The sequence below is a fragment of the Lichenostomus cassidix genome, chromosome 4, assembly GCF_008360975.1.
Source record: "Lichenostomus cassidix isolate B80296 chromosome 4, HeHo_3.0, whole genome shotgun sequence".
Taxonomy (NCBI): domain Eukaryota; kingdom Metazoa; phylum Chordata; class Aves; order Passeriformes; family Meliphagidae; genus Lichenostomus; species Lichenostomus cassidix.
The window spans coordinates 34,668,972-34,790,867 of record NC_139484.1 but is presented as its reverse complement, the minus strand read 5'-3'; the positions used below and the strand labels follow the sequence as shown (position 1 = coordinate 34,790,867).

The 121,896-nt window shown below is 35.4% G+C and overlaps 2 long non-coding RNA genes across 3 annotated transcripts; both read right to left on the bottom strand.

Moving 5' to 3' along the window:
- Positions 1 to 13,891: 13,891 nt before the first annotated feature.
- LOC146438238 (uncharacterized) lies at positions 13,892 to 56,097 on the bottom strand. Of its 2 annotated transcripts, XR_014851710.1 has the most exons (5): positions 56,021 to 56,097; positions 42,574 to 42,661; positions 18,269 to 18,373; positions 16,236 to 16,309; positions 13,892 to 14,907 (listed from the first exon to the last, which is right to left on the bottom strand). It is a non-coding gene; the product is annotated as an uncharacterized LOC146438238 (long non-coding RNA). The 2 variants fall into 2 exon arrangements; XR_014851709.1 differs by lacking the exons at positions 42,574 to 42,661; positions 56,021 to 56,097 and having other exon boundaries at positions 18,269 to 19,681.
- A 158-nt stretch (positions 56,098 to 56,255) lies between these two features.
- LOC146438237 (uncharacterized) lies at positions 56,256 to 71,151 on the bottom strand. Its single transcript, XR_014852037.1, has 4 exons — positions 71,000 to 71,151; positions 65,669 to 65,747; positions 60,182 to 60,329; positions 56,256 to 56,414 (listed from the first exon to the last, which is right to left on the bottom strand). It is a non-coding gene; the product is annotated as an uncharacterized LOC146438237 (long non-coding RNA).
- Between the last annotated feature and the right edge of the window lie 50,745 nt (positions 71,152 to 121,896).

Sequence of the window (121,896 nt, the reverse complement as noted above, 5' to 3'; positions counted from 1 at the left end):
GCTCTTCTAGTCAAGAGCCAGGAGCACTTTCTTACCTAGTTTTCCAATTGTTCTTTTAAGAATTAGTATTTCTAAGCTGGGTTCTTTTGAAAATGCTTACAATTCAAAGTTCTGATGGCTTAGCCCCTTTGACAAATCAGCTGTTAAATGAAAAGAAGGGGAAACAGGAAAGAAAGAAATATTTTTGAGCAGAAAAAATATTTTTTCTGCCCAAATGAAGCCCTATTGAAAGAAAGGGTCAAAGTGCCTTTTAAGGGAAGCAATAAACCTGCTTCTTCATATTGGGTCACTCACAATGTACTGAGTCACACAAGCCTCCTATCTCCACTCTAGCTGATTCAGATCAAAGGTCCAGAATCAGAAGACAAAATAGCTCAAACAAAATAGGTTTGCTTGCTTATTTCTGAAGCAATAAATCTGTGTCCACAGCCTGAGTAGAAGGACACTGATGATAAGTTGAAAAGTGTCAAAGTTTCTCAGTGTGCACCATGATAAGTCCGATCATGAAAATTCTACTTTTGGTGGGCATCCACCTCATAAAGTTTCCAGTTTAAAAAGGTCTTAAATAATGTGTCTTTTCATGGCTGGAACGTCAGATATTTTGCATGGCCAAAGCTCCACTGAAATTCAGCAAAATATTACTTGCCAGTAAGTTTCAGAAAATAATCTATCAGAGATCCTACTTTAGAAAGAGGGTGCCTGAAGTAAGGTGTAATTAGACTTTGCACACATTTATTTTATTCTTATGACATTGTCACAAAGTGCTTAAAATTATGAAAAATTGAACTTCATAATGCGACTCGGGCATGAGTTTCCAATATTTTGGAGCAGAAGAATCTGCTTTGAAATATGGTGATCAAGAGCAGGCTTGGTTAGTATCCTTGTTGGCTAATGCACACCCAAATCTGTATCAGGTAGAACAACTGATGAATCCTGCCCATACACACAAAGCATGTCCTAAAACTAATAACTCCTGTTTCAGCTGCCTGTGCCTAAAGTACAGTGAGCCTAACAATGTGAACTGTGCTGTGTTCTCATTTGAGGGAATACTAGGAGATGAGTAATATGCGACATGTCAGTACGTGCAATCATTTTATTGTATTTCAAACTGCATTAAAGGTTATTTTTTAAAGGAATTTTTCTTACAGGCACAGGAGGAAGGAGTTAACCCTTTTGTGGAAGACAGCAATAGAATTTTATAGCTGACATGTGGAAATGACACAGTATGAAACATGAAATAAATTGTATATAACAGCTTTCAAGTTGGAAATAACAACAAAAAGCCTCAACAAAACAGACCAAAATCCTGCAGTTTTATATACCTACTGAGATGGTTCAGTAAGAAAGCCTATTTTTATGACTAGTGAAAGTTCATAAGCATAGGAAAGTGATGAAGAGGTTAAAGAACTTCAGAAAGTTAGAGTTGTTTGATGAATAGGAATGTACTATAACAGCCTCTTCAATGACAATTTAAAAGATTTTTTTTTGTCATGTTTGTATTTCTAAATAAAGTCTGGAAAATGCATTAACTTGCAAACTTTACTTTTGATAGCTGAGCAGCCTTTCTACTCTTAATAAGTACCTCTCAATAAAACATCACGTCCTTTTAAAATCTTACGACTCTGAAGTTATACTACACATAGGTAGGGTAGAGATAGTAATATAAAGACATTTAAGTTTCAGATTCAAGTGGTATGATGAATGTCAACAGTGCTGTTGCAGTTACAATTGGTAGCTCCATGGTGGAGCCAAAAGCATGAGCTTTACACTTACTGCTGAGAGAGAATCAGAAACGTAATGTAAGTGTGAGAGCATCCAGCTTCCTACAGGGTAACTGTTCCAGCACACCCTACAGAACAGTGATTTCTTAAACTAAGCTACAACTGAAGTGTGTCAGGAAGTCTGTTTCATTAACTGAAATAGCTAGTTGTTTTTGTAGAGTGCCAGGCATCAAGTTTCATTGCTGCTGAGAGTAGATTGTATCATAAGTATGTCACAGCAAGGGGGAAATTTCCATTTCAGAAAGGAAATCATACAAACAAAGCCATTCCACAAAGATTTCAGCCTATAATCAAGTGTCCTGGGGACAATCAGCATCTTTGATTTTAGATAAATACTTTCACATGCCAAAGAAAAATATCATTCAGTGTAAAGTGTCTTAATTGGGATGAAGTGCCTAAGTCATTCATTTACTAAAGTATCATTCCAAAATTAGCTTCATAAAGGAAAAGATAATTTTTTTCCTATTCACAGGCAAATTTTAAAATACAAAGAACCATATACATCAGTTTTTAGTGAAGCATTAGTCTCATTTCCTGAAAGCTGTTTTGTTCTTTCAAATTATTTTTTAAGTGCTATAGACTTTAATGTTCAGATATGCATTAAAATAATATGAGCAAAAAATGATGTAAAATTAAAACAATTATAGGTTATTTTTGTACTATTGATGTACAATTCTTTAATTAAAAAAAAAAGCATCAAAACTAAAGTCATAGGTGAAGCTTGAATCTGCTCCCCATGCCCAGGTCAGGATAGATTACCCTTAGAAGAAGAATAGATGATTTGTAGTGCATTTCTTCCTCTCACATTTGGGATACCCAAAAGGAAAAACACTACCAGTTTACTACATTGCTTGTGAATTTGTGGAAACAGAGTTCAGATGCCAAGTTATTAATCTGGATGAACCACTGCATGTCACAGACAGATCAGCCTATTTGTTGCAGGCATAGAATATTCTTTTAAACCAATTAAAAGCATTTGAGAGAGAGGGCTTCTTGTTGCATGCAGCAGCACAGTTTTATGGCTTTGTGAACCTTCACTTTGAAAACTTAAAAATTATGTTATCAGAAGAACTCACTTTTGTCTGAGTACAGTGGGCTACTTCTTGTCCTAAAGTAAAGAAAGAGCACACTATGTTGAGGAGCTCAGGTTTCAATTCCTAGTCAGATCTGCAGAAAGCTCCTTTGGCACTGCCCAAGTCTTGCCTGGCTGATGTAAAGAATTAACAGTATCCTCCCATGTTTCTCTGACAGCGTCCTCACTGGTAATTAACACTCTAGCAATGACATTTACTCTTCATTTGAGAGTGGTAACAGCGTGTCACTTCTGCAACTTTCTGAAGATATAATTTTCAGGGCTGTGACCTTTAAAAATACTTATAAAAGCAAATGAGCTATGAAAACAGGTTGTGTTTGTTTGTATGTGTGATAGTCATTCAGTATACTAGCAGTTAGTGAGAATATCAAGTTTTAAGTTGCATATGTAACAGGCATGTGCATCCTGTACTCATTTTGGAAGGGGTGCTTCCTATTCAGAGGTAGATACAGAATGCTAAGAGAGTACATTTTCATTTAAATGTGAGGGAGCACTAGCTATTGAAACATACACTGTGACTTAGTAGCGAAATTCCATTTGTCTTAGTGTTAGAGGTTAAGTAAGCTCTGAAGTAAGATCAATCCTGAGAAGCACTGTTTGAACTAAAATATACCTTTCTAATTTGTAAGCTCTTCAGTTAAGAGAGGTATCTACTTACACAGTATTTTAGAGACGGGAGATAAAAGCTGGAAGCATTACTAGAGCTAAGGTGAGAGTGAAGGCTCATGGTAGTAAGTATAAGGTATTGTGCTAATTGCCTGCAGCAAAAGTGAAAATGCAATGACATACTATTGCCAGAGACCTACTTCAATAGCAGAAGATTTCAGGATATTAGCAAAGATTTTATTGTGGCATGATTTTTTATTGTGAGTGCTACAGACATGCTACTATTTGCATAGCTGGTGTAAGATTTGTTTTTGCAAAAAAGTGTACCACATCCCCATAGAGGAGGAGCATAGACAATGACATCAGGCTGCATTTCCACTGATTATAATACTGAACTAATGGTCTCAGAGACTAGCTGGACATCAAGGAGGCTGTTGTATTAACAACAGGAAGACAAGTGTGCTGAGATGACAATTGTCATGCAAACATCTACCCAGCATATTGCAGGCAAGTTCAGCTGAGCTGACAAGAAATATAAAACTGCTTCTGTAACCAATGCCAGTTGTTTTGCTGAGGAGAAGAATTGTTATGACTCATGAGAAGAGCAAAGGAGTTGCCTGAAATCTGTGAGAACCAGTCAGATTATTGCAATGCTAAAAAGTCACCAATTTGCTGCTAACCAAGAAAAAGAAGTTGGTAAAAAAAAAAAAGGGAGCCACTCTCTATGTGAAAAATCTGCACCTAAATCAAGTATTGATAGTGCAAAACCTTTATGCATATGAATCACTGAAGACATAGTTTTAAAAAACATACATAGGAAACTGGTAATTAAGAAAAATGATAAAATAATTGAAAGCAGTTATTTAAAAAAAAAAAGTTACCAGGATAAGGTAATTCTTGACTGTTTTTCCAACATATATAAAGAAAAATTGAATTTTGGGAAATAGAATTTGATTAAAGCATATAGGACACCAAACAGGAGAATTATAGCAATGCTAAATAAAAAAGATAATGTTCAAGCTCAAAGGCATTGTTTTAACTGCAATTCTATTTCAATTTGGGCATTATTATGTTGACTAAAGATTAATAATAACAGAAGCGGGTATTGTTGCAAACCCTACAGACCAATAGCAATAATGCAGCTGCTCACCTATTTCTCCACAAGGAAAAAGAATATAGTCCAGGACATTAGGAATTGTGTTAAGACACAGATTTCCAAAGGAGCGATTGCCCCAAAACAAGGTCATCATAAGTCAAATGGGTTAGAGAACAATATTTAAAGAGAAAAATGTCAAAAGAAATATGGAAACTCTTTTAAAATAAGTTGGCTGCTAGAGAGCAAGAATCATGTGGTAACAATATCAAGGTAAAAAAGACATCCAAAGCATGTTCTGGTTCAGCACAATGTGAGGATAGTATTTACCAGTATAAGAAAAGAGGCAGAAGGAAATAGAAAATAAATCAATATAAACTTAACATTTACAGGATACAGATATCTGATGAAGGAATTTAAAGACATTGTGAAAAATGCATGGTATAATAGGCTTAACTAATCCTAGCAAGAAGATTTAAATGTTACCACGTCAAATGTATTTTTGAGTAATTAGGTGTATTTTCTAGTGAATGTGGCAAACTCCTTGCAGTGAGAAACTGCATTTTTTTTTGTCTGCCCCCACCACCAGTAGTGGTAATTCAAGTAGTGTCTTCACAGGCAGAAAATTGCATGATGCCTTAAGAGGACAAAATTAAGAAACAGATAAAGGAGATCTAAAATCACAGAATCTCATGCTAGAAAATGCATGCATTTTCAACAATGAGTGGGATTAAGCATTGGCATGCTTTAATTAATGGGATGGGTTGACCCACCTGCTGTTTTTCTGGAAGACATGCTTTATTCAGGAATATTTTTTGGATTCAGTACAGAGTATCTTGGCAAACGAGAAGGACTGGTTACTATAAAGGTCAGGCTAAATGTTCCAATAACACCTGCATTCAATGAAACTTTGAATAATATCATTGCAATAGCCCCTTCTCATGTCTTACTTATTAGAGGAGATAAATCCCTGGCTGTATGCCCTGGGTCTGCTTCATGTTGTTAATCACTTTGTAATTTCCCTTAGAGAATATATTGACTAAATTGCCTCAGTCTTTTATTCTTTTAATATTTCAATGTTTCAGATATATCTCAGTTTTCTCAAATCTGAAAGAGCAGACATATCCTTTGGAGAGAAACTCCAAATTTGCGGAAGGCTTCTCAAACCCTTCCCCTACAGTAACTTGGAAACCACTTTCCAGAATTTCAGTCCCTTCCAATTCTTTTTATTTCTTCACCTCTAATGACACTTCAGAGAAAGTTACCTCTATGAAAATTAACTTAATAGAAAGAGTAAATTTCCATTTCCTTAAATACCTTTCTGCTCTATGTGCCTCACTAACCTTTCTAGTTTGACCAGTTGGAATAAAAAAAAATTTGATGCAGTTTTAGCTGTGCTGTTGAATGTAGAAAAAGGCAGGACACCAAATAATATTTTTAAAAATGACAACTTGCCTAAAACATGACATTTCTCTCTGGAATACCATGTCAGAAGATGATAATGCTGAAGTTAAATTAAAGGACAAATTTTGTAAGAAAGCCTGGGGCAGAAATTAAATACTTTGCTGATAATCTGGTGTGAAGCTGGGAAACAAGTCACAATTTAAGAAGGCATGATGATGGTGGTCACCTGCATCAACATATTTTGAACTTCAAAGCACATGCTTTGATGATCTTTCCCAATGTGGAAACTTTGCCAAGAATTTATAAGACGAATCAAGGCAGAAAAGAAATTAAAGTGGAAATTACAACAATGGTAAATGTAAAAATAACTCTTCCTTACTGTAAATTTACTATTATAAATTTAAGTTTAAAGACCAAAATTCAGAGCTGATTTGGACTCTTAGGAACTGTGACCACTAAGGATGCTCCCAGGAAAGAATATATCACATCACAGTGCATCCAAAATGCCTCCTCCTTCTACTGCTAGGGTGGTGAAAAAAAGCTGAGGTGTCAGACTTGCTGGCATTCCCTTTGTCAGCTAAGCAGAAGACTAACCTACAAAATTATGTAAAACATATACATATCTATGTTGGTTACTACTTTATGCAATATATAAAATTTCTTTCTATCTAGTGCTTCAAGGCACAAAACATTTGTTTGATTTTTCTTTGGACTTAACTCGAATTTAAACTCTCCTTCAGGGCTATCAGATGAGCTGCCCAGAAGCAGCTCAATGGAGCTTGAAACATGGCAGGTACTGAATGGATGTTCTCCTTTGCCAGTAGCTGTAGCATGTGGCAAACTTGCCTTTATTGGCTTCTAAGGCAGTGAATCTGCCCTAGTTTTTCACCACAGCCCCAGGCATGCTGCTGATCATTTAGATTTAAGCTTATTGGAAGTTCTGAATGCCTCTCACTGCAGCTACCTGTAGTTTTTCAAAAAGATGCAGCTGGCAGGTTGACTTGGAAATCTGCCTCAAACTTAATAAATTGCATTTAATCTGCCTACTGTTTGAAACAAAAGATCTTCTTAGTTAAAATTGCAAAAAATATTGATTTTCTGTCGATAACAAAGCATCTAAATATTTAGAATATATTACTATTTTATATAACCTTAGGAAATAGCACAATACAGCCTTATCATTCAAGCAAACAAATTTAGTCCCAGGATGTTAAGGGATTTCTCTGAAAGTATTTTGGGTTTTATCCTTTCTCATAGTAATCTAGAGATAGGTAGTTATATTTTATTGTGAATGAGACAGATAAAATAGATACTGTAAAATGCACCCAGTTACTCTCCTTCCTTTTTACATACATGGAACTTTAAATTTTATATAGACCGTAATATTTTCTAAGGGCTGTTTGAGTTTGTCCTACATATATGCAGTCTACCAGAAGTGTGAAGTGAAAATTTCTCTAAAATTAACTTATATGTGGTTGTATTTGCTCTCAGTGGAAAACCAAGCAAATTCAAACACTGCCAGTGACTAATTTTTAAAAAACACTTATTAATTTACACCTACCTAACATAATAATCCAAAAGGTGACCAAGATCAATAGTTGCAACATAAAAACTGTGGACCTGACCTAAGTTGCTTTGTAATTTGCTCCTAAAAGTGATGATTTCAGAAATAGTTAAATAGTTGGAGTAGAGGTGAGCAGCATAACATACGATTATACATGTATTTAAATTTCAGTATTGATAGGGTTATTGCAAAGGGTAAACTTTAATTATAAATAAATATAATAAAAATTATCCATAAACTGGAAGGATTCTTCCAGAACATTGGGAAATAAAGAAAAGTAAAAGGAAGATACCACATCCTCAAAATAAGAGATCAAATTAGTCCAGTACAGAAAGTTTCTTGCAGAGTCCAATGTAACATTTAGAAAAGAGTCTTTAGTATTCAGAAGTCATTGGCTCAACAAATTTTGATCAAGTTTGAACTTTTTAACTTATCTTACTTATAGGAATACTTCTACTCGCGGAATTTACATTCCTTTAATTCTGTAACTTTATGTGCCAGTGCACTGATGGGCCTAGGGGAGCAACAGAAACATAAAACTGGTAGAGACCAGATAGGCTTCAGAAGCAAGCTTAGTCTGTCTTACTGACAGGGGTCATTTCCATTAATATCATATCTTAATAACTATGCCCTTAGACTGGCACAGAGCCATGCACATTAGCTTTTCTCATGAACCCTAGGATTGAAAGTTGTTTATAAAAAGGATAAAAGCATGACACATGGCTGTAAAAAGGCATACTTCATCTATTAAGATTGATCTTTCGCTTCAGTACACATACTTCTGAAACATCCCTATTCCTTTAGGCTGAAGGTGAGGAAGAATTACATCTTGAAGCCAAAATTCACAATTAAGCTATTTTTCAATTATTTCTAGAGCAGCTCCCTCTGGTGGGTAATGATTATCTAGAAGAGTATATTAAAAAAGTAGATACCATCACTGTTCTCCTCTTATCTTAAAATGACCATGGTAAATAGAAAGATACTTGTCTGAACAATCCTGTTGCTCCACAGCTACTTGGCCCTAAAGCAATGCTTACTACCTCATAAGTACTAGGATCCTAAACAGCCTCTGAAGACAGAACTTGTGTTTTGCTTCCATGATTTTTAGAAATTGTATAATAATCACAATTTACTTTAGATATATCTATTGACTGTGAGAAACTGTTAAGTGCAATTGGCTATTTGTCCAGAAAATAGCTACATGTTTCACATGCATGAATAATCCAGATTAGTTTATCCGATTCCTGTTGCAGGATGGAACACCAAATGGGCTCATCAGACAAGTAATTAAATATGTGTATTTGGCTTTCAGGGCTCCAACAGGAACAAAATGAAATAATTGGGATTATTAATGTAAATTAAGCATTACTCTGTAGTGACACTGCTAAGGTGAGTAAAGATTAATAAATGTTTTCATTCACCTTTTGTTTTTAAAACCAGGAGGGGAATAAGTTTTACAACTTTAGCTTTATCCTAGCTTTAACGGGAAATAACTTTTTGAAAGGAAAGGGAAATAAAACAGTGAATGATGCTGAGCACCAAAATTAGAGATTTCTATGTGAAAATTGACACATCTGTTTTATTTTGCTTGCAGAAAAGTGATGGAAATGGCAGAGAAAAACATTAAGATGGTGGAGAATGAATGATGAGTAAGAGTACCTCATGCTGGTGCTAAGAAAAATGTTTCATTCTATCTAGCATTATAGCTGGAAATCATCCTTTTTCTATGTTTTTATATTTGAAGAGAATGTTGCTATTTCAAGAATTATTGAAAATCTTTGCCTTAGCTCTTACCCTGCAAAATAGGTCAAGGCATCTTAGATTCTCAAATCCTTCTAGATGTCAAAACCAAGAATAGACCCATCTGTTCCAGTTTTCATCTGTTTAATTTCTTCTATTGTAGTTAACTCTTGTTAGAATGTCTTGTAAAACTTGTACTGGGAAAACAATGGCAAAATATACTTTGAGTATCCCTAGGTTGTTCGATCTTTAATCCGGTTGTTAGAGCAATTATTTCACTAGACCATGAGACATCCATGTGAGAAATATTTCTCATACCTTGTAATTGTGTGGTAAGGATGTTAAGCATGAAAATCTTCCTACTGTTTTCCAAATACGTTTCTCTCCTGAACTCTGAAGCAATTTTTGAATAAGGCAATGATGACTTGCTTGTACCCTGACACTGATAATACTGTTCAAATGGCACCTTTTGCATCAAGGAATTCAATAATCAAGTATTTTCTATAAACCACCTTAAACACCAATACTTCCAATAATGGATGTTTTCAAACTAGACAATTTCACCCATAAACAAGGAAAAAACCAACTACTTTTGCTGTTATATGAAATTAATGGAATATGATTCCTTTAAAGCAGTTACTCATTTATTCTACTTTGCAGCAAATCATTTGGGAATGTTTGCTGCTTTTAATTTGCTAAGGTTTTCTCTTCTAAAAATCAAATTAGTAACTGAATCTCTTGTTAGGCAGAATTGTAATGAAACTGGAGTTCATGGGCAGTTAGGCAGAGCTGCCCTAAGCCTTTGTTTCTGCTGGGGTCTGCTGCTTGCTAACAAGATGCCATCATAGGACAGGAGGGCCTAAGGCTTCTGATATGACACAAGTGAGAATTACTGGGGCTACAAAGCTCACTGAGCTTCCAAACTCTGTGCTTTACGAGCATATTTGAATCTCAGCCATGTAGTTTTATTCTTTTGACTGTTTCTTGTTATGCAGCTGTACTAAAATATCAGCAATGCTGAAATCTTCCTCTGATATGGATCATAAAGCACCCAGACTTGTCTTTCTATATTATGACATTGTCAGCATTTCTGAAGACACAGCTTGTTTTTTTCTCTCTCACAACAATCCTGTAAATTTTTCGTAATTCACTGTAAACACTTGAGTAGCCCTCGATGACTAAGGCTGACTAGTATATATATAAACTATAGGATTGGATACCAGCTTTACAAGAGACCCCTTGTCTAATGAACCAGTTGCATTCTTTGGAGGGGCAGGATTAAGCATGTGTATGTTACAGAGTAACGCTGCCTTGAGCATGGCATCAAGAGAGTTCTGAGGCAGAGGTACATCAAAATGGAAGAAAGGCCTCAAAGATTTTTCATTTAAAACATGCATTTATGCTATGCAGTAAATCAGAATGGCATGATACAGTTTCCATTTCTTCCCTGTTCAGTATTGCAATGCTATTCCCCAGACTTCAACTATTCATTCTAGGTTTGTCTGTCAAAGAATTAGACTATTTTATCTGAACAGCTATAGGAACATCTTTTTCTTGCCGTCTTGGAGATCTGGACTACAAGGATAAGATGCTGAAGACCTTTCTTCACCTGAAGCATTAGGAAATTTTGCCAGAGTGAATAAATGCAACTGCAGAGCTGCACTCATTGAGATATAGCATAAACCTTTAACATGGCACACTCTGTTTCCTTTTATGGATTACTGAAAGTAATTTACAGATTACATGGGTAGGCAATTCATAATGAGTACTTTAGTTTAGCATTTCATTTACAATGGCACTTTGTGTGGAGTTCCATGGGTATGTTTGCCATTTCAGAGAAGGAATACCAGAGTCTAGTACAAATCCAATGTGTAGCAAATGCACAGGCTCAGCAAAACAGAGACATACCTTAGTAATTTGGGAAAATACTTATTTCTTCTAGTTATCTTGAAACCTTGTCAAGTGAAATTACAAAATACACCACATAGCAAAAGTCTAAATTAAAGCACAATTTCTAGCTTGTATTTCTCCTCATAAGAGCAATTTTCTATTCTGCAGCTGGGGGGAGAAAGAGGAGTTTTGAGTCTTGTGTAACCAAGGAAGTTTTACAATATTCGCCATTATTCTGTAGGCAACTTTATTTTACTCTTGCAGAACTCCACAGCTCCTCTGGGGCCTATCCCTATGTCTGCTCTTTGGTGAAATTTGCTTTAATCTTTAAACATCTCTTAGAATCACAGAATATGCTGAGTTGGAGGGGACCCATCAAGATCATTGAGTCCAACTCCTGGCCCTGCACAGGACACCTCAAGAATCACACCATGTGCCTGAAAACATTGCCTTAATATCAGATTCTTCAGCTTATGGAAGAAATTTCTTCCTTCCCTGTTTAAAAACCAGTATATTTTCATTCCTTATCTGTGGACTAGATTTCCCATGGCCCTTTTGAAATGAAGGTTCCCAAAGTAATTCTGGCTTGCATTTCAGTAGTAACTACAGTTCACTCTATGTAAGTGAACAGGATCAGAAGTTTGATTGATCTATTTTTAGGTCAGAAGAAAGCCTCAGTTAGACTCCTTAATGTAAATCTTGTACCAAATGGTCAATAAAGCCATAAATGAAAATATAATCCAAAGCAGATAAATGTCAGATGATATATAATTTAAAGTACATGTTTTTGATGTCATATATGACTGCTACTCACAGCAGCTTTTTTCAGAGCTTGCAAAAAGAGAGAAAAAACAACCTGATTTAATCCTGGGTCAAGGGCATGACTTGGTTCAAAAAACAGTTGTCAAATAGTGACTTTGTGACAGTCACTATATCCTTATAGAAATATGAGAAACAGTATCAACTATTCATAGTTTCTTGCCTTCAATTAGCAGTGATATATAAAAATGTGAAGCTTGAAGACAAAAGGAAATGAAAAAGAGCAGCTCACAGGGTAAAATACATCATGGAAAACAGATAAAGGCACCACACTAGCCAATCAGAATAAAAATAGCACTAGAGCAAAAGCCCATCTAAAAGGCCCTGTCTCTGAAAAAAGAGGCCATTTATAATGAAAGAGGAGGATCTTACAGCAAAAATAAATCAGAGATAGGGAAGTTGCTAGTAAATCAGACCAAGAGAATCATTACCTTTGACAGGACAAATGTGAAACCATTAAAAATACAAGACAAAAAACAAAAAGATTTGAGGAATGTCTTAGTAAATAGTCCAAGGCTATGAATGATTTTACATATTTATCATAAGCATAGAATCTTCCCAACAGCTGTGTGGCCTTGCAATCCTGTGCCAAAGAGCTGCGTTTTTAGGGTGAATAGATCTGTAGTACAGACAGGAATGTTATGGGAAGAAAAAGCCACCACAGAACATTTGAGCATCTCAATACTGAGAAGCTAAGGGAAGCTTGTACATAGAGTATTCTTTACAAGAGATAAGTCTGAGGAATTGTTTCAGTCAGACATGCTAATAAATCATTTTCAATAAGAGATCAATAAATTGAATAGTAATAAATCACACAGGTCATGTGATATTTGCTCAATATTTCAATGTGAGATTGCCAGCATGTTAAGCAGATTACTTATACTTTCAATCAGCTTTACTGCCAGAGGAAAGGAAGATCACTGCTGGAATTTCAGCTTCCTAGAGGAATTTAGGTTATTCTGCAACAATGCACAAAGAAAATTGATAAATTTCGTTACACACACTTCAATTAGTAATTTAAAAAAAGAAAACCATAGACATCAAACAAAGGGTGATGAGGCAAACCATCGGGTAGCTTCTTTATAAAAATATATAGGCAGCTATATATTATCCACTTTGAAAAAGGGATGGCTTGGAGAGAATCTGATAAAGCACTATGGGCTTATGAAGGCTCTGAATTATGTGGGGAAAAAATCTGTTCACTTTTTCATGCTGAAACACTTGAACTATGTGATGCCCTTAAAATATCAAGCAAGAGATTTAAACAAGTGAAAGAAAATAACAACTATAAATAATATAACTTTGTCATGGCTTTTGGCAGTAACCAAAATGGGTTAAGAAATAATTAAAGTAATAAAAGGATTCCCATCAAAAGCTAGAATATATTATATGAGAGGAAAATAATAAAATATAAATTACTGACTTTTGGAGGAAATACTGAAAGATCATGCATCTACTCTACCTATATGTTCAATATGCTTTCCCTATGCACCTATGATTGGCCCTGTCAGAGATGGGATTCAGCAGTTAAGGAATGTTGCTCTGACCAGTAGGATCATCAGCAACTGTGTTGATACATTTCTAATGCTGCAGCATTTTGGCAGAAGAGGATGCTAAGACAATCAAATCATGCTCAGATAAATCAGGACAGTTAAGAGCTCATAGCAAATATCTGTAGTTGAATTTTTAAGTTTGAAAGTGTTAGTCAAAAACTGGAATAATTCCGTTAATATTTTTCTTAAATATAGTCATGGTTATGTTTTTTATTGTGTGGGAAGTGGTTTGGGGTTTTTTTTTTTTGGTTGTTGTTTGGGTTTTTTTTGTGGGGAAGAGTTTTTTTGAAAAGAGGCCACCTAGCATGCATATCATGTAAATTTAGATGTTTATGCTCATTTTATCATGTTACAATTAAAGCCCAGAGTAATGAAAACAATTTGACTAAATCAGAGAGAAAGATTATATAACATTCAGACAAGGTACAGGGTTCATGGCACAGTTGCTTGATAGTATCATTCAGATATGAATTTGAACATGAAAATCATTATTTGTTTTGACTTTGCCAGTGCCACGCCTGAGTGTTACTTACTTAGAAGGCTAGTTTGATGTAATTTTATTCTTATAATGTATTTCTTCTGACATTCCTTTGCCTTCAGTCTTGATGTTATATATTCAAGTGTGATAATCATAGAACATTTAAACATTTTATAAAAACACACTGAAATATTATATGACAGTATGTGTGTAAGTCTCCAAATTTATTTTCAAGTAAGTTTTATGAATTCTTTCTTTAAAAATATTGTTCCTGACATTTACATGTAAGAGTCTAGATGGTTCCTTCAGAAACACATTCTGGAGAAAATAAATGAAACTGGAAAGAAATATTTTCTATAATGTGCTTTTACCACATCTGCTCTATATATCTATAACATCTATATATAGCATTTACACTTCCAACAAATACTTCTAATACTTATCTGTATGTCTTCCTTTAAAGGGGAAAGAAATATTTTTTCATTTAGGTGAGAAAGTTGCAGAACTCTTTAAACTGCTGAAGTTCTTTATAGTCACAGACACACTTTCAGGCAGGTTTTAAAAACATACAATAGATTATAAAAACCTCTTTTTGTGTGTGGTATTTAGTCTGAATGCCATGACACCACACTGAAAATTACATACCTTCCAAAATTGTTGCAATGCAAATGTATTACCTCTTCAACAGAGACGGCTGCCCTTTAAGAAAACAGTTTTCTTTGATAATATTTTGAGATATGTCCTGCTGCTGCTCCTTTCAAAGTGCTGCTTTATCTCACTTTCTCGATGCCCTCCTGTAGAGCTAGGCTTCCTTCCCATCAAATCATGCAGTGTGGAGCACATCAGGCTCTGCAGAGTTCCTTAAATATTTGGTTGAAGGTCAGTCCTGCCATCCAGGAAAGAACAAAAACATAGTTTTATGCTTTGCTACACTTGAAGAAACTTCAACTAGTAATAAAAAAAGAACACAGGAACCATTTTCCCGGTGTGATGGTGTTAATTTGTCACCCTGCACCTCTATAACTTGTGCAAGTGGAGGCTTGCCAACAGTAACAGCTGGTGCTCAGGTGTGCATATTTCACTTCTCTTACAAAGCAGTAGAAAGCAAAGATACAGGCAAGTCCCATATGAAGAAAAGGCTGGGGTTTTTCTGTTGCTGACACTGTGACATTGAATTACAGGCAGTGATTTGGTGAGAAGCCTTGGTCCCATGGAACAAAACTCCTGTTATCACTTCATTTGGGTAAATCAATGTGGAGTGTTTTGGAATAAATCATGGAAACCAAGAGTCCCAGAGAAGCAAAGCTTTTCCTGCACTTTGGTTCTCCTGCTCTTTATGCCAAAAGCCTGAGCATGGATAGAAAACACTGCTTTAGGAAGATTATTTGGAATTCCAGAAGGAAACAGAGCAGGACTTCAGTGCCACTCTTTACCTAGAAATAACATTCATAGACATGCACTCAACAGATTCATCATTTACTTGGAAACACACTTTAGGAAGATTTCTAGGAAAATTTGACAAAGCCATGGTATAATCTGTGAATAGCTTCAAACAATTGCAGTGTTTGAAAGAAAGTAAGGTGCTTTGCTTTCATACATGGATTTTTTTCTCCAAGAAACAATTCTAAACTAGCAACATTAGAGTAGTATTTGGTACATGATATTTCACTGAGACTCCAATAATTGGAATCCAAGAAGTCTAAGTTCCGAAAAGCACAAGGAGCCTCTCTTTTATAACCTATAAAGAGTAGTGAAACTTTGGGTTATGGCAGTAAGACTGAAGCTTTTCATAGAGTCATCACAGAGTCATTGAATGGTTTGGGTTGGAAGGGACCTTAAAAATCATCTCATTCCAAAGGCCCTGCCAATGGCAGGCATGTCTTTCACCTCATTTTCAGAGATTTCTAAAATATATATATCATATATTTTTCCCCCCACACTAACCATTCAGTCTTTATGATCGAGAATAGGTATTAATAATCAACAAAAAGCGATAGCAAAAATAATTTAAATGAGTATTTTCTAAATACTTTCTTCTGTAAAATATATAACAACCAGAGAACAAGCATTGCCAAAGTATGGCAAATTGTATCTTGACCACAATGGGAAGGTCTTTATATAATTCCTGCTTTTAAGGTGGTTCTGGAAGTCACTCTTTTTTTGACCATCTATGAAATTCTTCATTGCATGGCACCACAACACTGTTGCACTTACATTCTGTGCTTGTCTTTGCTTTGTGCACATCATCCTTCCAGGCTTTCTCTGCCTTCTTTTAATTTTCTATGTCTCTACAAGCAAATACATTTTTCATTTTATTCAAATGATAAAGTGATTTTTTTGTGATTTGTCAGGCTCATAAGTCACTGTTACCATAGCACCTGAGACCTTCTTTACGATCTTACACAGATGAAGACCAACATAACAGTAAGGTGGGGAAAAGTTCTTATTTTCCATATGGAAAACAGAGAAAGAAGCACTGGGCTGCCTTTCCCCCTCATAAAGCTTTCTGTGATGAGTTTTTCAGTGATGTAGAATCATTAAGGTTGGAAAAGACCTCTAAGAGCATTCAGTACAGCCATTAATTTAGTGTTGCTTAACCTAAACATATATTTTCACTTCCGCATCAAGGTGCATAGATGGAGCTTGTGGTTGCCTGTCTAAGCAAACAGAAGTATTATTAGAGGATTATTATGTGTAAAAATATGTTTTAATTCAGTTTATATTAGTTTCTACCTCAATCTCAATTATATATGCATCACTTTTATTAATTTAATAAGCATTCTTTGCTTGTAATTTCAATGTTAGCGAAAGACAACTTAATTGCTTTTAGAAATTTACTATTACTGTATTTTCTGTGAATTATCAAGTGAATATTATGTACATCAATCATTGTTTCAGTGTTGAAAAAAATTCAATTACAAGAATAACTCACATTTTAATAACACTAAATGGTGTTTCACTATGTAAGAGTCCATTGTCAAGATACATAATATTCAGATTTCCTTTCATTTAATAACAGAACAAATGAAGAGAAAAAAAAAAAGAGGTATAATTTTAGTACCTTCATATTTTCATTTCTGTTAAATATCACACTGAGTATGGCTCACATTTATCAAATTGAGTATGCAGCAGTTATGGGCTGCTTTTTTGTATGTAATTTCTTTTATTAATTTTCCCACATATCAAATAATATGAGAAGAAAAAGGGGAAATAAAGATAATATTTTCTCAAATATCTTAAGGACAAATCAAAAATTGCACCACAAATCATTGGTATATCATTCTTTATCTCTTTCTTTCAGACGGAGAGAGGAATAAGAAATTCCCATATAACTTCACTTTTTCTCAAAATAAATCAAACAATTATTTAAATGGTTTCCAGCCTTCTTTTCATATGCCTCCTTGCTGCATTACATAAGAAATAAAATTTAAGGTGTTGATTTTTGGGGTTTTGGTACTTTTCTTTGTTAAAAGAGATGGACATATTTCAAAAGAACATGTAGCCATAAAAACATTCACAAAACTAAACCCCTATCTTTAATAAGCAGTCATTCTTCCTTTGACAACTAAAATATTAATTTGGATTTGTAAATGCTTTTTTTCCCTCCTCTCCTTTTCAAACTGCCTCTGACCTGGTTCCCTTTTCCTTTCAAAGTACCATGTTTTTTTACTGACATGAGTCAGAGAATCTTACAAACTAACACAGGCTTTGCCCCCTGAATGAGAAGGTCTAGCTGTTCTGGGAGCTAGACACCACAGAGGCTGGGAGGGGAGAAAACTGTTCCATGAGGTGAAAAACTGTTCCATGAAATGCTGGTATGTGAGGTGGTCAGGAACAGCAACCTTTTAGCCCCAGCAGCTGTGTTCCAAGTTTTAGTCTGACCAAGATGTGTATCACATCCCTTGGAGAGCCTAAGAGAAGCAGTTGTGCCATTCTCCCATGAAAAAGGTGCACAGAACCACTGAGGTTTCCCCAGCAGTTTCCCACTCCCTCTCTGCTCAGCAAAGTCAGCCTGCACAGGTCCTCCTGATTTGCTTCCTCCTATATTTGGGTATCTGGGTTACCTTTGTACAACCCAACCCCACCTGGCAGTGGTGACCTAACCCCAATGAGACCCTAACTGTAAATTGCTCAGGTGCATATTCATAAATTGTGCATATTCAGCTAGGAAATACCCAGTGAAATCTTAAACCTGATTAGAAAAAGTGGTTGAGAAAAATGAGCTTACCAGGTGTCGTGTTTCATACCTTCTTACATGTAGGTAGCTGAAACCTGATTTCAGGAAGGAGGACAGTTGTACACTTCTGAGTAGCATTGCTTGATGTCTTTTTGCTTCAAACTGTGCCAAGAAACTACTGGTACAAGATAAATTAATTTCATCTTTGGCTGCTTTGTCAATCAGCATAAGAAGATATTAAATCACCATAGAAAAGGCATTGTTATACAGTGATTATTCTCCTGGGATATCCTAAAACAGGAAGAGCAGTCAAGAGTTTCATATAGTACAGGACAGTAATTATCTCATGACAAGTATGGTCCCTGGAGATCACTTTAGAGTTACTTTAAAGGTATTGTGGAGAAAAGTGTGTATATATGTTGTACTAGAAGATGACAGACATGGCACTTTACAGTCTCAAAAATGAGTTCTAGCAGGCTATGAGGTACACACTGATTAATTTAAAGTGTTAACAGCCAATTGAACACTTCTTCAGTTGAAGAATATTTATTACAGAGTGTAACAACCAGTTAGTCACACTTTGAAGCTGTGGCATAAGAAAGAAGTTGGAAAGCAACAACCTTCTCTTTTTTTCAGTCATTTATTCAGCTTGATACAAAGCACTTGCTTTTTGTTTTTGCCTCTTAAAACTACTTAGAAAATGCAAGAGAATTTTTCTATTTTGAAAAAAAACCAATATAAAACACCACATTTGACACAAATGAAGAATATTGCTAAAGGAGGATTGTAGAAGCTGTGGTTTGAGATCTGGGGAACGTCAATAACTGACCTAAAATGAAATCAGTTTACAGCTCCTGCAATAAGATATTCAACCACTTTGCCATATGCCTTATTCCTATCTTGCAATTCACATTTGCTTACACAGTTCTAACACTAGACTATTTTAATACCCCTGGAAAACTGCATATGGCTACTGTTTCTCCTTCTAATGCAAGGACAACAAAAAAAAAGTATTTTTTCTTTAGCCTAAAATTTTCCCATTCACCCAACATACCTAATTTCTGTTTCTATCAGAATAAACTATGTCATAAATACAGCATTTGTGCTTGAGTGTGTCTGTATGTGCAGTTTTTTTCCTGAGCTATCTGCTCTCCTTGAAAATGTGACTTCCATGAAGCATAGGGAAAATTGAATACGCATAAATACTTGAATACACAATATGAAAAAAAACTTTAAAACTTACTGTCATAGTTGAAAAAACCAGCAAATTAATTAAATTATAATACAACTTTTGATAAGTCAGTGCTAAGCAGATGGCAAAAGTGAATTCTGTAACTTGATGTTTCAAAAAGATTATTATAAAATACATCCCTGTTTTCAGATTTATGACAGGGTATTATCCTTACTTTTATCAAAGATCATATGAAAACAAGGTTAGTAAAACCTGTGGATGCAATATGCATTCTCATATTGCATGATTTTTATGCATGGTATTTGCATTCTCATATTGCATGGTATTTATGCATAACAGAATCAGGGCATCAAAAAACTACAGTGCTGTAATATTGATTACTCTTTTGCATAGCAGGGAAATTTAAAAAAAAGTGGTCTAATATATTTATAATTTTTTTAAGGTCCGTTGGAGCACATGCTGATATTAAAATGGGACAGGGAAAAAAAGGAGGAATATGATTTTGAGGATATTCCTTACAAATAATATTTACGAAGTGCCAGTGAATTTATACTTATTTCTTTTTCCTGTTCTGCAACTAGTCTCACTATGATGAAAAAATAGAAAAGACATTACCTTTTTTCCAGTATTCTTGTCACATTTTCAATAAAGGAGTAAAATATGTATTAATTTCTAAGGTGCACAAAGACACCTTGACAGAAATAGAGGACCTTTCACAAAGGAAGAAATCAGAAATTCATGCCAAAAAAGGTAAAAGCCATCCCTGGAAAAGGGCCAGCATGTAGTCCACATCCCATTACATTTTAATATGACAACTTCATTGAGTCTCATGTAATCTTATGCCCAGTGTCTGCTCCCAGGATGAATTTCACCCAGGATAATGGAATAGAACAAAAGCCAAAGAAAGCATTAAGAGCTGTAGTGTTTACAGGGCCTATGTAAAGTATATTCTACCTAGACATAAATAAATTTGAAGCAGCATCAGTAGATGCAGCTGCAGGTTAAGGTTCTGAATGAAGGCACTTGGCATGCCTCATGTTGTTCTCTTAACATTTATTATTCCCTCTGTAGTATCCTCTTCTTCAGGTCTCCAGTACAACATGTCAGGCATTATAACCCACCTCCCCTACAACACATCCCCTGGGTCTTTGCAAAGTAAAGCTCTGCTTACAAGAGGCTAAAGATCACCTCCAACAGACAGCTCAGGATCACCTGAGTTTCAACTGCTACACCATTTAACCTTTAGTTAAAGACCAGGCTGTGAGAAGAGGCATTACTTTTTTTTTCCCCCCAAATCCCATGGGCAGTTTCTGAAGAAGAATTCCACTGTTCATGTGTAAGTAGAAAACAAGAAACAGAAAATGTTAGTTTTATGAAACAGAATATTTTCTGTATATTCTAACAGAATTGAAGCTATTTCATGAGCAGAACAAAAAAAAAGGTTTTGTGTTAATAAAACTGATATGTTTGCAATCCATACATTGTATTTTAAATTAATTTTTTTGTAGCTGAGTGGGATGAAACCTTTAAAAGACCCTCAGCTTTACCAGTGGTGGTGTTTCATTTTACCACTGTTTGTAATTATCTATTTACACCAACATAACAAATGTGGTGCCTCCAGCAAAAAGCTAAAGGTTGATGAGAAACAGAATGAAAAAGCACCTAAATGTTAGACTAGTCAGCAAGATTTTCAAGTTTGTTAAAATTAATACAAGCTATCATTAGAGTACTCTACAGTTCAGTGCTTCATAAATAGGAAAAACAAAGCAGTAATGTTTTTTGTAGCTTTCAGCTTGACTTTTATGGGGTTTCATCTTCCTCTAACAAATCAGGATGCAGAACTGCTCATAAAGCTTCCAGTATAAGCCAACAGTATAATAATTCACTATGTGCATCCTGAACTACTTACAACTTGAATGCATCCAGAATGATTGGAAAAATACATCCTAATTACATAAAATACAACAACCAAGAACGAAGAATTATCTCTCTCTGCTCCAGGGTGAAGGTGGATGCCTCTTCAATACTTTGCCTGCTTCACTGACTGACCCAGACTTGGCAGAGCAAAATAAAAAAGTTTCTTCACTTATGCCTCCTGAGACCTACATGCACTGAAGAACTGTGGGGTTCCTTCCAATTGGTGGTTCACGTTTTCTAAAATGAAATAAAATATCAAAGTACAACTTTATAATTTATCTAGCAAAAAGCATGGCAAAGTGCTTCAGACTGAGTACTGAGGCTGCTTCAGAAAATGACATTGTGGGAAAATCAGAGCCAACTAATTTCATATTTTGAAAGTTTATTCAAAATGAATGAGTGCATTACTTACCATATGATTTAATCAGGATAGAAGGTAATTCCCACAATGTTTTAAGTCATTCACAGCCTTGATCACTTGCGGTGAAGCTTTCTGGGTGTGCCAAGCAATTAAAGGACTTGGGAATATCAAAGTGGGTGAAGGGATTCTTTGGTAAAACATTGAGTTATTAAAATATTATTTAAAAACATAAACATTTGAAATTCTGAATGATTATTCAGAGAATCGTAAAGCATTTAGAAATAAAAGTTCTGTGCAGGAAAGCATACACCTCTTACTCAGATGCCTATAGTATGAGCATTTCTTATTTCAATAACTAATATTTGACTGACCTGCCTCACAAAAATAGGTAAAATACAATGGAAAATTAAGTGAAATTAAACATCTGATTGCAATCTCAGTGGCAAGCATAAACTTGTGTCTTTTTATAGAATAAATTATCAAGAGTTATTAAAAGCCCCTGGTCCAACTAAGGACTGTTGAACAGAGAAGGAAAATACTTGGCCTACGTAGATGTGAAGGTATTTTAGGCTCCTCAGTGATGCAAGGGTTTGATAAAGAAATATATTATGCAGAAAAATGAAAGCATATAGGTGTAAAAATGGACACAATATTTTAACATCCACATAGTGTTTGTAATATGTAGTGTCCAGATATAAGGTCTTCTGGTTTTAATGAAAGGTGCCAGATTCCAAAACAAAGCAAGAAAGATGTTTTTGGGTTTTTCTGAAGCGCTAGAAGTAGCTAGAAAAATTAGTGTCACCACCTTTTTTATACATAAAATGAAACATTTAGAAGGATGAAAAAGCACCAGATCAATCCAAAATTATACTTTCCAATGGCAATCTGAGAACTCCCATGCAAGTCAGCAGCACTTCCCTGCTCTGGAACTGCAACACGAGATCATTAATTTTACCATGTTCAAAGCAACTGTTTCTGAAACACAAAAATGAAAATAAATATTCTTTCTTTCCTTTTGGTTATGAAAGGTATGCTAGAGGAACTGCAAACATGAATTGAAAAGTCAGCTTACTTGTATTGGCATTTTACAAGGTTGCAACAGATAAAATAGGATCTAATCATTCTCTTTTTGGAGAGAAGCATTAATAATTGTTATTACCCAGAGCTTTTCCAAGTGCAATCTTTTTTTCCTTTACCATTACTCGAACAAGAATTTTTCCACATGCTTTATGCATTTGCTTTCTGCAAATATTCAGAGGCCATTTGGAAACAGAATCAATGTCAGGGGAACAGAGGTGTCAAACAGAGTAACCAAAGCGTCCACAAGTGTTCCTTGCTGGTAAATGTTTCATCCTGAATCGGTCAGTGACGCAAAATTTGTTCCACCTTCTGCTCAGCTGTGTGTTATGATGTAACAATTCATCAGGGAGCAAATCCATAAATTCATGAAATATCCACAAAATGGAATTTTAATAACAGATCATGAGAACTGTGAGAGATTCTGCCAGCATAATCCTGTAAAGATTTATACTTCTCTGACAAGTATGGCTGAGACTCAAGGGTGCAACCTGTAAGAAAAAGTCCTATCTCCCTGGTTAAGGACGACGGTAGGGCCAGTGAGTTTACCTTTTTACAAAATCTGGACTTATTAGAATGGAATTCTTTCTTCTCCAACCTGGACATCTAAGATAAGTGGCAGATAGAAAGCTATCATGTACAAAGGTTAGCAGTGAAACAAAAAAATAGTAATGAAGAATAAAGTATGCCATTTCCACTACAATGAAGTCTACTTGGCTTCAGCTTCAGAAGCAAGCTATTTTAGGCTCTCTAGTGATGCAAGGATTTTACAGACAATGAAATATATATTAAACAACTGAAAGCAAATATGTGTAAAAGTGTCCATAATATTTCACTCATTGATATGTTTTAATCCCGGAGAGGATTATGGAAAGAATTTACAATTTAAAATTTAATATCACATTGCCTTATAAAACCCCTGATTTTTGCTTTGGTATATATAAGTAATTCTAAAAACTTCACAACCCCAACCACCCTCAGGTTTTCTGATTTTATATCAAAATGACACTGGAAGCCTCTGCATGACCTCAAACTGTCTCATCAATGGTTTCTCAGAGTCTGCTCTCTGCACCACTGCCTTCCAGGGGCCATGGCCTCCTGCCACCAAAGTGCCACCTGGCCCAGGAGTGTCCATCTCCTCCATGAGCAGAGCAAGGGGAAAACCTTGTCTGCACACCAACCCTGGGCCTGTCCTTCTGACCACTGTTTGGTCACAGTCCCTGAGATCTACTATTGTTTTGACAGGGTGCTGAAATGGGAATGAAAACATGCCCTGGTTGTGGTTTGAAGGTTAAAGAAATGGGAGCATTTCTTCCAGCACAGAAATACCAAGTGCTTCATGAGGTGAAGGCAATAGCTGACAGGAGTTTCTGTGGAGTGCCATCTTCTCAAACTGTCAGGCACTGGCTTTATTCACAAATCTGTGAATCTCTACGAATGCTACAGGCAAAAATCCTTCCCCTGTGGTGCATCTCCAACATCCTTTCCTCAGGAGCTTTAAATCCTAGGCTTTGCAGTCTTTTTAAATCAATTTTGAATAGCACAGCACACAAGGAGAATTCAGTTTGTCTACCTTGTCACTGCTCAGTAAATGAAATTCTCAGAAAAAAAATGCCACAGAGCCCAAAGCCCCCAAATGACAAAGTGTTGCAATCTGACTTTTCTTTCATTTCGGAAGGTGTGGTTATCTTTGAATAAAGACCTCATATCCCCAGTAGTGATCAGTTCCACAAAATTTTTGTGTCAGCTTTGCTGAATTTGAGTATGCTGTAAACTTAGGACAAAATGCTGCCTCAACTTCATCTGACATCAATACAGCTTTAATGAATCTGACCCTTTAATTCTCAGCTCTCAAAGCCACCAGCTCTGGTGCAATGAACTGACACATTGTTTAGCATACATTTTTTAGATCCCATTTAATTTTATAGTAGATTTTTTGTCTTAAAACCTTACACTTTTATTGAGCAATTAAACTGCGTTCTCAGTCAGGGGGAAGAAATGCTCATAAAATAGAAATAAGCGAGGCAGTAATTTCTAGACAGAAGTTGCATTTTTATTTCCTCCATCATAATAGGAACAAGTATTTGATTTGTAAAATAAGATGCAGAGTCTTCTAAAGAGTTGAAAATGACAATTGACTTGTTTAATTTTTTTCCTTAAGTGAGATGAAGTTTAGAGTTCTTGGAATAACAAACTGCTTCTGGTGTATTGGCCTTATCAGATCAGTCACATAAAGTGAGCAATAGTTGGAATATTTTTCTATGACCATTTTGCCTACTGAAGGCTGGTTTCAGTGCATCACGTACTGAATTTTTTTCCAGAAAGCACCTTTGATTTAACACAAACATTTTAAAGGTAACCTTGTTGCTGCCATCAAACTAGTAAAATCCTATACCTGTTGTAAACAGTTCTGATTTTAAATGAGACAACTGGAGACCTCTTTGGGATCATTCAATGACAGCCAGTGAATTTTAAAGATCATGTTCAAAGGCATAAAATATTATGTACAGTACCTAAGTATGTCTTCAAATGTAATAGTGACAAAATTAGGTTTTAACAAATGTGAATTTGATGGAGACTGCTATTTGTTAAACAGCATCAATGTTTTTTATTTCACTCATCACCTCCAGTCTTATTAAGTTGTTTAGGTAACTTAAAGAGTATGTTTCTATCCACTATGAGTAAGGAAGGAAAAATGTGCACTTAAAATAATTGTACAAAACTGCTGAAAATATTGAAAACCCCATCAATATGTACTTTGTTTAAAGAAAATATTAAACTGCAAACTTGATGATCTTGAAGGTCCCTTCCAACACAAACTGTTCTATGATTCTATGCTTAAAAATTGGTTAAGGCCTGAATGCTATAGAGATGTGCTTCAGTATGCAGAAGAATCCTAGCACCACAGCACAAAAAAAATAGTATGTCAAGCTCTTTAATCTTTATGTAGATGTTACATAAATGCATTATTATTATTTCAATAATGCAATTTTCTAGGGGATTATAATCACAGTCCTTTCTAAAGAAAGAATCTTACTGATTTCAGTCCCTATCTGAAAAGCAACGCCACACAAAACTGCAGCACCCCTTGAAAGACATCTTGTTACATTAATTCTTCTGACTCATGATGAGTGAAAATTGCAAGAAGGTGCTTTTATCCATTATTATACTCTAGTTTACAGCAGATTGAAAATTTTCTGACTACCTAAACCATTTTTAACAACCAATACTGATTTTATTAAATCAAAATATTTCAGCAAAATCTATCTGACATATGGGAAAAAAGTTGTCAAGAAGTTTCTTTGAAATATAATGATATAGTTTACTTTGAATATTATAGTAAATCATGAAATCAAAATATTTTACTATGCCACACTAAATAGGAGTGCAGTGTAGTTGCAACAAAGTTATTGTTTGAAGTGTTCCAGTAACATCAAAACTAAGCACTTAAATCTCAAGAATATGTTTTTTTCTGGTAAATACTAAAAATACTCTGCACTAATAATTTTGGAAGGATCATTTTGAGTATCTTTCCAAAGATGTTTTGGCTGCATGTTCCAACTTAGGAAAAAAATAAATCAAAATCATTATACTTATTTCTGATAAAATAAACATTCCAAATTTTGACCAGTCTCAGCTGGAATCATGCTCCAGTTCATGCCTCATGCCTTTTACAGTGCACTGTATTGCACTGTGTGGAAAACTGGAGTTATAACACTGAACTCTAATGACTCTTAGATCAATAAAGCACTGTGACATGCTGTACTCCTAGGTGAAAGGAAAATTGAGCTGGCAATTGACATCTCGGACCTGCCAGTTCCTTACATTCACAGGGACATTATTATTTAGTCTGGTTGAAGGCAATATTCTAATATAACCAAAGGTCAGGGTTGAGTAATAAATCCGAAGCTAGAGTCAGTTTATCATAATACTGTCATGTAAAAGTCACAATGTGTAAGAAAAAGGTCAATTTTAGCAAGTCATATTCAAGTGTTTTTCCTTTGGGGTAAGGTAAAAAATCCTCTTCTGTGTTATGTGATAAGTAAATTCTGAAAGGTATAACAACTACTAAATAACATAATAATATTATCTAATTTTAATCCTGTTGTGTATCAGATGTTTAGATTGCACCACCATTCCTGTCTGTCCTTTTTGTTTTTCAGCACATCCCCAAGTAAACCTTACCCTACATTCTCCTCAACTGATAACCAGAAAGCTTATTAACTCATTCCGCAGGTGTTTCTGTGGACTTCCAAGGTTTCCTTTCATTTTGTTTCGCTGAAGACATTGAGGGATTGTCGTATTATTTAGGAAGAACTTCACTTAGTAAGCAAGATGAAGAAATACTATGTGCCTTGCCGTGATTCTGTTTTGTAAACTTTTAAACAGATGTAAAAGCACTGCTGTACCTTTCTGTCAGCAAAGTCTAATGATCTAAAAGCAGTTCTCTAGTCAAGCAGCCGAAAATATAAAAGCATTCACATGTCATTTCTCCTTAGGACAGCACATTTCAGCTGGAAACCTCTTCCATGAATCCAGAATTGCTACCCAAACCTACAGTCTTGAGAAAAAAACGTAAATGTGGAGCTGTCTTACACTGAAAAATAGTGTGAGTGTTACTGTTTGAATATTACATCTTGATAAGAACTGAAAATAAAATCCCATAACAAGCAGTAATACAATATAGCCGCATGCTCTACAATAGAATGCAATTGAATCATTGTAGTGCCTGGGTCAAGCTGTATGAAAGACCTGTGAGTAATTAGTGTGTAAACTACTAATGTAAGCATGGTTGGTTTAAAAGAAAAAAATAAAGGAAAAAATTCTTCACAGGATACAGACTATAGTCAATGTCCATTCTCGACTTCTTACTAATTATGTTTATTATCAGAGGTCCACTGAAATTTTCCACTGCTGTAGATATTCGTATCATAATTGCCATTATTAAACCTTTTATGAAGGTTTGCCAAGCATCATTACTATTCACCAGCTCTTTTCCTTATGTTTTCCTATGCCTTACCAGAGTGTTTACTAAAGAGATACTGGACATCAACAAGAATTCAATTTATGGAGACTATGTGCATTCCAGCCTATTATTTCAGGAGCAGAAGAAGTTGTGAAAAATCTTTTTTTTTTTTATCATGGTACATGAAGAAATTTTACAGAAATTTTTCTTTTTACACAGAAGAAATTTCCAGAACTCTGCCTTTTCACTTTCATTAATCACAACAACATTTTCTTCTTAATCTTCTAATATATGATAATTAAATAATTAAAGATAGTGTAAAAGTTATTTAAATTGAGCTGTATACATCTACCAAGGCTTCTAATTTTTTTTGTGCAACATCCATTGGGGTAGTCATAAAAACAAGCAATAGTAAATACCAACTGTTTTTTGGTTCACTCCCCATCTTGCTATCAGGTACTCGAACACATGGATAAGCTAGAGCCTTCTTTTCTCCAGGCTGAACAGTCACAGCTCTTTAATATCTTTCCAATATTCTTATATTACTTCATAACATCCTGTTTTGTGCTTTCTGGCAGTTTACTCAAGACGCATTATTAAAGAACTAATACTTAGAAAGATACTAGTTCCTGTTGGAATTTCTTGAACCACCTAAGAATTTTCTCTGCATTTTTATCAACCCCAAATTTCTTGGCCATACAATTTGCTAGATACTTTAATCTCCCATGATATCTGTGTTTTAGTTACTACATGCCGGTTTTGCACAGGATGCTTTCCCTTTTTTTCCTCACATACAAGTACTACTCTGAAATCTATTACATGAACTAAGTATTATTCACAATGTCAGAATTACTTTTCAATCATTGAAATAGCCTCAGGTATGAATAGTAGTAAAAGAAAAAAGATTAACACAAGTTTTATAACAAGTTGTTAGACTCCATATTTCAGCCATAACTCTTGAATGAAATATGTTAAACTTCTGCATACCATAACACACCAAATTTCTATTCCTTTACAATTCCTGGTTTCAGACACAATCAGAACCAATTTAGATATAGATATAGTGTTAGCGGGAAAAAAACCAAAACCATTAATGGGGAAATTAAAGCCATCTCCCACACTAATCAAAGAAAATACAAATATAATGAAAAGTTACAGTTACCCTTGATGATTTCTGGTATGTTTGTGTTTTCTATTTCTTACAGTTAAACAGAAACAGCTATTCAGAGAGCTCTAAATATCCTGTGCAGTGATCTTAGAATTTATGGGTACCTGCTGGTTACAGTTACATAGTATTTTGAATATAATGACTTGGCTTTAGCTTCTTGCCATGCTAACCACTGCAGGCTCCATTACCTTTCAAGTACCTATCATAAATACTGCCATTAGCCATAGCCTTCCTTATGTGATACTGTTCCTAATTTTTCCAGATTCAACAATTATATCACTGTTCTTCATAATTTCACCTGTCTTACCTCTTGAGAAGGTGCCTTTGATTCTATCTAGATCAAGCTAATTTTGGTCTTGCTTTCATTCTACTTTTTTTTATAACTAAATTGCTTTTGGCTCATATTTTGACAGAACTCAATTAGAATGCCAAATTCTACATTTCTTTCAAGTGAAGAGCATTGAATCAGGTTAAATGTGGGAATACAGGCTTCCTAATTATGTATGTTACCATTCTGCAGAACCATTAATCTTTTAAAAATAACACACTTGTGCTTCAGAAGGCACTGAATGGGTTGTTGGCTCTCAATAGAAAACATGAACAGTAATGCAAATGCACAATCATTTGTTGCAAGGGGAACTTTGGAGTGATTTGGGCTTCAAGCTTTCTCATTTGTGAGCAAGACCCAGCTACTACTGCTGAAGAGCATGAAATTGAGCTGTCATTACCTACTCATTATATTCATAGGGCTAGGAATCATTAGGAATCAAGGATGTGAGTAATGAAAAATGGAGAGTTTATTTGTATCATATTCTTACTGTTATGTCTGTCTTTCCAATTTAGTATTATAAAAATTTGTTCAAAATTATTAAAGTATATTTTATTTTTGTAAATTTTTCCCTGTATGTCAATATCACAAAGGTAACTTTCATCCTATTCCCTTCTCACAAAGATCCAACTCTAAGGTATTTCTTAAAATCTAATTTCTCTCTGATTCTTAACAAGCATTTTAAGACTATTCACCTTTTCCAAATATTCTCTGCCTTCAGAAATCAGTGGCAAGCTTAGGGTGTTTTGAGATTAGTCCCTTAAAGGGTTGCTTTGGATGGCTGAAGTTCCTCTATATAATTGTAAAGGATTAAGGATTTAGCAGTTCTCCTCTATCATTTTAGCTTCACATAACCTTTAGTTAGCCACCTATGTGAACTATTACAGGGAAGGCTGTATTTCTTAAATTCAGCAAGGTGGCTCTAGAGGTGTTATTTTAAGTTGCCTAAACATGGATAGACATATTATAAAAAAAAAATTTTAGTAAGGTAATAAAATACCACACAAGGTAGAGTTGCAGATAGACTTCCTAATTGTCAAAATGGATAAACTTGACCATATTGTGCTCTAGTTAATAGTGGCATAAGAAAGAGTACCTAAAGTGACTTAAGTAGTTTTTTGTTTTATTGGGAAATACACAAAAGTAGAATTGTAGTGTAACTTAATCTAGCATTCGAAAAGGAGAGGTGAAATACCTCTCCTATGAAGGCAGGCTGAGAGAATGGAGCCTAGAGAAGAAAGCTGGAAAGGGGCTTTTGACATGGGCTTGTAGTGATAGGACAAGGAGGAATGGCCTTAAACTGACAGAGGACAGGTTTAGATTAGACATTAGGAAGAAATTCTCTACGGTGAGATGGTGAGGTTCTAGAACCACTTGTCCAGAGAAGTTGTGGATGCCCCATCCCTGGAAATGTTGAAGGCCAGGTTGGATGGGGCTTTGAGTAACCTGGGCTAGTGGAAGGTGTCCCTGTGCACATTGGGGGCATAGGAACAAGATGATCTTTAAGCTCCCTTACAATCCAAACCATTCCATGAAAATATGACTCTCAATAACCTGGATATTGAATCATACAGTGTCATCATTGTAATTTAAATGTAACAAGGTAAAAATAAATCCAAAACAGAGTACTATACCAACTACTAGAAAGAAAATTAACTCTCTTCTGGATCAAACCAGGATAGATGTGGTTTTGACACCAGTGGCCCAAGACCCTCAACAATAGTAATATTCATAATTAGATGGGATATTCTCTTCTCTTCCTCAGACCACCTGGACAAGTGGTAGGTCTTTCTGAGGAGTGTGGAATCCCTGCCTATCACTCCTGATATCATGGTTTGAATATTAATGCACTGTATTTTTAAATTCAGAAGTCTAAGTGGAATTTTATGGTGTAAAATTTAGTGCTCTGGGTCTCTAGTTTCACTAGCACTGCCAGATATAACATTTTTAGAACTTGAAATTTGGGACTCATTTTAGGTGTAACTATTTAGTTCTATTTGTACAAAAATCCTATGATTACCTATAAAGCCCAACATATTTGCATATTTTTCCCCTCACACTTAAAAGAATGTAGTGAATTAATCATAGAGCCTTACTTGTACTTACTTACTTTTAATTGAAGCCTGTCTTTGGGCATGATGAGAGAGAAAACAAGACCCAAAACATTACTTGACTGTATTTAGGAAGTTCATAACAAATAAAATAATTTTTTTTAAAAAAACTGACCCTGAAAATACGAGCTCATTCTTAATGCATCTATTTGACAATTACTGCAGGACTGTTCTGGCAGGTTTACAGAAAGCTTACAAATGAAGAGGAAGGTGGGACTGGAAAGAAAAGTCATTAATTAGCATTTATAGTATCTCAGATGCAAAGAACAGCACACAGTTGTAAACAGCATTACTACAGTGTCTCTAGTGCAAAACAAGATGTGGAAGAAAAAGGGGGAGCCTAGAAGATTCCTTCTGCACAAATGTTGTTACAGGAATAAGTAGATGACAGTACAAAAAAAATCAAGTCAATCTACTTTCTCTTATGAATGTTCACTCCACTTATTAAACATGAGAATTTAGGAGTTATGTACATTAAAAATCAGGTTACAACATAGCATTTGCCCTAAGCCCTGCTCCAGGCACCTATATCAGTAGCAGTATGACATCTAGCTTCATCCAGAGCAGCCACACTGGTCCACCTGAGCACATGCTGACTTACCAATCTTTCTGCTCTTTGCAAACCCAGTACAGGAACCCCTCCAGTTTCAGATTTTCTGTGTGACATTGATCATTTGATGTTGCTGCAGGGACAGAAGAAACATACATTGGCAAGCTTGGGCTAGTTATACCTCTGCCAGGCTTGTACAAGCGGGAGTCCTTTTTGGCTCCTGCACACAAATTTTCCCCTACATCCATTGTAAGCACAATTTTGTACTCCAACAGGTTGGGAACAAGAGAAAATTGGGAGTAAACATAGTTCTGTACAGACTTCATGCTAGTATCAGAGTTTGATCTTAGAAGTGACTTGATTTTCCCCATAATTTATTAGGTAAATTAATTTTTGTTGTTGTAAGAACTCCCTTATTGTTTCCAATAACAAAAATGAAATATTTCTGGATATGAGTAACTGGCATTGAATATGATCCAGGCCCTTTCAAGGCATAAAAATATTTTACAGATATACACTACTTAAGCCCTTGTTGAACGTAGCATACCCCCAATGTAAACATTAAAACTAAAGACTTAACACCTCTCTTACAACAACTTATCAGAAAAGCTAGTAGAGTAGCTACTGTTGAACTTCTGCTCTCAGCATGTGAAAGATGAATTTTCACACCATTGAAACTAAGAATTATCAGTGTAACTGCTTCAGAGTGTTATGTTGTGTCCATAAATTTGCAACTGTAGAACTGCTCCAGCAGTTTATCTATGATTTTATATGGAAATAGAACACTATATAGACACTGGGCGCTATGTACACTATGAATTTCTATATATGGAAATAATGATGTGTTATGCACACATATTGTCAGTGTCTATACAGCAGATATACTCTTATAGAGATAAATACTATGAATAAAAACGGTCTCATACCTACTTGAAAGCTCCCACTCTGTCCTAAAGACCTATTACATAGTGTCAGACTAGACAGCAATGAGAAATGAGATAATAATGGTAAGAGGAAAATGAGAAATAGCAAAAGACAGTACTGGAAGTCTTTTTGGTGTTTTATCATTGCAATTACTGAAAGTGTGAATATTTTTTAAAAGGCTGTACAGTATGAAAAAAATACTAAATGTGTGAACAGAAAATAACTGAATGTAATTTGGAAAGCCTTCATACCATGTATACCTTATAGGCCTTCTTTCTAGAAAATGAACGCTCTTGTAGATTTTACAATAATGGTATTAAAAAGCATTGAAAAATGCCCTCCAACATTCTTCACATTGTTACACATGCACATGTCAATACATTCATAATAAGAGAAGTGGAAAATTGCTCAGATAAATAGTGTCTGATAAACGACTGTAGTCTTCCACACAGAATGCAAGAAAAGAGTTGCATATGAACAAGAGATAAATGAACAAGCTTAGTGGCTTCACTATGGAGGATACAGCTTTGGCTATGCTGAAGCAGGAAATGTAACCTAAAACAGATGTTCAGTACTGGGAAACTTCAATATTGAGATACTGTACTAGTTAAACACTGTTTACATCAGAACAAAGATATCCTGCAGTCTCCACATGACATCACACAGAAAATTTACTAACACTTCCAGCCTTTCTGCAGTTGTAATCACTAAAACTAGGAAGCGAGACATCTGAGTCAGGACTTGGCTGAGTTTTCCAACAGTTCAAGTACAAAATTCCAAGCACTGAGCATCAAAATTGTCTCAAATTCCATCTTATAACACAGTTTAATTGCAGTGCCTTCTAATGAAGTTTTTGATATTAGTTTCTCACCAGAGGACTGTGCATGATCACAGTGTTGTAACAGATCTACGGTGTTGAGACAGACAGTATAGAACTCCCTCTTTGGGGAGGTACTTGGGCATTCTCATGTAAATCTGAACATTTATTAACCCATTGAACTCTTTCTCCACCCCTGAAGGATCAGGATGGTGACCAGCATTCGACCAACACGCATCAATATGGCAACAATCAAGTCTTGCCACTGGATCCCCAGGTGGTGATATCTTTCTACTCTTATGCTTTCTTTCTCTGTCTTTCTGTTCCTTATATGCTTTCTTAAGTGTTGTTTTTAGGCTTCCATATTGCTGTTACAGATAATATCCAAAATGGCTACATACCTCCTTTCCATTGCAATCAAATTGTTCAAAAATAAAACTTTTTATATATATAAATATAAAACCCCAATCATTCAGTGCTGTTTCACTCCAATCTGCCCCAGGGGATCTATTAACAAGACTTGAGTTACCCTTGCCTTCAGGAGCAGCTTGTAACCTGGGGAAACATGCGCAGTTCTCCAGTTCTCTCACCTCTGAGCACAGCACCTTCAAAATAAGTGGCCTCAGGCAGGACACACTTGTAGGGAAAAGATGAGTCTAACAATAGATATCAGATGTACCATCAGACCTGATGAAATTAAAGTACCAGATTTGCGTTATTGACCTCCCGATCCAATTTTCCTTTTAACAAACACTAGAATTCTGACGGAGTTTAAATATAACTTATATTTAAAACACCTTGCTTAAAACCAGCAGCTCTCTGAAAACTTCAGTTCTATTGTTTCAGGTGGGTCTTTTAACGTTTTTGTTTGTTTTTTAAAAAAACAGCTTGCTCACAGAACCTAACTTTTAACTGCTTTGATTTATTTGCCAAGGCTCTCTTTAAAGTAGTCTTCTACCCTTAGGGACCTAGTGTTTGAGCTGGGAACCATCCCCTCATTATACAGAAAAAGCAAAACAAAATTTCACAAAGGGAAAAAAATTAGCAAACTGCAATAGAAGAAATAAACAGAAGCTGGTAGAAAAGTATAATATACTTACAATATGTTGTTTGGATCCAGAAAATTTAGGCTTATCTCTCATAACCTATAGTAAACTGCACAGGAAAGGGAAATTTGTTACTATTTATAAATTACATGTGATATAAAATAATATATATTCTATTATTTACATCAATTATATCCATGTATTACTATTTTACCATCGTGTTGGTTTGGGTTTTAAACTGAAGATATTTCTATACACTGACATTTTTTTCTTGGTCCTTAGGTACTTACATATATAAAAAGAAATTATCAGCTTTTAAGCAACACATCACTCTTATAAAGGTGAGAAGAGATATATGTGAGAAGCAAAAATCAGCTTTTAAAAATACCTTTACATTTTCTGTTTTTCATAAGCTGACAAATTAAATGAGTAAAAAAATAATTTTCTAGGGAGATATTAAAGACCTCACAATATAAGTATGCAAAATTTCATTTAATTCTTAGGACAAGCTTTTTGGGTTTATTTCTAAATAAAAATCAAACTCCACTTTTTTACAACATTATCCCTTGAATATACTGTCTTATGAAACTGTGAAGTACGTTCCAGGAAATGCTTGAAATAATTTTAATTTTAAACATCTAGATGTTTATAAAAATATCTTGCATACACAAAAATACTGTGTTTCATAACAAAAGAATATTACTATAGTGACAGTTCAAGTTGTTATGGTAACAGGGTCTATGAAAAGGGTAAATGAGCTTAAAAATGTTTAGGTATTTTTTTCTGCAGAATTTTTTTATATTCAGCTTTCCCATTAAAATTCTTTTGAACTGATTCTGAGGATAAGATATGAAACAAAAGACAAACAAAGAGATAGAGTAATCATTACTGTTCTGAAATATAAACACCTACTCTGTTTACACTATTTATATGTTAACAGATGTGTAAAATTTGTGTACTCTGAAAGGGAGAACAAGCTCAATGAGACATCCTACAAGCCAGATTCCCATTTCATTCTAATTTTAAAATTTGCCTAAAAAACTCCCAAATAAACAAAAAAAAGCCTGACTGCTGACTGACTGCTTTGTGGTCCCAACCTGATCTTTTGTGTTGCTGACCAATGTGAAACAGGCCTTATTAATGCTGAATATATAGTGCTCTGCCAAAAAAGAGCAACTCTACTCTGCCAAAAAAGAGCAACTCTACTCCTTACACTGTTGGTTCTCAGCAATGGTTCAATTGACTTTTTGAGCTTCCCAGGAAATAATTTTCATGCTGAGAATCAATCTGCCAGATACCACATGGAAATAAATCATACCTATGATAGTGAAGTAATAAAACTTCCTGTGACTGTTAAAAAATGAATGAGAAAGGATAAATGGTAGAAATACTCTGGTTTACACCCTGCTGGTGTTCAACTGATGGTCACGTATTTTGACCTAAGATCATAACTGATTCTGATTAACATTATGGTGTAATCTATCTGGGGCACCTTCAGAGTGGGGGAGTTTTGGTCAAAACATGGGAGAGCAACAGAATATTTTGCTGAAGATTCGTATTGTATTTTCCCTCTATTATTTTAATATTCTATAGATGTTTAAAAAGGAGTTTACTAACTTAGTTTCTAACTCAAACATTTTGGAGAAACAAGGAATCACTTCTAATTATTGGGCTATGGGTGAGATCTAGGAAATTTTTATATAGGTCTTTTATATTGGAAAAACAGCCACTCCGAAAACCAGAGTTTTCGATCATTAGGAGTCCAAAACCTGGGTCTGAGCTGCATTAGCAAATCTGGAGAAAGCTATAAATATATGTTCTAGCACCTCATCCAAAACTAAAGAAATTACAGATTAAATGTACTCGTTATGCAAACCAAGAACCTGAGGTCAGTGAAGTAACTTCATTTGTGACTAGAGAATACTGTGAGATGACACAGCTTATCAAATATTTCTCTGTAGTTAGTGCAGTATTTGAAGTATCACCTAGTAAAGTCTCAGACTACACCAGACACCTCCACTAGCAGGTCATTAGTAAACTGGAAAACCTCCTTTAATTTGGGGATGCTATCAGAATAAAAGACATGGAACATAATATCTGGATGCATAAGGAGGGAATTTGGTAGACTCATGCATCCAGTGCTGATGTACCTACAATGGATGCTGCAAGCAGGAAGTAACCTTAATTCCATCACTGGAAATACTAGTCATTTAAAATTAAAAACAAACGAACAAAAAACTACTAAAAGTATTATTTTTAAAAAAGGTAACAAATTTGTACGAACAGATGATAAGTTAAAAAAAGTCTAACACATTATGCCTTTTCCATTTCTACTATTCACAATTCTATCCAGCTACCATGTAATGTGTTTAAACAGTAAACTATTTAAATATTCAAAAGTATAATATTTATTCTGTGTGTAAAACTCCTTTTATAGAATAGCAGAAAGTTTCATTATATTATCTCAGCTATTGTGTGTTTCACTGCATATGGCAAGAAATTCTGCTATTTGCAAAACCTGTAAAAATACTTCATAATTAATACTAGAAATAATTAATTTTACTTTTCTGTTTGTAAAGTGTGTGCAGGTAGGAATGTCTGCAGAGACAGAAGCTTATAAATCCATTTATAGCTTTCTGTAAACAGAACAGCCTCAGAAAAGAAATACCTGTTATTGCTGAATTAATTTTTTAAAAGTTTTGTAGAATATTTGGAAAGCATCCTAATGCATGGATAAATGAGTTCATTCTGCAGTTATAGATCTAGCTTTTCTCTGGTTTAATACCAGAATATTCCTGCAGATTATTTTTTTTGTATACATAGAATTTAACAAAAAAGTTTCAGAGATGAAACAGTCTTCAACTGGCCCAGAAGTACATGGCTAAAGCCCTTACACAATTTTCTTCTTCAAGATGGCTGTATTGATTATTCCTTTACAGGAGTGAAGCTGCTCCAGTACAGATGATGCTTTTAAGACCATTTGTCATAATCCAAGGCTCATTCACCCCTGTGGAAAACATTTCAGTATCTTTTAGAGAGATTTAAAATTAGAAAGGTAAGTTTTGGGTGTATAATTCTACGGAACAGCATAAATTCTCTTGCATGATATAAAAACATGACGCATTTTATCAAGGAAGAATTGTGGCAATATTCATTGGACTAGCACTTTCTACATGAGCAGAAACATGAAATTAATTGCAGGGGTTTTCTGGGAAACTTTTTTTTTGCTTTTTTTTTTTATTTATTGGCCAAATTCAATAAAAATTCTACCAAAAATAGTCTTATGGAACCAGATCATAAAATAGCAATTCAGGTAATAACAATATTTTCTGTTAGCAAAAAAGGTAAATTATACCTCTGAAAATTTTTATTCATTACTTTCTGAAAATGTTGTATATTTTATTCTCCCATAAGATAGGCCATTGTAATCTGTTCTGTAAATTGCATACTCCACTGATTAATGTTCACTATATTTGAACCAAGTCACAGTTATGATATAGCTCTCCTGATAAAATTACATATATGCGTAAATAAGGTGAAGATTCCATCTACACGTGAATCAAAGGCTTTCTATGTAAAGAAGTTAGATTTAAGTAAGATTATACTTAATTTTCTTCAGCTCTTGAAATAATCTATGAACTAGTCTGCTACGCGCTGTGCAGCTAAATATTCAGATTATTTAGTATCTCTATTATTCCTTTCCTGGCCTATTTTTATGTATGCACAGAGTACTTTGTCTCAAAAGTGCAAATATATGCAGTGCTATTTTACTGTTCCGAAACCTCTGTTTATATATTCCAAGCTAGCTGGAACTTTTTCAAGGACCTTTGTTATCTCAGACATTTTGAGAATATTTTGAAAGCTTGAATAAATTGCCTAACCACCAAATGCCTAGGGCAGCTAGGCAGTGTCTGAAGACTTAGTGAGCTGAGTGACTCTTAAATTAGACATTTGCATGGTTATTTTTAATTAATCACCATATAAAATGTAATTAGCATGCACCACTTATCATTTGAATAGCAGTTGGCAATTTTTTTATTTTGTAAATTCTTCATAGAGCACAGAGTTCAGGAGAAAAGAGGGAATCCCAGAGGCTGATGTCAGGAATAATCAGGGGTGATTTAGTTGGCTGTTGCCCAGGATATAACATGCAGTTTATTTCACTCTTTATTGGTCAGCATTTTTTAACTCAGACATACACAACTACCCATGCTCATCATACCTTCCCTTTGTTTTGGAACAGTAATATTCTTGACAAAAAAAATAACTGTAAGACTTGTAGAGAGCCTCATTCTCAAGTGCTGTGTGGTTGGATACTGACTGTAAGGGCAGCAGGTAGTACAGCTGGAGGGCCCCTACTGTCTTCAATGACTGTTTGTTTCTGCTGGTGTGAAAGAAAATTCCTAATACTGCTTTAAAGTGGATTGAAGAACATGTAAGAAGAGCTATAAGGCAGGGAGCATCCCTAGATGAACACTGGGAAGCCAATTTCTTCCTGTCTGGAGGCAACCAGCCCTTAACTAAGATTCAAAGGTACAAATCCTTCCTAACAAACAAAGCAGTTGATATCAAAAGCTGGTGCACACTCCCAGCATCTCCTAAGACAGCAGCTCTCACTGCCGTGGTGCCCAGAGCTGGTAAGGACCTTCAGAATCACACAGATGCACTTTCAAAGACCAGACACAGAACATTATCCGTGCATGCTTGAGCAAACCCATTCCCTACAGTTACGTGAGATGGTTGGCAGGCCCTGCAGCACACTCATTGCCTGGGCTCATTAACGTCCCTTCCTGATGATGTGTCTCAAAAAGGCACTTTGTATTTCTTCTGGAACTGGTACAGGAATAACGCAGAGTGATTTCTGACAAGTGCAAACTGATTTCTGACAGACTGTGCTCCCATTCTAACCACCTTGGTAGACATACAGGTAAGATTACACTTAGCATCCACAGGCTCAGTCTTAAACTCTGGCCAAGACAGATTACTGCACCAGAACAAAGTGAAAAATGTCTCTGGGTTTTGGTTTCTTTCAGCTAAGTACACAAATCTGTTACAAGTGACTTGAGCAGTAATTTTAAGTTGATTATGTTTCCAGAAGAGCAACTAGACCAAATGAACACAAATTAAAAAAAGCAGGATAAGCTGACAGCATTCCCTCGGACTGAGGACCTTTTCCGTGTGAGGCACACTGCAGCATATGGACTGCATCCTTCATGCCATGCATCACCAGTGTGCACTGCACTCAAGTGGGTGCTCCTAAAATTTCATTTTCAATAGACAGAATTTTGTCTTTAGAAGAGATATGCAGAATCACCTAATTTAAGGATGAGTTAATTATTATATTGCACTTGAACACTGGCCAAATTCTAGAAATAAGCTGAAAAAGCTTTCTGAAAGCCTTTTTAAACCCAGCTCTCAGTCTATTGCACCCAAACAATACAGAATTATTACTCTTTTGGGTTTATACCACTTCTATGTAAGCTTTAGTAGCCTGATTTAAATTAAGATTTCAGCATCTGAAGCACAAATTAGACAGAAGATAGAGACAAGTCAGAATTTACAGTCCTAGAAGTCCCTTTTCATCTACCTCAGCACACTTAGAATGCTTCAAATTGTCATCGTTCCCTCAACTTCATCCTAACAGATTCTCAAGAGCTGAAAGTCTTTTTCATTGTATTTCCACAAAAACCTCAGACCTGAAAGTGTGAACAGACAGGCCATACAACCTCTCTCTCAAACCTAAAATCATATTAAAAATTGGAGGTTTTCTCCATCCTGTGATTCTTGCCACTTGAAAGTGTTCATAGAATGCCTTCAGAATAAAGCTACACAAGAAGTCATACTAGAGGTCTCTTAGTTCTTCTAAATATTGCATGGAAAAATGTTATCAAGGACTTTCATGTATCAACTCAGTTGTCAGAGCATCTAAAAGTAAAACAAAAAAAGAACATGTACAACTATGGAAGAAAACGTAAAAGGAACTTACCCGTAAGGGGAAGCTCTAGATGCCAAGACTCTTTGTACATTTTCATGAAATATTAACTGGGTAAGATATGTAAAATACTATACACTAGACTTCTCACAGTAATCAGCTACAATTGATATCACAGAATTGCAATTACTGGGTTGTTTGGTTCATCCCTCCCCCTTTCCCTGTCTTTAATGTTTCTTTTTAAAGGAGAACTATCAACAAAATGCTCCACATCTGAGCTCCAAAGTAGACAAAATTAAAACTTTGAGCCTACTTTGGTAGGTAGATCTGATAGGTATGCTCTAGAGAGGGACTGGATATAATATACACTTCTATACTGAAAAGTTCCTCTCACGTTTTGGTTCCCACACAGAAGATCAATGACTTAAAAGCAAGGCACTAGCAGTATTTTGTAACAATACATAACTCTCTTTTTTTATTTAGCTTTAGTTGTTTAAAACTTTGTAATATTCACAACCATACAAATTAAAAATAAAATCCCTCCATAACAACATCTAGCTAAATCAAATAGAATAAATCAAATAGCCTAACCTTGAAAACTGCTTGCTCTTGATCACCCTTTTCCCCAGCAGACTCACCTACACAAAGCAACATGCTCCAAACAGGAGAGAATGATTAATTCCTCACCCAAAGCTTGCTGTCAGGAAACATTTTCCTTGAACCTACACCCTTCCAGCAGACAAGTTCTTCAGACTAATCTTTTCCTTTTCCCTATTTCTGCCCAGTGGGAGTGTTTCTCAATTTTTTTCCAGCAAATGCTCCTCAGCTTTTCATGAGCTGGGCACTCAAGAGTACAACATAGATGTTATACTAATCAAAATGCCATTTTTTTGCTGCCTCAGTAGGTGCTAATAAAACTTTTTTTTCCCCTATTGTGGCTCTTTTAACATACCATTTGTTTTAAACTGCCTATATGCTTGTAAACAATTTAGATTGCTGTAAATTGATCCACCTGACATCATTCTTCATGGTTTGGATAGCCAGGATAAAGAGACGGCCAAGTTAATTACAAAGAAGGTGTGTTAATTAGGTAATTAACACATCACACTTCTCTGTACTGGGTAGAAAGAAGGAGAAAGATGACTGGGGAATTGAGTGGAGTTATAGCAGGGATTGGTTTGTGCAGCACAGAGAGCAGGGACTAGCTTTGATGAGACACCACAGCTGTGTGTAATGCACTCAGTCAAAACCCAAATCTCTAGTAGACTGCATGAATTAGCTCATTCACCCATCTTCTTGAGAATGCAAGGAGTACAAGTCATACTAATTTAGCCAGGAGTCTGCCTCAGTTTCTACAAGCCTGGAGGAGTCTGGCCCTTTCCTGAACTGCAGAGCAGAAGACCTCACTGGGTTCTACAGTGAAGAAAGTTCTAATTTAAATCCTCACTGTCTATATCTTACAGTGGGCAGGAATGTAGGAAAGGAATAACCTTAAAGAAATTTAATTTATCACTCCCAGGGAGATGAATGCTTTGCTGCTATCAAAGACCTCTATCTTAAGGGTTTTTTGCTTTTAATATGGTTTAGTAAGGTCTTGTATCTCATATATTAGGACATTTATCTCTGAGTAGAAAATCAATTTGGACCCAAAATACTTGTAAGAATGTACCTGTTAACTGATAATCAGTTTAACCTCACCCTTCAAACTATCCACAAGTTTCTGTGGCTTCAAGCTCACACTTCCTAAACAAACCAAGGTAGGAGAAAAAGATCTAACCAGCATAAAATATGAGGTTTGAATGAAATTAAGGCATTTAGGGTACTTGTTGAGCCTGCAAGTTTTAATTTCATGTCACTCCCAGGCAAAGAAAACAATTTACAAACTCTGTTGTGTAATTCAAAATATTTGTAATCTACACACTGACTGAATTTATTAATGCCATTTAACCTCTGAAATGCATAGTGCTGGCTGTCACTCATACTTACTGCTGTCAAGAGATGCACAATCACTTTCAGGCAGTGTCAGGATGGTCTCAGCTGTCTTACAAGGCATGTTCAGGAGCACCGACCTTTTCTGAAATAGAGAGGGGAAATAAAAGCTGTGTACTAAAATCCCCCACTCTAAAACAATAGTTTACCTATTTGGTAATTTGTCTACTCTCTTCTTGCCAGTCTTCCTACTGAATGACTTACAATTCAACATGTTGTTTTCCCCTCTGTTTTAGGACTTACTTTGCTTATCAATTTTAAAGAGATTCTGTGTCATACCTTTACAAAAAAAAATTTCCATCATAGATAGAATTGTCACTAAGCAAAAGTGATTTCAGGTATTTTTTTTCTTCTCCAGTCTTACTCAGAGTCTTAATGTGTCTATAATTTCTAAGTTTCTCCAACACCAGCATCTATTTACAGGCATTCCCAGTTTGCCATAAAAATTTCTGTAAGCATTTAAACACACCTTTGGTTGCTGTTGCCCTTTAAATTAACAAAGCCAAATTCAACTCACTCTGATGATAGAACTTCATCCAACCATTGTTTTATTACTTTGAGTCTTTTTTCAATGTCAGGTCGTGATGGTAGAACAACCACACTTGTCTGCAAACCACATAATCTCATGCCTGTCAAACAACGTTCTGCATTCTGAGCTTTACTTATGAAACCAGAACTAGGGGAGAAATTGAAAGATCTTAGCACGAGCTTGACTCTGTCAGAATGATTAAAATTTCTGAAATACAAAAAAATTGCATTTACATGGGCAGTGCCATACTTCTCAAACTTTTGCAGCATACATTTGTACTTGATCTTATGAGACTTAAAAATGTTAAGTACGTAGAATGTATCAAACCTCACTTGGTTTCTTTTAAGTAGCATACTCTTCATTTGTGCATATTGAAGATATGCTGCAGGTTATGGGTTTTTTGCTTCCCTATTTTTTAAATTTTATCTCTCATGAGTTCTTTTCCCCATTATCTTCTTTCACTTGAGTTACTTTCTTAGTATTTTCATACTGCTGTCTCTGTGTCATGCTCAGGACTCATGGTTTATCTTCTTCATTTCAGCAAAGTAGTTCCAGTGCCTCTCTAAAACTTAGCAGAATTTTTTCAGAGCTCTTTTTCAGATATCAAACCTTTGAAGCTAAAGCTATCACACATTCAGTTTTCTATTCCACAATCTTAGACCTATATACAACAAAACTAATGTTATTTCTGCTACTGGAGAGATAAGGTGTAAATCTGTGGTCATGATTTAAAACATGTAAATCTATTTGCACCCTAACTTCCCTACACAAACATATTAAATGGTGAACTCAGCAACAAGAATAATTATCCTTCCATGTTGGCCTTTAAGAGTATTACTTTCACTTAGCTGTTTAAAATTTATGTCAATTTTTCCAGTTTTATGTCTAGTTTATTTCTAGTTTTCACGACCATACCTTTTCCAGGACAAAATCCATGGCTCATCTTCAAGACTGCTTAGCAGCTCCAGGAATAAATAAAACCACAGATTTTCACAGCTCTATTACTATCTACTTAGTTAAAGAAACAGCAAGGTGCTACCTACTGTTTTGTTTTACAGTTTTTAGGTTTAACTATCTAACTACATGATCTTGTTAGTATAAGTTTTGTCTTCATTATTGATGATATAGATAACAAACAAATTTGGAAGTAAAGCTTCTAAGACCTGTCAGTTAAGTAACAGTGTGTTAATTATACTAGATAAAAAAATTTCTTATGTAAATTGTGCCAGAAATTCCCAGCATTGTCATTGCATCATGATCTATTAATATTGCAAAAATTGCAAATATTAATTATGTCCATGGTAGGTATTCATACAGCAAGATACAGTGTATCAACTGTTAATCCAAAAGATTATGAACACCAAATATTTCTGATGATGCTAATGTTTCTGCTTTCTCTAGGCTCATCGAACAATGATGACATAATGGATTTCATTCCGGCTTGTACAAAGGCGAGTGCACGCATGGAAAGTGAATGCCGTGTCCTAGATTTTGAGACATTTGCTTAGCTTGTCTCATCTTGTTTCTGATGCTCATTTTCTGTGATAAAATGGCATTGGTTAGACCACCACAAAATAGCAAAAAATAAGCTCTTGTGGATGTTTCTGTGGAAAAGCATATATTTAAAGAGGTACTTCAAATTTGGATTAATAAATGTCTTTATTGTGACATGTAATTGCCAAACTAAGGGTGCCAAACCCCCAAGTTAATTGCTGGTGTAATCTGTATTGAATTCTTAAGAGGTAGATTAATGGACACATTCCATTTCCATCCAGTCAAAAGCTGTAGAAGTGCACCAGCCATCAACTGACATTTCAGTTCTGCCTAAGGACAGAGGATTTACAGAAAGGGTCATAGGTCAGCGTCTAGTATCTTGTATATTAGGAAAGTAATACACAAACTCAGATTAAACAAAAACTTTTAACATACAAACACCTTCACTGTGCTCTTCTGAGGTAATTTCTACAGCTTTTCTCATTGTATTACTTATTTGTATCTAAAGAAACCCAAACAAACAAAATTAATATTCAGTAAGTATGCTTGAAGGGTGATAAAGACAGCTCAAATAATACTTGGAAAGCCTTCAGAGAGATGGTAACTCAAAACAATAATTCATAGGAAAATATTCATGTATGTAAGTCATATATAACCATTGGGAAAAATACAAATCAGTGTATAATTGATAATTATTCTATTGATGAATTACTGTTTCATAAACAATAGCACACTAATATTGTTTTATCAAATAGAAAATATTTGTAATGAATTCCAGTTTTTTTTTAGATTATAGTAAGTATCTGCTCCTGGTTGAATGTCTAAAGCCTTTCAGGACCTTGGACAGTTATGTCACCGGCTGTTGCCGACAACAGGTTTTTTATGGGATGCTAGAAATTTAGGAACTTTGATTTTTAGAATTTTCTTTTATTTTCTTTTTTTCTTTTTTTTTTTCCTTTTTTTTTTTTTTGTCTGCTGAAAGGATTCCAAGCCTGAGATTTAAAAAAAAAACCCAAATATAAATAAGTCAAGCCATTCCTTCTTCCCTTTAGAGAGTGTTTAAAACATGTATAAAATCTCTTGGGAAGAATATAAAAGCATACATGAAGCTAGAGAAAACCCCTGGTGACTTGCCATTTTCCAGAGATTTCCAACAGTATTTTGCAAACCTGCAGAGAGTCATTCCTTCAGGACTCTTTGCTATCCTAGTAAATTAGGTTTAATTCTTCAAAGTTGGGCTAAATTCCTTTAATAGATACTGAAATGTATGTTTCAGAGAATGTGAAAAGCTATTTGGAAGTATTAAGGGATAGGGAGTAAGTTAAGGAAAAATATTAATATATTCAGCTTGTTCAGTATTAAAAGAGACAGATATTTTAAAAAAATGTGCAGAATAGTTGTGATACTGTAAATATATTTGTATTTGGTATTATTATGCTAATACATAAGAAGCAATTTTCATTTTATTAACAGAAGTTGCAGTAACAGTGAGGGTCTTTCAGTTTTGCCTCCCTTCTGGAATGATCTATTATCTAAAAATAAACTAAATGTCTGTATTAGAGAACTAGCTGAATTAACACAGCTGAATTTAGAGCTCATTACAGACTTTAGCACTTCGTGATTGTCATTTTCTCCCCAAGGCTGGCATGGCATCTGTGTGTTACTGAACACAACACGAAACACTTGATTAACACATGAGTTTTTTCAAAGCCATCTCTAAACTTTAACTTTTCAAAATGAAGTTTTCCTAACTGGATTTCTGATCTGAGTATAAGTGACCACTGACCAAGAGGACACATGAAGAATTTTGACCTTAGTGATACGATACCTGAACTACACGGCAGTGAAATATAGAGGGGAAGATCAAACTTGGACACCATCAAAACTATCCACACTGGACAGGTGGGATGTGAGGTGGTTTATTTCAGGCTCCTGGTCTCCTGGATGTTCCCACTGACAGTGAGGTCACACTTTGAGATTCCTTTCTCCCAGAAAACAGAATATCATAAGGCAGGAGTGGAGTCACTCATGTGCCACCACCTGGAGGAGTGGGGTGCAGCTGAGATGCCACACGCAACAGAGAACTTGTAGGTTTAGGATGGTTTTCCTCTTGCTTACAGGTGTTAACCTGGACTCAAAGAGGTTCTTTCTCTGTTCAAACCCCTGAAAGAGGATGCTTAACTCAGGTCTCACTGTTAGAAATAAGAAATTTGGAAAAATCATCAGTCTTCCATGTATACACATCCATATTTTCTGGTAGATTAGAGTGCAATGATGGAGTTGGTGTTTGAGTTCAGGCCCAGCTTGGTATTAGCTGTGCACTAACATAAGATGGACCCAGAATTATGTAAAGAAGAGTTGCTTTTAGTTGACATATTCAGTGCTTACATATGTAAAAGAAATACAGCCACAATCCTGTACAAGAAATACCTGATTAGCCATTTTACAGCAGAGGATGACAGGACTTGGTTCAGTTGTGACACTAAACAAGAAAGAGTGAAAGAGAAATATGAGAGATGAGGGTGACCATATAAATGACAATTCTTGGAAGATTCTTTGCCTTAATGTAATAATTTCCAACCAACAAAATGCATGAGGCAATAAAAGGTGATGCTCAGAACAAATTTTATCCAAAACCTCTCATGTACTCACTACATCCTGTTATGCTAAATTTACCTGTATTTTTTCATGGCCTATATAATGTTAATAAAAATAATATCTTTATTTTAATGTTACACTGAAAGTTAGATTTTGAAATTATATGAGTAGGTATATGTTATTAGGGGGAATCCTGAAGAATTTAAGGATTGTGGTGTGATCTATGAAGAGCTATAGACTAATGTTTTATTCCATAATTCCTTCTCTATAATAAAATGATCAGAAATGGCTGTGAAGGAGCTGATGATAAAACATATTTGTACTAACATAGCTTCTCACATGATGGTTTGCTGAGGCTTAGAAATTGACAGAGACTCATGAATTTGTGGTGCAAATCAGAACACTTTTAGAAACCACAATTCAAGCTTTAAATCCAAACTACAAGATGCACTTAATTAATTTACCAGCCCATATTCCATGAATCCTCCATGAGGAAATAAGAGCAACTAACACCTCTTCAGAAAGATCTCAGCCCAGAAAACCACAGGCAGTGTTTCCTTGTGGAATAAATATCTGGGCAAGAGATCCCATAGCCTTTCTAGAGATCTGCAAAAATGTACTAGAGTTTGGCTTTCAGCTCCCAAATATTTGCCTCCATGAGCCAAACTTTTAACATTGCAGTATAAATACCCCGAAATTAAATTTTTATTGTTATTATAACAAATGACCCCATGCCAGGTCAGTGCAAATAAAAAAAAGCTTGGCTGGTCTTAGCCTAGGAAAAGATAAAGTATGTCAAATGGATGTCTCTCTAGTGTGTGATAAAAATGCATCTTCACTCCCTCCAGCAGTATGGTATCTGACCTAAGAGCATTAGAGAAGAGAGACCATATTGAATGCTTTCATTTCCCCATAAAATGCTGATCATGATAGTTCAGACATGCCAGATGGAAGTAGTAGTGATAAATGGTGTTGATGCCTCAGGAGAAATGAGCTAGTAAAGTTATATTATGTTCAGCTGGGATTTTAAACATGTAATATAGTTAAAACTGTTATTTTCCTGCAAAATCATGCACCTCATATTTCAGTACCATGTCCTATATGGGAGAAAAAATTCCACTTGCTACCACTTGCTACTTTGAAAAGCAGATTTTCCATATCACAACAAACCATTTTTACATACAGTCCACAAAATATTTTTAATATATATAAATGATATGTATGAAATTAAGAATGGCAAGTATAGGAAAATCCAACATTATTCCTCCTTTATTCCTTATGTATAGCAATATATATCTGAGAACAGTGAGATAACACAATTCTAAATTAGATTAGAATTCACCTTACATTTCTAACAGGTCATTTGTTCCTTTCTAAAATTAATTAGAAATTTTGTATTAAACTCTGTCTTATGCAATTGTGGGTACAAGGCTGGTTTTAATTCCCAGTTTGATCTGGATAGCAGTTTAACTCCAACTAGAAGATATTTTAATAAATTTTAGTTATCCAGGCATAATTTACATCTTCTCCAAAGAGGCAAATCTGAGGAATTTTCCCTTACAATGTCAGAGGATCTTAGAGGGAGAAGGTAGATATTCTGTACCCTGTAAGTCAGAGTGTTCCCACAAAACCTAAGGACTCAGAAGGCTGGAGGTAATTTGCCAAAGCATCCCATGTATTCCAAGAACTTAGATCACTTTATTAGAGATATGTCTGCTTTCACTCCTTTTTACTAAATTGTCTTCCACTAGTGGCATTCTCTTAATCTTCCACTGTCTGAGTTGAAACACCAGAGAAAAGAAGTTAGAACCAGCAGAGTTATTAAGAGAGGTATTGTTCAGTTCATTTCAGACTAATAGTCAGAAACACCTATTCCTAAACATCATCTTTTCCCCTTCTTCACATGTGGAGCTACCATTTCTTCTCATGTGTCTGGGTTAAGAACATATTTCAAAAGCATATGACAAATTTTTTCTTGGAGAGGAGGCAGGGTGCTATGGGGAGACTGCTAGATCCAAGTCAATGAGGAGCAATTACACCTCTCTAGAAATTAGAGTGTTGTTGATGGAAAGGAGAAAACACATCCAGCCCATACATACTTAATAAAACTGTGCTTATTCACTACTCATTCTAAAACAGAAAGAAATTTACAGTTTTTATGAACTATATTATCTGTAAATCCCTGAAGAACAACAGGGGTGCAACAAGAACACTGATTTGTCATGCTTTGTGTGTATATCACTCAAACTTTTTGTCCTTTGGTAACTTGAAATTTAATTTCCTTTGTCTAACTTTTCTTATTTAATTTTATTAATTAAAAGGCAGTCAAATTTAGAAGAAGAAATATTACAGAGGTATAGAAGAAACAAGACAGTGAAAAGGTCTATCACGTAAAGATTAATTTGTCCAATTTCAAAATGTATATTGCAATATTTTATAGCTGACAGGTGATCATGGGCAGATAGTCATTACAATTTATCACAGCAGGAAGTTAAAATGACAATATGGCCAGGTATAAAATTATATGAAGGAGAAGTTACAGAAGATAATTTTGAAACTCTAGCAACTTGTCTTTTTAAAGTTTCAATCACCAAAAGAACATAATCCAAAATCTAATTATGATTTTAAAAGACAGAGATGGAAACAGAATTTCCTGTTGAGGGGGGAAAAATTTATGCAGGCAAATTTCTATTGTTACTTCCTCCTATTAATCAAAATTTATGCTTTCTTACACAGGAATCCTGTAAAAGTTTTTTGCTTCTCCTTATTTTGAATTTATTGGCTGCTATTCCAAGAAAGAGAGAATGGGTGTCCAACCCCAATTTATGCCTTTGCAAATTTGTCTCCACTTTTGCAACCCTATCATTTATCAACGGCAGCCACATGTTATTTTTGAGTGGAAAAGGAATGTTCTTTGGCACTGATCAGCCCTGAGTGAAGTTTTATAGCAGTCTTATAAATTTCTCAATAGCAGGGTTTATAATGAAATTGCATAAAGTACTCTGACCTAGTCTGCTAGTTGGCACACCAGGCAGTGCTGAATGGGGTCCTTGTTATGAACTAACAAAAGGAGCTCGGAATTTTTCTTCGCTATTGCTGCCAGCACTGCTTATTGCTTTTACAATTCTGCAATCAAAGGTCCATGGCTTTGGATATTATGGGCTTTTCTTTAGGCTTTTCTGTGCTCCATTTGGTTACTGGGATCCATTGCAAGTGTAGGACCTTAGATGATAAGATCATAAGCTGTTGGAGGAAGGATTGTATTGTACTGCAGGGTACAATGTCTAGCACAGAGGAACCACTGATCAGACACTCTCAGGAGATGCTGCGGCTGTAGAAACACTAACAGATGGTTAAAGTGGAGTATCAGATTTACACTTTATGATATGCAGAGATAGCAGCAGTGTATTAAGATCTTTCTGAGATCTTCTAACTCTTTTTTACCTTTTTTCTTTGCCTTTAAAGACAGAAAAAGTCTGTCCTAAAGGAGGTGTATTCATAGAAACCTAATGGAAAAGCTGCTTCTGTCAGGAGCACTTTAATAATGAAATACTGAAGGGAGAGGAAAAGTGCAACAAATATTCTAACCTTTATTGCCAGAACGTTAAAATAATCTTCATGACTTGCAACTTTGAAACAAAACCAACCATTTAGGCAGGTGATGCTGGGTTTCAGACCATGAATATATAATACGATCTTCTTAATAATTTGTTTATACTTTAGCATTTCCACAAAATCCATACAATCAGTACAGAAGCCATTGAAATCCTTACTTAAACCAACATACAGAGAACCATGACTACAGACCATGTTATAAAGCATTTCTTAGGTTGAAGCACACCTTATTCTCTGTCTCTGGATGAGGAAAGGGCAAGTCTGACAGCAAAGCACAGTTCATTATTAAGAAAGCTACAATCTAATCGTGTTTAGCTAAGCTTTCAAATTAGCCTGTTAGAAGAGACTGTTGCATGCTTTGTATGCAGAAACACAAAATATAACCTTTTCAATTTTAAAACAATATGCCTCAAGAGCACACAGTCTTCAGTGAAAAAGTAATTCTAATTTACATACACCTTAAATCAAATCTGTTTTGACATGTATGTTAGTGTTTCTTACCGTTTCTACTCAGGTCCCAGCTGGTGAGTACTGAGATTCACACTAAGCAGCCCCACTGACATAAAAACCATATGAGAGACATGTCAGGGATTCATATGAATCCCTGTGGAAATTTCCAGATAGGTGGGACCACTCAGCCACATAAGGGGAGTTGGGCCGAGTCTGAAAAGAGAAGTTAGTCCATCTGTGTTTAAAATGGATTCCAAAACACAGTCACAGCATTTTTAAATTCTGTCACTTGAATATATTCTCTCAATCCTTCTTAAAGCAGAATTTAGTTCCTGGAACCCAGAATGTCATTATGATATTTAATACTGATGGGGTGAAATTTATTTGAGTAGAGATCTGGAGAAATTTCTCTAATACCTTATAATAAGCACTCAATTGAGAAAATAAATGAAATATCTACAATACTCTGCACTTCACAGGGAAAAATTCTGGTTTCTGCTGAAGCCAGTGGCAAATCTTTCTTCTTTCAATGAAGAAGTACCTTACCAGTGAGATAAAATGCAGCGTGAATTTGCAAACCCTTAAGCAAGGATTAAGTAAATGTGGAGTCCTTTATAATCTTTGTACAATTAATGTATTTTGTATTTTTTCCCTCCATATTTTGAAACCCCCATATTTCACTCACTGATAATGACATATAGTAGGAGTACAAATATTTTTTAAAGTTTTTAAACATTACCATAATAATGTGTTTTTAAAAATTGAACATTTTGTTACTCATTGCACCATTTACATACTCACAAAGTCTAATCATAAATACACAATGAAACATAAAATGCCATTTGAAATAAGCAAGAGAAATTGATTTCATGTATTTTTAGCATATCTCGCCACTGTTCTACAGAATATAAAAAGGAAAGAATTTTCAACCTTATTTGTCCAATTATAACACAGTGTGATAGCATAATTACTGTTCAGAAACTTCCAATTTTGTCTACATGAAATTGAATGTTTCTCACAACAATATAGACTTGTATCCATGTAGGAGGTCTCGGTTTATTCATCCGTTGTTATGAATAATAAGGTTTTAATTGACTATCCAGGACTATGGTCATGCTATTCAAGCATTGAAAATCATGGATGTCTAGTCCAGAGGGAGAAGTTACCTGGATGAATATTCATGAATTTGACTAAAATTCCTGTTAAAATTCAATTCTATTGCTTTATTAATACTATCTGCTTATATTTAAAGTACTTCTGAGAACAACATCAAACATTATTATCTGAGAAAGATGATTAAGTAGCTTTTTATGTCCAAAATGTTCATGCATGACTGTAACATCCATATGTATAAGTTTAATACATTTCCTTCTGCCACTTTCATACATTATTTAACTGAACAAAATTCAATAAAACACAGACTCCATAGTTCACTTGTCAACATCAACTACAGTTTGCACAGGTTTTCCAGCTAATCCATCTGAATGTAGTCCTTCTTTGCATTTCTTGAGTCAACTTATTGCATCTCAGTGTATCTGAATAGGCCAAATACTTTAAACATTAAATAAAAAAGAATTTCACGTATGTTTGCAGATTTAGTGTCTATTGTTCACAAGACCTCATAGACTATGTATGAACTCTATACAATCTCATCTGGTGAGTGCAGTGCTGTCCTTCCTTTTGACCTCTCCAAGCCCCAAGAGAAAATATTTTCTATTCTTATTGCCTTAAATAAGAAAGGAAAACAAGGCATTGTGGGGTAAAAAACTAAGTTACTGAGTAAACCAAAAGCTAAGAATTCCCCCAAAAGTCTTATGTCTGTTCTTTTAGAGGGGTCATGGTGGCCTCAAGTTGATTAATCTTTCTTAGTGCAGTACTACTATCAGAAAACGTGAGCAAATTTCAAAAGTCATAGTCAGGCTGCCATGACTGACACATGAAAAACACATCAAGGACTGCAGATGCTTAAGGACTGCACATTTATTTCCACAAATCTGCTTTTGTGACACTGAATAATTTTGATGTTGATAAAAGATGATATCAAGAAAAAAATATCAACAAGCAAAAGGATTTTTGAGTACCAAAAGGATTTTTTCCATGTAGTCAAATTAGAAGATGAAAGTATTTACATAATATCATTTTTGGAGTTCAGAGAAGCTAAAGAAATGCTAGCTGTGTTGTACCACAAAGTACTTTGCAATGACCAGCCTCCCCTTTGAAGATATGGTGTATCTTCCACAATTACATGGAGATGTGCAGAAATGAGAGGAGAAAATGCCTACTTACCCTTATTTCCAAGGGCTTTATACCTTTTGAAAAAAAACAAAACACAAACTGTAATGGCAAGGTATGAAAATAGACATCAACATATATTTTAATATGAATGTAAAAATCCAAAATATGTAGGCCTTGGGTCTGGGTTTTTTTTGTGTTTGTTTGGTTTTTCCCTTTTTCTTTTTCCCCTTTGTAGCTTTACTAGTTAGCCAGTTTTCTCCTATGTCCTTTTGTGGGGAACAGACATGCCTGCCCTGACTGCTTGGGGGTTTAAAGTTTCCAGCTTAGCAAGGAAAAACTGTGATTGTGAGCCCTGCTGCAGGTATTTAAATGTCTGATCAGAACGTGCAACAATAGATGTAATTAGGTAGGCTCTAATTCTACATATGTGATTCAACATGCAGGAAGGCACTCCATTAGTTCATATTTTTGTCATTTCTTGAAGAAATGACCTTAATTTATTGTAATTTCCAGCCAGAAGATTACCAAATTGGTTTTGATCTTAAGAAGCCCTGTGGGTGCAGAGACATTCACTGCCAGATTACATGGAGTATGCTGATTCACTTCCAATTATAAAAGACTTCTTTTTATTAATAAATAAGTTTACAGTTATTATTAAATAGGTACTACTGTTCAACTTTCCTGTTAGAATCGTCTTCCTTTTGGTCACTTCCACCAAATCTTGATCTTCCACCAAATAGATAATCAAATGAAAATGAAAGTTATATGGTGTATACATAAAGGTATAATCTTTTGTACCACATGAACTTAGCCAAAACAAGGTAAAGGTTTGTGTGAGTGGGCTGAATTTTGCACAGGATAACAAGGTTTAAGCAAATAATCTTAAGAGAAATTTTGCAGTCTTCAATGACAATATGTTAAAAAAATAAATTAGGTTTTATAACTCATCTTACCATAAAAAAGACAGTCCAGCTCACATTCCAAGCCATCAGCCAGTGAATCACAACCCAAATTTTCATTAACATTTTCCAACTTCAGTTGAACCTTCTGGTTACAGACAGCTCTTTTATATGAGAAAGCTATTATACACAAGGCAAAAGAGAGTGCTTAAAATTACAGTGAACAAGCAACAGTAGATCAAAATAAGAGCTCTACCTCAGACAAGCTATGGAATAGTTTCAAAAAATATGAAAATGTAAAAACCAAAATTACGAATGGAGAATCTCAGTATGGTAGGTATGCATACTAAAGAAATAACAATCATGGTCAGATCAAGGACATTTTGAGGCCACAAACACTAACCATAGGCCTCAGCAATGCCTTATGATGCCAAATTTGAGAACTTTAGGAAGTCACTTAATGTCATATATAATGCCTCACAAATAAACTTAATCAAAATGCAAAATATATTTCTATTTTCTTTACGTTACCTCCTCATTTCTCTTTAAAGCTTTATAAGTGATCACCATTCTTGAACTAATCAGAAGATTAGGCTATATACATTTGAGACCTGATGAAAAACTATTAATTTTTCACCTGCCTTTCATGTGAAAAAATTTTTCCTGTCAGAAAACATTTCGCCATGTTACACTGAATTCAAGGTTTTCAGACTAGATCTGCTTGATCTACAGGGATGGTACAATAAATATTTTTATGAGCACCTGACAAAACATAATATTGGTCAGGACCCCCATGAAGAATTTTTACTGGAAAGAGATCCAAAACAGTTAAAAATTTGGGAATAGAGAAAGGGTATGTGTGAATGCACATGTGTCTGTGTGTATAGGTTAAAATCCTTTCTCTTGGAGAATTTTAATTGGATGCTTTTCCTGTTCTTTATTAAAATATGGACTTGCTGATGTCTCATGTATTTTTCATAATGAACATGGTTAGGAAATTAGAAATCCAGAGGCAATGCCTGGAAGGGGATCTTTAACATTCAGACAGGATTCCTGCTCAAATTGGAGCATTTGTCATGCTTATTGTGGTGATATCATAATCTGTGCACAAAATAACTAAATCTCATTTAGGGACGAGTGCAGTACACTTCTACAGAGCTAAAATGTGGTTCAAAGCTAGATTAAACTTCCTCTGTGGTCCAGATACCTATTAGATTTCTTGTCACTTCTCTGTGTTTTTATATAAAATACCTACAGGAAATTCATATCTGTCACAAATAATTGCATCCTGATACATCACTGGAGCCAACTGAAACCAATCCAACCCCAGATTAAAGCAGTATGGGTTCTTTCTTTGTGTATACATAAGGAAAGATTAAATGTTCCTTTACGATTGTTTCTTTTTTCAATGATAATGTGATTTATTTATTTATTACTATGTTTTCTGAAGTGTCTGCACTGAAAGTTATTTTCCTTTCTCAAAAAAATCTAATATCTGAATAAAATTCTTTACTTGTTTAGTATTTTAGAAATATTGCCCTATTTAAAAAACTGTACTAAAACTGAATGCAATCAAATAATTTGACTATCAGCTATTAATTTGGGAAGTGTATTGAATACTTACATGAAACGTCCTGAGCAAGGTGGAGCTGTGGCTCTAGGTGTCATCAATTTGGATGCCTGAGAACACTCTGGAAAGATTTGACAGCGAAGTCTGCAACAAAACCAGACCCAGTTAGAAAGAAGCACAGAGGGAAGTTACACTCTGCTAGCCATGATGAGTTCACAGAGCACACAGCCAAGATGTCTAGGACTAAAGGTCTACATAAAGGACTGAAAACAGCTTTCATTACCCTAGGCAGACACTAAACTTGTCAAGCTCTGGAGGTCTTTTTGCCAGGAGCTGCATAAACTTGGACTGTATTGCAGATGCACGTCACTCATTGCACTTCATGGAGAAAATGGTTTTCTGACCACCAGAAGCATTTTCTGAGCTTTGTCTTGTAGCCATTGCTTTCCTGATTCAAAGTAATGGAAGGAAAGCAGAACATCCAGTTCATCCAAACTTACTCCCCCGACTTCCCACAGACAAATATATGTCACTTCAACCTCTGGCAGCTGATCACCAGCCAAGAAAGTGACATGACGAACTATAAAAACTTAAACTTTATGGAACAGATCACTTTTCACAAAACCAGGTGTTTACCACAGGACATTTTTAGGTGCATTCATCTGCCAAAATCCATTCTCCTGAGGAAGGTAATATGAGATAACTAACTATCTCTGTCTATGTGCTGATTCTCACTGGAGATATTTAAAGTGAGAGTTTATGTACACAGCAGTCAGCATGGAAATGTTGTGAAACTAATAGCATAGTCTCTTCAGTAAAACTACAGGCATAAGAGTGAACCATTTTTATTTCAGTAGCTGGCAGTTCAAATACTCCTCTCTTAATTTCACAGTCTGGAACACCTGGTACAATGCTTTTCTGTGTAATTTCTGTATTCAAATCAACAATTAAAAGATCACTTTTACCAATACAGGATTCACAATTTAATCATACTGCTGCAGCATTGCTGAGTTCATACTATGTGTGGTTTCCTAGAACGCTGTCTGAACTGGGGACAGGAGAAGGTATGAGACATGCATGAGGATCTCAAAAAGGTTTGCACATCAGGCACATCAAATCCTTAGGCATCTACCACAGCATACACTGCTCAGTGTGTAGGCAGCATCATCTTTTATTGTTCAAATTTTAATGCAAGAAATCATGAGCTAATCCAGTCTTACCCAAACCCAAATGAAAAAAAATAGACATTTCTGTTAGATACAGCTCTACTTGGATAATTCAAGTGAAAGAGTATTTAAGACAACTAGATGGCAAGTAAAAACAAAGGCAGTTTTCATGATGGCTTCATTTTCACGGAGGGGAAAAAAAAAGGCTGAGAGAGAAACTTTTGTATGTGTTGTGTACAGAGTTGAAAAGAAAGAATAAGAAGCCTGAAGCTGTTTGGAAGATTTTTCTCAGACACTCTGGGGAAAATGTCAAAAAATCATGCAGTAAAGAAAGGCTTACATTTTTACTGAAAAAACCCCATCCCAAAATATAAAGGCCAACCTCCCTGGCACTTGAAATTTAACAGGGCTGTTGAAACACTGTAGGACTCCTGAAATATTGAAGAAAGTTTTTACTTCAAGGACAAGTGAAGTAGGAAGCTTACTGAAACCCTAAGAATAAAAGGATATGACTGAGCTCAGAAAAGAAATAAATTCCCGAGAAGCAGTGCACCTAGGGAAGAAATGCCCAAGAATGCAGATCTGAGCTGTCGGATGTCAACCAGGAAACTGTATCAGTCAAACTTATAAATTTAACTATTGTCACAAGGAACACCATACCCAGAAGCAGTGGGTGACCCCTTCATCATCCATGTTCTTTTTAAGCCAGCAGTGGATGCAAAGGCATCCTCTAACCTGTTACTATTAGCCAACTAGGTAGAGAGGCCACTTGTATTCATAAATTGAATTCTGCCAGAAAGGATAGTGACAATCTAGCTTAAAATATTCTTTGCTCATACTGAAAGGATGTGATGAATGTTTGCAAATGCTTCAAGCACTGTTTTATTGTAAGATTAAATGCCTCTTATTTGGATGCTTACTCTTTTTGAGAGTCATATCTGCTCACACTTAACAAAATTATTCCTGTCAAGTCCAAGAGTTCCATTTTCTGTTGGACTTCTTTGATCTCATCAGCATCTAAGCAAACTCCATTTCTTTTTGTTTTCATGCACTCCAAGGGCTCATTTTCAAAATTACTTCCTTATACATAACTATTCATTAGGATTTCTGAATCACTTACAGTAATCGACATTTTAGGAATAAAAGTATTTGCCTATTAGAGAGGCATTTATTAGCACCCTATGAAGTAATAAATTATAAAATTTACCACCATGTAACCGCATAAAGGATCCAGAACACTCTCTGTAAGTGGTGCTGTCTTAAAGGTTTTTAAAAAATGGTATCTCTGAAACCCACAAAAACACTCTGTCTAATCAGTGGGTTTTGGCTTTGGCCTGAGGTTAAATGCCAATGGAAAACAGGAAGGATGGAAAGGATGGACAGAAGGACAGAAGCTCCTATGGATAAATCATAACAAGGAAGGAAAAAAAAAAAAGCCTAATTTCACAGGGTCCTCATCTGTTCCTGAAACACATATATATATATATAAAGTACACAGATGGGTGAGAAAAAAACTCAAGCCTTCTTTGAAACAAAAAAGCTCAGAGACAACTGCTGTTTCTCTGCTTAGAGACCATTTCTCATCTCTCTCTGTACAGACAACTGGCTCCATGTACTTAGTGGAATAGCCTTTATCTCCCTCTTGCTCAAACAAGAGATCAGAGACAAGGCCACGACCCTCGGACTTTTGCCCTATTTAATACTTAGAAATATCTTAGAGGTCCAGCTTAGAGCAGTGCCTACCTGCCACAGACCATTCTGTCTTTTTGAGACTGTTGGGTGGGACTTAGATCAGTGCTTTGGAAACCGTGTCAAGAAAACTCTGAAGTAGAAATTTTGACTATTAAAGAACTGTCATTGTTTTTGAACCCCTGTTTTAACCAATATGCATTTCAAAAAGACAGACAGAACATATTTACTAATGAGGAGAGTTGAATATTGAATCATTCTCAGGAGTTTGGGATTGCATTGATGAATGATTTGCACACAGTGTTGAAGGGATGAGCATCTTTGGATAGTGGCAAATTTCAACAATTTGCTAAAGCAAAGAAAGTCTACAGCTACATGCCTTTTGAAAACTTCGAAACACTACATGTACCTTACTGTATTTTCCCCATTAGCCTGGCAACAATCTCTTACTGGATGTGTACTACTTGACATCTAACCTTTGGTATAATTCTACATTTCTTCTTCATTTAAAATTAGATTTCCCATAAATTACACACCAAAGGTCTTCAAGGAGGGACACTTGAAGAAGAACAGGTGAGTATTTGTTACAGTAATTTGTTGTCCTGATGACATTTGATCTGTAAAATGTTAATTTCCATTTGGTGCAAGAGGAATAAATGCTCCAAATTAACCTGGAAGTCATTACCAAATTCAATCTGTTACAGGAAAACTAGCATAGAGCAGAAATATTGTGAGACCAATGCCATTTAGAAGATATAGCTTTATACAGCTTTTATATTTAATAACTGCTGAAGCACATGGCTCTAAAGTGAATGGAAAGGACATGCAGTTTTTTATATTTTCATTTATCATTTGATGAAATATTTTATAGGAAATTTAAAGTCTTTTAATATCATTAGCAGAATTTTTTAATTATCGGTAGATCTTAAATCTGTCTGGACAGAGCAAACATTATTTTTTCTATTAATAAATTCACATCTAATTAGTTTACTGCATGTGTTCACTTTATTTTTCTCTATAATTAATCCTGTACTTAATTTTTTTCATATCAGCACATTTCAGTGTTAAGATGCTATTTATAATGAGTCTGAATTATGTCTTAATTTGGTTTCTTCCATTTATATGTGCACCTCATATTAAAATAACATTATGGTAACTCCAATTTTTGTTCTAATTTCTGGCAAGGCTTCAAAATAACAATTTATACAACACTAAATGAATTACACATTTTGAACTTAGGTAAATGATACTAAGAAAATAAAATTATATACACTAAGTGTACATTTGCTCATATAAAAACTCCATTACAACATTCATCACTAATGGAAATACCTCTTCCAAAGAAAAATCCTGCTCTTACTTGAAGACAGTTGGAGATTTCAGGGTGTGCCAAGCCAGCAATTTCTGACAGCCAGTTCTTTGCCTCTTCCACTAAAGTGACGCTGAAGGTTGTGTTTGAGTTTTTTTCACACAGTTGTGTAAGCACTTGGGCTCAGCAGGTAGATCCCCTACAAAGATAACAGAACAAGACTTAGCATTTTTCATTGATAGATTCAGTGTGAGTTTAATCTTCTGCAAAATACTTCCACTCTGATTCAGAAGTTGGTTTGATAGCATGTTACCCAAATTTCTGGATATTTTGCTTTTTTTTTCCTTAAGACAGTATGGCAGGTATGATATGAAAAGGATGAGCAGGAATTCTGTGACATGATCAGTAGAAAAAAAACCCAAGAGGTTCAAATATACTGAGCCAAGTCTCAGAATATGTAGTTCCCATGTTTAATGCTGTATTTACAAAAACACTTGTTGGGTGTTTTCCTGGCTTGACTCAAGTCAATAAAAGTTTTACCCTCAAATATACTGGAATCAGAAACCTCATCCTTTGCTTTATTATTCCAGAGCTTACATTCAGCACAAAGCAGGAATTTAAAATAATATCAGCAAATGTCACGCCAGCATCCGATATCTTCATGAACACTTGACAGTTGTCATTCCTGTATTTGCTCTGCCTTCTGCAGCTTTGGTTTCAACAACATTGACTTCCATTGTGTGTGAAGATCTTTCAAGTTGCCTTTGTTTACTCTGTATGTGACAAACCCCATGGTTCTTAGAGCTTCAACTAAATTCTGAAATCAATAGCAGATCAAATTTACAGTTCCCTAATTTTCTCAGAAGCATGATTATTAATATTAGACATAAATGTAATGGGAGCTGCCATCTAAGAATCATCATTTACATTTACTTGAATTTATTTTCTTGCTCACACCAAAACAAGACTACCACCAGTTATTCTTTATGCCGCATTTACAAAACCTCTCCTGCACACTTCCAGTGAAGTCTGTGGTTAAGCCAGGTTGTTGGACACAAGTCATCAGTTCCTTTTGTCATTGTGAAGAATGGTTTCTGTTGCGGTTTAGAGAAAGCAGATAATTTGAGTCTATAAAACGTAAAATCTCTGAGTTTTGAATAAGCTTAGATCTGCTCTTCCCAGATGTCTTATTTATTGGCTCAGAAAGAGATTTTTTGTGATTCTGAATCATAAATCACAGTGTTGTTTAAAGTAGACCTACTATTTTGGGGGAGTACAATAATACTCTGACTGACATACTAATATGTGGTTTTACATTGTCCACTGTTTAAGATAAGGCAACTCACACTAAGATTTTTTTTAATGTTCTCAGCAGATTGTAAATAAACCCACAATGAATGCTGAAAGGAAAATGCTGTTAGTATATACGTTTGAAATGTAGAAGCAAACACATGGACTTTACATTTTAGCAAACTTCTGCTAGAAACCTTTTTATCAGGATTTATTTAAATCCTTTTTACACTTTTCTGAAGATATTCTGAAAAGCAAGAAATCTGATACCGAATGCCTGACATTAATATAATCAAACCTTTTAATTAGATAATTTTTAATACATTAAAAAAAACCCCAAAATGCGCAAAACAAATAATTATAAAATAAAATTACCTTCCCCTCCCTTAATCTTATTATAATTTAGGGCTTTAATCCCTGTCCAGATGCGGGGTAAAACTTGGACAAAGAGGTACATATATACTTTCAAAAGCACAGGTAAAGGGAATTTTCTTGCCTTGCCTGAGTAACCCATGATGGCTGATATAATCCAGTGGACAGGCAATTATCCCATTCTTGTCATGAGCAGAGAGGAAGACCTTTGAGGCCTTTTAATATGGTTCATTCCTCAACATGCTGAAGTGCCAAGCAGACAACACCTTAGGTGCAGATGTACAATGGAAGATGAAGACAAAGAGAGCAGAATTCTCCTTGTGAGCTCTGCGTAGCATGGATCATTCCCCACTTGTGTGGTGTGATTTAAATGCCTCAGCCTTCCTACTCCTGCCTCTCCCCACTCCCAGTTTCACCTTTTGTACTTGGTACACTACCTTGAAAAATTTCTAGTCTACACTGATCTTGCCTGATGCAACGAAGACAAGCAGTATTTTTCTCCACTTAGACCAAACTGTAATCTGCTGTCTAAAGAAAATAAGGATAGATAATCTTTAACAAGCATGGAAGAAACTGTGCTTTTGTATTTCAAGGCCATCAAGCCACTCACAGAAAATAGGAAAGATGTGCTGGTTAAAAATAACATGTTAAAGGTTTATTTGAAAATGGTAACTCTGGCCAGCTTGCTATCACATATTCAAAAGTGATTTCAATACTTCTTTATCTGATTAAGTATTAAAATTTATTTTAGATTAGATGGGAGATTTAGTATTACCTGATGTGAGAGTCCTCAGGTTTATACATTACAGGGACAAAGACGGTGAGATACATATATTATTTCTCTATTAGTTTTTAAATTCCCTGCTAGATTTGCCAAATGGTTTCACTGTCACTAACATTGACACTAATTTCACTAAATATTCTTCCAGTGCAAAGCTACATGATAAGCAACCTATTTGCAATAACTCACTGATCTTTATTACAGCTGTCAGGTGATGCTGAAATTATAGCAATGCCAAAGACATTGCCAGAAGTCTCTGAATCTGATATTTAAACTCCTAATACATACAATGTATCTCCAGCACTTTGAGCCTACCATAGTATAAAATTTTAAACACTAAAAAAGAATTTTAACTATTAGTTTCATTCCACTATAAATGATGGAGTGAAAAATTCAAACTTTCTGCGGAACTTTTCCCAGTTGCTTGATCTTCAGCTAAAAATGATAGTATCCCTTTGATTCCCCATACCTTTACCTGTCTGCCATAAAACAAACCTTCAAAGTCAGCTTTCTTCTGAACATCCAAGCAGCCATAACAGGACAGAGGATATCATCATCACACCAGTGAGCAGCTGAAGCTACCACCAGGTTTTGTGTTCGCCTGGTGAAATACAGCATAGTCTACATAACCTTTTGTAATACAGCCATGCTAGACACTTGTTGGTTTGAATCACGTGAACCAGGTGGAAAATTAGTAGCTTGGGGCTCAGATTTAGAGACAATACATTTCATCAACATTTCTGACAGGCATCCTGGAGGGACAAGGTGTTCTAGTAAATAAACTAGATGCTTGGATAGAATAGAATATGATAAAAGATATGAGCGTTTACTGTTGTAACTGATCCCCTTTTTTGTTCTGAATCTGTTTTTACTCCCTCAGAGAACCCCAGCCAACCATCCAAAACAAATCCAAAACAATATTAAACAAAATAAATGAACCTCCCACCCCCGAAGCTCAGAAACACAGGAAATAAGTAGAGACAGGAACTATTTGGCTGGATAAGATCAAATTTAAGTGCCTCAAAGATTACCTGTTGCAAGTGCGCCTGTCAGAGAATTCCTGTCATTAGAAGTCATGACAGAAAGTAAGGATTAACTGGATCAGCCATTAGCAAGAAATGGGGAAATAACAAATAGTTACAGACATATTGTAAGGACTCAAAGGGCACAGTTACCTGTCTCAAATGCTGTCAAGGCCACAAAAGGAACTTGACATGAGATAAGCTACCACAGCGACAACTTGAGATAAGCACAGAAGGAGGGAGTTTGAGACAGGAAGACACTAATTCCAGGTCTGGCAGAAGGGAGAGCTGGTAAACACATCCTGGTTAACATATCTGGACAAGAATTCCCTCTGTGGCAAAATGTATGAAAGGAAGTAACAGCTCGTACACATATCACCAGTCAAGCAAAGATCACCCCAAGTTAGGGGAATATACCTCTGTAGATACTTGGAACTTGGACTGTATAAAGGAGATACCCTGCAGAAGAATGACTCTGGAAGCCCCACCACAAAGGAGCCCAGGGTGAAGAAGGATCAACAGGACACTGCTGGTGGCTATCCTCTGCTTGATCCCTCCTTCCCTTTTTTCCCATTTCTCTGTCCCACCTTCCTTCTCCTATCCCTCTCTCCCTCCCTCTCTCTCCTTCCCTCTTGCCCTTCATCTCTTTCTCCCCCTCCCTCTTTTATTTCTTTCTCTTTCTTCTATTTCTTTCTCTCTACCTCACATTTACTGTTAAATAAAACCTGTGTTATTGACTTCAGCATATGGTCTTGTTTGCACCTTCATTTGGGCAGAGGTATCTCTCACTAATTGGATCTTAACTGGTGGCTGAAAATTGAATGTTTATATATTGCAATACTTGTCAATCAGCAATTACATCACATTAAAGTGCAACATGGTTCTAATTTATTCACCATTTCAGCTCTGACTGATCTGTGTGTTGCATAAAATTAATCTTTGTAGAAACCCCAAATCTTGTTACAGTGAGCTATAGCAAGACTTGCCTCAATGCCCCCAAAATAGAACTTTTCTACAATTGAAACATCTACTATATGTTCTGAGAGTTGTGTCATAATTGTGAAGGTTGAGACATGCTCATATACATTGTTGCATGGACAACCTTTGAAAAAATGATTGGCCAGTAAGATTGTCTGACACAGGCAAACATATTATTGCTGAATTTTTATATTCTATGCTGAACTTCAATTTTTGACATTACTAAAAGACAATTTTTTTTGAGATGAATGAATCTTCTGTAATTGAATTATTGGCATTTCTCTTATGTTATTTGAGTTGTTGACAAAGTGCTAAAGGATTTGATAATGTCATAAAAACAACTGAATACAGAAAATACTTTCTGTACTCCTTTCTGGCCATACCCATGTATGCTGCTATGGCCAGTATGGAGTGCAGAATGTATTTAGCCACAGACTGCTGTTAAAAGTGATGAGGTGGTTCTGGGACACGCTGCAGTGACCAAACATGTTACATAGACCACATAGTAACATGAAAAGATTGCTACACTGAATATTCTTCTCTAACATAAAAAAATAGCCTGCATGTGATCCATTCCCATTTAAGGCATGTATCAAAGGGTAAAAGAAAAAGTCTTTAAGATCTAATCTGGATATTTTATTACATTTGCTAATTCAAGCTACAGATTTCTGTCAAAACCAAACATTTTTAATTAAGCTTTGAGAACGATTTCTGCAGAAGCTACATTTATCTCATGTAATATTACGTGTATTTATTTTATGGTTCTTGGGTTCCTCTGAGCTATCAATTTGTATAAATGTGTTGCACTTTTTTGCCACGTGATCATTGCTAACTGCTATTCCTGTATGACATAATGTTTTTGCAACAATAAAATTTCAAAGTTTAGTGCATTTTTTAAAATTGTTATGTGAAAATATGCAGCTGAAAGCAAAATGAGGAAAAGCAAAGTATAATCTATTTTCTCATCTTCAGTTTTAAACTTGTTTTTTAAAATACTTTCAAAATAAGGTAACCATCAAAGAATCTGGAGCAATATTTTCTTGCAAAAGCACGGATTATTACAAAAACAAAAACTGAAAATAATTGGCCACTTACTTCACTTGTTACTGGATCCTCAGAGACCTTTCCAGTCTCAGGGTAATACACCTGAAGCTTCTCTTCTTGTAGCCAATAACTGAAAAGAAACAGAGCTGCTTTTATATATATTTTTTTTTAATTTTTTTTTTTTTAGTATAATCAAAGTGAGTTATTTGCTATTTAAGATTTGTCACTGTTAAACTGTTATGATAGCATAAGGAGTATGGAAATTTTTTATAAGAAAATTTTAGGCAGAGTTTTGAAACTTCCCCTTTGCAAAGAATTCTGACATTTTGGCATGATCTACTGATTTAAAAATGGTTTTTAAGAAGCAGAGCTAAAAATGTTTGAATTACTGCAAATCACTGACAATGTTTTTACAGCCCCTTCTCTACATGAGGAGGTTTCTGATTCTAGGAATGGGTTCATTCCATGTGTTTACTAGAGCACCATGGCAAAAATGCTCTGCACACTTTTTTTCTCACTATCACACTCCAGATGAGCTAATGTTACAATCATCTTTAGAGACCTTACCAATTTTCTCATGAAAATCAGAAATGTTACAATCATCTTTAGAGACCTTACCAATTTTCTCATGAGTTTTCTCTGTTAAACAGTGAGAAAAAATGGTCATTTCTTTCTATCTGTCCAAGAAAAGTCGAGTTGAGGTGATGGTTAAGACTTTAAAATGAGTATGGCAAACATACATATAGAGCAATAACTGCCTTCCCAAAATGAACCTGTATTTTTTAGAAATGTGACAAACTAAAATTGTATTTGACACACACAATAATAATATAAGATACAAAGATAAATTTTCTTTCCTTCAGTATGAAATGTATATCAAAATACAGTACATCTCAATAAATTGCAACATATCTGCACACATTCTTTTTTCAGCATGTGATGAAACGTTACATTTTTTTCAACCTGGTTCAATTTTCTTTAGGTTGCTACCAATAAATTTGTTAAATAAATATCTATGCTGTAAATAAAGTAGTGCTACTATATTCAGTGTTGTTTTGTGATGGAAAACAATTCACTTTACTTCCATTTCCCCACCCCCAGATCAGTATGCAATACAATATTTAGGCTGTCAGTACAAAATCACTGAAGTATATTTTAGACAGTTTTCAGTGGACTCTTAGATCTAAGATATGCATTTTGTTAGTCTTTATGCAGGTTAAAGTATTAGTTAAATATAAACCACATTTAAACATTATCTCTCTTCCTGAAACTGTAAACAAAGCTCAACTTGTTTCAACATTACACTAAACAATAACAGCATGTTGTATTTGCCATGTAAGGGCATCTTTAATGTTTATACAACATCTATAATAATGAGACTCTAATTCTGACTAGAGCCTCTAAATGCTACTCAATAGAAAAAAAAAAGAATAATGACTATATTAATTTTCTTTTTAGTAATCCATGAACCCAGTAATTCAACCAGAACAGCTGGCAGTCTTATTTCACATATCAGCAAAAACTGAATAAGCAGACGGTTATAATGAGATCTCATGATATTAAAACATCATTTAAGTTATGGCAGTTATTGTTATGGGTATGCTGTAAAATAAAACATTTCATAAGCAAACCATGAACTAAACAATGCTCTGTAAGATTACACAGTAAAGCAATTGATGTGACACATTGATCAGGTAGTAGTTATTTTACTCTGAGGCTGGGAACCATTCTGCCATAAAGGGCACCTCAGGCAACTTTGAAGACTCCACAGCTTTTCTCACCCCTTTTTCCTTTTCTACACACTAAGGTTATAGGCAGCTTGTCTCCAGAAGACAAGGGCAAATTTTTCTCACTTTTACTGCTGGGATATGAGTTACAAATATGACTTTACCATACTGCTGCAGTAACTAGGGAACACTGTGGCCTTGGTATATATCATCATACAGTCTTCAGGGTGATTAAAAGTGCTCTCCAGTTTTTTGTTATTTCATCCTAGAATGCAAACATTACTTTGTGCACTGCAGTAAAAGACCTTTTTTCCCCAGTCATTTCTATATTTTATAATACTGTTTTTCATTCTCTTCTGTAACATAGAAAATCCAAGTGCTACTTTTCCTGGGTTGCTGAACATTTGATCAAACACTATCAAATCATGGGGAGTATTAATATCAAACACTTCTCTCTATATTTTTATCTGATTTTTCAATGGAATTTTTTCAGAAACCCCATTCATAAGCCCATTCATCACATTTCCTGTAAGGGAACTTTTGTGTCCAGAATTATTTTTTTCTCTGTGTTTAAAGGCCTGGGAGGTAACTGCCTTCAGACAGCAAAAAAATGGTTTCATGTCAGCTTGCATTTTTTTCCCTCATCTGCCTAACTGGTAATCAAACTCCAAATAATGCCCAAACATGGCACACTGTTGATGCAACTGAAACATTTCAAGTGGAGTAAACAAGATCATGTAGGATACTAAACAAATTCTACTTCGTCCATAGTCAATCTTCTCCACTCCTCCCCAAAGGGGCCATATGACTTGTATGGCTGCCTCTTCAGTTTTGGCTGGAAATAAATGTACAATGCACAGTTTTTCAGTTTGCATACAGGCACAGAGAAACATAAAGTTAAAAGCGCTGTAATGAGAAAAAGAAGTATCTTGATGACAAATATTTTCTTCCAGTATCCCCAGCAACATTTAACAGTATAATGCCTTCAGCAGCTACGTTAAAGCATCCTCATCCTTCATCCAATCACGAATTACACTGAAGGTCATGAGTTAACCATGTGTGAGGGGAATGGGGAGGCAAACTGGGTGGGGGGCAGGGAGGAACAAACAGGCTGCTATTTTCTAGGGTTGTCACAGTACAATTTACAGAAATCTCTTCACAAGCACACAGAAAGAGAATGCATTTGTGACTAAGTTTAGGACTTCAGTGACAGGGCAAAAGGGGCTTTAAAACTGGAAGAAAGATTAGATCACGTTTTCCGTCTTTCATTGCTCTCCGTTTGCTTTAATCTCACATTTCAGTTCATTGCTGGATATACCAACTTCTTGCTGATGACAGAAGAATAATGACAGGGTACATTAAAAGAATGATGGCTGAGTAGATAAGATGAAAGATCCAACTACCAGATAAGAAAGTTAACGTCCTACTAGATCTTATACAGGATAAACTGTGAATATGTTTTCATCTCTTAGGAACCCCAAATCCTCGTTCCTATCGCATCTTTTTCTCTATAATGATGGAAATATTCTGCATTTCTATAAAAAATATTTCAAAGCATTATCACGTAATTCTTCCTGAACCACAGTTATAGGAAATTAAATCGGAATTTTCTTTATGCTAAGCCATAAAACTCTATAGTAAGAGCTAAGAGTTTTTGCAAAATATTTTCTATTTTGAAAAACCCATGGATCTTCAGCAACCATGAAAGCTCCAGATCCCCTGATGTCCCTTTTTAAGCACCATCTGTACTTGTGAATATAATCCTGGGCTGTACTATTTGTTCCCATGCAGCAGCAGAGGTAGATACAAGGTCTGGGTAGAGTGCTGCAGTACATCCTGGGACACAGCATTACACACAAAAAATATATAGAACAGTATTTGTTGCCACTAGACACATCTAATTATTCATCATTGAGAAAGGATTCTGGGGATTCTGACTGTACCCACTTTCCAGGTAGGAAAGAGGGCTGACAAATACAGTAGTTCTGCAATTTTGGGTTGATTAAGTAAGAGCATGTAAATAGGTTTTCAATCCAGAGCTGATCAAGGTATTAGAGTCTTACTTTATTATTTTGTCAAAAAATTGAATATGGTACAACTTCTTGTTGAAAACATTGGGAGAAAGAGCGTAAGAAAATGTCCACTAGAAGCGTTGCCTGTATAAAAACAGAAAACTCACCCTCTCTTCCGTCAATATTTTAAATACGTCTCAAAATATATTTTTATTCTTCAGTATCACACTTTCTGTAAAACATCAGATTTAGAGCATGCACAAAATCTCCACTGCTTATTACACTAACCAACACTGTGTCCCAGCCTTATGCCTCCTCTGTGCATTTGCCTCTGCCTTGGCTATCCTGCAGAGCATGCTTCTGTTCTGTGTTTAAAGAACAACACCCCTAACCCAGCATGTCCCAGCGTCCTATGTCAGAACAAATAAAAACAGTGTGGCAACTATGATGGGGTCCATTACTTTTTTACAAGCACTGTGAATTAAAGCCTGGATGAGCATGAGTAAAACATTTATCACTTGTTGATGGTAGAATAGAACCTCATTACTTTCCTATTTCAATACCAGAAGAGGGATGAAAAGCAAATAAAACATATATAAGAGACAATCTGAAAAAAACACCAGTAAGAGCCTCATATGAAATAGAAATATTAATTTAAAAATACATTCTGTATTTGGAAATTTAACTCATATCCATAAACCTAAATTCTGCTATATTCTTCTTAATTATGCATCTAGCCTCGCTTTAAAGAGCCTCAGACTATATGTAAAAATGAAAGATAATATGTATCAGAATCAGAACTGCTAATATAGACCTTTTAATCTGCAGCAGGAACAGTTTAATATGGATTTTCTTTACTTGGCTTCTCTGGCCCTTGTCTAAAATCCAGTATGTATTTTCCATGGCTAGAATAGAATAGTGCAATGGAGAAGTCATGGGAAAGTCCCGTTAGGTTCTTCTCGTTTTTGTAGGACAGATTTTAACATAGAAATTCTGTTCAGATGCCTGAAAGGCATCTATTTCCTGGTCTTACCCAAGGCAGAAGTTGACTACTAATGCTCTGGGAGCCTTGCTTCATGATCATTAATTTGACACAGCACTCCTCTGAGTTCTATTCCAATCCAAAACTTTTACGAGGTAAGTTTGTGCTCAGTGTAGTGAGGATCATAGTTAACTTTAGATTATTTATATCATATCCAGTGAGAAACATTAATAGCATTAGTTTGGTTCAGTCATGATTTTTCTTTTTCCAGAAATGTTTCATTCTGAAGAGGTTTAATAAAAATTAGACTGACACATTTATACAAGCAGCATTGAATGTCACAGCATCCCTGATTAAACATTTAGGGTGGCACGTCAAATTCTTGGCAAAGTCTAGAATCACTCCAATTTTCCAGAAGGGATTGGCATATACATAATGTCACCATTTATCACAGATCTGCTGAGCTGCATTTTTAATGAAAAAGAAATGTTTTATCCTAGTTATTCTACTCTGTGTATGTTTACATTACATTTAAATGAAGATTAAATTTTAAGGTTAACCATAAATTGTGAAAAATATAAGTCCTACGGTCCTACTTAGCATTAAATTTAATGTGCTAATTGTATAAAATCAAGAACTCAAAAACATAAAGACAGCTCACCATTTATAGATCCAAGAACTAAGGATCCAAGGATCTTTCATACAGTTTTCTTAACAACTATAACAAGAAAAGCAGTGACAACCAGAGTAGAGACAGCATAATTTCTTCCATTGAACCGTTGATGTCACCAATAACATTCCAAAATTTTTCTCTCATGGATTCATGTTTTTATCTAAAAAATAAAAATCAGAAATTTGCTTTAAAAAAATAGACAAGCAAAAGTAAAAACATTCATGACATTTTAAAGGAAGATCATTATAATTTTTAATCATGCAGTCAGTGAACTTACATTGACTATAAAAACAAATAGGTTGCAGAGAAATATTCATCACTGAACGAAATTCTTCAGCTGTTAGACAGTGTTTCTGGGTCAAACAAATATTCAGGCAATCCAGGCAGATGTCTTTTTGACTCTTGCCATTATTAATTGTCTTTATCCAGAGAACAGGTCTTTTTTTAGAGGCCAAAGATTTGATCTTACTCATTTAGATACATAATCAAACAACGAAAAAGATTCAATCTCCCTTTAAGGCAGAGAGAATAAGTGCATCTACAGACACTGACAGCTCTAAAATACTCTACTTGAAGATACACTGTAGAGTGAAACAATCTATTCTAGCAACTTTCTATAACATATGGCCAATCTTTCACACCAATGGCGTGAATTCCTAATTGCCTCTTCTCTGAATAATATTTAAAATGTCACTATAAAAAATAGTATACAACATAATCATTCAACAGCATTGAAATGCTTGTGTTTTTTACTTGGAGCTGAAGGTGGTATTTCATGCTGGTCGTACTCTGGCTTTAAGACACAGTGACTGCTTTTCTCAAGGTCACACCATCAATTATTAAAATTTATTAATTTATGGAGTTTATAAAAACAGTGCTTTGGAAGTCATTAATACAGTAAACAGGCATATCCTTTTCCAGGCATACTCTTGTCTTCAAAACTGTGTTTCTTTGAACTATTTGCTCATCATTCAACTGCATATAAATATAAAGCAGGGTAAAAGGAATATCAAAATGCATCTATCATTTGTACACTGAACGGAGCATCAGAAATACACTTCAGGTTATCACAAGCTCGGTGGCATATATCTAGATGGCAGAATGCATCCATTGCACAGGCTAGCTGATCTGTAAGACGAAAGCCCACTTTTAGACTGCAGGATCTAAGTTTCCAGCTTATACCTGAAAATTCCCAGAGAAGATATCATCTTCTTTCTATCTCTCACCTTTGCTCCTTTCGTCCAACATTTCATGTTGATTGTATCACCTGTAAATGCACAGGGCCAAAGACTCAAATAAGATGCATTTTTCCTCTGCTAACCATTTCAAATAAAGGACTTGTGATTATCATGAAAGATTGAAAATAAAAATAGTAATAGTAGAAATATTTGAGTTATTCCAAATGTCCTGTTCTGCTTTCAATACTGTGGAAGCTATGGAAATATCTGTAGACACTTTGGACAAAAATCTTGGAACTGGAGTCTCAACTGAGAGAAAGCAATTCATTCTAAAGGAGTTTCTAGAGTTTGCTGAAGCAATTTTTTAAATGGGCCTTGAAATCTGACTGTTTTTTTGAATACTGACAAGGCTGTGGTGAGCACAATCTGTTCTATAGAAAAGAAGAAAAGTCAAATTTTTTCCACCTGGAGTCACATTAATGCTGGTTTTCAGACGACTCACTTGTCCTTGTGGTTAATATTTCTGTATCTAGGAACCTGGAGGTTATGAGTTTCAGGACAGGACTCAGGCAGATTTATGTTTAAAGTTGGCCATTAAACAGGAAAAGGAAATAAGGACAAACAGCAGTGGAAAAGCACACACAAGATTTTTGCTAAATGAGATGGTCAAAGAGCTGATGTGGTAATACTGATTTTATCCTTCCTACCAGTTCTCCAAAGGTATTCCTAATGGAAAGTGAACTGGATTGTCTTACTAAACTACTTCTCTGCTGTCTAAAAGTCAGATCTTCGTGGAACATGAAAGAAAATACTGATTTGTTGCAAATGAGTGATCCCATTGAACACAGTGGAATAAAGTTAATTAAAAAGTCTGGTTAATTATGAAGCCTAGCCACACAAATGTTTCAATTAGAAATTCTGGTGTTTGCTCAACAATTGACTTTTATAACTGAATTTTCAAGGTTAAAACTAACAGCTGTATTTACAATTCCCCAAAAAAGTAAAATCTCAAATTTTGACACTCTCTAAAATCATATTTGCAATTTGATATTTAGTATATTAACTTATTTTCAAGAAAATTGAAAATAGAACTTTTAGTTCATCAATTGTATTTTGCCACGGCTCTCCAGGAAACCTCCACTGTCAAAAGTAAAATGACTTCTATCAGTAATTTCACCCTGACTGTATTTTGCCACCCCACAATTTTATGTTATAGTATGTATAGAGGAATAAGGCTCTCCAGTGCAGAAAGAGAAATGATGGCTAATTAAGTTGTTCCATCATATAAATGTTTCTAGTAATTTATCCATCAAAAGTAGGAAAAGTTTAATTATAATGTTGTACATCTGCTGCAAGAATATTTTATCCATCAGAAATGATGTGCACAATGATGGCCTAGTGAAGTTAAATACTATAAATAAGAAAATAATTCATGGCAGAAAGTTCATGCATTTTCATTTTCTCTTTTAAGAAGATTGCAGTAGAAAAAACCAAAATCTGTTCTATGAAATAATTCACTTTTCAGCGCTATTAATTCAGTTTACTCTGGCATGAATACTGATGCTTTGCAGAGCACACCATATCTAAAACCAGCCATTTCAAGGGTGAATATGGGAGGGATTTCATTTATTAGATTTCTCCTGTTTCCTTTAATATCTCTTTTGGTAGGAAGGATCACTTAGGCTTTGTTTCAGATCAGGGCTTTTTACTCTTAGTCTTCATTAGTGACGAAAAATCCGGAGACCTACTACATATTCATTTAATATAGAATAGAATTATTCATGCCTGAGACAGTAAAGTGAAACGAAAAAAAGTAAAAGCAAACCTCCCTACTAAAAAAGGACATTAGTCATTTCCCTCTGTCATTTTTTTGGCAGCTGATGTTCTATGTTTTGTAAACCGTTCCATCTAAAACAACTGAAGCTGTAAAACTAATGTAGCAGGTCAGGGAAAACAGCCAAAGGCAGGTCAGAGAATCTGAACCCATGTCACCAGCCCAGTCAGTCTTGTGTCAAATCACTTACTCTTTATTTTGCCATGCTAACTTATCAATACCTTTGCTTATAAGGAACATGATCCTCTACAGGCTTTCAGAGGCCATTGCTAAGAATTTTTAAGAACTGGAAGTTTTGGATACAAAAGGAGTAAGGAATTTTCTCCAAGGAATTATATTTAGAAAGACTTTGTAATAATAGGATATAATAGAACTACAATTCACGTCACAGGAAGCAAGAAGAGTAGCAATGAAAAAGCAGTAAGGTGAAGCGAAGGAGATAAAGGACAAGATGCAGTTATTACTTTAAACATGTGAGGTAAGACACATGGTGAAAAATGCAGCAAAATATTTGAATTTGATTTTGCAAGAGATGAAGGCAAAACCCCACAGCTGAACATAGTGTAGAAGATGATGTATCCAATATCCACATTTTTGATACAAAGAAAGAAGGAACAAGTTGCCCACAAGGACATGAACAGAAAGGAGGAAAGGGTGGATTTTGATGATAAAGTGATAAGAAAAAAAAAAAGCCAAAAATGGCACAGAGTGGATTAGCCAGAGCAAAGACAACAATGAAGCTCATGAATAAAAAATACTAGCCATTGATCTATTCCTACTGTACAACTTTTGTCATCTTTCAACCACAACACCAGAACTGCAGCTGTGCTACTTTCAAATGCAAAAATGCTACCGCTGATTTCTTGAAGTTACACTGGCACATATTGAAAATGGTGCTGCTCACACTGTCTTTAAAGTACTTTAGAGAACAGAAACTTAACGTTTTCCGTAATAGCAACTAAGGACTGATGAATGCAGTAAGGAAATTTTATGGAATGATCACCATCTCACTAGCACAAACCCAGTACTTAATGAAGATGCTTTTATCCAAACTTACGGAATGTTTCTCTACAAATCTCTGAACTAAATACAAATATTTCTTGAGCAGACTTACGATGCAACTCTTTCTGTGATCCATTGGTTTTGTTTGGAATGCATTGCCTGATCTCAAACCTAATACAGAACGAAAGGAAAATGCCATCCAAAAGGTCAAATTTCCAAACTAAAAAGAAGATTTTTAGAGATAGGAATTAAAACCAGACATATTAAAAAATCCTCTCAACATAATTTATTTTTACGTGAGAAGTACATACAGCAAAGAAAACAGGGTCAAATTTAGAGTGAGCTTTAAGAGATCTCAAAGAAGAGTTCATTAAAATTACCAGGGAAAAAAAAAATTCTTTATAACATGAAACTATAAACCCCTTTACTTGTAAAACCATTAGCATATTTAGGAGTGTTTCTGTCTAAATGATTCCTTTTTCTAGGTACTTTACATTGTAGGATTTACCAAGTACATTTTTTTTACACCTGTAAAATTCACATACTCATTTTTGTTGCTAACCGTGAAGATATAGAAATAGGGATCTCCTAGTAGCCAGCTAGTGGTTGTCAGTTGGATCAATCTCTCAGAAAAATGCTTTTCCTTTAAACATGATGAAATAACACTGCATTTCCCAAACAGCTTCTATTTATATTTCCTTAGAAGCATCCGTTTCTCTCACGAGATGCATGACTCCTCAAGGTGACATTTAGTTCAGCACCACATTCAGCAGAAAGCTGTACTTGCACATGAACACTGAGATAAGACCAAACTGGTATCTACAGCTACACAGTAGCAGTGTAACATACACTGCTAGTGATCTATTTCAACACAAGTTTCCACTTTTGAAGTAAGGTGTTATGAGAAATTCTTCACAACATTTCTGAAATCAGATTCTCTTGCTCAGAGATGTGGAAGCTGAAATTGTACCCCTGGAAATTGCTGTCTGTATACAGCAAGGCTTGGGAAATGACCAAAGCCCTGCTGGACTGGTATACTTCCTTTACCATTTACTCACACTCTGTTAGATGTTCAAAATTGTAAACTAAAAATAAGAATGAGTATGCTTGCTCAACAGACTGGCATCTTCTGTGTGTCTGTGCAATGCAGAACATTTATGGTTTCATCAGTTTTAAAAGATGAGAAGATATTTATTTCTCATTTAAAATGAATATAAAAGGTGAACAGTAAAAGTGAAGCTCTACAGATGTTAATTTTATTTCAGTATCCATATTTCAGCTCTTTGAGGTTCAAAATTATTTCATATTTTCTAAGTTTTGGTTGCCCAGGCAAAGTCCTGAGAACCTTTAATTGCAGTTTATAGCTTTACTTTAAATGAACATAGCAAGGCACTTCTAGAAATGTCCAAGTTTCTGAGTTTTCCAAAAGTCTTTCCTCAGGAAAGGAGATGTCTTGTAAATTCCTACCATTAATTTTAGGCAAATAAGAAAATTTGCCTTTGGGTTAGGGGAAAAACCTTGTCATTTTCCTGCAAATATTAAAAGAAGACATGCTGAGCAGAGACATAAAGCTTCAAGAGGCTCACTAGACTCTATGAACATCTACTGTGCACAAGAAAAGGAATATTAGGTAGATAGTGACACATGGTAAAATTTAGTAATGAGTAATACATTTCTCTTGGAACTTTTTGACCATTTAATAAAAGATAAAAACCCTCATGAAAGTCTAAAGCATGATTAAAAAAAAAACCAAACAACTAACCTTTGTGCTTCTCTGGAAAGTTTTCAGGGATTTACTCACCAAGATATGAAAAAATATTATTAGATTAAGAAAGAGTCTTCCAAAAACGTTACAGCATCAGAATGTGATTTCTTGAAAGCTGGACTAATATAATCATCAAAGTGCTGCATTACTAGCTGCACCTTCTCCCTGGAAGCTAAATGTACCTGATAGACATTTCCTTAATGTATCCTATCAGTCTATCATATAATTGACATGCTTCTTTCCCTTTAAATTAAACCAGATTTATTCAGCGAAGTAAAAGCCTCCCACTGTTCTGTCAATATATCTCTGCACACAAGAAGAGTGAAGTTAAGAATTTCCAGTCTGGTTAGCTTTGAGCAGATACTACAGAGTGACAGCTCTTTAACATAAAAATCAATCCCAGAATACCTGGGCTCTTTTTGGTGTATATCTCTATATATATGTGTGTGTGCCTCTATCTCTTTCTCTATAAATGTGTATTTTTATGGGAGGGGTGGGTGCATATACCAAAACACATATAGATGTATGTGTCAAATACAAAGGAAGAGTGGAGATCTTACTTGAATGATCAAAGCTTTTAAAAATAGATATACAATAGGAGCATATGTGAGATGGGATCTCCTACAACCCATCCACTGAGACACATATAAAGAAATTTAATTGGTCAATTACCTTAATAATATCATAGAAACTACATCAAAACCCTGAACTGATGGACAGAATGCCTTGGAATAAAAAGGATCAATTACTATTGTACTTTTAGCCAAGCCCTTTCTACTTATATCATATGGAGATTGAAAAATGCCTCTTCTGATGATCAATTTTGTTATATTGTGGCTTCAATAAGGGCTGTGTTTAAAGCCCATTTACAACAGTGACTGTTTTGGTTCACTTCAGGGTTTCAGAGAACAGTGTATTTTGCTCAAAGAGAAGAGATACAAAAAGATTCGTCTTTTTGTTTCTGTCATTCAATATTAGAACTCTGTAACTGTACCACCTTTTGTGTTTACTGGTTGATTTTCTTAAGGTAATGATTTTAATTGTCTATAATTTTACAGAATCATTAGAGCTGAAATTTTCCATTTAAGGTTACTTTAATTTGTTTCATCTGGATTTTAGCCAAAACAATCTAGAGAAAATTTGGTTTTCCCTAATATTAAAATAAACTCTTATTGATGATAGATTCTCATCAAATATTAATTGGAAAGCTGCAGAAATTCTGTGCTTTCAAAGCATGCATTTAAAATATAACAGGGACTGTTCTCATAGAAATTACAAGCCAGCTATGCCTGTGGAATTTTGCCCAAATTGTCTGCTTTTAAACATGTGTTTAGAAAAGTGTTTATAAAACACAGCTTTACTGTAACAGATAAATTACATCTGTACTATGAATGCTTTAGACTGAGGCCATTGGATATTTTCTAAGCAGCATCTGAGGATCACGTGTGATCCAAGTCTGTTTATTAAGGCTGACAGTACAAGCTCATCTCAGGCTCAGTTCTTCCTTAGAATAAACCTGGGATTATAGTAACAACATAAACCCACACTCATAATTAAAGCAGCTGAATGAAAACCTGTAGAATGAAATAATATCTTTTCCTTAGCTACTGAATTCCTATTTACTAATGACAAAGTAATTTGAAGTAGACCTCTCATGGGTGGGCATTTATAAGGTCACATAATTAAGTGATCACCTGAGTTCAGACCTATGGTCTCTATATGCAGACCTACTGAACAGTAAGTGCTGCAACAGAAAGTCAGCAGGGGCTTTGCTTTGAGCTGTACCATTGGGCTATTTGGAATGCTAAATAGTCTGGAAGGCAGGTCATGGGTGGCTCAGTTTGTCAACCAAGCTGAGTGGCACTTTGACCTTAATCTCCATGTATGACAGTATGTGACAGCATGTCACCTTCTCATCTTGCAAGGTGATCTAAAAGTAAATATTTTTAAAACATAGAAAGCAGTGATGTTTGCTATAAAAAAGCAACAAAAGACATTGTTGGAAGTTCTGGAATTGAAGTAGGCTTATACAATGCAAATGGAAGTACAGAAAAGGAAAAATTAAATTCACAACTTCACCTGTTGATTGCAATCTTGCTTTAAGTCTTTGAATCTCTCTAAGTAAAGCAAATTAAAAAAAAAAAAATTTGCCCTGGGCATTTGTATAATGTGAAGGTGGATTGACTGATTTACAATCTATATGTTATTTCCTTCTTGAAGTTCAAAATTAATGCATGACACATCAATGGACAAATCAAAAGACAGATAAAAATATCTTGATCCAACTATCTCTCTTCAAGGATGTGATTTTCTAATATATAGAAAGAGAAATTATTTTTCTTCTTCTACTTAGTCTTTAGAATATAATATCTGGGAGAGTTTTGATCTTTATTCAATTGCTGTGTACTCACCCATATTTTACCATAGTATATATGACTGATGCAAATACAGAAATTTTGTAAACTTTGTTACTTTGTTAACTAATTTTGCTTATAGTTGTGATTAGAGAAATTCAACATGCATCAGATTCAATATGAACCAGACTCAATATGTTACTTAAAATGACATTTTCATTCCTATAGTAATGAAAGTGAATTAAATATAATTTTTTCCTCAATAGTAATTATGCTCATCTTTCCAATCTAGTCTCAGAGAAAATTTTGTGCATATGCATCACTATAAACAGCTTTCCTTTCCTTCCCTTCAAAAGAAAGACACTAAATTTTGTTTTTCCTGCTGCTTTTACTTTCTCTTCCTTCTATACTCAAAATGACCATCATCGTACCCAAGATACCTTTCTTGCAGGGAACTGGGAAATTCAGACTTCCATTAAATGCTATTTCATTACTCAGCCTTCCGAGTTAACTGTAGTTACCTGTTACTCTTCACCTGGCAGTTTTTGAAACTGTATCACTTTTCTCACTGCTTGAACTCCAAAACTTGAAAAACCTGCACATTTAACACGAAGTTTGGTTAAAATCAACAATTGTTACCCATTCTTGTCAACAAATCTAAGCTACTAAATCTTTTCAAAGGATTATGACAAAGCAGATTAATCAAAACAGATCCATAAAAAATCTCAGATTATTGGATGTAGATACAGCATTGCATCTCACAAGAATGATTAACAAATACTCCAGTTGAGGCAGACAATGCCGTTTCTGTGATGTGTGCAAACCACTACTCTGTGCTCATACTGTGAATTTGCTTCAAAACAGGATGTATAAAAGGAAAATACATAATTGGCAAGGCTGCAAGTCAAATTTAATCAGGTCATTAGTTCAGAAACCCAATGGAGAGATTAATTAGATATGAGTTATCCAATAATTGTGAGTGTCTCTGATGTACATTTGTTTGGACATCTATTACTAAGGGTCCCTATCATTGTTCTAACCTTACAGCCAAAGCAAGGGACAACCCCTTTGAGTTCTATGTTGGCTTCCAGCTATCTACATATTGTATCAAATTATTCATGTGAATGTCAACAGAGATGAGCTCTTTTGTAAAAATTCTGACAAATACCTAGTGGTTGAATTTCTTGGTTTCATGTATGCTTTGCTTGAGTAAATTTGATATTACATCTTTGGATGTCTTGCAGTCTCAGGTACTCACTCGTGTTCCTGGCTAATTTGTCTTTTCACTCTGGCCTGAGATAAAAACCTTGACTCTGTCTATGCTAAATATACCCTGGCATAGCAGTTTCACCTTCCTTTTAACTTTTCACCAATGCTTCTCTGTCTGACACAAAATCTAACTTCAAACCTAGAACACTATCAAATTTCAACACAGTAGATATGAACATAAAATTATAAAATATGTGCTATAGCTTTTGTATAGTCAGCTAATGCATTTCTGACTCTTAGGCTCTGAATTTATCTTATCCAGTGTCCAAATCTGTCAGTACAAGGAAGAACACACAGTTATCCTTCTAGGAAGAGTAAACAATACAGGCATGCTATGCATTTAGATTAAAAATTACTTGTAGAACTAAAGGTTGAAATCTATTCCCATATTTATGGTACATGTCTGAATAAATGCCTGATATTCTGCACTCAAAATTGCTATGTCAGGGAAATACGCTTATGCTACTTACTGTCAAATACAGACTTGAGAACTAAACTGAATGTTTGTAAACATTAAATGCAGTATTTTTCTTCCTAAAAGTACCAAGAAATATAATTATTTTTTTCCCAGAAGACATGTTTATGAGTAGATTAGACAAACGCTTGTCACTATAGCAAATAGGTGGTAAAAACCTTTCAGGGTCTTCAATAACAATCAATTTCTCTGTTTCTGATTTTACATATATCTAACTTGGAAACTTTAGCCTCTGTTTCATCTTCAAAACAGTTACAGGATTGTAATAAAGTAATGAAAGAAAGTGCTTGAGCAGGAAGCTTCTCATGGGCTGGGTAGGATTGTGGACAGGCATAGCAAAGGCCTGTGTTAGTCCAGCAACTTGTATTTACTGCACTGAAAATTGAAGAAAATATTGAGACTGAAAAAAACCCATTAAGACAGTGTCCCTTAAACTCAGATGAGATGTTATGGAGAAATAACATCAAGCTAAAACTTATTTGAACTTCTCTGTTTAAATCAATACCGGAGTATTTTGCCTTTGCAGTGATGAGATGGGAAGATTCAGCCTTTCTATTGAGCTCAAGGCAAAAGTCATAGGTCAAAGTATAATCAAAAATAATCTCCCAGCTCTTTCTAGCCTTTTTTATTTGTCTTATCCCCCCCCCTGCTAGAGATGAATCTTCAATCGATGGTCTCAGAGCTTCAGATTATCTGTCAGACAGAGAAAAGCTTTCTCTAGCAGCGAGGACCTCTAATCAGGTATTGACAGGTAAGAAGTTCTGGGTGATAAAAATAGATTTAAAATCCAAAGTGGAGTTTTTTTATTAGAATCATGGCCTAACTGTTAAACTCATTAGATAAGATAAACTATACAGTCTAAGCCATCCAATCAATTTCTTAGCTTTCCTAAATATAATGAATATAAGTTTCCTACTTAAGCCAAGGTCAAACGCCCATAGATCAACAAAATTGCTTCATATTTTCCTCTAGAAAGAGAAAAAAGACATTTCTTTGTAACATAAACAACTTCTACCTGATTTGAAAAATGTACAAGTTTCAAAGTTATATAGAAAAATAGGAAATTCTGACAGAAATCATCAAATCTACCTTTAACTAGTATATCATTCTAACTGAGCCCAGTGTATTCAGTATTTAACAGTTCACTTAAAGAGATTCCTACAACTAGAAATCACTACTCAGCTTCAAAACTCAGTTAAGGCTTACCTTAAATTAATGAAGTAAATTACGCATTCCATAGGGTTATGTTAGGTAGTGCCTAACATAAGCCTGTGCATTAATTATTTTCCTAAAAGTACAGGACACTTTAAAAGGAGGGGAAAAAAATCCCAAATAACCAAAAAAACATATTCATATTTTTCCCATATTTAGCTTTGGGTTCTAGAGGACAACAGTCACTATCAAAGGAGAGTTCATAAAATCTGCTGCAATGAATGAGAGCTAGAAAAGGAATGCCATTATTTTGGTACAGATACATCACATATCTGCCCACACGGTTTCAGCCCAGAAAGAATCCTTCCCAGCAGGATGATGACAGAAAGTCCTTGTCTGAATGATGCAATATCAGCCAGGGTTAACCTAAAGTGTTTTATCAGAAAAAGAGTGAATGCTGAAGGAGGGAGGTAGCTTATGTCTGGAATAGGGTGGTAGTCAACTCTGTGGTGCAGAGTGCTTGTAACAGTTGTGCAGTAATGACAATCAAATAAGATATATAAGACACAACAGACACCTCACAATATCTTGGGTGCAATTTGATGCATATCTCAAATACCAGAATACAAGAGAACTGAAAAATGCATAGGTTTTTATGAATGCATTTAGGAGTATTGCTAGAAGAAAGGAAAATACAAAAAAGGAAGACAAATGAATGAGGAAGATGTCCTCTGCAGTCATGGCACAAAATTCAATGGAGATCAGTACCTTGAGGCCATACTTACCTGGCCAATGCTAAGACTAAAATACAACTGTGATTCAGTGCAGCTTTTAAAAAACATTTTGGGTTTATAGGGTAAATGCATTATAGAACACTTGGAAACATAAAGCGGAACTTTATTTTGTATCTATGAAGTATTTTCAAAATTCTGTGGTCATGTATTCTAATTCATATGAGATAATTTAATTGTAGACTAACTTTCCTCTAACTGTTAAAATTATATGCAAAATAGACATCTACATTTTTGTGCAATGATGTGCTAACTCCAATTCTGTGCCTGCTAAGGTAGGATATGATAGAATAAACTTGACCTTTTCAATTCTATTAAAAAAAATTTGGTGTAAATATTGTAAAATTAATCACCAAATTTAATGTTCTGAGCAATCATCAGTTAATTTAAATCAAATGTATATACCCACTGAGTGTGTATAGAAATTGAGGTCACAGCTACAAAAGCAAAAATGCAAATGAAATATTCTTTCACTTATTAATATATAATCAAATCAGTATAATGAAAATCATCAGAGCTAAACTAATAATAATAATAACAATAGCAATAATAACAACAACAAAACCAATCCTATTATAAAACTCTAGGCTGTACCAGTATTTAACAATTCTCAGGAGAAATATAATCACTCTAGTCTGTGTGCAACATCCAAATAAAACCCTATCAAGATAAAGGAAGCTTTCCAACATAAGCACAGAATACAATTCCCTATATTTTCACTATATTCCTTGAGAAGATTTTTTTAAACTATCAAAATAATTCTGGCAAGGCATGACTTGTAATTTACTGCATATCCAAAATTTAACTAGGGATTTAACTAAGCCTATGCCTTTTCCCTTTAAATACTCAGAAAGATTTTATCAGTTGTGACTGTTTATAGGCTTTGTTGGTAGAAGAACCTCATGCTCTTTATAAGCAAAGAACACCAATTAAGTAAGTTTCAAAGCCCCAGTTTTAAGCAGAAAACTGACATCAACTTCACAGATAGGGAATTTCTTGAGTTCACAGAAGTCAAATCAAGGTCATATATGGTCAGCTGTGAAACTGCCACTGAATTAAAGGTTAATGTTAAACTATGGTAAAGCTCATGTTAAATTGACAGGATACAAATTTTACTCCAGTTTTTAGATTCACAGTGCTGGGCACTAACTTCTAATAGCAAGGATATTGAATTAGCTCTGGCTTCATCTTCTTCTTCTCCCTTGGTTTTTTGGTTGCCAACACTGCTCAGTTTGAGAAATAAACCAGTGGCTGTAAAGGAATTAAGAGGAAAAATTATTACCACAAGGTCTAAACTAAACTGCTCTGATTCTCTCAGAGCAATTCCACCTTGTGGGTGCTCTGACGACTGCATCCATTGCACAGAGATTTATTTCACCACAGTTCATCTGCATCATATCCCAGGCTCACATTATTAGGGTACCATGCACACCAGTAAGCTTCCATGTTTCATTATGTTCACTTGCATGATATGCTATGGCTTCTCACTGCACAGTGTATACAGGTGACTGACAGCCAAGTCTGATACACCTCCTAGCACTGCATGGCTCGTCTCTCGTCACTGACATTATCTGAACTCCCACCAGTGGGTTTCAGCTGGAAAACAACACTTAGACTCTTGCATTGTCCTTCAAGTAGGTGAGCCTATTACCCTAGGTGCTTCATGTGGATGGTGAGATGGAGGTGTGTACTCAAGTAGAGTGTCTAGTTAATTGTGCAGTGAAAACATGCTGCTAAACACCAATGTCAAAGCCACTCGCAAATCCCAACTTAATTTTCCTTGCTGCAGCTGAAGGAACTGGAATAGTTTTAACTTAGATCCTGGCAGACAGCAGAGAGGACTAAGGTAAACAAATAGAAGAAGGTTTTGGCTTTCTTTTAAAACCAAAATAAGCAAAGCAAGCCTTTCAGACTTTCACATCTTCCAATCAAAAGGAAAAAAAAGATGTTATCCAAATTGACCTACATAAATAGTGCAAAAGTACATTTACTTCATTAAAAATGAGGCTTATTTTATAAACTAGACTTTAATTCAGCTCAAGCAAATCCAAAATAATTAGAATTGGTGTATCTCCTACATTTATCTAAGGTCCTGGATTCATCTGAAAAACTCCTTACTTAAGATCTCCACGCATGATGTATTACTGATACAGCTATTGGCCATATTGTTTTGACAAATTCTAAGCAGAGCACTCTCTTAACCATTATGAAATTGTCAATTAAGGAAAAAAAATGGTGCCATATGATCAGACCTTACAAGAAGACGTGGAGATAATTCTTCATTTATTCTCCTTGGGCAACACAAATACTTGATATCTTCGGTCTCAGTTTATCAATTTCTGCTACACAGTGCTATTTTTAGTCTCACCTTCATAGAGGACTCATTTGCAGGAAGCAACAAATATAGGAATGGTGACACAGGCGTGGTTTAACTTTTTCAAGTTAATACAGCTCTTGGGTTAAACTTTTCTTTGTTTAAGCAAAGCTATACAGTGTTATTATTCTTCTATGAGCAACTTAAGCTCTTTTCCTTACATTGGCAACCAAATTTTTTCTTCCCTTTATTTTTACGAACCACGTTAAGTTGACAAAAGTCAGAACAAAGTTCAACAACAGCAATAACAAAATGAAGTTTTCCCATAGTTTTTTAACATTTGGAAATTCCATTCTCACAAATTCAGCATGTGTAACAACACCAGGGTACCCAGAGCTCCGATTGGCTTACAATGATTTATTATAAGCAATAATTCTGTATCCTAGCAGTTGCTGAGCAAGGCTGTGCTTGAGGCCTATGCACATACATACTGGAATTAATGAAGCAGCAGTTTATGCTGTTGCAAACAGCTGGGGGTGCTTAACTTGTTTTTCTCTATAGAACTTTTGGATTTCATTTGTTTCTGGCAGTTATGGAATACAATAAAAGGAAGAATGGTGAGTGAAGAGAAATAGAGCTATGTAAAACAGCAAAATCTGGGCCTAGGTCAACAAAATATGCTCCCCTGATGATACAAATAAATTTATTTTTATATTTTATGTTGTTTTATCAGTTCTACTTTCCCCCCAAATGCTATATTTGATGTCAGTAGGAAGAAAGCTACAGATACGTCTGCAAAGTACACCAGGCAGTATGATACAGACCTTCAGCCTTTTACTGATCAAGTCTGCTGCAAAACAAAAAGGAAAATAAAAATGGGATTTTACCCAGGACTGCATGTTCTTACTAAGGTTCTAGTGTTTCTAGACCTGGGCTATTATTGTGTCCAAGGCTCTTAAAAGGCTTGGAACTGCACTGTGATGTGAGGATATGCCACCTCTGTTTTGCACCTTATCTGGAATTACTCTCTTCCTGAAAATGCTTTTGTACATAAATTGTGCTCACAACAGGAATTTGTGATAGTTGCTGTGGACAGCTCCACAGCTCCAGCACGTTCTTAGGGCAACTGTTATACTCTCACTTTTAAAGTTCTTAGCAAAATAAAATTTTAATAAAAGAAAGAATGGGGCAATAAATGTAGAACAGTGCACCTGAGAGCAGAATTTAATAGTTCTGCATCCAATTGTTGAAGAACATGCAAACAGCTCTGAGCTGCTGCTAGGGAGCACTTGTTAGGATCAGAAAGAGGGAGGCAAAGATGAGAGTTTCAGCAGCTGAAGAGAGGTTGAAGGGCAGCTGCAGAAACTGGAACATATGTGAGGCTTCATGCAGAGATTGTGGGTTCTGCAGCTGTTTAATTCTCTACAGAACATTCCTTTTCTCATGAATATTCCTTTATTCACAGAATCTCCTCCAAAGGGGCTGGCAGTGCCACATCACAAGGATCGTGTCTAGTACTCTTCAGAGTCTAACTTGCTATCGCTTTTTAAGTCAGCCAAAGCTCTGAAATGATTGCTTATAGCTGGGGCATGTTTTGATTGCTCTCCTGTCTTCCTTAGGCTATTCAAATGAAGGCAGCAGCTGCATTTTGCCATTCACAGTCATTTATGCCTAAAGGCTCATGTTTCCTGTCAAAAGCTGGAACCAGTGATTGTATATGATTTTTGTTCTTTAGTTTAATCATACATCACCAATATGTTCTCATAGCATTTTCCATCTAGTAATGACTTTATTGATCCATTCTTCAGTCTTTCATCTTTCTATGCATCTAAGCACATTGTAACAAAACTTCCACTGATCATTTTGTATCTTAAATGACACATAAATACATATTATAGAGCTATCCAGTAATCACTCAGTATAAACAGGCTTACTATACAAGGGCCCAAGACAGCCAAACAGCCTTAACTGTCACTGGAAATAATCACAGCTAAAAAGGAACAGAACTAGGTTGCTACCATCTGCCTGGTCTGATTCCCATTGCTGATTCAAAATGAGAAAAAGAAAAAGAAATTAATTAGAAATAATAAGAAGGCATGAAAGGAAAAAGGAGCCTATGATCAAAACAGCAAACAATAAAAAAACTTTCTTTTTTTCTTGGTAAGAACATTAATTAATGAGCAGTGATTTTAACCTTTAAACTTATTTTTTTAAAACATATTTTTTGACTGTTAAGAACTTTATATTCTTACATTCTAGACACAATGATCAAGATAAACTGTAATATCCAAAAATACTTACTTTACTCTGATATACTGTCCACGTTTTTTCTCACGGTTTTCCAAAGAATCAAATATATCTGTGTTGAAATTAAATCTTCTTCTACTGCATCCATGCTTTCAGTTTCTATCACATTCTACTGCCTCACAGCCCACAGTGCTGGATTTCTAATATTGCTAATATCACTTCCATAGCAACACACCAAGATATCATAAACTCAGCATTACAGCTTCATTCCTAGACTAGGTCTAAGGAGGAGCTGATTTCAAAAGGCAGCTCTTATTAAAGCATACATACACATAATAATCAAAAGTAATTGCCAGTGGGATATGGACAATGGTTTTCAGAGTACTGCAAATCAGTTTCACAAAAAAGTTGTCTCTTTTCAACTCTGACCAACAACAAAGAACTTGTTTTGTTATCGATGTTTAGATTATATCCCATCCATCCTTAAAGAAAGAACCATATAATCTGAGAGATACAATTACTAAAAAAGACAGTATTACTTATGTGTTTCACATGCTGGATACAGCACAGTGTAAAATGAAGGTAAAATTTGAATCCCTCCTTTACTTGCAAATATTAAGAATGCACAAATGAATGCACAAGATGAATAAGTGAATGAGAAGGAATTCAACTTCAAACACTGCCAAAATAATTTTATCAATAAATCTCTTTACTTTTAAGCACAAAATGTAATACGTTAAGTAGAACACATATTATTTGGTCAGCATTCTGGCATATCGTATGATGTATAATGACTGGGGACAAATGAGCTCCACTTGTTACTTCCTGGCTGGAGTCCTAAGTAAAATTTTAAAAGAGGATAATGCAAGAAACCATATACAGCCTGTACTGCCACATGCCTTGCAAATAGGTGAATATCTCAGAAATAAAAGATGTTATTTTAGGAGTAACTAAATTGACATTGGTTTTACTCTGTACACTTTTCATTGGCAAGAGGCATGAACACAGAGGAAATACTTCTACTCTATTGGTCTCCACACAGGTTTTCCTCAGGAAAACAGAACATCCAGAGATCTTGATTATGAATTAGCATGTCGAAAAGAAAAATCCACTTGTCCACTTGAATAAGTCATTCAAGAAGGTTCCTCTTGCAGCTCTGGATAATAGGGAAGGCTCTATAAGGATGAATTCAAAGTAAAAAAAAAAACCAGTAACAGGAATTAGCAGCTTTCAGCAGAGAATATCCCAGGATTTGTACTAGTTGTTGCTTTGTTTAGTATATTCACAACTTTTCTGAGAAGGTGAAGAACAAAGATTCACAATACAAGGTTATTGAGGATAATGAGGAAGGAGCCAACTGTGCACAACTTCAGGGAGGAAAAAAGACTATAAAATGGCAGATAAAAATAGGTATAGAAAGACAGTGATGTATATGGAAAAAAAACCCTGAATTTCACACACAAAGCAATTAATGATATGCTTTCCAGGAGTGCTTTTCACTTCTTTGGCTCAAAGCTCAGGACTGATGAAAAAAAAGGAATTGAATTGAAGAAACAATAAGGAAAAGAACAAAATGGAAAGCATTGTTATGCTGTCATTGAAATGCATCATGTACTGATGTCTTGAATACTGTATGCAGTTGGATTTCATTTCAGTAAATTTACGGAGTAACTGGGAAAAGTCCAGAGAAAAGCAGTTGTTATGACATAAAACTAGAATTCTCCAGTCTGGAAAAGAGATGGTTTTTAGGAAGAAAGATGGACATCTATATATTATTTTAAAAAATGAAGAGAGGCAAGAAGAAAACAGTAATTAACAGCCTTTTCCAAGAAGTATGGAAGAACAAACTAAACAAGAATGCAGATGGGAAACAAATGTGGTGGGTTTTGCTTAATTTTTGTTGTTGTTTGGTTTTGAGTTTTTTTGTTTAGCTTGTTTGGTTTCTGGGTTTTGGTGGGGGTTTTTTGTTTGGTTTTTTGTGGTTTTTTTGTTTGTTTGTTTGTTTTGTAATTGCATGGTCACATGTTTAATTAACCTGTGGAACAACTTGTTGTAAGATCTTGAGGACACTAAAATAAGGACACTAAAATCTTATGTGGGTTAAACCTCCCTAGAACTGAACAATGCAAGGACTTTTAACAAGCTGAGAGAATAACATGTCCTAATGAGTATCTGAGGCACAAACCATGAGCTGGAAGAAGCATTCTCAGGCTAACACCCTGCCCTTGTCAGCCTTTGCTGTTCTAACCCACTGCCACCAGTGGTCAGCGTGGCCGGCATTTCCAAAGAGATATATATTTGCCCATTGGTCACTGAATGTCTTTCTAGGCTCCTATGAAACTTTTAAGTGCTGTTACTTCACATGTATTCTTGGTTCTTTTTCTGGTCTTTTTTTTCTTTTTATGATAGCAATATTCCCCTCTACAGTGTTAGAACTACTTGGGTCAAGCTCACGCATGCAGGAAGAATATAGGCCAGTGGCCAACAGCCTGCCCTTTTTCCTAAGGTACAGTGTCAGGAAAACACAAAACTGGAGAAATACTACAGTTTGTGCTTCGAGAACTGCAGTGGGGGAGAAAGCACTTTTAGGTTGCATGCTACCTGGGAAGTGGGCTCTTGCCCACAAAACCTATATTTAAAGTTCTGCCTTATGGATTGCAACCAGAGGAATAATGCAGTAGGCAAGACAGAACCAAGCCACAGCTTCACATTTATTTAATCTAAAATTTGTCCTTCTTCCAACATGGATTAAAAGAACTGACAATTTCTTACTTTTTTCAGGAAAAGAAACAGCAATTGTTCAAGATAGGGGCAGCATAATAGTTAACCATTAATTAAAACATGTCAAAACAAGGTTTTCTTAACAGTTGGAAACCTTCAATTTAATGTCTGAATATCAGGCAGATCCATATATTGAAATTCACTGAAAAAAGTATAACCTAGAAAATGTCTCGGAAAAGGGAATTTCCACTTCTGCATGTTAATCTTAATTGCTTTGGATTGCAGTCAGTATTTTATGTGGGGAAACAACAAAAGTTGGGGTTTTTTGATCAGAGTTCCTTCAAAACAAATATTTTTGCATAACAAAGGGAGAACATGAATTAATGAGCAGGATTAAATGATTCTTTTCCCCAATTTCTAATTTCTGCATCTTTGTGATATTTAACCTTTTCTTTTGATTTTCTGTGCCTATAATTAAATATCTCTGTTATAATTTAAACTTGCATTTACAGACATGTAAATGTTTGAGCAGCATGGTAAAGATGATCTTTCTTTGAATTTCAAATGCTACATGATAAAAACCTTATAGTCCTCTTTCTTATAGACGTTTTTTTAAAATGAAATCTAAAATAATTTTTTCCATCTGCATGGATTAGCTTGTTTCTCCAACTGAAAGTACAAAGGTATTCTGACTAGATGAAAAAATAACTCTTCTGGGGCTGAACTTCATTCTCCATTGAGACACTATGCCTGGTCGTGGTTGAGTTCCAAGGAAGTCCTACTCTTATTTGCTTGGGAAACATATCAAGATCTAAACCTGAAGTACATGGAGTACACTGATTTACCCAGCTGCTCCAAAATCATGTCACTCTAGTTGAAGAACAAGATTGCATGCCTAAATATGACAAAATTCCAGAACTTGATAGAAAATGAATCTGTAAAGACACTCAGCAAGGTGCTGAGATCCAAAACACTGTACAAAAGCTTACCACCAGGCACTGTTTTCATCAGGCATTCTGCAAAATTACATTTCTTGACATTGCTTCTGCAGAAGCAAAAAGATACCAGCCATGTAACTTTAGTTTTGCAGTTTATTCACCAGAAAGGTAGTGATTTTAAGATAATACTGTGATTGTACTTATTGTATCTCCTTCATTTACAATGAGCTCAAAGTCATTCTAACATACTCAGGTTTTTTTTTAAGACTAAGCACAAAGGGAGAAAGATCACGCATGTGTTTTGCAGTTCTTCTATTTCACACTCAGTACAGCTCTTTTCCTGCTGAACATGTCAAATACTGGGTCTCATTTGGCACTACTCTTTCAGCATATTTAGTTTTGTGGGCAAGTGTTTTACTTTTGCAGATAAAACCATGGTTTTGCTATGCTGCTGAAAGGAGTTTTGAAATATAGATGCGTATTTTGCATGGTTGTCATATATGTAATTTCAAATGCACAAAAATAGGACTCTCCGAAATTTCACACAAATCTATGAGCTGCTGTCTCTTGTCCTCCACTAGAATTTAGCTACAACAGGAGAGTAACAGGCTCAATATTGCACAAATTACCATTTCAGATTATCATTTAAAACAATTGTTTTCTCACCAAGATTTGTTTAAAGAACAATGAAGAAGGTCAGTTAGAATCTTTTTTCTTATTTTTTAAACTGATCTGTATTTTCAGTGACATCTATAGAGTAAATCATAATATGTTCCTTTTCTTTTCCATTTGTCTTTAATGGTTATTTGTTGCTTCTGTCATATTCAAGTGATAAAAGCATGTTTCCTGCATTTACCTGGAAAATTTCAGCTAAAATGGCCATGGCACGCCTTCGATTAGCAGTTGAAAAGTCCACTATAATAGCTCATTTCTTGTGGTATTTGTCACGGATACTGAGACAGTGTCATAAAACCTGATGCATTTGAGGCTTTCTTTCTTTTACCTGAAGAGGCGATTTTCCCCCTCAAATAGCTCAATACCTATTTCCACTCAGTAACAAAGTGAATGAGAAAATAGGTGAGTAGCTGAAATAAAATATCCTGCAAATGAGGAGTATCCTGACGGAACAGCTCGTTTAAAAACCACAAGCAGATTTCAAAGCATTGGCTTTAAAAATAGGCCCAAACAGGATGAATGAGCTAAATATTTCAACTCCTGAAATTCATATTAGTTTTAAATATTTTGACAGAGTTTTTAGTTTAGAATGATTTCTCTTTATTTCTGTGATAATGGAAATTGCAATGAAATACTTTATCTATCTTAGTGAGAAAGCTCATCTTGTCTGACTGCCTTTTGATAAATAACAGGAGCAGAGACTGGAAAGAAAATTAGTAGATAAAATTACTAATAGCTGAAACCTTGTATGAATCCTGTAACTAGAAGTAATCATTGATGCAGTCAAAAGATCAGGTCATTGAAAAAGTTTCCTGTTTTCTTTTGGTCAGAACAGCAATTTTTCAATATCTCATCAGAATTTTTTGTTATGTTTAGTCATCCCATACACCAAAATTCCCGTGGTATTTTCTAACTTAAGTGCAGAGCCAACACAATAAAAGAAATTTCTCCTCTAGATGAATATAAACTTAAAATTTATTTTCTTCCTTATACTGAGCTATAAAAGACACCTCATGTCATACCGGATTAAAAAAAAAAATCTTTTTCAGTTTCAGCTATTGCAATAAATGAAGTAATTTTGTGCATTTCTGACATATTAAACCTTGGTAAGATGGTAATACATTTTAGATATAGCATGTCTCGCAAGCCCTTGTGTAATATATATGCCTTAAAATATCTGTGGTTTCTTTTTCTTCTGTGATTTGCATTTTTATAATAAATACATTCTTTCTACCAAGCATATTTTATGTGCAGCTTAACTATTATAGAAACTAAAAGACTGTAACTAAGACCATATAGTCATAAAACAGGTATATATTTTGAGGAATATAAGACAGCATGGAATGAAGAGGACAAAACAGGAAACAGCCAGCATGCTGCATGACTACTCACTTTTATTCTTTTTTCACTGAGGTCCACTTTCCAGGATCGAGGTCCACTCTGCACTGGATCTCTGTGTGGAGAGAACTGATACTATGCCAAGATGTCAGAGGACAGCAAGTAAAAATTAAATTATTTGCCTTATTTTCTGAAATATTTGATATTAACATCTGTATACCTTATCAGAAATGGGATATTGGATACAGTATTTATTTCTCCAATTAGAGTAAGTCATAAGTAGAAAGTAGCTTCCCTGTCTACTATGCTGCATAGTATGTTAACATGTTATGATCTGAACAAAATAATTTTAAATTGTTCTGTGCCACCTCCACCTTCATTACTGATTCACATGAAACAGGTGTGGCCCAGAGCCCAAGTCTGGAAAATCTATTATTAACCTCAAAAACTAGTAGACAAGCCTTTGTAATCAATGCCTTCTTTTCCTAAACATAGGGAGGCATATGTATAAAATTTAGTTTTAATACATATTCTATTTTTAGTTACAAAAGTACGCAGGTTGTTCCATTTACATTAATTATTCTGATATTGTCCTCATAAACTAAACCCAAAGTTATACAGGGAAATTGTCTTAAACGAACTTGCAACCTTTTGGAAAACCAAACAAAAAAAACCACCCAAAAACCCACATAGAGGATCTAAAAAACACCTAAATTAAAGTGCTTACGTTGTTTTATTATACTAATAAATAGTATAAGAATTGAAGACGTGGTAAAATTGATACAAAAAAATTAAAATTACTGATTTTCTCAAGTAATTATCTAAGTTTTCAATATAGCTCCATGAACAAAAAAAGTTTCAGTGCTGTATGTAATATACAGGAGATGACTGAATATATTTCTTTGATGTGATAATATTAATACCTTTGTTTTCAGATTCATTCAGTCATCTCCCTGATGAAAAAATCTGGATGCTAATTTATAATCTGTCAAAAAGATTTATAGATTATACTAGATTTGTTGCTGGTCTCTCGCCTGTTTAGAAAAAAAAATTTGCTCTCAAGAGAAAACCTTGTGGCTATTTTACCATTAGTCATAGCTGGTTGTCTTCTACACAGGAAAGATACAAACTGTACTTTGTACTGCATTAACGAGATGCTGGCGCGAGGGAAAACTCACAGCACTCTCAATATGAGATATAAAGTAAGCTCCAACTTTATTTCGCTAAACGAGAGACTTATATACCGTTACAGAAGTTTCTATTCATAGATACACACGTACACCTGCAGCTGTTCTCACACACTCAGGAATTCTCTTGTTAACTCCCTTATTCTTTTCTCATAACACTCCTGACTCCTAATCTTTCTCATGGCATTCTTCCCGCAAAACATTCTCAGACAAACAACCACTGCAGCTTGTCGGAATTTCACTGAGGCCTGGGAACACTGAAACCTTGCTCAGCTCTGTTCGGTTAGCATGAGTTTTGCTGGAAAAACTGTGTTTTCCAACAATTCCCCCGTTTCTGTTGTGAGAACAGACATTGTCTCGTTATCAGATTAATTTACTTTGCTATAAGTTATTGTTATTATTAGAATTGTTATAAAGTTACCTAAGGAAATTTCACTAGTTAGATATGTTGCCATGGTCTAGAAATTGTCATTGCTGAAAACATTCACTTCACAGGTAAAGCTTAGAGAACCTTTTCCGGACAAGGGCTCTAAGTTTACCTAGAAGAAGATTTAGCTTTTGTAACCTCAATTTGGTAAATGAAAATTATTTGATCACATTTTGATGCAAAACACTTTGGACTCATGGCATGTTTCCCAGCCAATTAGAACCAAAGCTTGGCCAGAGCTTAGGTGCTAAGTGGAAGGGTTTTCTCAGAACATCTTATAAACAAGCTTTGACTAATATCAATAAGAAGAGTATCTTAACATGTTACTATTTTTGTAGATAGCTATATAAGGTGAGATGAAATATTTGAAAGCAGTAGATATTATTACTTAACTTTAACTAAGAAAGATAAAACTGCAAAGCTTTTGTGAATAACAATATAAACTAAGAAATTTAAAACTTAAAATTAATATCACTAAAAATGAATAAAATTTAATCTTAATAACTCTTATCTTAAACCAACAAATAGGACTTAACTATAATGGAATTTAAAATTAATATCACTTTAACAACTTAACTCTAACAAGATTTAAAACTTAACAGAATTTAAAATTAACATCACTTAATATTACTTAACAGAATTGTAACTTTAACAGAACTTACAACTTAATAGAATTTAAATTCACTATTACTTAACTTTAACAGAATCTATGCTTAATCAAAAGATACTGAACAAGTAATTTAAACTATTCAGCATAACTTCACTCACAGGTTTTCACTCACACTTTAAAACTCTCAAGAAATCAAAATCACATTCTCATTAATCACAGCTTTCATTTACACATTAAAGCATTCAACACACTCTCAGTAGGCCTACGACATTCACACATTCACACAATTGCTTTAGCAAAATTCAATTTTCATTTAAGGCTTTTAGTATTCAAGGTGTTATTATTTTTTTATCAGGGTTATATCTTGTTACAATGCTTCTTTATTAGTAAATTGCTTTGGTCTCGGTGTCAGTGCAGCCAGGCTGAAGGAAGAGCTGATCTGCTCCATTCTGCTCAGGCTGTTTCTGTTGGCAACGCTGTTGGTTAGTTCTGGTTCGTTGCTGAAGCTGTCAATCATTTCCTCATCTTTGGGGGGTAGTAGAGTTTAGGGTTTCATCACAGACGTCACAGCTGGGCAGTGAAGGAGGCGTGGATGGCTCGCGGCTCCGCCTACCAGGGTACCCTCTGGGACTTCCGCTCTGGTTGTCATTCGGCCAGAAGCCACGGTTGGAGCAACTTCCGGTAGGAGCCTCCTCTGTGTGGTGTGCCGGCGGTGCGCAGTGAGGGGTAGGAGCCGCCGCTGCTCCCGGGTCACTGGTCACCCTCTGTTTGTTCTTTTTGTTTTTGCAAGCTTCTGTGCTGTGAGTATCTTTGTTACAGTAGAAACACCAACTTTTTCTGCTACAGTTTTTCTGCATCCGTCTCTCACTCCCACATCGGTAACATCGGGATGAGTTCTGGTTACTCTGTTTCTTTACCCGAGGAGCTCGTTTTAACAAAATACTCAGTTGTTCTGGCAAAAGTCCAACAGTAACTCTCTCAAACAAAGCAGCTAAGATGTTTTTCGTTGTAACATTGCCATACTCTATGATATATTGAGACAGGAACAGATTTTTCATCCAATCGAGCAACTTTGAATTCTCGGCTATCAGCAGTCTCTCCCCCCCCCTCCCCGGCGGAGGGGGTTTCCCTGGCAGCTGTGCCGCGGCTGCCGAAGTATTACGCATATCAAAAGCGGCACAGTAATTCACAGGCTTTTCTCTGCTTAATGCGGGTACTATGTCCTGCGCTGTGAGCCACGTAAGGTTTTGCTCTGTGGCATGTATTTGTAAGCAGGCTACAACTTTACTCCATGATTTGCCAAGCTTTCTTGCAATTTTATCACAGTCCAAAAGCAAAACAGCTCCGTAATTCAACCATTCTGTTACACTGAATACTGTAATAGGATTTGTAAAAAATCCATAAGCTTGTCCTACTGCCATCAGGCCAGCCAAATAAAACAGGCTACTGAGTTCGTGCTTTTCTAAAAAGCATAACAATAAAATTCGGGCTACCTCTGATTCCATTTTGGGTCCAGCTGGTTTTCAGGGTCCTGGTCAACACCGTCTAAGCACTCGATCGAGGCTCGCAAATTGCCAGAGTTGTGCAGTTTACCGAGTTATAGCCCTCACGGTAGGCAGGTAATCACCTGTGTCTTCCGACCTTTGCCAATTCGGGCAAAGACACGACACGCTGAGGCTGCACTCCTCTAGCACCTCTCCGTTCGCGCCGCTCTCAGAAGCCGGGTCATAAAACTCCGTTGTCAGGGTCCGTAGCTCGCTCCGTATCACGTCGGGGTCACCATTTAACGAGATGCTGGCGCGAGGGAAAACTCACAGCACTCTCAATATGAGATATAAAGTAAGCTCCAACTTTATTTCGCTAAACGAGAGACTTATATACCGTTACAGAAGTTTCTATTCATAGATACACACGTACACCTGCAGCTGTTCTCACACACTCAGGAATTCTCTTGTTAACTCCCTTATTCTTTTCTCATAACACTCCTGACTCCTAATCTTTCTCATGGCATTCTTCCCGCAAAACATTCTCAGACAAACAACCACTGCAGCTTGTCGGAATTTCACTGAGGCCTGGGAACACTGAAACCTTGCTCAGCTCTGTTCGGTTAGCATGAGTTTTGCTGGAAAAACTGTGTTTTCCAACACTGCATATGGAATTTTATTAATGTCACTAGCTGGAATAGCGAAGACATATTTAACTCTGAAATATTTACTACTATTCTTTGGGTTTTTTCAGAACTTTCATAATTGGTGAGTATTTTTATGTGTTAAGAATAGTGATGACCATGAGAGAAGTGGAAAGGATAAAAAAATACAGATTCTTCAGCTCTAACACAAAGTTTTTGATTCCCATATATGTTTTCACGTGTCATTGAATTTCTTTACTTAGAAAACTAAATAACAGTAAAAAAATTCTAAAGAATGGTCTATGATCATTCTACTTTTCATTTGCACAGAAACATTTTGCCATGAATGCTTGCCAGAACACACATTGTTATAAAACTTCTTTAACAGTTTGGCAAGGTAAATAGTTTCACAATGCTAATATCAGAGAATCACCAGCGTGTTGGCAGCCTTAGATAAAACACAATGTAAAAGGAGGGACTTTGGACACTTCCCAACATAAGTTACAAATCTGCAGGGCTGTGATTCAGTTCAGTAAATACTATATGGCACCATGTTTAGACATGGGGATATTTACCATGAGATTTCCCTGTGTAAAGCTAAAATCTATATAATCAATGGTTCCTCCTGTTTTAAAAATATGTGTATGGCCATACAAGTCAGTGCCTAGTCGAAATAGAAAGATTCTGGCTGTGAAACAGAGAATACTTTTTTTGAACCAGAAGAATGTGACCCACCACAGAAAAAAGAAATGAAGTAGCGAAAATAAACCCATTAATTCAGTCTAAAATGTCAAATATATAAAGTCATTTAGACTGATATAAACAACAAAAACTGTCAATGATAAAACTGTTTGTATTGCTATTAATTTGAATGTGTCAAAAAATGTCTTAGTTGTACAAGTTCTTTAAGAAATAATTAAAGAAGTAGAACTGTTTCCTTCAGACCCAAAATTTTAGCCCAAAATATCACATGCTCTAGAGAATATGATGGTCTGAATATGAACATCTTAAATTTTTAAAATTACTCTAAATTTTTCAGTGATTGTGAAAAATAAAGTACAAAACTCATACATTTAGCAACAGAATGACTTTGTTCATGCTAATTGTTTTCTGATGAGCTTGAAATCTTACTCATCAATGAAATGGAATACTAACATGGAGTTATTCTAGGCAAAATAATTTTAAATTTGATCTCTCTGAACTTTAGTGGATATTGACAGTTTTTGTTTATTGGATCTGGCTACAACAATAATAAATTAGGCTTAATTTTTTTTTAAATTTAAATTGAATTTGATTCAACTTAATGATCATGGCAATTCTAAGGCAGTGACAACAGCACAGTGATGAGATGAGCCTTAATGCAATGTACACTCACTTGCATAGGCATATGGAAAATATAGCTCCTCTAAAGTACATTAATACAGAAATTTAAAATGTATAACAAATCCTGCATATGGGCTGGTCCTCTCAGCTTTTATGTTGGAACACTGGAAGTTCTGATGGGCAATTGTACCATGTATACTTACTCGTTTTACCACCCACAAACTACTGCTGAAGGTTTGTGAGTATCTGATTAAATGCCTGCAGGTTTCTCCTTCATTCTCTTTCCAAGTGTCTTCTTGATATAGACAACCATATGTATTTCTCTACCTATTTTGCTACAAATATGTCCTTCCTCTAGAACCAGGGAAGGCTTGGCTCTGTTTTATTCCTGAATGACAAGTCGTCAATGATACTTGCATCGTCTCGATTTAATAAGCGGGGTCACATCAAGTACTTTATATCCCCCAGGCAGCAAAAATTTAACAGCACCATAAATGTGTCAAGATGACAAAAACCTCATAAAGTTGATATAAATTTAATATGAGTGACCACTATTCTAGATTTTCCCGCAGGTATCAGTAAAATTACTTTTTGTTCTTTCTTCTTTTTTCTTTCTTTTTATTAACGGCTTCCTGAGTTACCACACAGAGGAATACTTAAATTATAGCACAGTGCATTCCCATTTATTTTAGAAAGCACTTTAAATAAATTGATATCCATATCCTATAAAACATGCTGTTGGCAGCCTTCTTTGTTTTGTTCAGTATCTGAGGTACAAATTTTAAATAATCAGAATGATATTTCACAGGATATGGATAAAAAAAGGGATTTACTTAGTTATTGAAAACAAACAATAAAACAATCCTATCTTTCAGAGCTTCAATATTGCTTTTTCAACTCTACCTGTTCCCCAAGAAAAAAAAAGTCAATAATAGAGAAGAATACTCATAAAACTAAAAGTTAGACTTGAATTTCAAAGTTCTTAGGCACAGCAAATGCCTACATGTCAAAGACACAAAATTGGTTACTCTCTACATTTCCCTTGAAGTTCTTGTGAATTTTAAGGATTACTGTTAAAATAGAAATTGGGTAGCCTGAAATTAAGGTATTTGAACAGTCCAAGAAGATCCTTATTAAAATCAAAACTAGTATAATATGCAACATTGTTTTAAGTTCTACACCAAATCACAGACTAAGAAATAAGATGGTGAAAGGTACTTTTACTTTTTGTCCATGCTTTTTTTTTTTTTTCTCTTGAAATATGCCCCATGTTGTGAAGAACTGTGATAGGAGCAAAAAATTTTACTAGTTTTGTTCTGTCAGCATTTAATTTCCAGAATCAAGACAATCCAGTAACATTATCACACAATCACAGAATATCCTGACTTGGAAAGGATCCACAGGGATCATGAAGTCCAAATCCTGCACAGAACAACCTCAAAAATCACACCATGCACTTGACAGCCTTGTCCAAACACTTCTGGAACTCCGGCATGGCCACTTCCCTGGGGAGCCTATTCCAGTGCCCAACCACTCTCTTGGTGAAGAACCTCTGTGTGAAGAGCCTTTCCCTTGCCCAGCTGGGAAGTGGTGGCAGTGCTGTGCCTGATGCACCACAGCTTTCCCTTGCCCAGCTGGCAGTGCTGTGCCTGATGCACCACAGGACATCGCTGGCCCTTTTGGCTGCCAGGACACTGCTGACTCGGATGCAGCTTGCCCTCTAGCAGGACCCTCAGGTCCCTGTTTGTGGTGCTGCTCTCCAGCCTGTCATTCCCTAGCCCATCAGTACATCCAGGGTTGCCCTGTCCCACATACAGAAACTGGCTCTTGCCCTAGCAATTTTTATACAGAATTCTGACCATGCTAAATTTCCATCCCCTTCAAAACAGGACTCTACACTCCTGATGAAACCCTGACTGCATGGATCAAGCCTAGATTCTCTTAGTAATTAAATAACATCAAAAGAAAAATTCAAGTTAGACTAAAAAGCCAGAGAGCTAAAATCCTGGTTCTAGTGACATCTATTTAAAAATTTTAAGCTCCTTTTGCTTCTCTAGTCAGTAGGATTGACACAATCAACAGAAACTCTAATATCGTCATTTTGATGGATCAGTGAAAAGAATCTTGTCACATGAACTAACTATATAAAAATACTTATTTCACACAAAGATGTTTTAAATAGACTTTAAAAAAATTGCATAAGATTGTAGCTGCTATTGAATTCCATTAATACACCTATTAGCACAGATTGTCCATTATTATTGCTGTTATGTTAACTATTTTTGCTGCCAGACAAAATTAAACCAATTTCAATTTATACAACAGAAGATTTGCTGTTCATAGTAAGAACAATATCAAGTTTCTCACAGAAAAATAATGGATACTTCCCACAGGATTACCTGAGACTTGACAAAACTGTTAACAGGAAAAGAATTCAAGAGTAGCATATTGCTTTGAATTAATAGCACCCATCTGAACTGCAAAAGTAGAAGTTAAGTTTCTGCTGCACCTGTTTCACACTAGCTCCTGGATCATTTACATTACTGAGAGCTGCCTATCTTTGCCAAATTTGTGTCTTCCACTGTAGGTAAGGTCTTCATCTGTCGGCTGCTCATTAGTTAGGTTTTATTGAATGGGTTGCAGAAGCCAATCCATGTTCTTTGCCATTGTGATGAGTTATGATTAGAGTGTTACCATCCTCCTGAATGGCAGTAATTTCTTAAATTTTTATAAAACATGACTGCTTGCAATCCTGCAAATACACCTTCATGCACATGCAAAACATTATGCGTATGATCCAAATTACTCCCAGCAACTAAAGTGATTGAAGTTATTAAATTCAGCTATTATGTGAAATTCACTGAATATGGACTATATTAGCTTAATTTTACTAATATTTTTATAAGGTTGATGATTAGAGCAAAAATGCACAAAACCATGGTTTTCCCTCTGTAAAATTTTATCTAGACTCCAACAAATTCATTAAGGTCCTCCATTAACTTCAAAGGACAATTAATAGAGCAGGGAATAATATTATCACATAACTCAGTAGTGACATGGGTCCTGGCATTGAGGATCAGTCTGAATTAACAGTGAGAACTAAATAATGTTCATTAACATTAGGTCATTAGTTATTAACAACATATCATTTAAATTATTGGAGAAAAACCCCTAAAACTAAACTAAATACTAAATATTTATTTCATGGTAGTCATTTAAATAGAAACAATAGGACTAAAGATGCAGCAGAAAGCAGCGTTTGGTTTTTAAAATAAGATTCTAAGGTCTGCCCACTGCAGAAAGCAGGTAATCTAAACTCATCTCTGATGACGTGTAAAATATTTTTTCAGTATTTTTCCTTTGCAGATTTTTTCATTTCCCTCCTTAGTTTTACATCTTCTAGTTTACATCTTAGTTTTACATCAATTACTTTCCAGAGTGCGCTCTTGTTATGATATATGTAAGCAGTCCCTCTTCAATTACAGTGATACATTTAAAAGAATTGGTGAAATAAAATGCTCCTGCTTTTAGAATCAAAAGAGATAAAAAATAGTGCAGGTATTACAACATGAATGATAATTTCAAGAGATGATTCCAAGTAGAAGCCTAGCCTTAAACTGAATACTAAAATCTCTTAAGCCGACCACTTTAGATGGTGTATGAACTCAATATTTAAATGTTCAATAACCCAGGCACAGCAATCGAATACCAAGTAATTGGTACCAAGTACCATTACATGCAACGGTAATGGAGGCAATCCAAAAAAAGGATTAAATGGAAGGTTCAATTTTAAGGACAGAAAACATTTTTTTGTGTATTTAAGTGTATTATGAAGATTTTCAATATCTACTAACATTAATGGCTTGTTAAGTATATTCTGCAGGTGGTTAATCAGCCTCTCAACCTGTACCTCTTTGCCTCTCAGTTGGGGAAACAATAGTTTGTATTCCAGTCATAAAAAACTGCTGGGCTGGTCTCTCAGCTTTGCTCAGCTCCTGTAAGCACCTTGGACCCCAAATCCCTGGAATTTAGTTATCCTCTGGCCTCTCATTGGTTGAAAGTAGATCGTGAAATTTTTTTTTAAACTGGTAGTGGGACTGTAATGTACACCTTTTCTTCCTTTCCCTAGATTACACACCATCAAGAGAAAATATAAGGAACACTGCAATAAGGACAAAGACAAACTTTTCAAAACCTACTAATAGCCCTCTTATTGCCCAGTTATCATCAGAAGTACAGGAAATTTCAAGCCATCGGTAATAAAATTAAGATTAAAATGAATAACTTAATTTTTATTTATCCTAGATGTTTTCCTAAATAATTAGTTTACTGATGGGAATATTTAACCACTCTATCACAATAAGTGACAGTGAGATGTATCAAAATGAAAGAGGGCAAACAGTTTTAAATAGTAAGAAAAAGAAGGAAGTAATCAAAATACAAGTTTGGAGACAATGACTAAAGAAGCATAAAGAGACAATTGAACTAAATATAATATTTTATTTTTAATTCTCCATAGCAATGCATTGAGCTCTTTCATTCAGAAATTTTAGGTCATTCACGAAAGGACATCTCAAAAATAAAGGACCCCTGTTTTGCAATCAAAAAATACACACAAGAAGGTAAAAACAGTTGCGAAAGGATTTTCATACTTTGTAGGAGGTTTAAAAAATTAAAAATGGCAGCTGATGAGCTTTGTGTGTTTTACATAAGCTGAGAATACAAAAACTGAAAAATATTTGCGTACATTGACTAACAGGAAAAAAGTGATGTAACACTGCTGAGATTTCAGTAGTAACTACAGTAAAAACATATGAGTTTTAACAGATGAATCAATGAAATACGTTAACTTAGTTTCTAGAACCAAACTCCTCAAGCTGGATAATTCCCAAATTCATTCACATTTCTAAACTTAATTTTTCATGATCCAAATCCAAAACTTCATTTCTAAGTTAGACATCTCTGTACCCTGTAGCAAACTCAGTATTTTAAATCAGGTTCTCTTTTATTAAAGAATTGAGTTTTGCAAGTTAATTTCTGTATACTGGAATTAAATTCCACTCTCATTCAATTAAACAGTGCAAAACTTACCTACTCTGTCAAGCCTGCCAGATGGCCTTTAGCACTTGGCTTGGAATGAGATGCAGTCCATGCTCACAAGCTGGAGCTGGGAGAAATAGAAGAGACCAATACTATGCAGGGTGAGGGAGAGTTAGAGGTATTGCAGCTGTGGTGAAGGGAGAAAGGACACAGAGCTGCAGGCAACCAGAACTCTTTAGGGTTTGTGCCCAGGGAGCAGCTTTTGTGCCATCAAAGTTTCAAAGCTGGTATCCTGATCTTGCCAGTATGCTAGGTAGAAGGAAGAGATTTTTAAAAAGAAAAGCAAAATAAATGGAGACTAAGAAAAATTATAGAGAAATGAAGCATCTATTTAATTTAAAATATTAAAATTTATATTAATGTTAAATCCTAAACTGACCCACTTTGCCCATATTCAAAACACCCAAATTCAGTTTGCCTTAACCTTGAAAAAAGGAGTATGCAAAAGGGAAAAAAAAATTCCAAAGAACTTCCCTGCAGTGACTTAAACCATAGCTCTGAGTAGGACAGAGAGCAATTCTTTTGTAACATGGATGTGGAAGTCTGACATTCAATAAAAAATGGGCTTTCACAAGCTGAATTTTCTGTCCCATATCATTCAGCCAAGGGACTATATTCTTTTCAGTTTAGTTATTCCTAGTTTCTATTAACTTGAGAGATATTAGGATTGGTATTTTCAAAATGTACTGTGCATCTTGTTCACTTTTTTAAATAAAAAGAAAACATAATAACAGTGATTCATAGCTAAATACTAAAATAGCAATTTTAGTAGACCACAATGATAATGGTAGATGATACATCTTTGAAACACAGACGTACAGCAAGAACGAAAACCTAAACCAAAAAGAGGTCAGATCAGTGGCTTTCCATTGCAATTTGCAGAGTTAGGCCAATTTAAGAACTATGAATTATTTTGTTCTTACTTTAAAGTCATAAAATCTCTGTCTCCCAGCACAAAGTACAATAGAGAGCTTTTTGTCTATCTTCAGTCTTTTTTTTTCTTTCATTGAGAATACTCCAACAGAGTAAGGTCCACTGCTTCTGTTATTGAGACAATCTCAACTATACTTCCTTTCATCTACAAATGCATCATTTAATTCACTGTAATCAATACAATTGATTACATTAATGTTAAACTCACAGGAGCTAAATAAAATAAATGCCATGTCCTATATAAAGGAAAAAAGTGCAAACACAATAAGCTTCAAAAATTATTTAGACTGCAATTGCAAAAATAAAACCAATGAGGTATTAGCAATTATATTTTGCAAAAAATATAAAATAATCTCAACATAAAAAAAATTTGCATATTGGTTTATAATCCTATTTTAGTGCTTGAACTAGGAGGGCAATGCTGTATTACACAGCTGTTGCAAAGCTTTCTCTTTTAGTGAGCATTTTTGCCTTTTTGGTAGGTAACTAAATGATTACATAACCCAAAGAGACCAACTAATGCTTCCTCTCTAGTTTTGTACTTTGCACACAATCTAACCCCCAGACCGCAGAGGCTCAAAATACCATGAGACCTAAACAGAAGCTATTTTAGGCCAGTATTTAATTGACTGGAACTCAGAAACTAATTACAGATTTGCATGAAACTTCACAGAAAAAATCAAGCGTTAATGAAAGACTGTTTGCTGGAAAAACAGGGAAAGGCATTTTCTCACATGAAACAAGGAAAATTAGTTGCTACTAAGAGTGTAAGAGAAAATGGAAGCTTCTACATCTATACAGAGGTCAATTCTGCCCAAGAACTGAGACAAATGATACAGGAAAATATACATTCAATAATTGAAATTAATTAATTATAATTCACAGAACAAGAAATATGGCATTCTGTGTACACAAATTTTGTGATCCATAGGAATGCTCTTTTTTCCATTTTGGATTTCAGGATCAAGTCAAGTATCAACTTCAGCTCAATTAAGTCAGCCTAGAAAACCACTAACTTTAAATTCTAGCTGTTGAAGATTGTCTTGGAATTCACACACATACATAATGTGTATTCATAGATTCTAGAATCATAGAATATCATGACTTGAAAGAGACCCACAAAGATAGACTCATCAAATCCAACACCTGGCCCTGTGCCAATCTCAAGAATCACACCATGTGCCTGAGAACCTTGTCTAAACACTCTTTGAACTCTGTCAGGCTTGGTGCTGTGACCACTTCCCTGGGAGCCTGTTCAGTGTCCAAACGCCCTCTAGGTGAAGAACCTTGTCCAAATATCCAACCTAAAACTCTCTTGACACAACTTCAGGCCATTCCTTCAGGTGCTGTCACTGTCACCACAAGGGAGAGATCAGTGTCTGCCCCTCCTATTCCCCTCATGAGGATGTTGTAGATGCAATGAGGTCTCCCCTCATTCTCCTCTTCTCCAGGCTGAACACACCAAGTGAGCTCAGCTGCTCCTCATATGGCTTAACTTCTAGACCTTTCACCATCTTTGTGGCTCTCCTTTGGATGCTCTCTGATAGCTTAATGTCTGCCTTATATTGTAACACCCAAAACAGCACAAAGTAATTGAGGATTAGGCCACATCAGTGAAGAGTAGAGTGTGACAATCACAACCCTTGACTGACTAGAAATTCACCTATTTAAAACCAGCACGGACAATTTTCACAGAAATATTTAGACTTTTTCACTCAACATACAAAAAGGTAGGATGTCTATTGGAATTTGTTTACTCTTTGATTTGACAGAATCACAATTACCTCCTACCTTCTGTGTCACAAATATCTGTTGCTCAGCAGCTCCCAAGTGCAAGTGCTTTAGAAGGCATGAATTTTATGGGGAGTGCGGAGACCTTGCTCAAAACTCACCTGGCGCCTTTGTAAACATTTACTTTGGCTATATTGGAATTAGTGGCGTGCCTAGAAATAATTGATGGGTACATATGATAGATGTGGGGAGTGTAATAATTATTAGTTCCATGTATGGGTTATTCTGAACACTAACCAAGGCAGCAGTCATTTTTCAAAAGTGTAGAACCTCTTTTAAGCAATAAGAAAAAGGTTGCAAAGAAGTTTAGGCAGGAGGAATTTAAAGCAAAGAAACAAGGAAATAATTTACAGCTGAGGAATGGAGCCTTTGGAAATGAACACTGTTAAAAACAGGAGTACACACGGATGTACAGATATTCTCAACTGGAAGAAAAGGACATGAGATCAAGAAGGAAATTAAATGTGTGGCTGATGATAAATATTGACTAGTAATGCAAAGCCTTAATAATATATTGAGGTTTTTTTCATTTGTCAATGACCTATGTTTGCATGTGTTTATTTTTACTATGTATAATTTGTAATGATGGCAATCCTGTAGGAAGAAAAGAGATAGCAGCAAACCTTTAATGCAATTAAAAGATTAATAGTATTAAGTTTAATTTGAAAATCTATGGCCAGAGAAATTAATTTAAATAATAGTAGGTTTCAGTTAGGACTTTCAGATATGATAAACTCCAATATTTCTTCAATGAACTTTATGAATCAAAGAGAAGTGCTACCAGTTGGTATTTGAAATTAATTACAGATTGCATTTTTGCTGCTAAAAATAATCCTGACTTCATTATAATTTTTTTACCATTTTAATTTTATTTCAGTTGACATTAATTCATATAGAGTATCATTGTATAGAAATATAAGGAAAAATGCATGAAGGAAGCAAGATGGAATGGTATTATAAAGCACTGATTCTGCCCAAAACCAAGAACTGATATTTGGGGTTTTTTTTTAGTTTTATTACAAATAAAAACACTACAGAGAAAATCATATATAAACTCTGAGTTGATTTTTCACTCCCATGTAAAAAAATTCCTATTTTCCAGAAGTTATGCATGCACAGATGCTATATAATAGCCTAAAAATAATCAAATTAATGTTTCCAAGAAATTAAAATAATGTTCAAAAAAAATCTGACAATATTGTAATCATGTATCTCTAAAACTAAATACAATCTAACGCTCATTGAGAACTATCACAGATGACTTTACGAATACATTGCATTTATGAACAGTTATTACCTTTTTATTGAGTTTTATATCTGCAATATTTAATATCTAGGTGACCAAAGGAATCTGTCAGGCACTGCTATTATTTGCACATTCCCAGACATGTCTAATGCTCATTTTCCTGCAGCAGCCCTCGCAGTGCTGTGCCCTGCACTGGCAGCTGGACAGGTGTCGATGACACCCCAGCGTTTGGCTGCTGCTGGGCAGGGCTGGCACAGCATCAGCGCTGTCTCTCAGCATTCCCCCATCCAGGGGCTGGGGCTGGGCAAGATCCTGGCAGGGGACACAACCAGGCCAACTGACCCAAACTGACCAGAGGGGTATCCCACAGCATGTGACATCAGCTCAGATATGAAAGCTAACAAAAGAGGTGTAATGGGGAGGCATTTGTTGTTTGTAATGTTTGTCTTTTGGAGCAGCCGCGCTGCGTGCTGAAGTCCTGCTTCCCAGGAGGTGTCTGAACAGTGCTCATTGATGAGAAGTACAGAACAAAACCTTTTTATTTTTTCTCTTTGTTTGTGCATACACAGCCCTCATCTTTTGCTCTAGTGAACTGCCCTATCTAAATCTACAAGTTCTTTCCCATCTTATTTTGTCTCCCCAGGCCAGCTGAGAAGGGGAAGTGATAGAGCAACTTGGTGGGCATCTGGCATCCAAGGTCAACCCACCACACCCGTCCACATTTTAATCAAAATACACTGACACTGTTCTTCAAGTGGTCACACAAAGACCCATTTCAAACAGCAGGCTGTGATTGGCTGTTCCAGAAAATAATATATGGGAAAATATTTAAGGAGTCAGTCTTCTCTTCCCCTTCCCTGATTAGAAAATAGCCACAATATCTGCAAAGAAAATTCCCCTGTGAGAATACTGCTTTCAAGTTAGACTACTTAAGAAAAATGGGGTCTCCTTTCCACTGTAATTGATAGTCAGTTTCCTATGTTACAATTTGTTCAAATTCTTTGAGCCAACCCACGATTTAAAGCCATAATAAGCCTTCTACAGCATGAAAAAAGCCAGCTTCTCATTAAAATCTTCATAGTGTGCATGTTTTGGTGAACAGCTAACGGTTTTCTTTGAAGCAAAAGAAAAAGAAGTAGAATAATTCCTATAACTCATCTTTTCAGACAAAAAAGTACAAAATTCAGGAAAACAGTCCATCACAAAGGCTAAGCAAAATGACAACATTTCTTCTAACTACATTAGCCATATACTATGTGGTGTTTCCTCTTACTATTCATCACAAGTCTGCTCTTTATCAAAATTACTAATCTTCTTCTAGCAGTTTTGCAACACTAAGTTCTAAAAGTGATTTTATGAATTTTAATTAATCTTCAGCATAAATAATCCAAGGCAGACAGGTATTATTCTTAATTTACAAATGAAAGAGATGGCATATAGAGAAGTGACCTTGCACAAGTTTGTACAGAAAAAAAATCTGAACAGAAGCCAAGTTTACATCTTGACTTCTTTCAAAGTCTGGCAGCCATATTTCACTTTTTTATTTCTTGCTTATGTTTTTCAAATTTACCAGCTATTTATGCTAACTTATTTTCAAAACTCTATCAATTTCTGGGTGAGCAGACACAGACTTTACTACCCCGTAATCAGTAAAAGTTTTCAGTTTGTATTTTCATCTCATCTCTCTAAAGACATAAATATTTACTTTCCTAATCACTTCTTCAGATCCTCTGAGCTTGTGCACAAAGGAAAATATCAGATTGTAGTTTCTGCTAACTGATTGAGCCATTTTGCTGTGGTGGGATTTGTCCATGCAACCTGTTGGTGCATGTTGCTTTCTAAACAATTGACTTCAGCAATTGATCCAATATGCCTAATGTGTTATCTTGCTGACACAAGATACGTTTAGATTTTTTAATTCAGCAGTGAAAGGATCATAAGCAAGTCAGTAGTTTTTGAGCTTGTTTTGACAGAAGAATATATTTCCTCCTCTAGTATAATGATCTGTTGAGCACTTACTGTTTCAGTAGTCAGTACACTCTTCAAAATTACATTCTGTGTAGTAACAATTACCCACCTTTATCTCTCCTTCATAATGTCACAAATATCTCTGTTTCTGAAAAACAGATTAAATAACATGCTAATAGCACAAATAGAGAATACTGCAAAAATTCTATCAGATTCTGACATATATTTCAGTTACACTAGTCCTAAAGTTGCATTCATGAGTATTCTGTTATCCAGTTTGGGAAACTCTCTCCTTCTATCAGCCATGGGGCCAAGAGATTTTTTTCAAAAACTCTTTGTTTCCTGCTTTATGCATATGATGAAATCACTTTTTTTTTCAGGTACCATAACGAAAATAATCATCAAAAAGTCATCAAGACCCCCCCTCAAATACACAAGAACACTGTTCAGTGAAGTGAGGAAAAGAGAATAAACATAGTGGAAAGAAAGAGAAAAAAAAAAGAGAGAGAGAGAGAGAGAGAGAGAGAGAGAGAGAGAAAAAATTATGTTTGATGCTCTTTCTGAGCATCAAGATGATGTTCATTTCAGAAAGTGTCTCTCTGGAACTTTCCTCTCCTCTTTTCTGGCATACAAAATGACTTCCCCATTTCCACTTCCACCTTCTCACAGCAGGTAAACCAGGAACAGACAATCCTTAAAGAGAGCACCACCAGGTGTAGCCCTCTGCAACTGAATGAATGTTATAATCATAAATGTGTTTAGTCAAGGACTGTCTCAGAGGCTGTAAAACACATTCCAACATCCTGGAACGACTCTTATACACAGAGGACAAAAAGCCAACCAACCAAACTGCTGTCACTGTAAGGAGGAGTAAGTCACATATTCCCAATATGCAGAAAAATCTTCAAGTATTTGTGCTGTAACTAGGGACATTACTGCATTCTCTGCTCTAACAATGGGCTGTTTAGCAACAATTGTCACTTGAGCCATTTAGGACACATCACAGAGGACCATCTTCCCCAAGTTCAGAACTCATTTGTGGAGATGTAACCATGTATATTGGCAATGCTTTAATATAAGCATTTTATAAATCTAGCTGGGTTTTTTCTTGCCTTAGTGAAAGTCAATTAGTGCTGATTTTGGCTTTATGTATTATTAGAAATTAAATCCTCTTTAAAAAGGCAACTCTTTGTGAACAACGTAGTTTGTGCAATAACAACGTTACTTAGCTAACCCAAGATGAAATGGTAATAAGGTGTGAAAATTGAAACAATTTAGCTAATTTGTTAGCAAGGGAATCACTGCTATTCTCAGCTGTGAGATCAAGGCAAAGTTCTGTTTACATTAAAATAAGCCATGCTTTGATATTGGAAGCAATGTCAGAAAAAAATAAACACACTTAATTTAGGTCCCCCAATCTAAAAGTTTTCTAAGTGCCTTCCAATAGCATAGAGAACTCGTCAAAACCTTTATGATGACACAAATTTGCAAGCACATTTTGTTAAATCAGTCTATAATTAAAAAAAAAAATCAATATAATATTTTTCTTGCTTGTGTCAGAGTATCTCATATTGTATTATAAAACCTACTGCAACTGATAGTTTTCAGCTCAAATCTCTTATTCATTTCCTCAAGCATCCTGATAAAAATCCATTCTTGCTATAACAGTTTACTGATATTAGTCTATAACAAAATTCCAATTTTGACATGCCATCAGCAATACAGAGAAAGCGAAGGCAGAGTGCTGAAGGCCATAAATTATCTGTGGGCCTACCTGCACAAGGCATTTTGTCATTCTGCCCAGACCAGAGAAGTCTGCGACATGTATCAGTTGTAATTCAAGGTGACCTCCATCCCTGCACTATGTTATGCCCCACTCATGTAAAAATTAGATGCTCCATTCCCATCTTCATGTCATAACCGTTGCCTATGAATATTATACCTACTTGAAAAACTTCATTCATTCCCAGGGGTAAAGCGTGGACATTAACATTCTTGTCAAAGAGATTATTGGATTTTTAATCTACTAAATGTGGAAACAAATCTCAAGCAGATGGGTTTTGCCTCAGGTATGTATTCTGGTCATGGAGGTAATTTTTTTTTATGCCTTGCATTTGATTACTGCAATATATCTTAGAATATACAGCAAAAGGAAGAAGTCTGAAGTTGCTCAAACATCCAGTAACACGTCATATACATATAAATATCACTTTCAGGTGTTCAGGATTTACATCATATTTTAAGATTCTCAAGTGAACTAAGATTACGTTTTTACTGTAGGCAGTAGCATAACTACAATCTTTGTAGACATACCCAAGCTAGTCTAAAATTAGCTGACTCCTGTGTGCTACCATTGTTGCCATAGCAGCCCAGAGCTCAGTATTTATTATGAATGCCTCAACACAGTTTCGCAGCCACAGGGAGCCTCATGCACGTAAATTGTATGTAAGCCAAGTATTTTGAATGTAAGTTTGACTGTGTCACACAATTAAATGCAATGTTATAACTGCTAAATATCCATTTCTAAAGGATCATTCCTAACTGAATTCCTGTCTGGATTCAGTTCTCACAGCACCATGGCCTACTGAATAATTTTATAAACTATTCTGAATAACAGAAGTTCACTATTTTAGGCTGAGTTTTCATTAAAAAGGAAAAAAATTAGTCCCCACTGTCATTTTTTTCTTTTCTGACTGTTACTATAAAAGACAACTAAGTCATAGTTTGCAGTCTAAACGTACTCCACACACAGAGAAAGCTTTACTGATTTAAGCTCAAGTAAATGTAGCAGAACAGAGCTACATTCATTCTAATTATAAATAAATAGATGAGTCTAGCAGTAGTAGACCAAGAGGGTAGAACTATTTAATTTTTTTTTAGTTATTTTGATTTCCCAGTTTCTAAGAGTCAGTACTCTTGGGATAACTTGGTTTTTGGTTTGCTTTGCCTATGAAATTTAAGTACCTTATCAGTAACCAATACTGCATTATAAGAAGTCTCCAGTCCCATATGCCCTTGGTAGAATTATGATATTTATTTTTTCGTATCATTCCATGAGAGGAATTTTCAATACAAGCTAGCTGAATAAAGACAGATGAAATAAAATATGCAAAAGTGCTTTATTTTTCTTTAAATATTCTCAGCAGTAGGAAATCAGGAATATATAAATCATTTTTAAGTGTTTCCTGATGATTTAAGAAAATATTTAACACTGCCATTTTAGCTTAAAAAGGCCAGTTTGGGAGAAAACAATGCAGCTGATTTTCACTAAGCAGAGATAGCAAGATGAATTTTGGATGAAGCAATTGAAAGGTGTTGTCTTAAGTAATAACTTTTTTCTCTCCTTAACCCTGCAATTACTGCTGTTGCACAGCCAAGTTAGTAGCAATGAAGCCTTAAAAAGTTTCAATCATATGGCAGATATAATAAATGTTAAAGAGTAAGAAAACTACACTTACCACATCTCAGAATGCATCTCTGAATCTCAAACAGGTCTAGCAAGACATTTAGAAACCTGAAATTATCTGAAAAATTCACAGATTCTTGAAGAATAATTTTACACATTGTAGGAAGGAAGGAATTCGAGCTTCCCAAGGAAGCTTATAACTTGCATGTACATTTTTCTTTGCAGATCGCTTTCCTCTGAATTTTAGTCTGAGATACAGTCATCTCCCCCAAACAGAAACAACACTTTGATTTTCTATCTAGCAATAGAGACCTTCACCCAAAGGCAACATCCTTCATGTGGCAAGTGAGAAACCCAGTGGAATTACAGACAAAAATTTATGTGGAGAATCAAAAATAAAGACAGAGATTGTCCTATTTCAAGAATTTCCTTCTCAATTATAGAGAAAAGCCTGGAATATGGCAAAATCCAAGGTAATCTACAAGACAAAAGGTTTTCCCTGTGCCCTCTGTATTCTAGCTGCACTAGAATTTCAAGAAGTGTTACAAACACATCACAAACACAAAGATGCAATAGACATGGAGAACCTGAAGAAGTTTGGCATTTAAAAACACAGAGAACCTTTTTGATATACTTATTAACTCAAAAATAAGGAATACCTTTTTCCCTTTACAAAATTTGTTTTAAAAATTTTAGGTTTCATCAAATGAGTTTCATTGATATGATATGAAATACCTTACTTGTGTTATCACTCTTTCATTTCCTGTTTTCATGAGGGCAGGGTATCTTCTGTCATATGTAGCAATAACCACTCATTTCCCTCAGATATTCTATCAGATTTTCATTCATTCCTATGGCTTTATCATGATATTAATCATCTGTCATCCTTTGCTTTGTATTAAAAGAGGTCCCTAAAATTTTTTTATTGTGCTTTCTTGCCCTTGCATTATGAAAATTTATTTTAATAAATTCCAGTTTGAGTCAGGTAACAGCATTTTGTCTCATGATTTTTATTTATGGATATTATGAATGATCTAACAAGAATTAATGTGATAAGAGTAACGAATGCAGATAACCATAACTGTGATTATTGAAGTAGACAAAACATTTCATGCAACCAATATTAAGCACGTGGTTGAATATTTCCTTTAGAATTTCTACTGAACACTTGATTTATGTCTTAAAGAGCACTTGTATACAACTAATACCTTGAATAAGCTGACAACGTTGAACCAATTAGGAAAAGAAATAACAGATGAGCACAATCATTTTTGCCATCTTTCACTTCTAACTTTTTGTTTCTCCCTTCCCAGGAAAAGGAAATTTCAGGCTTTTAATCAGCCAGAAATACATTCCTCTCATTGTATAGAGCACAATCCTTTTTCTTTTTGTCAAAGTGCAGCACCAAATCTTCTTCACTTGACAAATGCTTTCCTTTAAGGGAAAAGGAAGGACTAAGACATATATATGGATCTCTTTTCTATGTGGCATCAAAACTTTTATGGATACTTCCTTATGATTTATTTTCAATACAGATAACACATGAGAGTTTGATTCAGAGATTTTTAGGGCTTTTTTTTTTTTAATACAACACAGCAAAGCCAGTAAGTTTTGCTATAACAGACAGAGTGGTTATGGTACTGCAATATACTCCAGCAATCCATAGCAGTAATAATCTGGTGTGGTTTGCCCTTTATATCAGTGTAATTCTCTTTTGGTGAGGATAAAGTGGTCAGAAAGATTGAACAAAGATGCTCAACTTCCTGACAGCTTTCCAAGGATGGAGCATTCTCCATCTCTTTCTTTAAATCAGGCTTACTATTTGCAGTATGACCCTACACTTTCTATGTACTATGAGAAAAAAAACCCCATGCATTTTATGATTTCAAATGATATATTTTTTTTTAAACAGATACATCAGCAAAGCTAGAAAGGGGACATAGTTCTCATACACTAGCTAGTATTAAGTAGCTGGCAAGTCTGACAAGTATAAACTTTTAGGTCATTACAGGGATAGGGTTTAGTTCCCTTCATGGCCTCATAACATTCCAACTTCTGAATATCCACCTGTGCCTAAATATGCAGAAACCCTTGGACTTTTGACATTTTGATCTTTGCATCCAGGAAAAGCAAGAGTGTGCATGTTCCAACAGTGAGGACAAGCCAGGAGCCAAGGACCACCATAGCATAGAGAGAGCCCTCATGAACAAAGTCACAGTTCCACCGTATCCCAACAGACTGAAATTTAATAGCTATCCAGGGAGTTCAGCCACAAACAGCAGAAGATGGCCACAACCAGGACCGAAGACAAAGCAACCTACAATGCACTACACGGTTCGTTCAGGAAAATCAGTCAGCTCTAACATACCTCAGACAAGACCTCCATGCCCAAGAAATAAATGGAACTCCTACAGGATGTGTAGGTGGATGCCTCAGTTGAAGCTGGTCAAGATGGTTAAGATTTAGTAGCACGTTCAAGACTCTGACACAATGCCATTCACAGTGGCAACATCATTGCCGAGCATTTCAATAGGCTTAATTTGTGTTTCCATATGTTAATTTGTATCATAGTAGTAATTGATACAGATCTTAAGTTGAAATAAAATGTTTTCAGTTGAAGGTTACTGATGCTATAATAATATGAAAGAAACTTATGAAGAGCCCTTCTTTAGTAAGAGTTTTATTTTTATGGAAGCAGATATCTAAAATTGTGTCCATAAAGAGAGCTTTAGGGATTTTTCCAGTTCTAATGCAATTTCTCAAGTGAAGAGGTCAGCCCAGCAATTCAGACAGTGTAACATCTCACTAGGCTAATGCCCATGACATCAAAAGTCTGTGAGAATTAAGCTAGTCTAGTATGGGATTGTATTTTCCATGTCAGTCTGAGAACTTGAACAGTATACGAGCACAGTAAATATGAAAAGATACATGTGCAGCTGCCAATGTGTTGCTTGGCTGACCAGAATTGCTGCTTCTTGTAGTATTTCAGTACTGTAAAATTACAGTAACCTTGTAATTTTATGTATCTATTTGGTTTTATTTATATGTGCTTAGACAACCTTATGATCCCATCAGAAACAGGATTTCTCTTTTGAGACCCAAGGAACTGATGAGATAAACACAAGTCTAGCTGTCTATTACAAGTGGTTACTTTCCTGTTTTGAGACTGAGCAGTAGCTATGTTTTGCCATTTATTCAATCTTATTGGTTTATGATTTATTTGCAGATTTCTAAAAGTAACACTGCTGTAAGTGTCACAGAACGATTTTGTTGTTTCATTTTTGTTATTTTCTTTGTCTAATAAACATTTGTTGCTAAGTAGAGGAAAGCAATAGTACATTTGAAAACAAGATCTCTGGAAAAACTCAAGGTAAATCAATTACAGGGTCTGGTAAGGCAGTTTTCAGGAGGTCTCAGTTCAACTGAAGTTCTGTCTGAGAGGCAGCTGACGTGAAAATAAGGTATTCTGTCATCTGATCATCTTGCCTTGTGCTCAAAAGATTACCAACTGTTAAAAGCTTTCTGTGAAGAGGGGGATATTTTCCATGTGATTTCCTGATAAAGATTAGTGACAGTCCTTCTGTAGATGAAACCACCCTATCAAATAGTATTTGCAATGATTTCAATGGCAGAAATTTTCTAGCCCTCTTTACCTTTCCTCACACCTATGAAGGAGACAGGCAAGAACTAATGTAGTGGATTTTAAGACTGCCTTCAGATTATTTCCGATGTTGACCAATATTGATCCACATGAAAGATTCTGTTCAGTGCCCTTTCAATTAAAAACACACACAGTGTTCTGCTCTGCTAGTTCCCACGTTCCAGTTACTTTCCTTCCTGGCTTAACACAGGAAACACCTCTGGCTGATTAAGAAAACAGATGCTCACATTAAACACTTGGGACAAATATTATGATCCCTGAGAAACATATTGGAGGCTGAATGGAAGGCAGAACATTCCGTTTCAAGTAAGAACATGTATTTCGTTTTCTTCTGCTTCATAAAGTCCACCCTGACTATATTTGGGCATAAACACAGTTCAAGCAAAGGTGGAGTTGCTTAATTTATTGGAACTTTTTAATAGGCAATATTATCTAAGAAAAAAAGCCTCCAAAAAAACCCCATAAAGGATTAATTTGCACTAGGATCAGACTAGAAGGAGATAAGAAAACAACAGAATGGGAGATTTTGCTGTCTGACAAAATAGACTTGTACCTGCTGAATAAAAATAGGCTGACTACTGTGCCGACAGCTCAGACATGCCAGTTTGGTCAGCATGATGCACTCTACGCCACTCAGAAGAACAGCAGGGGACTCATGAATTTTCACTGCCTTCCCTAAGTGCCCATCTCAGCTGGACTATTAAGTCTATTTTACCATAATCTCACCGTCGACTATCCACCCACTCACCACTGCCTACAGGTTCTCACGTGAGATGCACACAGATGAAACGTAACATTGCACTTTGCAAGGAGAGATGCTTCTGTCAGTTTTCATTTCCAGCACAAGGTATTTCTTAGAGTTTTTCTAAACAAGTGGTAGCAGCAAATGAATATGTGGTGAGAGACTATTAAGGTACTAAACATTCTGTACATCTTTAAATCATACAGCAACACAAGGTTCTGACTTACACTTGGAGTATTATGTATTATTTAAACACTTCAGAAGTAGTAACCTCAATGTACATGTCTGTATTTCACATTATTAAAGTATTGTTTATGCATTCTGTATTTAAATATTGATTTCATGGAGCATAACTCTGGATCAGTTTTTCCCTCTGCTCCTGGAATTACATGGTCCGTGAGATCTTAAAAGACTTTCATTATGGCCTTGGAAAAGCAAAATCCAATTTTGGTACAAAATCCAATCTCAAATCCTTGTATACATCTGATTCACGGTCTGGAAGAGACACTGAAAATTTTCAGAACACTGAAAATGGAACCCTTGCATACAGAAATTTACATTAAAGATGTTAAACAGAGTATCCAAATCACAAATGGAGATCACTTCTCCCTCCATTAAACTCTCTAGTTTCCACTCCTCTGTCAAATTTGATGTTTTTTCCACCTCCATTTTCCCAGTCTCCATTCCATTTTTCCTTCTCCAACTTTTATCCCTTTCTGACCCAGCTTTTTTGTCACCCCAGGTTTCCAAAGCCACAGCCTACTCCTTTTTCTCTAACTGAAAGTCATTCGAGGAGTCAGATTTTTCTTTTGGCTCAGTTTTCAGCAGAGGAGAAGCAGACTTCTGTCCTCCTTCCACCTGCACTCCTGTCCGGCTCCTCAGTGGCAACAGAGCATTGTCTTACCTGCAGTGGGAACTGCAAGAGAACTAAGAGCAGTCACTTCCTGCCAGTAATAGAATACCTCAAAGCTTGTAGCTTCCAGGCAAAGCACATAGAATTTTTTGACTTAAACACATTTGAGTAGATTCCACACAAGTCAAAAGGCTTTCATTCACAGAAACCATTTCACTGCCATTTGAAATTCTCACTTCACACCCACAGATGCTAAAATTATGTGGCTAGGAACAATAGGAAATAATATAGTAAGAATAAAATACAATTTGCATATAAAATATGAAATAATAAAGACAGCTTCAGATTTTTTTTTCCTTACTACTGCAAAATAAGATATTTGCAACCTGGCCCTGAAAAGATGAGCCATGTAGGGTCACATTTTAATAAAATAGTTAAGCTTTAGGGCAGGTGCATGACATGAAAGCCATCAACCCTAATGTTTAGCATTTGGCAAAATTACAAGAGAGAAAAGCCTCACAGTGCTTTAACAAGAAATTAATGTTAATGGAGAATTGCAGAGCCCACCCTTCCAGTAACACAGAGGTGGGTTTTATTCCTTGTAATCATTCCTAATTTACTTTAAAGGTTTGAGAAATAATTATGCATGCATTTCTGTCATCTTGGCTCCTGCTCATCAGTAAGTGTCAAAAGATCACACAGAGTTTATATTTGTAACTATGATTTCACCTGTCACAGTGAGAAGCTGCTAGCCATGTGAGGGCTCTCCTTCTCATGGTCTGTATATTAAGTATATCCTTAAACTAATTAAAATAGTTATTGAATAATTTAGTATGAAATTATTATTTATAATCATATTAAATTAAATTTTCTTGAAGATATTTGAAGCGTAAGATGGAAGCAGTATACTGAATTAAGGAGAATTTGACACAATAAAAATACAATCCACCTGCAAAGCATCATCTTTACTTGATTTTAAACTTATTCTTATATAATGTGAGCAATAACATTTTAAAAGTGCTGATTTTTTAAAGTAAAATAGCATATATGATATGTCAGACAATTATGTAATTATGTCACAAATTATTTGTAACCAGTAAACAAGAAACATCAAGGTGTGATTTAACAAAAAGTAGAGATAATTTAAAGCATGCAATCCCTTCCTCTTCCCCTCCTCCCACCATATCCTTGTGGAGAAAGGTGAAGAGATGGTGAAAGAACAGCAAGAAAACAGAGAGTTTGGAAGTATAGAGGAACACAATAAAAAACAGAAGATGGAAAAATCAAATAAACTATTTATTAGGAGATAAATAAATGAGCTACTTTGAAGACGAGAATTAATTTTACAAAACCAATAGACTGGAGAAAGGGAAATGGCAAAGGGATAAAAAGGGAGGATGAAAGAATATTTTCATAAGCAGTATGTACTCTGAAGGACTGTTGAGTGATGAGGAGACACAGAGGACTAAAACAGATATTAAAAGGCAAACACATAATTCCCCTCACACTGTTTGTTCATATTAATTGAGAATCGTATTTCAAAAAACATGTTAGCAATTACTTTGAAAATGTAAACAGAATATACCCTCGGAACATTTTTGTACCTGCCTATAAATTTCCTAGTTTAATACCTCTATTGCAAGTACATGGTTTTAAGTTCTCTCTAGAGATAATTGAGAGAGTAATCATCACTGCACCTACTTGGAATCTCAAACTACACTTTGTCTTAGCATTTTCATTAGGTAAACCTGAAATAGCCAGTAAGAGGAGAGGGCATTTTGCAGAAGTAACTTGTCCATACTCTGTTTTATGCTGTACGTAAAACTAGTGGCTTGAATTCTGTGGAGTTAGAGGATTATCTTTATGAAGGCTAAATAGATTGGAACTTTTTATCATCATCTGTCAAGGGAGAAATACCTAGAATAAATCCAGGAGCAGAAAAAAAAGCTTTCCAAACATCAAAATGGGTCATTAACATATCCAGTGTCTCCTTTTTGTGACAAATCTTTCAAATTGAAACTGGTATGTTGCATGTCACTGCACTCTTTGCAAATGAATTGATGCAAAACAAAGAGTTGTGGTGACACATGGCCCAGAAAATCAAACCAAACCAGCTTTCGTGAGACCAACCAAACTTGCAGCATAACTACTGCTTTAAGCAAAGTAGTACAGTGAATACACCAAAGAGTGTAATTTAGATTTCCACATTCAAGAGGAAGTATACTTGTTTCTGGTCGAAAAACATCTTATTGTTAAATACTTTTAAAAGGACAGTTAAAACCTTTATCACTCTTTTGTTTCCATTGGTTAATTTCACACAGCAGAATCAAATAAATAGATTACAATACAATGACTTGCATGGATTAATACTACTTAGAAAAGAAGTAGAGTTATTTTGAATCGTAATAGTTCACAAGACAATTATCTTTTTTCCTGCAATTACAGATCTTTAGGTAATTGATTTTGTCTGTCAATACATATGTATCAATCTTCTTTTCCACAATGCCTGACATACCTACATTATTTTTGTTTACTCTCAGGGCCTGAAGTTTACACTCTTGCCTCCCAGGAGTTCAGTGACCTCTGCTCAAAGGCAGCTCTCTGATGTGGCACTAATCCAAATTTGCACTACTCTGAAGGAAGTGCTATTTAAGAAAGAACCTTAAGAGTCTTACAGGGAGAGACCTGCTCCTGCTTCACTCAGGAGCTCCTTCAGGCCATCCCATTGATCCTTCCTTCTGTGCCTTGCCTTTGCCTACATACCTTTCTGATCCAGAGCTGGCACCTCAGCCAGGATGAGAGATTGCTGGGCTGTGTCTGATCCTTGTTGCCATCAAAGGACCTGCAATGAAGAAAGAAATGAAATCAGACACAATGCATGAACTCCATACAGATTAAAGAAATAGTTATTGCACGTTACATGTTACACGTTTCTGAGTGTTACCTCTAGCACCATACCTCTAAACCTGAGCTGTTAAGCTTCTCTGCATCCTTTTTCATCTGATGCCCTGTTCCTTGCACCATCTTTGCCTCCCTGTGTCCTTTAAACAGAAGCTGCTACAAGGATTTGCCAATGGCCAATTCTTCCTTGCTTCTTTCCTGTCCAATAGGCAGTGGCACTCTTCCATCACAGCACCACAGAACATCTTCTGGATGTCCTTCTAGGCCACTGGAGGGATTATACCCTGGGAGGAAAGACTGACAGACAAGGAGAGGCTGTAAGACTGAGCAAAAGAGAGGCAGAGCATCTGTGCAGCTATCTCAGCAACTAACCAAAACCCAAATTCATCCACAAATAACTAGAGGGAATGAGACTAGGGAATAAAAGGGAAAACTGAAATGTTTTATGCAATTGGGATATTTACCATAGCTATAAATAATATAATACAAAAGACTTAAAGGACACACCTTCCCATTGCTGTTCGTTCTGACAGGAGTCATAGGAACACCACACAAC